Genomic DNA, 144,179 nt, shown 5'->3' on the forward strand with positions numbered 1-144,179 from the left:
CCCGAGGAGAATATTGAGAGCCAAAGACGAACACTGTGAGAAATGTGCTTTTGTTTCGCGATGATGTGATTATCTCGCAAACAGTGCACATGTGTGACTTAGTATTGGGATGTTCATGAAATATAACTTCAGTTGCGTATTATGAATTCTTGATAATTTTAGTTTTCATTGCGTTGTCATGGAGTGAGTTGTAGGCGAATATATAATCAGTTCATTCTCAGGCTGACCAAGCATTGAAAGCACTATGTTCTGTGACCACTAAATTAAAATCACTTGAGGATATTCCAATACAAACCTGTTTTAAAATGCTTATCTTTGGTAGCAAAATTTGTGGAAATATCGTTGCCCCTAAAATTGAACATATTCACACTGTAAATTTTGTAAATTTATACTCCTTACTAGTAAACAAAAAATAACCGCTATAAGTAATGCAGCGATAATAGATGAATTTGGTAGGTATAGTTTACGAACAACTCGACTTACTAAAATATAATTCAAATTTGACTACGAATCCTAAAAATATAAGCGTAAATAAAGTTTATGTATGTTACCGCGAATATTGCATTATGGCAGATAGAAGTTGAATGTTGGGCCACAGGCTGGTATACTCTGACTGGTGAGATTTAGTAAAAACACGTTGGAAAACAAGAAAACGTGTAAAATAACCGGCATGAAACGGATAACCATGGAGGTATATCTGTTTATACCTTCCATGGGATAGCTAACACTACGCTATCTATCAGAAAACCGTACGCCGTAGGTCCCGGAGGATAAGCCGCCAGACCAGGCCAGGCCGGTGATAGAGGGACTGTGGTTGTTATGGCTTTGCAGAAATATGCTAGTATATATATATATATATATATATATATATATATATATATATATATATATATATATATATATATATATATATATATATATATATATATATATATATATATATATATATATATATATATATATATATATATATATATATATATATATATATATATATAGTACAGTATATACCACAGCGGTTTAACCAAGGGGTTGCCAATGAAACGAAATGTACCCCGCTATTATTCAAACAACGCTGTAGGAATATATATGAATGCAGCACCGAGATTAATAGCCACAGTACACTTGAAACCCACACACTTTTTAAAACATGATTTTTTGGAACTAAACGTGTCTTCACATCATTTCGTATACCTTGCCATGCCGCTCTGGCATATTAATATTTCCTGTGTAAATATAATCTATATATGCAACGCGAACGACATTAAAACGAATATCATTTTATTTTCCAGTGTGAAATGTATACATTTCTTCACATACTCTATACAAATGCCAATACGGACAAATTCGATACATTCATTCGCATGACCAATTCCTCATGTTTATATCTTTTAATAATACATACAATATTACTTTTGAGTGAGTCTATAGCTTTGTATCCAGGGCTTTGTTACCATAGAAATAATTCAAATGTTACTTATCACCAGCGTGCTTTATCGTAACCGGACCGCGCAAATTTCCAATAAACATTTTTCGCAATTACATTTTACTTCATTGTAAACGATGAACGATGAAATTTAACTACGTGCGTCGCCTTAGTCTCCAACCACAAAACAGTTCTTCAATAAATCCCGCCGTTTTCATAAAAGAAAAAACAAGTTTTCGGTTATCTAGCCATTTAAATCCAAGAAAAAATATTTCATTCTTTGTTTTGAATAAAACATTATTTACTGACTAATGTAAATAATAAAAAAATCAAATTAATAATAGTCATAAAATAAAAATTGATTCTGTAATATGTAACAATGGAGGTTTTAAGTTTCAGAAAAACCTTAAAAAATAAATAAAAACTTGAGCATGTTACATGTTTTTAAATTTATTTGGGGAGGGTCTGAAACGCTATTTCCTGCATTGGGGGGGGGGGGGTAAATTTTGCTGACACAAAGGGGTTCAGCTTGATTTTGGAGGAGCGACGCCTCCAACATTTTTTCGAGGGGGCGCCCGCCCTTCTACCCCCCCCCCCCCATGCCGCCACCACTGCGAAGAGAACCACCTTGAACATCAGTGCCGAATATAAGGCCACATTATACATCCGCGCAGAAGAAGGTCGCATAACACATCTGTGCCGAACTTAGAGAGTCACATCCCGGTCACGTCCAATGGCAAAGAGAATCACATCCAGTGCCGAAGAAGGCCGCATTACACACCAGTGCAGAAAAGCGCCACCCCAACCAATGTTCACGGCGCAGATAAATCCGTTTTTGTTTTTATTTTAATAAATTGTCGGTTTTGACATTTGACATTTTCCAACACCACGTTTTGTTCGTTGTGAATATGTTACGAATATCGTAGTTATGAACTGATGTATGAACCAATTAGTCGTATATTTGAAAATGATATTTAAAGTGCCTGTGCAATGCCCACCCTCACGTTTCCCATGTTAGATCTGTGTATAACTGAAATGGGCAGTTATTGATTTTTTTGCTGAAAATGGTTACTCGTATCCAAGTAAATTTGGGATATTTCTCGTGTTGTAGACACGCCCACCTATCGTGAAACGGTCGACTGTTTCCGGATTTCCGACTCTCGCCGAAAGTGCGCCACCAAATGACAAAATGTGAGAGGAAGTCATACCCCTGAGCCGTAATAACACTGGTCGTTCAGTATACATACTTTTAAACAATATACATTTTTCGGTCGGCGTTTTTTCTTTTTTTTTTTGTCTATTTTTTTTTTTTTTTTTTTTTTTTTTTTGAGAGAGAGTTTTTAGATGTTGTGTTGTAGGCAGTTGCAGTGAAACGTATAGCCATAGTGTATGTATTCACACGTTTCTAATCGATCCGAAGGTGCGACGTCATTCAACTGTCCTCGTCCATAACAAAACGACTAGGTTTAAAGAGAAACGCCGACAACATAAACACTTTTGAAAGAAATAGATTCCGGACCAGCCCATGATCACCGAGGCGGATTTCAGATTAGAGAGAGACGTCCGGCAAGTGTTTCAAATCAGTTGACTTTTTTGCGATCCTGATTATCGTTTCATAGAGACCATTTAGTCCCTGTTAAGTAAAAGGTAGCAATACTTTTGACAGTGACACGAAAACGAAGCGTCGGACAAACAGGAAATTACACAGCCCTTACACACTACTAACTGTTTTCATTTTCGAAGGCTAAAAGTTTCTGAATTGTTTGGTGATTGGTGTTGAATGTCGAATTCACACCTCTGTTCTTTTTTACCTCCATGCTTGCAGCTTGATCTGCGTAATAATTTATGAAATAAGAATCCGGGCTTGGTCAATGTGTTTCCACCAAATAAAGTTTTAATACGATGTTATAATTATGACAATCACGCCATGGATCAAGCTAACTCGAATCCACTCTGAATTTATCTGTATTTGTGTCGATCTCGATGATTTTTGTTATCCAATTAAACGCCGCTTTTAATGCACTTGCCCTCGCCGTGACCCGACGCGTTCACCTATTTCAACAAAATGTCGATTTATTTCCACGCGGCTGTCATTTATTTAGTAACTGTGATTTGTCGTTTTTTTAATTATTTTATAGTGATCACTATAGTCTAATGTTTAGAATGTCAAAATATGTTTTCTTTTATTTTAATTTTGAAAGTTTTACTCAGACGATCGATGAAATAAAACAGTGTAGTGACGTGCCTAGTAACCTGCTAAATAACGAGATAATTCCGACGTCAAATTCTATTTTGTCCAGCAACAGTGTACAAACGTGCGCCGGTGTCGGTGACGATCACGGTGACCAGCTACACCAGAACGGACATATTTCGCATCTAACTCAACCCCATGCAACAAAAATTGATACTATGTGTTCATTATGGTCCATTCTTCTTCGACGAACAAGTACATAAGTGACAATATAGTCAAAGACGAGAAAACTGCACAAGAAATTTGTCTTATTTACACGTATCGGCAATGCAAGCTGCCATGCGACTTCCCTTTCTGACGTCACAAGGGGAATTTCTGTATGCAAATGGGCTAATGAGGAGCCTCGTTTTAAAATACACAAAAATAAAGTTGCCGTAGACTGAGTTTAAAACACATTTTTTCACTTAACAAAATAATTCATGCTTAGAAACATAAAAACTAATAATATTTACGTATCAATTGATAATTTTAGGCGTGAAAATAGCAGTCAAAAAGTGGCTTAATGTCTCGTACCGATAACTTTGGATGACACTGATGAGGGCGCAACTCAACTCACCCCAATACATTTTGTCGTCAAGCTTTTATTCATTCAAATCCCAAGCAGTTTGTTCGCGAGATAGTTTGTCAACTTGCTGTCCAAGAATACTTTTGAAAATTGCTGTAATATCGAAGATATATGCAAAGTTAGGTAATCACTCACACAACAACGGTAATATTTTAAACTGTTGAAGCACAGGGAGCCCAGGAACTATAATCAACTGTAATACGCAGTCTCTATGAGCGGGGGGGGGGGTATCGGCTGGTATCTAGTGTAAGAAATAGACTACATGTATTTCTTACACTAGATACCAGCCGATACCCCCCCCCGCTCATAGAGACTGCGTATTACAGTTGATTATAGTTCCTGGGCTCCCTGTGGTTGAAGTACGTTGTACGTTTTAATGTAGACAGTTACGTTTTTATCAAGACGCCTATTTGGTTAGTTTTTCTTATTTTAGCTCCATGGTTAGTTGAAGTTCTCGCCAATAGTTCGACTTGGTATCCGTTTTTTGAACAAAAACATCATACCTAAATAATTTTTAACATCAAATATATAGTTAATTACTACTTATTAGCTGGCAGTTTTAAGTTTTGGTGATCGTGAGCGCCTATGTAATAAAAATAAAAACAAATTAGGTAAAGATAAAATATAGGAAATTGAAACATACATGCCGTCAACAATTTACACCAGCGTCACGTGATTATAACATGAACACGAAATATTTGTGCCATTGTTTACTGTGAACGAAAAAGCAACATAACTTGGAGGGACTGTGATTTCAGCATAACTCACTTCTTTGTAAATAAAATGGCAATATTTATAGTTCAAATGTAACGGTTTATAATGGGAAAACTCATATCAACATCTCTACTTCATTAGCAAACAGTGAATTATAATGCAACACTGTTGGTTGGATTGCTTTGTGGCACAAATCTTCCGTAACTAGGTATACGCGAGTACATCGAGGAATTGAATTGAATAATTTGAATGTGATTTTATTTGGCGATATGTGTTTTATTCGATCGAGGTAACAATATAAGCAGCTTTCGAACAATCAAGACACAGTCCTTCGATAGGCTGTTATACAATATACCTTAGATATTACTAGTCTGAGGATATACCATCTATGATTTGCCTGACCTCGATTCGAGGGGGGGGGACTGTATGTGAACACCATGACACAATACAGACTAGGATCTAAACATGCGTGGCATTGAAAAACAAAGCGCCAATTCCACTGTTTCAGATATTTTTCTAGACATCGGTGAACAAAATAATTAATTCAACAGTCGTATCTAAGGAAATCGAATTGACAGCGATATCCTGGTGGACAACTTATCGAACCAAGGATACCAATGACCCAGACGTGACGTCACTTGATCTTCAAACAAATTCATTGGTATAAAAAACTAGACAGTTCAAGTAAGTAAGTAATTCTTTATTGCAATCGTATCCCATTTGAGATCTTGACATAAAATACAATAAAGTCAAAAACATGTAATAATAATTAAAAAAAATGAAAATAAAAGGAAATACTAAAAGTACTGTAAATGAATGAAATAAATACATATCTCACAATAAGAGATAAATGAATAATTGTAATATAATGTAAATAAATGTGAATCTGTGTTTTGTGGGTTTTTTTTTGAGGCAGCTGGTACTGAAGTTATTGTTTGATTTTTTGCTCCCTAAGCATAAAGCAAGTATAAATGTGTTTTGAAACGTCTTTAATTATGTGATCGTTTTTAATATTTAATATGTTTATTAATGTCTCTCCATACATTTTATGTTTAGTAAAAAGGCTGGTTCTTTCTTCAAGTTAATATGCGGGATGTTTATACACATACACAAATCTCGTTATATGGTCACTTCATGTAAATTCTCTGTGTGCTTGTTCAAAGACATTTTTTTCGCCCATACAAAACTTTTTTTTATTTCATTCAGGTTTCTGTTAAACTTATTCAAGCTTTTTTTATAATTGTGAACAGTTTCTTACTTTATGTAGAAAAATAAAATGTATTGTTTGGCGGCCAGCCAACCCGTGGAGTTAGGTCTTATCACATCACCGTCCGGTCTTATCTTAAAAATGCATGTACAATTAATTCGTTTCATACACTATTTATTATGAGAAAATGCGAAATAAACCAAACAAATAGAAACCTCACAATGTAAAAAAATGTCGAACACAAGGCAAATGGTAAAATCTTACAATTTAAAAATGCCGACAATTGTGGTATTTTCAGTCAGTACCGTGCCCGGAGTGTCTGGTTTCCGGTAGTTGTCTAAATGGGTTCCGCGCTACAAGCAATAACCTAGGGAGTCATGCAGGCCCTCTAGGTGATGAGAACAAAGAAACGCGTGGATTGTTAAGACAAGTGTGCCGGGCAAGACGTACAGTGTACCCGCTCTCTGGGAAAGTTATCGTGAATTCAACTTTTTGAATGATCATTGGCACAATTTAAACGAAGACGAAACAAAAACGAAGATGCGGCATCTCGTTGCATCGGTGTTGCTAATTTCACTGTTTCACTTTGGATTGGTCGTCGGCCAACCCAACGCGAACGAACGCGGTAAGTGAAAAAGTTATAATTTATTGGGGTCAAAAGTTGGGTGGGTCTTTTGTCCAATTTTAATGAAACAACGCAACTTTGAATACTGTCTTTCTTGGACAAAGCAACATACATGTCGCAAAAGGCGTCAGTTATAAGGAAAACAGTTTTACAAGAACCGTAATATGTAACAGCGAGGTTTTCCCCAAGGCTAAGGAAAGTGCAAGTTGTGGTCCCGTCGGCGGCAGCAACTTGTGGCACCGTCGGTGGCAGCATGACGACCACCATGGACGGAGTTCTCGTCACTTGTGTAACATTGATGCCGTTTGTTGACGCAGGAAATTACGTTTGAAAGTGATCTGGCGTTTTTGTTTGTAAAATATTTTGGAATGTCATCTGCAAAACTTTGTCGACAGCTATAATCACGATAAACAATTTAATGCAGGCTGAATAAGCTCAACGTCATCGAAGATCAGAAAATAGAAAGAAAAATGTGTAAAATATTGCAATAAAACTTGTTCCTTGTAGAAACAACAAAATACGGACGTCCTTTCATACTGTCAACATACTTTCACTGCAGTTTGCAGTTTTTCAAACCAATGTGTGAATGGAATTTTTTTTTGGAATATTTTGGTTTTAGTTTGCTGTAAGCCAATACTAGAGTACATATGTGTGGTCGTCAGATGTATAGACTGTATTGTAGTTTACAATTTACCCGTAGCTCAGTAGAGATTGCTTACATATTTGAACACTCTTAAAGTTTAGTGCGAAGTAATATTAATTACCGTGGAATTGAAACGAGTGATGTTGAATGCTTTATTTTTCTCTTCTCTTCAATTTTATTTTATTTTCTGTGACTAGACTAAAATAAAACAAAAAGCAGCAAACTATATTTCTTCGTATGAAAAAAATACCCTAGTATTTAGTAGAGGTTGATCTGGTTGAATAATAATTTTCAGTCAAAATATAGATTGTCTAAATGCATCAAAATTATATAAGTTTATTTCAAAAACCAGTAAATGCATGATAATGTGTTGTATGCAGTTCACCACTAGACAATATTATTTGTCGTTATCAATGTTTAGTGATAGTGCAGGAATCTGTCTAGACAACGCCTTGCACTACTACACTAAAGATTTTGAATATTAGTACATGTATTTTACTGCAAAATTCCTGTATTCAATATTACATTACATCCACAAGATAAGCAAATATTTGTTCACACACAAAAAGTACTGATCGAGAACCATTTAATTTTCATTGCTAGAAATGTTTGCAGTTTCAGGAATTTATGACATTTGTGAAAATCAAAATTACGCGAAAGTCACTGCTATAAAATTATTACAATTTTCACTGAAGTTCGAAATAAATTGTTTGTCGCAAAAATAGAAACAGTGTACAGTATTTACTTGCAATTAAAATTATTAATACCGGGTACATGCTAATCTCAATCAAAAATTATCGCTGCTTAATTTATTTTCAAAAATTAAAAATTACCAATTTCTACCTTAAAACAAATTGATATGTTCTTGTTCCCATTCCATAATTTTCTGTTGCTGGAGTAAGTATCGTATGTGCTCAGTGTGCTGTATTGTATATACATGTATATATATATATATATATATATATATATTAGTTTACACCTGTGACCTTGTTCAAGCTTGTGCAGTGACATGTGTTGTAAATTCTGTCAGATTGAATCAATGAAAAGAGACGCTTGCCAGGCGATTTACTGTAAAATACTTTATTTAAGCTGGAATTAATTTTCGCTGAATTGACTTTTTGGGTGTTTTGTATGGAATTTATTTTCACTGATTTTTGATGTGTTGAATGTAAAATAAAAGAAAAAGTTCTTTTTTGCTGGATTTTATTTTCACTGAATCCTTCCTTCAGCGAAAATAGTAAAAATCAATTGCAAGGGAAAATAAAGCATTCTACAGTAATCATCCTTGTTTTATTAAATTGAATAAGACAAAATAAATTAAATGAGTTAATGTTTTTATATACATGTACATCATTTGCTATATTTTACACTGTGTTGAGGAACGATGATTAGAAGCCCATCTCTAATAGAAGGGCATATAAACCAAAAATAAAATTTGTTGTAAACTGAATCATTAAATTTGCATATACACTAGAATATATGGTATTTATAAAATTAAACGCGCCTTTGCTGAGTATAGTTTGTAGTTAAAATACATGTACTAGTATTGTTGTTCACTTGAATGCCCCACCCCCTGATTCTGCAAAAAAAGCCAACTTAATGAGAAACCACCATGATAACTGATAACAGTTATAATTATAGTTTAATTAAAAACTGTTGAAAGTGTAAAAAGCTAATCTTTGCATCTCAGAGGAAAAATGAAATTATTTTGTTGTGAATTCAGTGATACAAAAAATGTACTCTGTTTTTGTCAGAGTGGGAATTCTTTGTTACATTGAATTGAATAGAACTGAATAGACTGACATCCTACTGAGTTTGTAGCACGTTTGTTTATTTGTTGGCTTGAACTATAAGTTTTCTGGTTGATTTATGTTCCCATTTGTCCCATGCCTCTTGTGTCCAGTATGCATACCTCTCAACTAGGTCATTGCAACAATTTATATGGCCATTTTACTACTAAATAATAGATAAAACAGACACTGGAACTTTAACAAGTTATCTCATGGTATATAAGGCTTGGTATTTGTATTTTTTTGAGTCAATGGAAAATCATGGCATTTTGTAGCAGTGAAACTTTTGCTGATGTATTTGCATAATGTTGTCTTCATGAACCTCATCAAATTATGAAAATTCCTAAAATTCAAAATTAAAGTGTTTGCAGTGTTCTTCCTAGGAAATAGCGTAGCCATAGCTGATTTGCTTAACATTGAAACATGAACCATACCTAATATAATGTTGACTGTTATATTAAAAATTAATTTAGAGCATTCATAGTATTGTCACTTTGGTATTTATTACATATTTGAAGGTGAATTTCTATGAATTATTGGAAATATATAATTTCAATCCTTTTAAAAAGTTTTCAGAGTGTCTGAACACTGGAAATCCATTTGGCATATCATTTGATTGTGTGTTTGAATTTCTTTTGTAGTGTCTTTGTATAGTGTGTGAATTTAAAAATATTCACAGTAATTTCAAAATAGGACAGAATTTTAATAAATCTTTTTTTTCAGCCCATCTGATATATTTTACATAAATAGTTAAAGCGGGAGGGTCGTTACATGCGCACGTGCTGGAATTGAGTCCCAAGCAACGATAACAAACACATGTTAAAAATGCAAAGGCCCATGGGTAGATGCTTGTTTGTAAACAACAACAAGCTATGGCCATCTGACGCATGCGCTGTGGTGATGACTCCCCCGCTTTAAACATTCCTTTAAAGCTTTATAAATGCTCTCTGAATGCAATTTTAATTTTTTTGTTTAAACCTTCTACAAGTAATTTTTTTGTGATACGCTTCTATTGGCGATGCACTTTAAAAGAACAAATATGGTATATGCGTATTGAAATTTAATAAATTATATACTTTGTTAACCATACATCACCTATAAAGTTGTAGTGCAAAGCATAGTTCAGATTCCATTGCAACATGTGGTGTATCTATCTGATGGTCATAAAATAACTGGATCATGGATTGCCCACCAATATTGATCACTTCTATATGGGATAGTTTAAAAGTAAATGTAATTATTCTTTCAAAGTTTTGTTTCATGAAGTGTTTCAGTATGTATTAGTCTACTTAAAGGGAAGTTGGTTGCTTTCCTGGGATGACATGAAGGTCAATTAGATTGTAGTAGGGAAACCCTTGACCTATGACCTTTCTTCATTCTTGATGCTAGGAAGGATATACATCCTTAACCTCCCATGGTTTTCATAATGCTGGTTGTTATGGTGACAATATGAGTGAACATAGATTTGTCACATAGCAAATACTAGTACTACATCAAATCTTTTGATATTGTTAGTTTTGTATCACAGATTTTTTGGTGGCAGATATAAACATTTATTATACAGATCTAAAAATAACTATCGTTTACATGGCTTTGTAAAGAGTGTTCAATACAATTCCAATTGAGTTTTAAAGGGCAGTTGTCGTTGGGCTGCACATGAGCGACATTTGTGTTGATAAACCTAGATTTTCCCACAATCCAATGCGCTCTTCTAATGGACCGGAACAGGAAGTCAGTGGAAAACAAAAGATTTTTGTTGTTTGGTGGAAATTTGGTTAGCGTGGGGGAAAACAGAGGTGTTAATCCGAAAATTCATTGTCTTTTCCTGTTTGTGATTGGTCCTGGCAACGTTTGGGGGATTGTGACGTAGCTCTGACTGTGAGAATATGTACTATGTACAACCATGGAGGTAGAAAAGAGAAGGAGTGAGGACGCTATTTAAGCCCATGTTAATCTTATAAACATCCTTTGTCTTCGCTCTGGTTAAGCCACTTATTGTTTTTGTTTAGAAGTCGTTTTATCTACATGATGATAGCCGCTTATTTACACAAGAAAACGAGAGTAGAACTGAAAAAAATAAATTCCGTTTAAACATCGTCTATAAAATTGAATGCGCAAACCATAAATAAAAGAATTGTGCATGCGCAATGACCTTTATCGGATCACAAAGGTCATTTCACACTTGTAGGTACCGGAAATTCTGCATACGGACGCCACCAAGATGTGTGATTACTTCTTTTCTGATATTTTACATCGCAATAGTCGTCCAACTTTGGACATTGATTAAAAAAATCCCGCAAATTTCCGCAGTGAAATTTAAATATACATGATAAGATTATAACAAGATGTTTTGACTCGTCATTTTTCATTGGTGTGCAGAACTGTGCAGATGTTTAAAATCGCGCATTTTGTTGTAATATATTTCGGGCGTTGAGTACACTCAGCGTACGTTTTTCACTGCATTCTGTATTATTGTTATCTGTTTGGGCATGCGCAGTGCGTTGAGAATCTTCGTGAAGCTTCCGAATACAGCCGAAAGACGTAAGCCGATTAACTGTGACATTGTACAGCGTGTTTGCAAACTAATTACATTGTGTATGTGAGTAAACAAATCCAAAGCATCATGAAACCAGCGGAAACAATAGCGTCATCACTCCTTCTCTTTTCTACCTCCATGGTACAACTAAAATCCAGTATACAGCTGCAGCTACCACATTTGCTCTATTAAAAGTGAGCCTCCAATAAGAGCATAAATAAATGGAAAACATTGAATCATTCAAATATTACTCAATTTGGTCATAGAAACAGTTCTGTAATACAGGAATTATGTACACAGAATTTAAGAATATTAGTCATAACATAGAAACTAAACCAGACGATGGTACAGCAGTGTGTTCGCCTTGCATTATTACAGCCTCTTTGTTCATACTTCATACTTCATACTAAATCCTGTTATGATTGTTATCTTATCCACAGGTTTGTTTCCTGTTATATTCAACTTGGCGGCTAATGCTTTGATCGATGCCAATGCAACCTGTGGAGAAAATGGAGCTGAAACTTATTGTAAACTTGTAGAACACATTCCTGGACGGCCTGTACCTAACCCACAGTGTAGAGTGTGTGATGCTTATAGTCTGAATCCAAGGAACAGGCATTCTGTGGAGAATGCTATTGATGGAACCAACAGTTGGTGGCAGAGTCCTCCTATATCAAATGGTTTAGAATATCACTTTGTCACTATCACACTTGACTTACAACAGGTAAGAATTTTGGTATAGGTATTTTCTTCTGCTACTTGCCTATTTATTTCAAAGCTGGGTTAAATACATTGGATGCAATTTTTCTGTTGTATTAACCTATAGTATACACATCATATTATCACAGTTAAAAAGACATTTGAACACATCAGTAACTCTTTTGAACATGTCCATGTTTTACGGACAAGCAAATTTTTTTTTTTCTGTCAGATGTTTACTAATTCCTGATTCATGAATTGGTAGCTTTTACCCGTTTATCATTAATGCACTTGCGCATATTGCATGAGAAGGTAGGATAGATTTTGAAAAGTCCAAATGTGGCTTAGTTGCAGTACAACGATCATCCACAATCTGTGGATCATCACAACGTAAAAAATTCCCTCAAATAAAAGTGTCATCTTCTTTCAACCAACTTATATCAGCCTCTGAAAATTTGCACACTATTTTGCTAAAACAAGAAAACGAGCATGTGAATTACCAGTATCTTTGGCTATAGCATAATATTTTCATATTTATGGGGGGGGGCATTTTTGGAGTTGAAAAACTATATCTTGGTCATATTTACTCTGCAAAACACATGAGTACCATCTCTCAGTTCATTTTGCTCAAATCATATTATTTAACTGGCAATACATTGTGTGAGTCTTATGGTAATGCAGGAATGAAGAATTACATGTACAGGCAAATCTGTGATCTTTGAATACATTTGCATGGCTAATAGTCTAAAATAACCATTTGTGCTTTGTGTTCATTCTTGATATACTGTGGAATACTTTATTTTCGCTGGAATTAATTTTCGCTGAAAAGGCTTTTTTGGGCGTTTTGTATAGAACTTATTTTCACTGATTTTTGATGAATTTAATGTGAAATATAGGAAAAAAAGTATATTCGCTGGATTTTATTTTCACGGAATCATCCATTCAGCGAAAACAGCGAAAATAAATTCCAAGCGAAAATAAAGTATTCTACAGTAGTTTGATTTTGTAGATGCAAGAAAGTTCCTATCCTGCGTTACTGTACAAAAATTAAATTTCACAGACTTTTAATTTTACTATTTTAAGTTGGCAGTGAAACAATGAGCTCTGTTGTTTTGACCGATGCGACCACGTACTGTCTGAGCGCATACATTGTAGTATCCTCGTAATAACCTTTATTATACATCTTTTCCTCTCAGGAATACATCATTGGAATGCCGAAATCCAAAAGTTGATTTAATTTAGTGAATTTTATTTTTCAGCGAAAATAGCAAAATTAAAATCCAATAAATAACTCAATTTAGAGTATTGAACTAGTTTTCATGGTCTAGTTAAAATGCATATTGTGCAGTTACTGTAGAATCTTTTATTTTAGCTGGAATTAATTGTTGTTGAAAAGACTTTTTGGGTGTTTTGTATGGAATTTATTTTCACTGATGTTTGGCTAGTTTAATGTAAAATATAAGAAACTGTATATTCGCTGGATTTTATTTTCACTGAATTACTCTCGAGTGAAAATAGTGAAAATTAATTCCAAGTGATAATAAAGTATTTTACAGTAATCATCTGAACTGTCAGCTATCCAAACAACCTGCCTCCAGAATTCTTACAGAACTTTGTTGTTTGCTGAATAGAATTCATTAGTCTCATTTTTTTGCTGGCCTGGTGATGAATCTGGGCGATGTATGCAATGCTATGCTAGAATCCAGTGAGGATCTATCAGTAGGGGTGTCAAGAGGTGTTGTAAAAACATTGCAATTTGCAATTCCACTCAATTGCCTTCATAATGACATGTGTCTATTTTAACATGATGACAAAACTTAAAGGCTACAATAAAAATTAATTTGTAGCCATTTTGATTATTTAATTAAAGATCCTTGGGACAACATTTTATGATAGTCGCATTTAAAACCCCAGTAAAATGCTGTTTGATACAAAAGTTTACAATTTTCCCTGTGAACTGTCGATTAAAGTGGTTTACAGTACTGTATATTAATATTTTTCAACATTGCTGTTAAGACTACCCAGTTGTTGTCAAACCATTCACATGTTTCTGGTCATTGATTCACTTAGACCCAATCCATATACGCTTTATTACCCTTTGAGAAAGACCTGTTTTATGTTCTCAGTTCTTATCCACTGATCCTCAACTTGAAGGTTAAATCACCCATGAATCAACATTCTTAAGGTCAATCTTCTTTCTTACCTACCATTTCTAAAGATTCTTCTTCAACAGAGCTCCCTAGTGTGCATTCCAATTCCATGATTGTTTTTAGCCAATACAAATGATTGTAATTTTTTGAATTTAATTCTCCTGGACTAAATTTTCTGAAAGTACCGTAGCTGTGACTTGCTTCATAAAAAAATTCTTTCTTCTACAAAATTCTACTATTTTCCTCGTGCAATCAATACAAATTTATCTCTGGCACTATTCTGTGGTTTACAGTAATTCAACTAAAAGTGGTCATCACAAGATCACAAATCCTGCCTCAAACTAATAAGAACCTTCATATTATATTTCGTATTATAAGCACGCAGGTGAACAAATTTTCAAATTATGTTTGCATTTTAACATTGCAGAAAGCCCCGTTATTTACTGCATGTACCTTCATATTATATTTTGTATTATAAGCACGCAGGTGAACAAATTTTCAAATTATGTTTGCATTTTAACATTGCAGAAAGCCCCGTTATTTACTGCACGTATCTTCATATTATATTTCGTATTATAAGCACGCAGGTGAACAAATTTTCAAATTATGTTTGCATTTTAACATTGCAGAAAGCCTCGTTATTTACTGCACGTACCTTCATATTATATTTCGTATTATAAGCACGCAGGTGAACAAATTTTCAAATTATGTTTGCATTTTAACATTGCAGAAAGCCCCGTTATTTACTGCACGTTTTTGAGATGATCCCTGAGAAGGCATTCAGCATATCTGGAGGTCCTTGACAGCATTTATGGAATGTTTACAAAGATTAAGTGTTATATATTGCACTACTTTGAGTGACCTAGCTATTTTAATGAGAGAACAAGCTCCATATTGAGTGACCTAACTTATTTTATTGAAACTGGGATTATACATGTATCAAGGGACATGATCACAGAATAACAGGTTGGATGTGAAATATAGGTGGTGATTTTATACAAATTTTGTATAAATTGCACTGCTTTGAGTGGCCTAGCTATTTAATGAGAGAACAAGCTCCATATTGAGTGACCTAACTTTTTTTATTGAGACTGGGATTATATTGAGGGACATGATCACAGAATAATACTATTTGCTCATTAAAAATTGGTTGTCCTTAATATTTTATGCAACAGATTAGATGTGAAATATAGGTGGTGATTTTATACAAATTTTGTATAAATTGCACTGCTTTGAGTGGCCTAGCTATTTAATGAGAGAACAAGCTCCATATTGAGTGACCTAACTTTTTTATTGAGACTGGGATTATATCGAGTGACATGATCACAGAATAATACTATTTGCTCATTAAAAATTGGTTGTCCTAAATATTTTATCACAGGTTGGATGATTTTATACAAATTTTGTATAAATTGACTGAGTAATCGCAGCAAAATAATCCTTATTTGTAAATTGCGCAAAATATATTGTAAAAAGTATCTCTAATATAAGTGAACCAGAGCTCAAAGTTTTTTGTATGGACACCTACCAAGCTACCAGTTTTAAAGATTGATAGTCACATGGCTATATTAGCTAGTCTATTCAGGTTTGATAGGCTCTTGGAACCTTGCCAACTAGTATAAGCAAATAAATGTCACACAACTCAATTTATGTTGGATAACATTGAAGATCAAAGAAAGCTTAGAAAGAACTCCCATGTGCTGAGAGTATTGGAGACACATTAAATATAATTCAAAATTACTTAGCTGAAAACTAATTATGCAAATCAGAAAATTAATATGACCAGATTTGAGTGTAAAACTAATGAGGTCTGCGCAATGTAACAGACAATCTATGTCTCCAAGTTTAATTGAAATGTGATTAGAACCAAAAAATTATGAATTATTATGCTTATTAGGGAATTAATATGAACAGATTTTTACCCCAAACTAATTAGGTTTGTACATTTTCCTAGAGCATCTTTATACTAAGTTTCATTGAAATGGAATAATTAGTACTTTAGATATCAGTGTGAAAGCTTAAAATTGGTTAATTATGCAAATTAGGTAATTAATATGTACAGATTTTAACCCACAATTATTCAGGTCTGTCTATTGTCCTACAGCATCCATGTACATTCATTGATATGTGATGTATAGTACCTGAGATATCAGTGTGAAAGTTGGTTAATTATGCAAATTAGGTGATTAATATGCACAAATATTTACCGGAAACTAATTGGGTCTGCATAATTCTAGATTCATTGAAATGTGATGATTAGTACTTTAGATATCAGTAGAAAAGCTGAAAATTAATTATGCAAATTAGGTAATTAATATGCACAATTATTTACCCTAAAACTAATCAGATCTCTGCATAGTTCTAAAGGATCTATGTACCAAGTTTCATTGAAATGCGATGATTAGTACTTGAGATACCCGTGGAAAAGCTGAAAATTAACTAATTATGCAAATTAGGTGATTAATATGCACAAATATTTATCGAAAACAATCAATCTCTGCATAGTCCTTGAGTATGTAAGTACCAAGTTTCATTGAGATGTAATGCTCACTACTTATATCAAATGCTGAAAATTAATTAATTATGCAAAGTAGGTAATAAATATGTACTGATATTACCATAAAAACTATCAGGTCTGTGTAGTGTCATATGACATCTATGTACCAAGTTTCATTGAAATGTCATGATCAGTACTTATATCAAATGCTGAAAATTAATTAATTATGCAAATTAAGTAATTAATATGTACTGATATTACCATAAAAACTATCAGGTCTGTGCAGTGTCATATGACATCTATGTACCAAGTTTCATTGAAATGTGATGATCAGTACTTATATCAAATGCTGAAAATTAATTAATTATGCAAATTAGGTAATTAATATGAACTGATATTACCATAAAAACTATCAGGTCTGTGCAGTGTCATATGACATCTATGTACCAAGTTTCATTGAAATGTGATAATTAGTACTTGAGATATCAGTGGAAAAAACGAAAATTGACTAATCATTATGCAAATTAGGTAATTAGTATCCACGGATTATTAACAAAAACTAATCAAAACCTAGCATTAGTTCAGAGCATGTATGTACAAAGTTTCATCAAAATCCAATGAGTGGTTGTTTAGATATCAGTGGAACAATCATGGAACAGCTAAAAATCAGCTAATTAACATGCAAATTAGGTAATTAATATGCACGGATTTTTACCAAAAACTAATCAAATCTGCGCATATGTTCAGAGCATCTATGTACCAAGTTTCATCAAAATCCAATGAGTGGTTCTTTAGATATCAATGGAACAGTCATAGAACAGCTAAAAATTAGCTAATTTTCATGCAAATTAGGTAATTAATGAGCATGGATTTTTACCAAAACCTAATCAAATCTGTGCATTGGCCCAGAGCATCTATGGACCAAGTTTCATCAAAAACCGATGTATGGTTCTTGAGATAGCAGTGGAACAGTCGGACACACATACACACATACACACACACAGACACACTAACTGCAAAGACTCCCATTATGTGCTTCGCACATGGGAGTCAAAAACCTAGCAATTAAAAATGATTTAGAAATAAATAATTTAGAACACTCCTAACTTTCTACCAAATTTTAGAAAATGGTGGTCCTAGGACAAGAGTGGATAGTCTATGGGGCTTTGGATTCTGTCACAAATACGATGTTCAAAATGAAACTTGCGATGTTCAAAATGAAACTTGCAGAAGGCATTGTATTACAAGATAATGAGGAAAATGGCTGTTGCTGACAAATGGGAGACTACATTGCATTGCAAACGCTTTATATCTGTGCACTCGGATTGAAGCATGCAACTTGGTATAGACATTGCTTCTGCTTGGTGCAGTCAACTTATACCTTAATATTCTCAGGGGCGGACATTCAGGTATTTTCACCACCTAGCAACCATCACGGTAAAAACAAAGGTCCATAACTCTAAAAAAAAAAAAAAAAAAAAAAAAAAAAGTACTTTGGGATAGTTGTTGAGACTCCCCTAAACAGTGTAACATATATACATTTGGTTGCTCAGAATTACTTAAAAGTTGAGTTTGTGCTGTTTTCTCCACTTCAGCTGTTTTCATCAGCTTTTCGACCGACCACAGCAGCTTGTGCAGAGCCCATAGAAATGCATGGTACAGTGATGTGCGTCTTGGCAACGTGGAACGTCTGTGACGTAGCTCCACCCCTAATGACAGTTGATATACTTGATACAGTCTTTATATACTCAAGTTTGACTATTTCGGATTATACTGAAATCACTATTTTGAGTGATTGATTGCATAATGTGTTCATTAACGGACTCTGTACAGTATGTTTAATGGTCTCCTTTAACTGGATTTAATGGGCTATGGATTGCCACAAAATTAAATTGAGTTGTGTGGGGTGCTTTCCAGTTTAGATTACTTACATCTCTGATGAAGCACTGGTAGCTGTAATTAATATGTTAATTAGTATTGGTGTCTCTTGTATGGTATCTTTTTGGTATTTGGAATGTGCCACCCAAGTGATGGTATTGTTGTGCTTCTGGAATATTTTTGCAATCAATGATAAGCAGTCTGTTTGGTCAGCAAATATCTTATTATAAAAACAATCTGCTATAAAATGAGCTTTGTAATTTGTGGAACAGCTACCAACTTTTACCGGTAGCAGTTTGCACGTCTATGAAAATTGTTTTTAATCTTTCAAGTCTTATTTATTTTGACTATTGTAGTTAATATTTGACAGAAATTCAGGGTTTTCTTCAGAGCATTATACTGTTCTATTATTGATAGTCGATTTAGCATAACAATATATAAAATAGAGACTATTGGAATATCTTATAGTTATGTAAATAAGCCAATATTTTGTGCTGTTTTCTTGAGAAGAAATTGAAAGTTGAAACTGATAGAACTCTGCTGATTGGGATTAGATATAGCAGTGATGGCTAAGATTTGATTTGGTATTGATGGTACCATATAGTTTCCATCTGGTTTTCATCATGCTATTGGGTGTAGTCTGATTGCATGTGATGACTTTTAAATGTGCAATTACATTGTAATAGGATATCTTGTTGAAAACTACTCTACCTCTTCACAGTACTGTGCACTTACCATGTTATTAGCAGTACAACTCATTGACTCTATAAATACTGCGAACACAGGGCACTCTGTGTGCTCACTCAGTAATTACGGGCATGTTCTTGTTGTTTGAGTACTATTATTGCATCTCTGTAAAACACTGTTAATCTCTGAGAGTACTGACTTTTTTGCATATTCTAAATCATGGAAACTCCATGATTCCAGGAATCCTAACAATTTTCAATAGCTTAAAATTTTAAATTTTGTATCAAGTTAGACGCACATTTGTAAGAAAATGGTTGCCTTACATCTATATATAACGAAAAAATTAGTATGCAAAATTATCTGCTACACAACCAGCACCAATCACCACAGAAGAACGACTTAATAAAAACTCAGAATTTATTCACTAACGGAAAACAATTCGGAGACTTACAACTTGATATCAACGATATAACACGAATTGTAAGAATAATACAGAACTGGCAGTATGCCCGTGATATATACATGTATATATTTTCACTTTGAATTAATTTTCGCTGAAGGAACGATTCAGTGAAAATAAAATCCAGTGAATATACCTTTTTTCCCTATATTTTACATTCAACTAGTCAAAAAACAGTTAAAATTAAATCCCTACAAAACACCCAAAAAGTCTATTTAGCAAAAATTAATTCCAGCTAAAATAAAGTATTTTACAGTATGTAGATAGGTGTTTTTTATTGTGAACTACTAGAGCTTGAAATAAACCAATATTTTGGGGTTAGTTTTGAGCTTTCACGGATTTACAGCAATTTCTTGTCATCACTGAACTGACTACATCTATTGACTACTAATAGAACAAATACCTATCTGAGATCCCAGTGTGACCCACTGTTCTACTTGTGTCAAGCGTTTTATTACACACCAACATACAAGAGTAATTGTAGCAAATTTATAAACATAATGGCGACAGCTCGCAAGATTTAGTGAAATGTTTAATGGCTGGCACCAATCTGATAGTACCGCTGAGATGTAAACAACTTGTTTTCTTTGAATGCAGCATTATACCTACCAACTAAACCCTGTATTATTCCTGAGTGGTTAAAAAGATAAAGTATTTATCTGCTGATTAAGATAATATTTAACTGGATTAACCATTAAAATCCATGTAGCTGTGGTTCCATAGCATTTCCTGTGTTGGTCTTTTAGTCATTGTGATGGTATTTTGGTCATTTCTGATGCATTTGGTGAGACATTTGGTGTCGTTTGGTGCTATTTTCAAACGTTATGATTTTTATTAACACAGAAGAGCTATGGTTCTTCTTGTAGTCTTGCGTAAAACAAATGTAAGACACCAAATGGAAGAGCTATGGGCCCACAGATCCATCCATGTTTATGTACAAAAAGGTCATATTAAAGTGCACATTATTATGTGGATGTACCAAATTAATAAAAAAAAGCTACTTCAAGATCTCTTAACGTAAAATAACAAACCTCAACATTTTACTTCATATTTACGAAAAATCAGTGTTAATTTCAATTATAAATACATGCAAACAACTATGTTTTTTCTTTCTGAAAAGTTGCATGTTTATAATAACAGATGCACAGGGTGCCAAATTGTAAATGAATTTCAATAATATTTATTTTAATCATTTGTCCCAATCGCATCTCAGCAGAATTAATATTGCTGTCAAAACTGAAATAAAAGGAAAGTAGTCACTAGTGTAATTTGATAAAATCTGCAATACTACACGTGTATTCTATATCACCATCAAACATGTTTTCTTTTTATTGCAAATGAATATTTTTGTCTTTTTTGATAAAAAATTATATTTGGACTTCTTGTTAAAAACTGCAAATTTGATTGCAAAACATAAATATGTGTGACAACCTATATATTGTGCTTTTATTATTGTGGGGATTTCAACTTAGCACCTGGCTCAATGTTACTGTTAATGCATTAATTATTCTGTTTTAATTGCGCTGTTTTCGCTGACAAGTAAAATATGTTAAATTAATAATAAACAATATAATTGTTTTCTTGACAAATTTGTGAAATTAAAACATCATGCTCAAAATATGAGAATAGTGAAATAGCAGTGAAAATAAATGGTTTTACAGTATTTGTACAAATCTAAATTTGTACTAGAGTGATGTATAGGAAGTCAGTGATCCTATGTAAACAGTGTGTTAGGCTGTGCCTTTCATTTAAATTATACCCTATTACTGTGGCTTTCAATTGTTAACAAGATCAGTACACCAACTGTGAACAGAGTAAATCTGATACCTAACAAGTAATGAACCCATTATTCAAATTAGGTACAGTCTCATTATATTGCTTAAATTGGGTTGCTAGTCAAGTTAACTGCATGGTGTACACATGCTGCATACTATTGGTACAATAGAAACACATAATTTTGATTCTTCTTTCCCCAAGGATATTTTTTAATTATTCTTAGGGGGGCAGACATCCAGGCATTTTTACCAACTGGTAACCATCCCGGTGAAAACAAAGGCTGTAATCTCTCAGGAAAATGTACTTTATGATAGTTGTTGCGAATCCCCTGAAAAATTTTAAAAGATTACTTCTACATGTACAGCTTGTATAAAATCAGTTGCTCAGGATTACATCAAAGTTGAGTTTGTGCTGTTTTAACTGGCTCTTCGACTGACGTTCCACAGCAGCTCACATGAGCCCATAAAAATACCATGGTTTGCATCTTAGCAACTGTTTTGTGACCTAGCCTCCGCCCAAGAATATGGCTCATTTTTTCGGAAGACAAATTTCATGAGTCTGAAAAAGCTTTGAAATTCTGTAGCTATGACCAAGCATATCATTGAGGTTGGAATAAAAGGAAGTGTCATATAAATCACCATGACAACTAAAATTAGCAGGTTTGAAAAATAAGTGTGCCACCTCAAGCCATTAGCAGAATCTATGTGTCTGGACTACTGTAAATGACTTATTTTCACTGGGTTTAAATTTCGATGATTTACCTCTTCAGGCATATTCAGTGGGTTTTAAATTCACGATTTTATCATTTAGGTAATGTGTTCTATGCTAAATTTTACATATTCACTGGGTTTTAATTTAGTGCATTTTCCAGTTGGCGAAATAAGCAAAATTAAAACCTGGTGAATAATTACCCCTTTTACAATATTTCCCAGCATGCCTCTGTCCTCCACACTGGTGCTGTTGCATATACCATTTAGCTGTGTTTGTCAGGTTACCCAACTCCAAAACCTAAAATGCTTCACCCATAAGAATCCAGGAATAAATGTATGACCCCATTAATAAAAACTGGCAGATTTACATATCAATACTTCAACATGTTGCTAGTAGTAGTTGTCCGGAGTCTTTCCTTAGTAGACTGTAGTTTATTTCCCTGTGTGTGAAACCATACCAGATGACTGCAGGATAATTAGTGTAAAATACTTTATTTTCGCTGAAGGAATGATTCAGTGAAAATAAAATCCAGTGAATATACCTTTTTTCCAATATTTCACATTCAACTCGTCAAAAATCAGTGAAAATAAATTCCATACAAAACACCAAAAAGTCTTTTTATTGAAAAAATTAATTCCTGCTATAAAATAAAGTATTCTACAGTAGTCATTGATCCTTGTTCTTAATTAGCCATCTACTATTCTTAAAGCGAGAAAGTCGTCACCTACACATGCATCAGATGGCCATAGCGTGTCATTGTTTACAAACGAGCGTCTACCCATGAGCTTTTGCGTTCTTAGCGTGTGTTGTTAACATCGCTTGGGACTCGATTCCCACGTGTGCGCAGGTGATGACCCTCCCGCTTTAATACTTTGGGTGAAAGAATACAATTTAGTTGCCTGCTTTCTTGATTGAGCCTTGTCATCAAATTCCACAAGCACATGTGGACCAGTCTATTCCTTAATCTGTGTTGGTATCACTGAAATCTACTGCCTGACCACAGGGCACACACATGGACCACCTACATGTAGTATTGCATCATTAGTGCAACTCAACTCACCACCAAGGGGTAAACAAAAACATTCTAACCTTGCAGTAGTAAAACACAGTTATCTAAATCAAAACATCTCAAGGCTCTGATAACTTTTATAATGGTTTGACAAACAATGTGAACTATTCATGTTAGTGAACTATTCATCAATGCAATGGTAGCTAAATAAATTAATGCTGTTAATTAGGTCCTGAAGGTTAGGTTATTCTAATGGTATGAACTCAGAATGATAAAAGTATAACGCACATAACATATACCGTAAAATCTGTATTAGAACCTGCATTTCTAATAGAAGTCACACCCATTGTTTTAGAACAATTGAGAACCAAAAACTCACCATTCCTCATATGTTAGATGCTTAGTAATAGAAGTCACACCCATTGTTTTAGAACAATTGAGAACTCACAAAAACTCACCGTTCCTCATATGTTAGATGCTTAGTAATAGAAGTCACACCCATTGTTTTAGAACAATTGAGAACTCACAAAAACTCACCATTCCTCATATGTTAGATGCTTAGTAATAGAAGTCACACCCATTGTTTTAGAACAATTGAGAACTCACAAAAACTCACCATTCCTCATATGTTAGATGCTTAGTAATAGAAGTCACACCCATTGTTTTAGAACAATTGAGAACTCACAAAAACTCACCATTTCTCATATGTTAGATGCTTAGTAATAGAAGTCACACCCATTGTTTTAGAACAATTGAGAACTCACAAAAACTCACCATTCCTCATATGTTAGATGCTTAGTAATAGAAGTCACACCCATTGTTTTAGAACAATTGAGAACTCACAAAAACTCACCATTCCTCATATGTTAGATGCTTAGTAATAGAAGTCACACCCATTGTTTTAGAACAATTGAGAACTCACAAAAACTCACCATTCCTCATATGTTAGATGCTTAGTAATAGAAGTCATACCCATTGTTTTAGAACAATTGAGAACTCACAAAAACTCACCATTCCTCATATGTTAGATGCTTAGTAATAGAAGTCACACCCATTGTTTTAGAACAATTGAGAACCAAAAACTCACCATTCCTCATATGTTAGATGCTTAGTAATATAAGTCATACCCATTGTTTTAGAACAATTGAGAACTCACAAAAACTCACCATTTCTCATGTTAGATGCTTAGTAATAGAAGTCACACCCATTGTTTTAGAACAATTGAGAACTCACAAAAACTCACCATTCCTCATATGTTAGATGCTTAGTAATAGAAGTCACACCCATTGTTTTAGAACAATTGAGAACTCACAAAAACTCACCGTTCCTCATATGTTAGATGCTTAGTAATAGAAGTCACACCCATTGTTTTAGAACAATTGAGAACTCACAAAAACTCACCATTCCTCATATGTTAGATGCTTAGTAATAGAAGTCACACCCATTGTTTTAGAACAATTGAGAACTCACAAAAACTCACCATTCCTCATATGTTAGATGCTTAGTAATAGAAGTCACACCCATTGTTTTAGAACAATTGAGAACTCACAAAAACTCACCGTTCCTCATATGTTAGATGCTTAGTAATAGAAGTCACACCCATTGTTTTAGAACAATTGAGAACTCACAAAAACTCACCATTCCTCATATGTTAGATGCTTAGTAATAGAAGCCACATCCTCTCTGTTGCATTGTATCATTTTAATAAGAACTGTGACTTTTGATTTTACAGTCATCATGAATTCAGCTCAAACCGTTTTAAATAATGATTTCACAAATTTGTATGTTCTTTTGCTTCTGTAAATTTATTTATTTTCACTGGTATTTAATTTAGTGGTTTTCACTCTTCCATGAAAATAGCAAATAAATTTGGCGAATAAATTAATGCATTTACAGTATTTCTGTTGATTATTGTCAATTTACAGTGGTATAATGCTGATAATTTGTGAAAATGTTTTAAAAGGTTTTTTGAAGAAATAATAATTCATTGCTATTGCTTTCAAAACAATTAAGAAAAAACTCAATAACCAAGCTCTTCTAAAATACAAAATTTACTCTTGAAAACTGTAATAGCAATATTCTATCTGTGTAGTCCAAAGTTCTATCCTTTCCCTTTCTTTGAAGGATCGAGTCCCAATGAGAAAATGAAGTGGAATTGACAATGTATCGTGTGTATCTTCAAAACAAGTTTGACTACTTTTTGTTCTAAAATTGGGGTCCCTCTTTAATATTAGGTTTCTGGGAAGCAGAATATGTGGTTAATGTAATCCCTTCCCCTTACTTAGATTAGACTGTTAATATTCATATACATCTTATTGGATTAAAGTCTATTGATTTAATGGGCATTGCACAAACTGGTGAAACTGTGATCGTGGAAATAATAGCTATGCATCCCACTGACAGTCCCGCTGTGAGAATGTTGTACATATGGCTTGGGTATAGTTGTAATGCTATGACACTGATTGTATCTATACAGTGTTTGGTATCCTCTGCCTTGTGGCTATACATACTATGATATCAACACCAATCATATCAATAACAAACAGTGCATTCTTTTAAATGCTACTCCAAGCATGAATTGCAGCTGCTTACATAGGCTAGCCTGTCTATTACAGTATGTAGCATAAATTATAATATTACTGAATTTGCTCAGCTATTATAAAGTGCATTCCCCTGCAGTTTCTCATTTTGTTATTTGCTTATGCACTACTATAGAGCAAATACGTTATAATTAGTGTGTGTATTATTTAGTAATTTGTTTTCACTGGAATTAATTTTTGGGTATTTTGTATGGAATTTATTTTCGCTGATTTTTGGTCAGTTTGAATGTAAAATAAAGAAAAAAAATATTCGCTGGATTTTATTTTAACTGAATCACTCCTTTAGCGAAAATTAATTCCAAGAATTTTACAGTATTCATCTCTGGATATCTGGTTTTGTGCATCTCAGTTTTGAAAATTGGACATATAAAAAAAAGAACTTTGTAGATGTTACTATAGAGGGCGCTATAAAATAATCTTTTGAACTTGCCTCATTATCATATCTTTTATAAACCAAGATGGTTTCTCTCTAGCTGAGGTTGTCGTAGCATTCATTGAAATGACTTCTAAGCTTTGTTCTGAAACCATGTGTAAACACTCCTGTGTTTTCATTGCATTTAGATATTCCAAGTGGCCTACGTGATTCTCAAGGCAGCCAACTCTCCCCGACCTGGCAACTGGGTTTTGGAGAAGTCCATTGATGGAATTAACTTTCAACCCTGGCAGTACTATGCAATGTCTGATTCTGAGTGTCTGTCATTGTACAACATTCAACCAACTATCGGAAATCCTCATTATAGTGCAGATGATGAGGTCATATGTACTTCGTTCTACTCCAAACTGAATCCATTGGAGAATGGTGAAATTCATACCTCATTGGTGAATGGACGTCCTAGTGTTTTGAACCCAAGTTCTACTTTACTGGTATGTATACGAAGCTTTATTTCATTTTATCAATTACTTCACTTCAGTATTTACTTCTTTGAATCCAATGACAATGTGTTAACTCAAAACCGTCAGAATTGTTGTAATTAATTTGTGTATAGCAGTTTACAATTGATCATTTTCCGTTCACTGCGAGAATCACGCGTTATGCGTAAAATCGAACGTAAAAACAGGACAAACAAAGGTCATAGCGTCGTAGTGGCGCCAAACATCGTGTGGGATTCGACAAACGCAAAAGTATTTTGGGGGCATTTTCATGCTTAGGGACGACGTCAAAAGATCAATGTCGAATAAAAAACTTGCTTTAGTTTGGGGGTGGGGGGATTTTGACTTCAAAAAGTTTCCATCCTACAAAAACGATTTTATTTTTCAATGAAGTCAAAAAAACCTTGGAGTATTTGTAGTTTGTTTTTTTCTATCCAATCATAGACAAAAATAACAGAAAATGAAAAAAACAAACATCAAAGACGAGAAAATGGTTTGGTCAGAATGTAAATATGTGCATCAAATGAGGTCAATTTCTGGTCATGGACCTAGAGCATGTGCAGAACCCCTAAAAGTAGTTTGTGCATGTGTATATTCCACATCAATATTTATCAATTAAGTTTCATTGGGGGTGGGGGGTTTTGGGAAAAAACTAAAAGAATTTAGTTTTTTATCCGACATCGATCTGTTGACGCCGTCCCTTAATAATGTGCTGTACACATTTGATAATAGACAATTTCGATTAAGTAAATGCATTTGGAAGCAATATTCCTCTGTCGAAGATTGGCCGGTTGAGTTAAGAAATTCAAGTTCTAAATCGAATCGTTTTTTGCGGCAGACAGTCAACGCGCATCTTTCATGCATCTCGCGAGATCTCGCAATTGTACGGAAAATCACCAATTGTATGATAATGTAAAGCTATGATGTCATAAAAACCTCTAACTCTGATAGTGGGGATTTATAATATAACAAATACAGTGAAACCTTTCTGAAACAAACTTTGTGTATACTGATAATAGAAATCCTTCTAAAGACCAGCTTTGTATAAATGAATTTTAAAAACTGAACACCCCTCTAAACCAAGTATGTGCTTAGTATTATACATCTGTTACCGTAAGGCTATAAATTACAGTGTGCCGTAATTTTGCAGTATTTTACGGGTATTTTCATCCTATCATATTAGGAAATGTGAATTCCAAATATGGAATAATTACATGCATAAGCGTCCTCTAATAATAAAAACAGACATGGCTGCCACCAGGGTTTGACCGGACTCCACACAAAGAAGTTCGCTGATTCTGTTATAAACATTTTGGATTTCGACATTCCCATAATGTATCCTAGAAAAAGATGTATAATAATAAGGTTATTACAAGGATATTGCAAAGTATGCACTCGGACAGTACGCTGTTTCATCGACATCTGCTGTGCGTTGGTTGATACTCCCACTGTACTGTCTTCGTGCAGACTTTTAGGTATCCTCGTAATAACCTCATATTATTAAGTGTTTGTAAATATGTGATGTATCTGAATTTTTTTATTCTGATTTTGTTCCAATTTCAGGAATTCACTTCTGCTCGGTTTATCAGAGTTCGATTACAGCGTATTCGTACTTTAAATGCCGATTTGATGACATTGACATCCAACGAACCAGGCTATGTCGACACTTTTGTCTCCAGAAGGGTGAGTACTATCATAAGGTTAATTTAGAACTGATTAAAATATAGTATTCTTTATGGAATTTTGGCAGAAAATTAAAATTAAAATTACCATATTTGTTAGGAACAAGTAGTTTCAAACAAAACCAGTGTGATAAAAGTTAAGATCAGATTTAACTATACAATGTGCAAGTACTGGATATAATTAGTCCCCGTTCGGACAAAGTCCGAAAACGGGGACTTATAATTCGGTCTCCGTCCGTCCGTCCGTGCGTCCGTCCGTCCGGAGTCATATCTCAGAGTCCCTTGGACCGATTCCGTTCATTCTTTGCATGTGCCTAGTACTTTATGTGGGACATATGCACATGCAGTGGTTTAGCGATTCGATTCAAAATGGCCGACTGGCAGCCATCTTGTTTTTTGAAAATGTTGTATTTTGGACATGCTTTGTCAGTTTTCATTCAAACTTGGTACATAGATTATACATGTTAGGATACATGTCCATGATGATTTATTTCACAATTGGATCAAAGATGGCCGACTGGCAGCCATCTTGTTTTTTGAAAATGTCGTATTTTGGACATGCTTTGTCAGTTTTCATTCAAATTTAGTACATAGATCATACATGTTAGAATACATGTCCCCGACCGTCCGTGAGTTCCTGAGTCTGTCCGTCCGACCGTCCGTGAGTTCCTGAGTCTGTCCGTCCGACCGTTCGTGTGTCCGTCTGTCCGTGCGTCAGTCTATCCAACGTCATATTTCAGAATCCTGTGGACCGATTCCATTCATTCTTTGCATGTGCCTAGTACCTTATGTGGGACATATGCACATGCAGTGGTTTAGCGATTCGATTCAAAATGGCCGACTGGCAGCCATCTTGTTTTTTGAAAATGTTGTATTTTGGACATGCTTTGTCAGTTGTCATTCAAACTTGGTACATAGATTATACATGTTAGGATACATGTCCATGATGATTTATTTCACAATTGGATCAAAGATGGCTGACTGGCAGCCATCTTGTTTTTTGAAAATGTCGTATTTTGGACATGCTTTGTCAGTTTTCATTCAAATTTACTACATAGATCATACATGTTAGGATACATGTCCCCGACCGTCCATGAGTTCCTGAGTCTGTCTGTCCGTCCGTCCGTCCGTGTGTCCGTCTGTCCCTGCGTCAGTCTATCCAACGTCGTATTTCAGAATCCTGTAGATCGATTCCGTTCATTCTTTGCATGTGCCTAGTACCTTATGTGGGACATATGCACATGCAGTGGTTTAGCGATTCGATTCAAAATGGATGACTGGCAGCCATCTTGTTTTTTGAAAATGTTGTATTTTGGACATGCTTTGTCAGTTGTCATTCAAACTTGGTACATAGATTATACATGTTAGGATACATGTCCATAATGGATCAAAGATGGTCGACTGGCAGGCATCTTGTTTTTGTTTTTTTATGCGGTATCTTGGACGTGCTCTGTCAGTTTTCATTCAAATTTGGCACATACATGTACTTTATACATGTTAGGATGCATATCCATGACAATTTGTTTCAAAATCTGGTCAAGGATGGCCGATTGACAGCCATCTGACTTTTTGGCCTTACTACTATATTTCCACAATTTATGTACCATTTTCATTCGTATTTGGCACATACATCATACATATCAGTGTGTTTCATAATCAGATCAAAGATGGCTGAATAACGGCTGTTTTTATTTTGGCCATGTTACTATGACACGAAACACGTGTTTTGATGTAAATAAACAATCTGTTGTATACGCCACTTGGAACTCAAGTTTCAAGGACATGCTCGCGACAACCCCTCCGCTTTAATATGACGAGCACAAAGAGAACTTAACGGGGACTGTGTCATTTTCAATGACTTGTTTATTATGAAGTGACCTCGGTGTAGGTGTTGCCGAGAACGATTTGAGTACATGTACTATTAACTAATTAGCATAACACTGTGATGTGTTAATCTAATGTATTCATTGTTATGCTAAATTGGTTCTATTGTTTATCCAAAATTTAACTGTTGGGAACCCCTACTCTATAATGCCCTGGGGGGAACCCCGGAGATGTCTCCCAGATATTTTCACCCCAATACAAGTATAAATAACTATGAGGTTATACTACACCAGATTTGTGTACATATTGATCAGTGTATCTTGTAAGTGGCATATAAAATAATTTATAGTATTGATTTTTATTTTCCAGTATTACTACTCTATCAAAGATATATCCATTGGTGGTCAGTGTATTTGCTTTGGACATGCTAGTGTCTGTCCGCAAGACCCTGTTACACTGGTAAGTGGACACAGACATATGTAGGGAGCTTCTGAAAGAATAAAAAAAAGCTGTTGTAGCCTCTGATTTTCTTCTTTTTCTCATGTATTCTGCTTATAAAATAAAAGTTTTTTAGAAATTTCAGAACTACAATGTTTGTTTTTTTAGCTCCGCTGTCGACTTTGTCGAGCGGAGCTTATCATATGAGTGATTGTCCGTCGTCGTCGTCGTCCGTGTCAATGTTTTACTTTTTCAACTTCTTCTTGAAAACTACAAGCCTGAATGTTTTGATACTTGGTGTATATGTACCTTGGGTAGACCTCTCTTAGGTTTGTTCATTTCATGTTGATATCTTTAATTCTCTAATTTTGGTGAATATTTTTGTCATTTTTGGTAAAAAGTGATATTTTCGACTTCTTGTTAAAAACCGCAAGTCCAATTGCTTTGATATTACATATATAGGTACTACACGTGGACCTTTCTCAGATTTGTTCATTTTGTGATGATATCTTCAATTCTCTAATTTTGGTGAATATTTTTGTAATTTTTGGTAAAAAGTGATATTTTCGACTTCTTGTTAAAAATCAATAGTTCAATTGCTTTGATATTACATATATAGATACTACATGTAGACCTTTCTCAGATTTGTTCATTTTGTGATGATATCTTCAGTTCTCTAATTTTGGTGAATATTTTTGTCATTTTTGGTAAAAAGTGATATTTTCGACTTCTTGTTGAAAACCGCAAGTGCAATTGCTTTGATATTACATATATAGGTACTACATGTGGAACTTTCTGAGATTTGTTCATTTTGTGATGATATCTTCAATTCTCTAATTAATTTATTTTGGTGAATATTTTTGTAATTTTTGGTAAAAAGTGATATTTTCGACTTCTTGTTAAAAACTGTAAGTCTGATTGCTACTATTCATATTGTTCATTTTCTAATGATGTCTTCAGTTCTTTAATTGAAATGTGCATTGCTAACAGCGGAGCTATCTCAGCCGATAGGCTGCTTGTTCAAGATTACTACACACTGTATCAATGTATGATTTCCCGTTGCATCATTGGCGTATCACAGAATAAGCATAACCAGTTGTTGTATAATGCGTATCTATGAGTTTGTGGCTCATCAAATTGGCTTATAATACACACTGACTGTCATGCTGCAGAGGGTAGAATTCCCATGTCTGTGCTCTAATTATAGCATTTATCACTTTTTGATTTTGTAGGCATTACATTGCGAGTGTGAACACAACACATGTGGTGATCAGTGTCAAGTGTGTTGCCCTGGTTACCGTCAAAAACCATGGAGACCTGGAACCCAGGAGACTGGTAACATCTGTGAAGGTAAGGCAAACAGGAACCACTGTAGAAATGACTAGCACTGGAAAATAATGGATTTAATTCCAACATTAGGTTTAATTTGGCATTTGTACGATGAATGTGGAAACTAAAAACATTCTGATGTGTGTTCAACATCTTACTACTTTGTTCATATTTACCATTTTCCGTTCACTGCGAGAATCACGCGTTATGCGTGAAATCGAACGTAAAAACAGGACAAACAAAGGTCATAGCATCGTTGTGGCGTCAAACATCGCGTGAGATTCGACAAACGCGAAAGTATTTTGGGGGACATTTCCATGTGAATAATGTGCTGTACACATTTGATGATAGACAATTTCGATTAAAAGAGGATATTCAAATGCAATATTCCTCTGTCAAAGATTGGCCGGTCGATGTGAACTACGAAATAAAGAAATTCGAGTTCAAAATCAAATCGTTCGATTTTTGCGGCAGATGTTCGACGCGCGTCTTTCATGCATCTCGCGAGATGTCGCAGTTGTACGGAAAATCAGCTATTCATATTTTACCCCATTTATGCATTTTATCGTTTTGTTCGGACTGCTATGTTATTGTCATTTTTTTTTATTGTAATTTTATTATATTATTTCGTAGTCATTTTATTTTATACCCTATTTATGCTTTTCTTTATTGTGTTCTCATCATTTTTGCAGTGGATTGTTTAATTCTATGTTAATTTTTATATCTATATGCTGTGCATGAAAAACCATTTATGGATGTACTGTTCTAAATGAATAAATTACAAATTACAGTTACATGGATAGCATTCACATTTTAGTGTAATGGGAAAATGCAGAGGAATTGACAATATATTCTGTGTGCCTTTATCACTGACTTGGACTTAAAATGGGGTTACCTCACTAATATTGAGGACATCTCTCTAATATTGGTACACTATATGCCATTGATTAACACAAGATCTATGAATGATAGACGAGTGAATTGGTCTGGAGTACGATTGAGTCTGCGTATGCGAGGTCCATTGGTAATGTGCTGAAGTCACGGAGGCAGCCAATTAGTAATGACATAGAATTCTGGGAGACTATGAAGTTACATAGCAATTCACCAGTCTAAGACCATTCTTAGGTCTACTCTGAATGGCAGGATTTCTGGCTATAATATTTGGTTTCGGTAGTTTAGAGTTGACACAATCCATGAGGTTGAAGTAAATACGTAAATCCAATCACATTTTATCTTTATATTTGTTACATAGCTTGTAACTGCCATGGCCATGCCACTGATTGTTATTATGACCAAGGAGTTGCTGATCGTGGAGAGAGTTTAAACATATACAGTGAATATGATGGTGGTGGTGTGTGCATTGACTGTCTCGATAACACCATGGGTATCAACTGCGAAGTATGCCTTGATAGATATTATAGACCATCAGGTGTGGCCAGAACTGATCCAAATCCTTGTCGATGTAAGTAGCCTTTGCTTCTGACAAATATTATATTTCTTATACTTGAAAGAACTAAATTCAAAAGTTGTGATGTTCTCTAATTATTCATGTCTGATTCAGTTGGATCTGGATGGATCCAGTTGGATCTGGATGGGTCTAGATGGATCTGGATGGATCCAGTTGGATCTGGATCTGATTGTTATGCAGTACAATTATGGGATAACAAAAATCCCATCATGCATCAGTTTATAGTTCTCTTTTGAGCAATCATGAAAACTAATAACCACCAGAGGCCAGTATACTAAAAGATTTTGACCAGTTTAACCAGTACACACAAGCAATAGCAATGTTGGAATGTGTAAAATTATCACAATCAACATAATTTAATAAAAATACAGATGCTGGTTAGCGGCACATGTCTGATTGCATTTTGAGCATCAACAAATCTTCTGAGTGAGCCACTGCATATGGCATTCGTTTTATTTTATTTCAGTTGAGAGCAGGCCTTATTATTCACATTAGGAACCTACTTCTAAATGCAAAACACAGTGGTATACCATCTAACTAACATAATAAAAAAAACACTAATTAACCAATCAGAATGACATATTCAGGCAATGGAAATGATGGTGTAATTTATTTTTTCGAAATTCAATGGCAAGAGGAGGGAAACCACCCCCTCCAAACCCCCAAAACAAACTCTAACCTACATGTAGGTATCTTGTATGAATATCATAACTAGTCATTTGATATTTAATACAGATTACTTGATATTTCAAGGAATTCTAATGAAATGCAGGTGACTGTACACCTTTAATACTATATATTAGGCTACTGGATTGCTTGTAACATAAAGGAAATACAATATAGTGGTCTGAGTTTTGAATGAAATTGAATTGTTTATAACTGTGTTTTAATTGTAGTGTGTAACTGTAATGCGTACGGTATACGGGAAGAACCTGGATACGTCTTGGGATCTTGTGTAAAAGACGACAGTAATGTTGAAGAGGGTTTGGTAAGTTTGTAACTGCCATCTCTAGTGCATTGCTTTATGATTTCTAATAAATTGGGGTGTATCAGATTGGTGTCTTTAGCTGCAATACAAAGTATGAAATTGGATGTAGTGGAAGATGGATGCTTTGTTTCCGTCTGGGGCAAAATCTTTGAGGTTATACAGGGTTTGCGCTAGTGTCTCGGCAAGATGAGTCCAACTTACAAAATTTTAAGAAATAGAAATTTGACCCTGGATAACTTTATTAGAGATTAGACCCATGCTTGCCTGAAAAACTGGGTCCTTCTTAAATAATTGGAGTCGCAATCCCTGCGGTTATACTTTTAACTGTGTATGACATTATTCTTTATGAACTGGATACAGCTTTTACGGCTCAAGTTCGTAAGCCATATGACCGAGGGCAACAAAAGCCGTGTCCAGTCCATAAATCTTTTATCATATTCCTTATATGTACAATTACAATTTTACTATGCCATGACTTCAAACACACAATATAATTTTAATGACACATTTTGTTTTGATTAATATTTGGCCATGTGTGATGCATGAAATTATTGCTCTTATGACAAGGCAGGTGAGGGGCGAGGTGCCAAAAGAAATTTGTTGATGTATAAGTTGTAGTGTATTCACTAATACATTAATGGGAAAGTAAAAGTGCAGACAAGCAAAATTCAATTTAGGAGATTCAACAGAATGTCATTTTAAAAACTGCCAGATGACCCTATGTCATGCAAGAAGCCAACTCTAGAGGGCGCTACATACAGTCATACAATCTCAATACAAATTTGCTACACAGGCTAAAACCCTAATCTCTAACTATTCTATTGACTATGATTCATTTGCATTTATGTTAATTAACATTTATTGCAATTATGAGGTGTGTAGAATGTTGAATAATGTCAACATGTTATGTCTTTATTATGAAATAAAAATACTGGTAACATTTCTCATTAGAGTTGCTCATCCTTCTGTTCTTGCTTGTCTAATTAATGATTAAAGGACGGCAGTCGTCGTGTCGCGTCCTGTTCGATATGGGACTCATAGCGACATATACAACGCGTGTAAAATACATTGTTTATTCACATGAATTTTGAACACGCTCTACGCGATGACCACTGCGCTTTAAAGTGATAAAATAAATTTTCGTCATCAAAAGCCTTGTCACATTATAATCTATTGTTGCATTACTTGTACAGAATCCTGGTGATTGTTTCTGTCGTGAGGGTTATTCCGGTGCTCATTGTGACAGATGTGCTCGTGGTTACAAGGGATTTCCTGACTGTCAGAAGTGTCCATGTAGTATTGCTGGTAGTGTCAACGAAGATGTTTGTGAGCCTCCATGTGTATGTAAGGTACGTACCAACATAATGCAGTCAAACCTCAGTTAATGACTGCACACACACTAGTGACCCCTTTTTGGTAGTCTTAAAGCATAATGTATGAACAACTTTTTATAAAGACAACCTACCACCCTTTCAGCAAAATGTTTGCCCTTTGTTCAGAGACTAAAATAATACATGGCATTCTGTTATATAACAATTTCTCATTTCAAGTCAAACTTATTTGACTTTGATTTTCTCAAGTAAATGTATTTTTGTTGCAACTGTACCATCATATTATTTTCTGGACAAGTATTATGTCAAATACATGAGTTGGTGATCCATAAAAAAAAAAAGATTCCAACCTTTATATAAAGACCACTTGTTTATAAAAGCCCTTGTGGTGGCCACTGTACGCAGATTGCCATTATCGGGTTCTAACAAGAAAATAAAAATAACATATTTAGTATTTTATTTTATTTAAGTGAAAATAAAATCCAACGAATGTATCTGTTTCTCTCGTCAAAAATGAGTGAAAATAAATTGCACACAAGACACTCAAAAAGTTTTTTCAGCGTAAATAAATTTCAGCTGAAATGAAATATATTTTAGAGTAACAAGCAGAATCTTGTACCAAAATATTGGTGTAACAAAATATGGTGGGAATGATTAAGTTACGTGTCTTCTCTGTTCATGCTCGTCGTCATCCAAATATTATAGTTTTAATATCTTGTTTCTATAAAAAAAATGTTGATATAATCAAAAACAAAACCCAATATCAAATTCTGTCTACTTAGATAAAAATTGACACAAGAAATGAGAATTATTGGCACCAAATAATTAGTAAAAAAATGTGATGAAAAGGATAATGAATGTTTATTTTATGTCTCTGCAGGCTAATGTTGTTGGTGTTGATTGTGATGTATGTACACCTGGGTTTTTCAACCTAGCAGAGGACAATCCTAGTGGATGTACAGAGTGCTTCTGTTTTGGTATCACTGAAGTCTGTGTTAGTACAACACTTCCTAATGAACAGGTATTACACTTCTACATTACATTCATCATTATTTTAATTGTACATCTGCTACTGTAATTGTTACAGCGTGCCATAATTTTGCAGTATTGTGAATTCCCAAATATGAAATTATTACGTGGTATTTTCATGATTATGATCATAGTGAGAAAGTTTTAATAATTTTCATCATTTTGCTCAGCTCTGGGCCTATGTTGAGTGGTTGGTTCACAAAAATGTATTAAAATTATTACAAGGACACCTGAAATGCACTCATAGTACGAAGTTGCAGCAACCACTGCAGCGGCCTCTGCACTTACCTGGCCTATGCGCTTACCTCTGCGCTTACCTCTGCGCTTACCTCTGCACTGGCCTCTGCACTGGCCTCTGCACTGGCCTCTGCACTGGCCTCTGCACAGGCCTCTGCACAGGCCTCTTCTATTTTGCGATATCCGTGCATTAACCTCATATTACCATATATCACATTGTTGCATGTAGACAAAGATTTATAAGATAAGGGATGCAACTTCTATGGTTATATATTAAGATCCAATTCTATGTGTTCATTCTTCGAATTCTAACCAGTTATATGACAGTACATGTATGCAGTGGACTCTTAAAAAGGTTTGATTGCGTAAAATTATCACAGTATTCAAAAATCGGATTAATCAATTTATTAATTGTATTTTTTTGTGTTTCTTAGATAACTCTTCAAGATGGTTGGACTATTACTGATAAAGCGTTTACCCAGCAGATGTTTGTAACAACAACTGAAGATGACAACTCAGTGTTGTCTGTTGTCTATGCTGATGCTAAAAGAGTTATTGGATCTGATGTATTATATTGGAGTGCTCCTCAAGAATATCTTGGAAATAAGGTAAGACTATTGATGATTGCATCCTGGGAAAACTTGCCTTGTGGTTCTGAATAGGGTAAGGCAACTCTATTGTTCATTGCACCCTGGGAAGCATTGTCTAGTGGTTCTGAATAGGGTAAGGCAACTCTATTGTTCATTGCACCCTGGGAAGCATTGTCTAGTGGTTATGAATAGGGTAAGGCAACTCTATTGTTCATTGCACCCTGGGAAGCATTGTCTAGTGGTTATGAATAGGGTAAGGCAACTCTATTGTTCATTGCACCCTGGGAAGCATTGTCTAGTGGTTAGGAATAGGGTAAGGCAACTCTATTGTTCATTGCACCCTGGGAAGCATTGTCTGGTGGTTTGGAATATGACAATATACAACTCTACTACCAATTGCAACAATGTGAGAAAACTATTTAACTTCACCGCCATATTGTTACAAACACTAAAACATTAACATTATGATGATGATATATGATAACGATGCAATAATCATTTTTGTATTTCGGGCAAAATTCAAATCAGTCACATAAATTTTAGGGTGCTATTTTATCAGACTTTATGGTGTTATTTTGTGTTTTGTTCTTTCAGTTGAAGTCTTATGGAGGAGTGTTAACATATACAGTGGGCTATGACATCATAGATGGTGTGAATATATCTACACCAATTTTGGACTCGGATGTTATCGTAAAGGTAATGTGATAAATTCAACAATTTATGCATAATAATTAAATTACAATTTGTCTAAAAATTAATAATGACATATAGGTGTCTTCACCTGAGGTGTTCTAACATAACATATACAGTTCTTAAAACTGTTTTGGAGGTAACTATGTATTATTATGTTTGTGTTGGAAAAATGATAATGGAGAAATGTTAGTAATAGGTGATTTTCCGTACAATTGCGAGATCTCGCGAGATGTATGAAAGACGCGCGTCGAACATCTGCTGCAAAAGTCAAACGATTTGATTTTGAACTAGAATTTCTTTATTTCGTAACTCGCATCGACCGACCGATCTTCGACAGAGGAATATTGCTTCGGAATACCCTTACTTGATCGAAAATGCCCATCATGAAAAGTGGGCAGCACATGATTAAGCATGGAAATGTCCATCAAAATACTTCGCGTTTGTCGAATCCCACGCGATGTTTGACGCCATTACGACGCTATGACCTTTGTTTGTCCTGTTTTTACGTTTGATTTCACGCATAACGCGTGATTCTCGCAGTGAATGGAAAATGGTCTATTGTTTGCGTGATGGAAAATTTACATTAGGTTTAAATTAGTCTCGGCTTAGATGCCCTGTTTGTGAGTGAATCCAACAATTGGATTTGCAATGTAAGGGATACACAAAAGTTTGTTTTGAGTGACAAATTATATTGCAGCTTGATATGAAGTTTAAAATGTTGCAAACTCGTTTTGGATACTTTGTATTTGTACGCTGTAAAAGTTGTGTTTATCCTAAAATCACAAACTGATACAAATAAACACCATTCTATGTCTGGTTCAACAAAATTTTGAAGCTAAACAATATTGACTTTAGTGTTCCACTTGGTAAGGCTATAAAAAAAGAAAAATATTTCTGGTAAATTGTTTTTCAAAAATGAGGCACTGAGGTGATTTTTTAGCTCCGCTGTCGACTTTGTCAAGCGGAGCTTATCATATGAGTGATTGTCGTCGTCTGTGTCAATGTTTTACTTTTTCGACTTCTTCTTGAAAACTACAAGCCTGAATGCTTTGATACTTAATGTATATGTACCTTTGGTGGACCTCTCTCAGATTTTATCAACATTTCATGATGATATCTTCAATTCTCTAATTTTGGTGAATATTTTTGTCATTTTTGGTAAAAAGTGATATTTTCAACTTCTTGTTAAAAACCGCAAGTCCAATTGCTTTGATATTACATATATAGATACTACATGTGGACCTCTCTCAGATTTGTTCTGTTTGTAATGATATCTTTAATTGTCTAATTTTGGTGAATATTTTTGTCATTTTTGGTAAAAAGTGATATTTTCGACTTCTTGTTGAAAACCGCAAGTGCAATTGCTTTGATATTACATATATAGGTACTACATGTGGACCTCTCTCAGATTTGTTCATTTTGTAATGATATCTTTAATTTTCTAATTTTGGTGAATATTTTTGTCATTTTTGGTAAAAAGTGATATTTTCGACTTCTTGTTGAAAACCGCAAGTGCAATTGCTTTGATATTACATATATAGGTACTACATGTGGACCTCTCTCAGATTTGTTCATTTTGTAATGATATCTTTAATTTTCTAATTTTGGTGAATATTTTTGTCATTTTTGGTAAAAAGTGATATTTTCGACTTCTTGTTGAAAACCACAAGTGCAATTGCTTTGATATTACATATATAGGTACTACATGTGGACCTCTCTCAGATTTGTTCATTTTGTAATGATATCTTTAATTTTCTAATTTTGGTGAATATTTTTGTCATTTTTGGTAAAAAGTGATATTTTCGACTTCTTGTTGAACAGCAAGTCCTATTGCTTTGATATTACATATATAGGTACTACATGTGGACCTCTCTCAGATTTGTTCATTTTGTAATGATATCTTTAATTTTCTAATTTTGGTGAATATTTTTGTCATTTTTGGTAAAAAGTGATATTTTCGACTTCTTGTTGAACAGCAAGTCCTGTTGCTTTGTTTTTAAATATATAGGTACTACGTGTGGACTTCTTTCAGATTTGTCCCGTTTCTTTTTAGCTCCGCTGTCGATTATTTTTGTAATTTTTGGTAAAAAGTGATATTTTCGACTTCTTGTTAAAAACCGCAAGTCCAATTGCTTTGATTATTATACATATAGGTACTACATGTGGACCTCTCTCAGATTTTTAGCTCCGCTGTCGACTTTGTCGAGCGGAGCTTATCATATGAGTGATTGTCCGTCGTCGTCGTCCGTCGTCGTCGTCCGTGTCAATGTTTTACTTTTTCGACTTCTTCTTGAAAACTACAAGCCTACATGCTTTGATACTTGGTGTATATGTACCTTGGGTAGACCTCTCTTAGGTTTGTTCATTTCATGTTGATATCTTTAATTCTCTAATTTTGGTGAATATTTTTGTCATTTTTGGTAAAAACTGATATTTTCGACTTCTTGTTAAAAACCGCAAGTGCAATTGCTTTGATATTACATATATAGGTACTACATGTGGACCTCTCTCAGATTTGTTCATTTCGTGATGATATCTTCAATTCTCTAATTTTGGTGAATATTTTTGTCATTTTTGGTAAAAACTGATATTTTCGACTTCTTGTTAAAAACCGCAAGTGCAATTGCTTTGACATTACATATATAGGTACTACATGTGGACCTCTCTCAGATTTGTTCATTTTGTAATGATATCTTTAATTCTCTAATTTTGGTGAATATTTTTGTCATTTTTGGTAAAAACTGATATTTTCGACTTCTTGTTAAAAACCACAAGTGCAATTGCTTTGATATTACATATATAGGTACTACATGTGGACCTCTCTCAGATTTGTTCATTTTGTAATGATATCTTTAATTCTCTAATTTTGGTGAATATTTTTGTCATTTTTGGTAAAAAGTGATATTTTCGACTTCTTGTTGAAAACTGTAAGTCAGATTGCTTTGATACTATTCATATTGTTCATTTTCTAATGATGTCTTCAGTTCTTTAATTGAAATGTGCATTGCTAACAGCGGAGCTATCTCAGCCGATAGGCTGCTTGTTTCATTTTCTAATGATATCTTCTGTTCTTTAATTGCCATGTGCATTGCTAACAGCGGAGCTATCTCAGCTGACAGGCTGCTTGTTTTTGGTTAAAATATTTGATGGGGCTCAAATTTAGCCGATTTCATCAATTTGTCAATAGAGGGCGCTGAATACGGTGAGTGAAAAAAAAAAAGCAACCTGCACTTGCGTTGGTAGTATGCACCTACTGGCATCATGAGACTTTCATATTTTCTCAAATTACACGTACCATTTGATTCTCTATCCTTAGGGTGGTGATACAACAATAAAACAACGTCCTATCCGATGGGTGGTGCCAGGCAGATCGGAAACATTTGAGATTGCTTTCACTGAGCAGACTTGGTTCCATGAAGAGAGTGATCGTTATGTCAGCAAAGTGGAATTCATGTCATTACTGGCAAACTTGGAGAGTATTCTAATCAGAGCAACCTATCACACAGCACATCTAGACTCCAGAATATCTGACATTTCACTTGATATCGCTGCAGACAATGTCAACAACACCAATATCATGTCATCTGTGGAACAGTGTAATTGTCCATCAGGTTATGCTGGCCTCTCATGTGAGGTAAAACGCAGCTTATTATGTCATTATCAATTATATTCTTACAGCCAACTTATCTTACCTCCTCTACTGTCATGTGACAATATAGTTGGTTGACAGCGACAACTATATAGCGACAGGGTGTAATTCGGCATTCTCTAACCAGATATCAGCCAACCAAGAAACTTGTATATAAATCAGGTGTTGACAAAATATTCAAATACTATGTAGTTATCATCTTAGGTCAATTTAAATCCACGTGCTTGTGTTCAATCAGGTATCAAGGTTTATTACATTGCCTTAGTGCTAATATTATAAGGTGATCACACTTTTTCTTGATACGATTTTTTGTGGGAAAATATATTGTATCTAAATTCAATCAACCCATACATTTATCACAAGTGCTGCTTGGCACAAAAGTAATTAAGAAAAATAACATAATTGACAGGATTGGCTGTATATGGTTCCTTGTGGCTTTAACATAATAGGAGTTTGTGTTTATGCTGAAATAACTTGTTTGTCTGTAGGAATGTATTACTGGCTATCGCCGTATCAACGGTGAACTGTTTGAAGGGATTTGTGTACCATGTGACTGTAATGGACATGCTGCAGAATGTGATGACATCACAGGAGAGTGCATAGTAAGTTTCACATTCATGTTTGATACCCTCAGTGTTTTAAATTGCTCAGTCTAGTCAAGTATGTTTTCTTGTTGGTGTATTTTATTGTATGGGATTCATTGTTATGCTGTCACATCTGAAAAAAACTGTCATTTTCTCCACATTTCATTTATTTCTAGGAATGTCAACACAACACATATGGTACTAACTGTGAATTCTGTGTACCTGGTTACTATGGCGATGCAAATGTTGGTACCCCAGGAGATTGTAAACGATGTGCTTGCCCATTGAAAGAGTCTTCGAACAAGTATGATGTTTATAATCTTTTCTGTCACCTGATAAAATCACGTGATTACATTTCTGTCACCTGATAAAATCACGTGATTACATTTCTGTCACCTGATAAAATCACGTGATTACATTTCTGTCACCTGATAAAATCACATGATTACATTTCTGTCACCTGATAAAATCACATGATTACATTTCTGTCACCTGATAAAATCACATGATTACATTTCTGTCACCTGATAAAATCACATAATTACATTTCTGTCACATGACAGCGAATACATGAATGAATTTATTTTACCATAAATAAAATCAGAAAAAAAAAATTCAAAAGAGGTGAATAAATAAGGAAACAATTAACACAAAGTAGAAACAATTCTGAAATAAGCTGATCATGGTAAGGATCACGGAAACAGTTTTCTCAAAATATAAGTACCCCCCGGTAGCGTTCAGGCAAAGCTCCTCAGTGCGGACTAAAAAACACTAAGTATGGATTAAATCTGGCCCGTTTTTAAGACGCGATCCAGATCTTTAGCACAGGCTAACGAAGTGTGCGTGAACGTCTAGTGTGGGCTAAGCGCCATTGTATTCAATGTTCATTTGGAAGATTTACTATTATTTCATGAGTAGTCATTTCGGTATGCCATTTCCAACATGACGATCAACGCAAACACACATAGACTGTTCTCAAGATAAATGAATTAACGAGACTCTATGCTACTTCTTGTTATTCTGCAAGCTGTACTCACTGAATTTGTGTTGGTATTGTTTTATAACCGTAGAACTATCATGTATAACTTTCTAGTTAGCTCCGCTGTCGACTTTGTCGAGCGGAGCTTATCATATGAGTGATTGTCCGTCGTCGTCTGTCGTCGTCTGTCGTCGTCGTCCGTGTCAATGTTTTACTTTTTCGATTTCTTCTTGAAAACTACAAGCCTGAATGTTTTGATACTTGGTGTATATGTACCTTGGGTAGACCTCTCTTAGATTTGTTTATTTCATGTTGATATCTTTAATTCTCTAATTTTGGTGAATATTTTTGTCATTTTTAGTAAAAAGTGATATTTTCGACTTCTTGTTGAAAACCGCAAGTGCAATTGCTTTGATATTACATATATAGGTACTACATGTGGACCACTCTCAGATTTGTTCATTTTGTAATGATATCTTTAATTCTCTAATTTTGGTGAATATTTTTGTCATTTTTGGTAAAAAGTGATATTTTCGACTTCTTGTTGAAAACCGCAAGTCCAATTGCTTTGATATTACATATATAAGTACTACATGTCGACCTCTCTCAGATTTGTTCATTTTGTAATGATATCTTCAATTCTCTAATTTTGGTGAATATTTTTGTAATTTTTGGTAAAAAGTGATATTTTCGACTTCTTGTTGAAAACCGCAAGTCCAATTGCTTTGATATTACATATATAGGTACTACATGTGACCCTCTCTCAGATTTGTTCATTTTGTAATGATATCTTTAATTCTCTAATTTCGGTGAATATTTTTGTCATTTTTGGTAAAAAGTGATATTTTCGACTTCTTGTTAAAAACCGCAAGTCCAATTGCTTTGATATTACATATATAGTACCACATGTGGACCTCTCTCAGATTTGTTCATTTTGTAATGATATCTTTAATTCTCTAATTTTGGTGAATATTTTTGTCATTTTTGGTAAAAAGTGATATTTTCGACTTCTTGTTGAAAACCGCAAGTCCAATTGCTTTGATATTACATATATAAGTACTACATGTCGACCTCTCTCAGATTTGTTCATTTTGGAATGATATCTTCAATTCTCTAATTTTGGTGAATATTTTGTAATTTTTGGTAAAAAGTGATATTTTCGACTTCTTGTTGAAAACCGCAAGTCCAATTGCTTTGATATTACATATATAGGTACTACATGTGACCCTCTCTCAGATTTGTTCATTTTGTAATGATATCTTTAATTCTCTAATTTTGGTGAATATTTTTGTAATTTTTGGTAAAAAGTGACATTTTTGACTTCTTGTTGAAAACCGCAAGTCCAATTGCTTTGATATTACATATATAGGTACTACATGTGACCCTCTCTCAGATTTGTTCATTTTGTAATGATATCTTTAATTCTCTAATTTCGGTGAATATTTTTGTAATTTTTGGTAAAAAGTGATATTTTCAACTTCTTGTTGAAAACTGCAAGTCCAATTGCTTTGATATTACATATATAGGTACTACATGTGGACCTCTCTCAGATTTGTTCATTTCATAATGATATCTTTAATTCTCTAATTTTGATGAATATTTTTGTAATTTTTGGTAAAAAGTGATATTTTCGACTTCTTGTTGAAAACCGCAAGTCCGATTGCTTTGATATATTATACATATAGGTACTACATGTGGACCTCTCTCAGATTTGTTCATTTTCTAATGATATCTTCTGTTCTTTAATTGCCATGTGCATTGCTAACAGCGGAGCTATCTCAGCCGACAGGCTGCTTGTTACTGTACTAGTAATTATAACTAAAATGAATGAAGATTGTTATATATTCTTAGCAAGTTTGGGCATTACTTAGCCCGTGCTAACTGCTGTTTCGTCCTGTGCGCGAACGCATTTGGGTCTATCCAATATGCAAACATATGAGATAAGGTTAAATCGTAGCCTGTTCTTCGTGTAGCATGAATACTATTTTTAGACGAGTTCATAATTCAATTTGTACATGTACTTAATGTAGTAATAATAATATTATATACTTAAAATACATAATGCAAACATACTGGATTACATGTTGAAAAGGTGTCAGTTAATATTGTTTTAAATCTATGTCTGTTACGAGTTTGATTGATTGATTTTCCAAATTTTATTTATATACCAGTAATCAGCAATCATTCTATCACCTGATGCAAGTACCCGGTACATATTAATGATTAGTGTGTTTTAAATTGAGCTCGTATGGTAGTGTGAGTGTATTGTATTAACTGTATTTTTGTGATGTTTAGTTTCAGTCCAACTTGTCAAGAGGGTGGAGATACTGATAGTTTTTATTGTGATCAATGTCAGCCTGGATATGAAGGACCAAGATGTGATAGGTAATATTAAGTTTATAGGATTCATGACTGTTTACCTTTTGTTCGTTTGGAGAATATTTTCTTGATTATTGCCTGCTGACACTTTTTTTTTCATCTTGTCTAATCGCTGGAGGCTTTCAGCAGGTGATACGGATATCTTAAATATTTAACAAATTCTAATGTGATGAGTTATTTTTATATTCTTTGTTGCTAGGTGCTCAGATGGTTACTATGGTAACCCATTAGTTTTGAATGATACCTGCAAACCCTGTATGTTTAATTGTAATAACAACCTTGATGTCAATTCGGAAGGGAATTGTAATAGCATCAGTGGTGAGTGTCTGAAATGCATCAACAATACAGCGGGTGCATATTGTGGGAGATGCATTGATGGTTACTATGGTGATGCTATTGTGGAAAAGAACTGTCAAGGTAAGTTACAACAATATGGCACATCAAAAAGAATTTGATTATCATATAATCTCAAACAAGTTTACTCCATCACACCTTTCTGATAAAGATTGTGAACTGTTTTAATTTTGTGTCTGAAGTTTGTAGAACTTTGTTTCGGAATATCATAAAATAATCGAAATTGGCATTGTAACTTTTTCTACATTCTAATTGGATTACTATTAAACTTGTATATATGGTTAATCTGTATGCATAGATAACCCTATATTTAAAATGTTAGTCTTCACACGTGTTCGTCAAAACATTTTTGATCATTTCCATCACATGTTTTATGGAAAAATAAATATAACCTAATTTGGTCATAGTTTTGATAGAGAAATACATTTTGTTATTCCAGTTTGTCAGTGTTATCGTCCCGGTGCAGTAACTGAGATATGTGACCACCGTACTGGGCAATGTGAATGTAAACCACACGTCATTGGACAGCATTGCAACATATGTGAGGTAAGAAATGAATAGGTATACCATAAAAAAAATAATTTAGATTCTGATTTCTTTTCTAATTGTGCCGGTGTTCCTACAACTGGTTCTGTGTTAAGTTTGTAATGGCACAGTGATTACTTGTTCACCTCCCTTCAGGGAGGTTGTGAGTTTGACTAATTCATCAGTGTTATTCTGAGTACAACCTGTACTGCCTACTAAACACACATTATTCAGTTTGGGGGACTAGTTCACATGTGGTTTTGCTTTGAAAACAAAGAAATGTCAGGGAGACATCATTGACTTTCAGTGTCACCTTGCACAAAAAAACTTCAAATATGTAATGAATAAATATGAAACATGTAGCAGAATGTGTTGTGTGTACAAGTTTTTTTTGTACATCTAGCACAAAAAATTGTAGAATTCGCTATTCAGTAAAAGAGCAGTATCAGCATTTGTTTTGTTTTTATCACCACTCATTTGAACATTTAAATTTTACTTTATATGGGATAAGCCAAATCCACCAACATTGATGTGTTCCAGGTTAATTACACCACATTCAAACACTTTCCTTTGTTTGCACTGAACCCAAAATTGCTATAGCAACGGAAATAGAATTTTTACACTGAACTCAAATGTATGCACAGCACAAACCAATTTTTCCACCATTTAGGTGTTACTACTACGAACCAGTATTTGTTCCCGTGATATGCCAGTTATTTCATTAAGAATTGAATCTAGATACTCATGCCTCAATTCATTGTAATGCTGACAGTCAAACAACAAATGCATTTCGTCCTCAACAACGTTTGCATCACAAAATTTACAGATTCGTTCACTTACAGGCTCGTGTCTAAATCGCCCAGTCTCAATACGGAGAGGCAAAATGCCCATGCGCAGTTGAGCTAATAGCGACCTTTGATATAATATGATTCTTTCCTTTTCACAATTACAGACTGGATATTGGGATATCTTGTCAGCTCAGGGATGTAATCCCTGTAACTGTAATCTTATTGGTTCGTTAGGAGTAGAATGTGACATCATCCAGGGTCAGTGTTACTGTAAACCTGGTGTACAAGGAAGAACATGCGACCATTGTTTGTCTGGATACTATAACTTTACTGAAGACGGATGTACATGTGAGTCATTATTACAAATTTCAATTAGATTAATGGGATATTTATGATTTCTCTGAAACCAATTATAGGAAATATTTATTTTAGCTGGAATTAATTTTCACTAAAAAGACTTTTTGGGTGTTTTATGTGAATTTCATTTTCATTGATTTTTGATGAGTTGAATGTAAAATAGACGAAAAAAAGTAAATTCACTGGATATTATTTTCACTGAATCATTCCTCCAGCGAAGATAACAAAAATTAATTCCAAGTGAAAATAAAGTAAATTACAGTAACATGCTTTGTACTGATCTGAGGACTAATTACATTCATGGGTGAAATGCAATGGTTTTGGCAGAAGTTGATAGGGAGATTTAGAAAAATGAAGTGGCATCTGCCCACATACTCACATACAGTTCTGGTTGAAGTTGAATTACATTTGTTATGAAATATGTTGATTTTGGCTAAAGTTGATTAAGATGAACTGATATCCACACACATTCACGCTTACTATTCTGAGATCTCTGGTGTTCTATACCAATTTCTTTATAACCCGGATGATCTAATCTGTGTGCAGCTTTTATATCTGTCTCTGTGTGATTGTAGCAACATGTATTATGTGATGTCTTGTGTTTTTTTATCTAGTATGTGATTGTGAGAGAACTGGTGGATCATGTGATGCACAGACTGGGGAATGTATCTGTCCACCCAATACCATTGGTATGCGATGTGAACAGTGTGCACCTGACACCTGGGGCTATGACCAAATATCTGGATGCAAGGTAACAATCACTCATTATCTATATTTAGAAATCACATGAATTGACTTAATTGTGTTCCATTTGCCTTGAATCTGTGTAACGTTACAAATTTAAGTTTTACATTTATCAGGAACTTTAGTAGAATAGACATGTAAATAGTACTATGAATTAAATATGTATATATAATCTACTGGACCTCAAAAATGTACACACATTATGCATCATCAGTGTAAATTAATGGATATATACATGTTCCAGGGCTACCAGGTATAAACATGTAAGATGGTGTTGACCCCCGGTTCATTCATGTAAATGTGCGTAACAATATTTATAGTATAGTGTTGACATTGTAATATTTGTCTTTGTTTAGATGTGTAACTGCAGTGAAGATGGTTCATCTGGATCTCAGTGTAACATTATTACTGGACAGTGTGATTGTCTGGCTGATTACAGAGGTAGAGAATGTAACCAGTGTCAGTTTGGATTTCGAGACTTCCCTAGATGCCGTGAATGTAAATGTAACAATAAAGGCACTGATGATACTGGTTGTAATGAAGATGGTTTGTGTGGATGTTCTGATGAGGGACAGTGTGAATGCAAGGTAAATGTACAATGCAACGCTACACTGTGTTTCGTACTCCACCTTGTTTAATCTCAAGATATCTAGTCATTCAAGATTTCATGCTACCACTATTTTACTGAAGACATTTCTTCATTTTATTAAACTATTTTCTTCTCCAGGACCATGTTACCGGCAAGAGGTGCAATAAATGTGTAGAGTATAGTTTTGGATTACGTGAAGACTTAGCCACTGGGTGTACCGAATGCTTCTGTTTTGGCATCACTAAAGTCTGTCAACAAGCAGATTACGTCAGAGATCAGGTGACTATGAATATATCTGCATATCATTAAATTCTGTCCTATGATTGGATAATCTTCAACCATACATTATGTGTGTCTGATACTCATACGAGTGATTGTCTGTCGTCATCTACGTCAACTTTTTCGACTGCTTCTTGAAAACTTCAAGTCTGATTGCTTTTATACTTAGTGTGCATGTACCTCAGATGGACCTCTCTCTGATTTGTTCAGTTTGTGATGATATCTTCAATTTTCTAATTTCGATGAATATTTTTGTAATTTTTTGGTAAAAAGTGATACTTTCGACTACTTGTTAAAAACTGCAAGTCTGATTGCTTTGATATTATACATTATTCATTTGGTGATATCTTCAATTCTCAAATCGAAATATAAATTGCTAACAGTGGAACTCTCAGCCGAGAGACGGCTAGTTTAAATATAAATTTGTTTGCTCCCATTTTGATGCGAGTAAACTAATCACAAATTTTTTCTTTAAATATTTGTTTTCATAGATTGTTGTAACTGCTGCAGACAATGGTTTCTTTGTTAGCGATGATCGTAGCATCGTGCAAACTCAAGCTGGTGTAGTGTTTACTCCAGATGAAGTACGCTTGAATGCTACAGCGACCCTCAACTCGTTAGACACACCAACAACTTTATACTGGAATCTACCACAAATATTTCTTGGAAATAAGGTATTTATCATATACATATATACGTGAAAGTGAAATCCACACATCAAGGAACAACTTCTAACAGCTATTTCTGTCTTGTAACCTGAATTGCTTATTTCCTGCTGTGTTATCATATACTGTTGTAGAAATTGATGGCTATAAATTTAACAGAAACAAATTTAATGAAATATGAAGGTTTTGGGGCAGGAAAAGTTTGTGTTATAAAAATAATGTTGGAGTGCAGTACTTAATATATTTTTCATAATTTGACTATACATAATGATTCTGCTTAGGAAGAAGGTGTAATCTAACTGAAAGTCTGTATTGGGAGAAGTGTGCTCTGAGTTTATCTTTTGAGGTCTTGAGCTTCAACAATTTTGTTCCTAGTCGAGAAATTATTTATCTTTTCAGCCAATAAAAATAGCTATTTGTCTGTTTCCATCCACAGATTACTGCATATGGTGGTCGTCTGCGATACTCTGTACAATATTCAGGCATTGATATCGGTGAAGATACAGTTTTTGATATTCTAATCAAAGGTCCCCAGCAGACTCTGGTCAAGCAATTATTGAACCCATTTGTTGGAGTTCCACAGACATATGATTTGGAGCTTGTAGAGGTTTGTATTATGAGAATCACAATTTAACACTATTAAATTACTCACAAATTATTTCCAGGAAATCGTCAAATTGTTGTTACCATGGTAACAAGAATGAGAGTTCACTTTTTCATGTGCTTGATGTAACCTAATGTGCAATGAGAATAGCACATTTATCGTGTTATTTTATTCTCCACATTTTTCACAAGTCATCCATTTTCGCTTTATATTAATCCGTATTTTACTATCCTAGTACAAATATTAATAAGTCAAAGATGCAGTGATTTGTTGTTTTGACTGTTACTTATAGCGGGAGGGTTGTCACCTGCGCATACGCGAGAATTGAGTCCCAAGCGACGATAACAACACATGCTAAAAACGCAAAGGCCCATGGGTAGATGACACACTATGGCCATCTGACGTATGCGCAGGTGATGACTCCCCTGCTTTAATATAGGACAGGTGAACTTGACCCTGAACAATCGTTTTATCTGTGCACATGTGCAACCCTTTATGTAGTTTCATTCTAACTGTCATGTTACAATTATGGTATTTGACCTATTTAAGGAGTACAATCATGATATATGTAGATAATGCTACATAAATGCAAGTATACAACTGGATTTCTAATTTATCTTTCTTCATTGCAGACTGAGTGGCAATTACGTGATGCTGAGAAAGCACCTCGTGACCTCTTTATGATGGTTCTACAGAATATACAGTCTATAATGATTAGAGCCACATACAGCAAGGACACAATACAATCTGTGTAAGAATACTTTAAATGCTGTATGCATTAACCTTTTCACTCCCAGACTTTCTTGCCAAAATTTGTCTGCGTTTTTTCTTTCTTATATTATTCTTCAATATTTCTGAAAATGAACTCTTTATTTTGGAAAAAATTAAGTTAATTTTCAGTTTTAACTAAAAAAATTTGGCTATTGATTTATTGATGGCATAATGAAAATTCTTAGGTCTGCTTCAGTTTTAATTTGTAAAAGAAAAATAGCAATACCTATTTTGTATCTACAGTGAGATTAGCTATATTTTTGGTGGAAATGCTCACTCATAAAGATAAAATCACAGTAGAAAAATTTGCAGTAAGTATCTCTATGGGTATTGTGCAAAATCTTGCTGAAACATATACTGACACACAGGGGTTTTTCTAGAAAAAAACTGCTAGAGGGAGCACTGCAATTCAGTGGCGCCACCAAGTGGGGGAGATAGGGTTCTCCCTACCAGGGTGTCGAGTTTTTGATAATTTTAAGTTAAAATGGAGCATTCAATCACAGTTGAAGACTGGTCATTCAGAATTTTATGGTTGCCAGAGGATCTTTTCCCCAGGGTAAGGGGGCGCATTGCCATGGAATGGGGGCACTGCGCCCCTGTTCGCTTGTTTTGATTTTTTATGCGCATGACTGCTTCAAATATTATTACTTAATGACATTGATTGTGATCATGCTATCGTTTATGATCTTGACATTGATTATGACTGATTATGATTAGGTTAATGGCTTTGATTACAATTCCATATTTGTTCTATTAGTAGCACATGTGCTTACGTAAATTAGTAAATGATGTGTCTATAGTAAAAAAAAAATGTGTATTTGAAATGATCCAGCAGACGATAAATGCAAAATAGGCTTTTAAATAGAGCAAGATAGTAGTGACATTGATTACAACATTGATTATAATAGTGACACTGATTTTGATTTGTGTCTAGGTTACGTGATGTCAGCATGGAAGTTGGAATACCAAGATCAGATAATCCATCCTTGAGTGATGCATTGGGTGTGGAATCTTGTGAATGTCCAGTTGGATACATTGGTATTTCATGTGAGGTGAGAAAAACTTGAAATATTCTCAGCTTTTCTGATTATATTACTATTACCGTAATTTGGTAAATTTATCTTGTTCATGGATCAGTGAAAGTAAGTAGCATCGTACTGGAGAACAGAAAACTGAAATTGGCTGACAACTCTCTTGACATACCCCAATGGTGTAGTTTTAAGCTTTCTGTGAGAGTCTGTTGAGATGATAATTTAACACATGATAATTTATGCCTAGATGCAATAAACCATTTTTCATTCGCTGCGAGAATCACATCAAAACATCGCATTAGATTCAACAAACGTGAAAGAATTTCTATGCTCAATAATGTGCTATACACATTTACTGGTAATTGTCAATTTTGATGAAGTAAGAGTATCTTAATGCCATATTTTCCTTTGAAAAATTATTAGTATTGAACTATAAAAACAGAAATTCAGGTTCAAAATTAAGTTCACGATTTTCACGTATTACGAAAAATCTAACAGTGGATGGAAAATCATCTATATCTTGTAACCTTTTACTTAGGAGTGTGCTGCTGGCTATGTACGTGTATCTAACGGACCATACCTCGGATCTTGTAGACCATGCACTTGTAATGAACATGGGAGTATGTGTGATCCTAACACTGGAATATGTGAGGTAAGTTGGTATATATAATGGGGAAATTGTCTGTCATTGTTATCGTTGTTTGTGTCATTAATCGAGCAAATAATCAAATCTAGGCTTTTGTATGTACACAGAAATATACAAGATAAATTTGTACATGTAGGAATATATTGTTGATCTTATCAATAATTTTAACTACTATAAAAATACTTTATTTCACTTGGAATAATTTTCGCTATTTTAGCTAAAGGGACAATTCAGTGAAAATGAAATCCAGTATCCTAAATAAAATAAATCCTATATTTTTCATTCAACTTGTCCAAAAGCTGTGAAAATAAATTCCATACAAAACGTCATTTGAACAAAAATGAACACTGTACTGACATATGACAGTTTCACAATATGTTTGTGTTTTCTAGGATTGTCAAGATCATACTAGAGGTCCTATGTGTGAAACATGTGAAGAAGGTTACTATGGCAATGCTACTAATGGCACCCCTGATGATTGCCAACCATGTGCTTGTCCTTTGAAAGAGTCATCTAACAAGTAAGTTTACCAAGAAACCAATTTCCAATATGGCTGCTACCAACCATGTGTCAGACTTTTCTGTAAATAGTATAATTGTATAATGTTTAATTTCAACATCTACCAAATTGTGTTTATAATCTTTTACCAAAAAACACTGAGTTAGGGGGCTTTGTTGTTCTTGGAGGCATTTACTATGTCGTTATGCTTGTCCCAGGTATAAAACCCTCAAAGACTCAAAATAAAATGAACAGGATATCTATATTTAATATATCATATTTATTATGGAAAACAATATTATTTGAACACATTTCATGTTTTGCAAGGTGGGAATGTAATTTTAATACTAAATGAGTCTGTAAGTGTTAATTTAAGTAAAGGATAAGTTGTGAATTACAGGAGTTATGTATGCTGTGCAATCATAGGACATACCATTGATGTATTCCATTAAAAGCTGTCATGTAATCGCATTGATTAGAAGTAATTTAATGCCAGTTGGCAATGTTCCCCCACACATGCTACCAGCCTACTAAATATATATTTTCTTTTTAACAGTTTCAGCCCTACTTGTGTACTAGATAATGATGGTTCACATCGCTGTACAGATTGTGATACTGGATATACTGGTAGATACTGTGACAGGTAATAAATGCCCTTATTCTCCTAACTGTAAAGTGCTTTATTTTCACTTGAAATTTATTTACACTAAAGGGATGAATCATTGAATATATAATCCATTGGAAATACCATTTTTCCTGCATTTTAAATTCAACTCATCAATAATCAGCAAAAATTTACCTGATACAAAACAGCAGAAATGTCTTTTCAGCAAAAATCAATTCCAGCTAAAATATTTTTCGGTATTACATATTGTCAGGCATGTACAGTAATCTTGATTTTCTAGTCTTTATTATGTGATATTAACTCAAATTTCACAGCTGTGAGGATGGTTACTATGGAAACCCTAGCACACTAGGAGATAGATGTGAAGAGTGTGATTGCAATGAACAAGGTGCTACAAGTCAGATCTGTGATAAACAAAGTGGTCAGTGTGATTGTGAACCAGGACTGAGAGGAAGAGCCTGTGATGTATGTCAAACTAGACATGTGTTAACCCCAGAAGGATGCACCTGTAAGTATTTATAATTCTGAGGTCACACATCTTGGTTCATGCCCCCCATCCCCTCAATGTCACACATCTTGGTTCATGCCCCCCGCCAATGTTGCACATCTTGGTTCATGCCCCCCTCATTGTTGCACATCTTGGTTCATGATCCCCTAAGGTAACACATTTCGGTTCATGACCCCCCTAAGGTACCGGTAACACATATTGGTTCATGCCCCCCCTCAATGTCACACATATTGGTTCATGATCCCCTCATTGTTGCACATCTTGGTTCATGATCCCCTAAGGTAACACATTTCGGTTCATGACCCCCCTAAGGTACCGGTAACACATATTGGTTCATGTTAACCCCAGAAGGATGCACCTGTAAGTATTTATAATTCTGAGGTCACACATCTTGGTTCATGCCCCCCCCCCTCTCAATGTCACACATCTTGGTTCATGCCCCCCTCAATGTTGCACATCTTGGTTCATGATCCCCTAAGGTAACACATATTGGTTCATGACCCCCTCAATGTCGTACATCTTGGTTCATGACCCCCTCAATGTCACACATATTGGTTCATGACCCCCTCAATGTCGCACATCTTGGTTCATGACCCCCTCAATGTCACACATATTGGTTCATGACCCCCTCAATGTTGCACATCTTGCTTCATGACCCCCTAAGGTCACACATTTCGGTTCATGACCCCCTAAGGTACCGGTAACACATATTGGTTCATGACCCCCTCAATGTCGTACATCTTGGTTCATGACCCCCTCAATGTCACACATATTGGTTCATGACCCCCTCAATGTCGCACATCTTGGTTCATGACCCCCTAAGGTCACACATTTCGGTTCATGACCCCCAAAGGTACCGGTAACACATATTGGTTCATGCCCCCCCCCTCTCAATGTCGCACATCTTGATTCATGCCCCCTCAATGTCACACATATTGGTTCATGACCCCCTCAATGTCGTACATCTTGGTTCATGACCCCCTAAGGTTACACATTTCGGTTCATAACCCCCAAAGGTACTGGTAACACATATTGGTTCATGCCCCCCCTCAATGTCGCACATCTTGGTTCATGCCCCCCTCAATGCCGCACATCTTGGTTCATGACCCTATCCCCTCAATGTCGTACATCTTGGTTCATGACCCCCTCAATGTTGCACATCTTGGTTCATGACCCCCTCAATGTCACACATCTTGGTTCATGACCCCCTCAATGTCATACATCTTGGTTCATGACCCCCCAATGTCACACATTTCGGTTCATGACCCCCTAAGGTACCGGTAACACATCTTGGTTCATGACCCCCTAAGGTCACACATCTTGGTTAATGACCCCTAAGGTCAAGCGTCTTGGTTCATGATCCCAATAGTCTCACACCATGGTAGCACACCTCTAATGTGACAGTCTCCCCATTGATTTTTAAATATTGCAGTGTTCTCCACAAGGGGTTTTAGGTGGGCGGCCCGCCCATCAAGTTGTACGGCCGCCTGGTAACTCTCAACACCCGCCCACCAACGTACATCCAGCTGAAATTATTTGTAAAAAGCTTGCATTGTTCTTCCCAAGCCTAAACAAAAGAGTAGTTGCCCAACCCTTTATTTTGCTATTGTTCCATGAGTACAAACCTAAACAATGACCACTGGAAGTCTGCAAGCAGTTATCGAGTGTATTCATGGCAATGTGTCAATCACCTGAATTCATTGTCGCCCGACATTGTTGCCACTTATTGCTCACGATACACAACTACAGTGGTTTCAATTTACAGCTGTATTTTTAATAATCGTCTTCCGATCACGAAAGAAAGAAGTAAATAGGAACGAAATGTATATGCACAGAAAATAAACAAATATATTAGCAGATTGCGTGTAAACTCGAACAAAAATTAAAATTCTAGCCGTATTTACAATGTTCGCTCGATTTTCATCACGAAAACAGCATGGAGAAGGCAAACTGGTGACCTTTTGGCCTACCGCATTCAACGACCGTCGGCCACCCACCGTTGTTGGCGCTGTAACGATTTAGTATCTAAGTTGCATAGGGGAACAACGCATTCTGGGTGTTCGTGTACTGAATTCGGAAAGCGGTAATAAACATCAAACATGGCTGCCGGATTAGTTTACCGCGAGTATTTGTAATTGAATAAAATTTTAGTTAACTTTTCCACGTACTTTTTTCAATTTATCCATTTTTTATGCTTAAATTTCGAGAACATAGCAGATTCTTTTATTTTACCGATTGCTAGCAATTTTTCTTGAATTCCCAAAACAACGTGTGAAAACGCAACGTATCGTGACCGTACATGCGTAAATGCCGCCTGTCGGCACGGGTGAGTACTGATGCCACAAATAAAAAATGTTATGAGTTTTATTTTGACAAATCGTTCGTTTGGGCGTTGGGGACAAATCACCTTGTATATTTTCTACATTAATGTTTTGTACTTGTTCTTGGTTACTCGAATTGCATTTCATGAACGCAGAATAATTTGCGAATGTATAAATCACCGATTTCAAACTGTTTGCATTTCGTAAATACTAATAGTGACCAATCTGTTTGTATTTTAAAAAATTGTAACATGTTTCAATTAAATTAAAAAGAGAATAGTAAATAACTTAGTGTGTATTGCAGTTCATGACATAAATGCTAGAATACTGTATATAAATGATATGCAAATTAATATGCAAATTTATGCTAATTAGGCCGCCCACCAGCTATTTTAGATTGTGGAGAACACTGTATTGACAATTTCAAAATAAATTTAGTTATTCTGCTAGTCTACTTATAGGCCAGTTAAGCATTGTAGATCTTGTCCAATCATAACCCTGTTGTTTGTGTTACATTTCAGCTTGTGACGATACTTGTACTGGGCTATTGCTAGATGAGATAGAAGCCCTGACAGCAATGCTAGAAACACCAAATATTACCGGAATTGTTCCTGCACCATGGCCAAGACTTAGGGCTTTAGTTAATGAAACTGAAATATTAGGGGTGAGTGCAATATAGACTGAAATTCAAACCATTTGAAAAAATCCAGGCTTCACAGTAATGCACTCATGTATAGGATTGATGTATGCGTTGTGTTCTGTTATATTTTGTCACCATCTAGCAACTTCAAGATTAGTTTATAATGTTTATAATGTGTTCTATCACCAACTTATAGGTATTGATTTATTTAATCACCTAGGACAATATATAGGTGGATTGCCCTTTTGCAATCATGGGCAAATTATGATGCTGTGGCTATTAAAATTCAAAGTTCTTAAAAAGCAACTTTTACTTCTCTGTCCACAAATCTAATAAAAAAACGACTACAGTTCTAGAAATCTCAATGCATACCCTTGGTTTATAAATTATAAATTCTATTGGACTAAATTTTAATCAATGGAACATATAGTCTATATGTCTAAGATTGTACATTGTCTACCGTATTTGTTCTATTAGAAGTGTATCTCAAACAGAGGGCCATATTATTAGACAACAATGTTTTTATTGGTGGGGTTATTAAGTACATTTAACTCATACTGATTGGCTGATACTGAGATTTAATGGCTTTTACCATAAGCATCTTCACTTCTAATAGAGCACACACAGAATTGCTTACTTCTCCTATGTTTGCTTGATTGCTAGGTGGGTTGAGTTAATAAGCCTGGCCATTTGTTTCCCTTTAGTAAGTTGTGATGTTATCTTTACAGCCTCGATTAGAATCATACAAGAATGCAAAGAAGGCAGCTGCTCAGATTGTGATGTCATTGCCCACCGGTGTGAGTGGATTACAAGATGAAATGGATGAGTTATTGCAAAGGGTCAGATTTTAATTAATTATTTGGAGATTGCGTGGAAATATTTTACTGTGACTGCATCTTAGACTTGATCAATACAGTCAATTTGTGTCATTCAAGAATTTTATCAAAATAAATAAAAATAAATAATAAAATAAATAAAAGCAGATGAAATGTTGCACCAACATTTTTCATGAGAAAAGATGGCAAAAAAGTTTGGGTCCAGACCATAGTTTTAGTATAAAATAATATTACATCACACGGATTATGTAGTTGAAATGTGGGACTTGTGGTGACAAATTGGTTTCTGTTTGTTTAAAACTCTAGCCCAAGTTTATATGCTCTTATTTCTTGTATCCCCCAATATTTCTGGAAAAGAAACCTATTTTTGGAGCCAACAGACACAAATTTGAGTCAATTTTCAGTTTTTACTCTAAAAGATTCGGCTATTTTTGTCTCAATCTTGTGAAGGAAAGAGCAGATTATAAACAGGACTATTTTGTGAATTTGTGATGAAAAGAGGGAACTGGGAGTGAACAGATTATAGGATTGGAACGTTCATCGTTAATAAAACATTCAGCAGATTATAGCAGATTATTAATCCCAAAATGTTTTCATATTCTGTAAAATTGTCACTAAATTTCATCATCAATTTGGACCATACAGTGTCTGCTATTGCTATTCATTTTTTTTCAAAGATTTGTCATTTTTTATCAACATTTTACTTGGGGAGAAGAAATCAACAAAATCAATTTGTAGATGGTGCCAAAAGTTCATATCTTTTGCTCAAAGGGTTAATATGTCAGTGTATATTTTTATATCCATGTAGTCTTACTTATTCAGTTTTAACTTTGTTTTTTAACAGTCTGAAGAAATGAAGGATAAATCTGGTCAAGTGAATGATCAAACCAGTATTAGTAATGATAGAGCAATGGATGTTGAAAAACTACTCATGGATACGTTAGCAAAATTGAAAGGTGACATACAAAATATTAACATCTGAGAATTATCAGAATAAATGAATTTCTGCTCAAATGAACGTCGGCCGCAAAAATCGAACAATTTGATGTTGAACTTGAATTTCTTTAGTTTGTCTTTGACAGGGAAATATTGCGTTTGAATACCCTTATTTCATCGAAATTGACCGTCATCAAATGTGTATAGCACACTATTAAGCGTGGAAATATCCTCTAAAATACTTTTCACGTTTGTCGAATTCAACGCGATGGTTGACGCGACTATGACGCTATGACCTTTGTTTGTCTTATTTTTTCGTTCAATTTCACGCATAATGCAGAATCTCGCAGTGAACGGGAAATGGTCTATTGTGAAGTTTTTTGGGTTTGTTTGTGTACAATCCCCACCTGTCTACCGCATGTGGCGCACTACATCGGTAAACAAAATTAAAAAAAAAAAATGTCCAAGATAACAAAATGCATAGATATGCTATATACTGAGTTTTTTCATTTTTTTTTTAACAGGCCTCATTAATGAACTGGAGAAGCTTGTTGACAGTCTGTCTAGTCAGCCAGCGATGGAAAATGAAGCCCTTTTACAAGAGGCGCAGGACATCCTTGATGAGATCATGGCCAGAGATTTCAGTGATCAAGAACTCGCTGCAGAGGACGAGTTACAGTGAGTAGTTTGAAAATTATTTTCACTGAAGGAATGATTCAGTGAAAAAGAAATCCAGCGAATATATATTTTACATTCAAGTCATCACAAATCGGTGCAACTAAATTCCATTCAAAACACCCAAAAAATCTTTTCAGCGAAAATTAATTCATGTAAAAATACCTTTTTTCCTATTTTAAACATTCAACTCGGTGAAAATAACCTTCTGACAACACAAAAAAATTACTTCTCAGCAAAATTTAATCATTAAAGAAGTAGGAGTATTTTATAGTAAATAGATTTGAGTATTTGAGGCAATCACAGGTACATCTTGTGAAAGCCACCTACAAAATTTGTTTCATTTCTTGATGATGAATTATCTTTAAATATTGCAATATAGATCGGCGAAGGATGCTCTGAAGAAAGCTAAGAAGAAGTTCATGAGGAAAGTCGAAGAAAACAAAGAGTTAACTGACCGTGTTAATGGTACTCTAATGGATCTTATGATGAAATTCATGGAGTTAATCGAAGAAAGTCAACAATCAGAGAAAACATCAGACGATGTTATAAAACAGAATGATGCCAATAATGACATGATTAATAATATTCAGGTTTGTGTTGCCATGGAAATAAATTTTTTCATTGGGTATTGACTTATGAAAGTCACTGGTAAGGATTTGTTGAGATTGCCATGATGGATAGAAATTCTTATTTGTGGCATTATTTTTACTTCATTCGTAAGTACCGTAAAATCTGTATTAGAAGCCGCATCTCTAATAGAAGTCGCACCCATTCTTTTTGAACAATTGAGAACCAAAAATTCATCATTTCTCATATGTGTAGATGCTCTAATAGAAGCCGCATCCCCTCTGTTGCATTGTATCATTTCAATAGAAGTCGCGGCTTCTAATACAGATTTTACAGTACTACATTCATTTAGTAAGTGACAAAGGTCTTCTGTTGTTTCTATATGGTATTTACTTATATATGGTTGTTATATTTTGACTGTAAGAACACAAGGCCCTCTAGAAAAATTATATGTACTAATAATATATACACATAATGTAAATAGAACATAAATTAGTAGTTTTCTTCTTTTCAGGATAAAATAAATGAGATAAAAAAGAACCAAGGTGAGATTGTTGGAATACTAGACATGGGAAGACAACTCTTAGAAGATGCTGCGGATCTATTAGCTGAGGGATATGTAGCACTTGAGGTATGATTCTGATGACTCGGTGGCCCTCAATGGCACTGGACCACTATCACAATAGACCATTTTTCATTCACTGTGAGATCATTTTCGCTGGAATAAATTTTCGCTGAAAAGGCTTATCGGGCGTTTTGTGTGGAATTTATTTTCACTGATTTTTGATGAGTTTAATGTGAAATATAGGAACAAAAGTATATTCGCTGGATTTTATTTTCACGGCATCACCCCTTCAGCGAAAATAGCGAAAATAAATTCCAAGTGAAAATAAAGTATTCTACAGTATGTGGGAAATCAAATGTAAAAACAGAACAAGCATTGCATTATAGCATTGTACCCGATTCTGCCATAAATTCGCCCTCTGCCTTTAGACCAAACATGCAACAAATTAGAACAGTTGTTAGGTTTTTACATGTACTGTAAATGCATTAATTATTCACTGGGTTTTAATTTCGCTACAATAACAAAATAACAATAAATCTCATATTTCTTTGACAAATTCGTAAAAACACAGTGAATATGCTCGAAACATCAAAATAATGAAACTAAATATCAAATTGGGACAATTGTTAGGTTTACATAGTTTATAGGGATTTTATTAGCAAATCTATGTAGAAGGCACTATAAGAGGTGTTTAGTTTTGACGTAAATCCAGTTGCTATTTTGGATTTGCTGTGTTTTACCGTAATATCAGGGGTTCTTCTAGAAAAAAAATGCAAGAGGGAGCAATGCAATTCAGCGGCGCCACCAAGTGGGAGAGATAGGGTTCTCCTTACCAGGGTGTGAAGTTTTTGATAATTCTAAGTTAAAATGGAGCATTCTATGGCTTCCGTGGGCCAAAATTACTATCAGACTGGCCACATGTGATCCCTGGTCAATCAGAATTTTATAGTTGCCAGAGGATCTGCTCCCCAGGGTAAGGGGGCGCATGGCCATGGCATGAGAGCACTGCACCCCTGTTCCCTTGTTTAAAAAAATCCCTGGTAATATGATACTACAACCTTATATTCCATAATGATAATATAGTGGAAAGGATGAGGAACAATATACATGTATTTGTTTCAAAAATTTTGCATTGTACAGTACGTGTTGAGGCAAAGAGTGGCCAATTTTGTTGGTTTTTTATGGATTTCGCTATTTCTTGTTCTTTATTAGGAGACTGTGGTACAGGCTGAAGGTTTGAAAGATTCGTTGCCTGATTTGAAAAACAAAGTTGGTCTGCTACAACAGAATATGATTGGACTGCCTGAACTTGTTGTTAGAGCTGAGAGACATGCTAGAGAATTAGCTGATTTCGCTAATTACTTAGAGGAGTGAGTATGATGTTGTTTCAGTGTGATCAGATTTGTTGGTACAAATTCAGAATTATATCGATCCATTTCAACCTTGTAACATGATTAAATTCTTGACATGTACAATAAAACTGTCTAACAGCGCCGCCAGTGGCAAAACAGAGAAATGACAATTTTATTTTAGAATTCAATAAATTATGAAAGAGATTGTTTTGATCTATCAACATGAATATTAAAAAAAAATGTGTTGCTGAGGGCAACGTTATGTGTTAATAATTGTGACTGAAGAGAATAGAACTTCTTGCAATTATATACATACATGTATCATACCACCTGGGGAATGCTATAATTGACCAATCACATGGGTGGGATGCCAACTTGGGAATTAACTTAACCGGATTCATTTTCCACTCTTCTGACCAAAAAAATTTCATGTATAGTTTGTTTCAGGATACTCGTGATTTAGCAGAAATTCCAGTCCAGGCAGCTGAAGTGTACAATGACATAGTAGAAACTTTGGATGATGCCAATAAAACTGCCCATGAAGCAAAGATGCTTGCTGATGAGGCTTTGAAACAGGTAAGAAGATTGTTGTCTATTTCTGCCACCACATGATGAGAAATCGTTTCAAGCTGGGTGAAACATGTGAAGCCATGGAATATTGTCAGATTGTAGTATTTATATTATTACCGGTAGTCCCATTTCAAACGCAGTTAAAAAACACAGACTTATGTGTTGACCTTGGTGTGTCCATTCATCAGTCTCCAGCTCTCGGACATGCCTTGTCTGATCACATTTGCCCTTTTCACCACCAGGCTCCAACCAACATTTTTTCACACTTAAATATTTCTGGAAATGACCCCTAATTTTGTAGACAACAAACACAATTTGAGGCAATTTTCAGTGTTGACTAAAAAAAATTTGGTTATTTTGTCCCAATCTTCTGAAGGAAAGAGCATACTATAAACAGGACTATTTTGTGAATTTGTTTCCACGCCAAGTTTGTGTACTTAAATCCCAGTGAAACAGCTCAAAGCATCAAATTGTAAAGTACTTGCCAGTGAAAATAGTTTTACAGTGACACAAATATTACCAAATCTGATGATTACTTGTTGCTGTATGTGTAGGCTTCTGAAGGCACAGGTACAGAAGAGTCTTTAGCTGACAGAGCTATGAATTCCAAAGCAAGAAGTGAATCCTTAGTTGAAGGAGCAGAAAAGAAGACGGACAAAGTATTAGAACTAGAGGACAGATTAGAAGATGTGAAAAAGGATATTGATACTATCAAGAGTTCATCAGAAACAATCAAAACTACCAATGATGCCATCAAAGCTGAACTGCCAAATTTTGATAAAGGTGAGATGAAAATACGGTGATCGTAATACTTTGTCTTGTTTTATGTCAATCAATTTTTGTACAGTTGGATTATAACAGCTTACAATTTCACTGAACATGTTTTTACAATGTGTGAATGCCATTTGATTGATTACTGTAAAATACTTCATTTTCGCTTGGAATTAATTTACTCTATTTTTGCTGAAGGGGTGATTCATTGTAAATAAAATCTAGCAAATATAACTTTTTTCCTATGTTTGACATTCAACTCATCTAAAATTGGTGAAAATAAATTCCATACAAAAGTCCTTTTCAGCGAAAATTTATTTCAGCTAAAATAAAGAATTTTGCAGTATTATAAATATTCAAGTTTATAATTGAATTTATTGTACATGCCTTCAATATACATTTTATATGAAGTATATTAAAACATTACATCACTGCATGAGCTCATACAATGTCCAAGTGCCGTTTGAAATTATAAATAATTGATATTTTAATGCCTTAATCTGTTTCAGTGCCTTCATATGAAGTTGGCAGATAATAAATTAATTTGACAATAAAACTTATGAATTTGTATTATTGCCAATTATTATTGTCGATGCATATTCGTAAGCCCATCATTGCAAAACAAGGTGTAATTTTGAATTATGGAACACAGATTGTGTCAACCACAAAAGTTCAAATTGTCATTCTCTTGAACCATACTATTTTACAAATACATAACCCAAATGTTGCTAATACTCAAAAATAATTGTTTCAGAGTTGAGCCAGAAAGCACAGGATGCGTTACAGAAAGCACGAGGAGCCTCCGTGGCTGCGGCTGCTGCTAAGCAGAAGACTCAAGACGTTGTTGATCTTTTACCAACTCAAAAACAGAAATTTGAAACTCTGCAAGACAACACCGTGAACACAAATGAGAACATGGATATTGCTGAACGAAGCTGTAAGTTAAGAGAAAAATATAAAAGATTAATTATTCCGTCTAGAGATTGAAAATTCTAAACTGTGATGTCATCACATTGATGTTTAATTGTCCCTTTATATTTGCAAAAAAATGTCATCAATGAAAAAGGATTTCACTAAATTTGTATTATTCAATTTTCAGTAAATCGCGTGCAAAATGCCCTTGGCCAGCTTCAAGACTTAACAGATACCATGGCAACCAAAGCAGCTGCTATCCGCCAGCTGCAATCTTTGATGGCGAATAATCTGACTGAGATTAAGGATAAAATAGAACAAGCACGAGGTCAAGCTAAGAGTGTAAGTTAATTTATTCAAGAACTGAGGTTGGCTGTATTGCCTTAGAATTGAGGTTTACTGTGATAACCTAGAACTGAGGTTGACTATGATGACCTAGAACTGAGGTTGACTAAAATGACCTAGAACTGAGGTTGACTATAGTATAGTGACCTAGAATTGGAACTGAGGTTGACTATAGTGCCCTAGAACTGGAACTGAGGTTGACTATAGTGACCTAGAACTGGAACTGAGGTTGACTATAGTGACCTAGAACTGGAACTGAGGTTGACTATAGTGACCTAAAATTGAGGTTGACTAAAATGACCTAGAACTGAGGTTGACTATAGTATAGTGACCTAGAACTGGAACTGAGGTTGACTATAGTATAGTGACCTAGAACTGGAACTGAGGTTGACTATAGTGACCTAAAACTGAGGTTGACTATAATGACCTAGAACTGGAACTGAGGTTGACTATAATGACCTAGAACTAGAACTGAAGTTGACTATAATGACTGAGAACTAGAACTGAGATTGACTATAATGACCTAGAACTGGAACTGAGGTTGACTAAAATGACCAAGAACTGGAACTGAGGTTGACTAAAATGACCAAGAACTGAGGTTGACTATAATGACCTAGATCTGGAACTGAGGTTGATTATAATGAACTAGAACTGAGGTTTATTACAGTGACCTAGAACTAAGTCATATTATGATGACCTAGACGTGAGGTTTACAATTGATGTCCTAAAATTAAAGTTGACTATAATGGCCTAGAACTGAGATTGATTATAATAACTTACAACTGAGGTTTATTACGATGAACTAGAACTGAAATTTACTACAATGACCTAAAACTAAAATTTTCTACCATGACCTTGAACTGAGGTTTACCAATTTACACTATATAATAAAACTTTATTTTGACTTCAATTTATTATATCTCATAGGAGTACTATAAAATACTTTATTATGAATGAATTAGTGAAAATAAAATCCAGCGAATATACCTTTTTTCCTATATTTTACATTCAACTTGTCAAAAATCAGTGAAAATAAATTCCATACAAAATACCCAAAATGTCTTTTCAGTGAAAATTAATTCCAGCTAAAATAAAGTATTTTACAGTGAATCATCAAAAATTAAAAAAAACACACTTAAAATGCATGTCTCCCATAGTTTGAATGTAATTTATGGAGCTGTTAATTTACAATTTTTATAAAAATTAAATTGAAGCTAAAATGAAGTCACCACCTGTATAAATATAGCTAATCTACATAGACAAAATACACAAGTTGCTAATGAGTTGTGCTCATAACATATATTAATGACAATAAATATTGTTTTCAGATTAAAGTATCTGTGGGATCCAGTGCCACCTGTATCCGTGCTTACAGACCTGAAGTATCTGCAAGTTTCCACAACAAGATTGTCATCAATTTCAAAACAACCACTGCAGATAATTTATTGCTTTATATTGGATCATCAGAGACTGTAAGTGAAATTGTTTTTGTTTATTAACCAGCAAGTGGTTGCTCGTTTGTTGTATGTACTTTTCATATGGTTTGTGTATACGGTAGATTATGACTTGTGTGCGATTTTTCAAAATAAATTTTTATATCTTTTACATATTAAACCAACCAGCATTTCATAGCGTATTCTGTAGACCTGTTGCCAATAAAATTATCTTCATTTTGTTCAAGTTTAATGAAAAATTATAGAAAAACACCTAAATTGGATTTTTACACCAAAATATTGGTGCGAAAAAAATGATGGTGCTTATAAGTGTTGGTTAACATATATTTTTTTATTTCCCACCAAAAAGTTGTCATGATAAAAATTTTTCAATGTGTTTTCATCTGTAGGCTGATGATTACATGTCTATGGAGACTATCCAAGGTAAAGTGAAGTTTCAGTGGGATGTTGGTGCTGGTATTGGAAGTGCCACTCACCCATTGAGTGTAACTGATGGACAGTGGTATAAAGCAGAAGCAGAAAGGTAAAACACTCGTCCTCATTTGGAACTGAATTTAAATATATTTGATTATTATCGTAAAACCTGTATTAGAAGTTGCATTCCTAATAGAAGTAGCACCAATTCTTTTTGAATAATTGAGAACCAAACATTCATAATTCTCATATGTGTAGATGCTCTAATAGAAGCCACATCCCCTCTTTTATATTGTACCATTTTAATAGAAGCCACGGTTTCTAATACAGATTTGACAGTAGTATTCATTATAAAAAATGTTATATCATAGATATTGGTATAAGAAGTTATAAAGCTATTTATATCATGATGCGTATAAACTTTCCCATAATGCACCATGCTCAATTTTGAATTTCTCCCTCGGAATATATTTGTAAACATGCTCCAGAATATGCTCAATTGATTCAGAATTTTCCTCCCATAATGCATTGTACATGTATGCTCAGTAGTTTTAGACCGCACGATGACATAAAAATTACGTGAATCTTCTTGATTTCTAGGAATGGACGTGCTGGTTCCTTGTCTGTACAGCTGTCTACAGCCAATACTGAACCAGATATTGTGATTGGTCAGGCCCCAACAGGGTATACAGTCTTAGATATTGATAGTAGTAGTGATCTATTCATTGGTGGTGTACCTGATAATTTTGAGGTATGTAATCACCCACAAATATACATGCTTGATCCCATAATCTGCGCTTGATCCCATAATCTGCGCTTGATCCCATAATCTGCGCTTGATCCCATAATCCAAGCTTGATCCCATAGTCAGCGCTTGATCCCACAGTCTGCGCTTGATCCCACAATCTGCGCTTGATCCCACAATCTGCGCTTGATCCCATAATACAAACTTTGACCTTATCAATAATAAGAGTTGCTGATGTTGACTGCTTGATAGGCTATCCTTGCACTGACTTTATGTCTTTCTTATAGAATAATGCATTAAGTGTGAAGTTGTTCAGTGGATGTATTGGTGAGACACTCATTGATGACAGTGTTGTGGGATTGTGGAATTTCAAAGACTCTGAGGGAGAGTGCAGTGGCTGCAAAGAAAGGTACATCACACAACAATATATCTTCAGATGTTGCTGTTCTAATGGTGCATTTAACTGATGCAAACAGTAAAGGATTAGTACCCTACTTTGTGTTTCATTGTCTTCTGTCATCACATCCACTGTTACTATGGTTACATAGATCAGGGGATTAGTGAACAGGAGGAGAGAAATGGAACACTATTCTCTCTCAGACCTTAGTAACCATTCATGTCTAAGGTCAACTATGTTAATAATTTGATATATTTAGCTTAGCTTTGTCTGTCATCGTTCGCATCAACTTTTCATTTTTTCAACATCTTCTTGAAAACTACAAGCCTGAATGCTTCGATACTTGGTGTATATGTACCTTGGACAGACCTCTCAGATTTATTCATTTCGTGATATCTTTAATTCTCTCATTTTGGTGAATATTTTTTGTCTTTTTTGGTAAAAAGTCATATAGTCATCTTCTTGATGAAAACCGCAAGTCTGATGGATTTGTTTATTTCGTGATATCTTCAATTCTTTAATTGAAATGTGCAGAGCAGAGCTATCTTAGTTGAGAGGCTGCTTGTTATAAAATGAGGATAAGTAGATCACTTTAATCTCACAAGTTTGGAAAAGACAAAATATTGTAGCAGTGATCGATTTATTGGGTCTTTTTGAAAGCTTCGCAAAATTTTTGCAAATTCTATCTACATGAAGATCCTCAAACCAACATATCAGATGAAATTGTACATTTCAACCAGACACTGTTATTAAATGTGTCATATTTGTTTTGAATTCAGTCCAAGACCATCTCCTACCGCTGATACATATCAATTTGATGGAACAGGTCATGTGATCATGCCTAAGATACGTAATTGGAATACGGAAACCACAGAATTACAACTTGATTTTAGATCGTTTGATGAAGATGCACTGTTGTTTTATATAGCTGCTGAGGACAAGGTAAGATCAGTTGAGAAAATAGTTAATAACAAATGCAGGGTAATTGTGTTGCCGTATGAGGCTAGTCGATAGGCTTATACTGTGTAGGTTGGTGCTGTAGCCAATCAGTAGTATCATGCCCTCAACCTAATGCATACCCTTTTAGTTCAAATAATTATAGAATTTTGTTATGGCATCCATTGTCGAATAAAGTTGTTTCCATTTCAAATGTTGTGGTGTGCCAAGCTACTGGAGGCAGGTAACTGGTATCAGCATTGTTATTCGTTGATCATGTTCTTGTTGTCTTTGGTTTTCTGGTTGATTACGCTACAATCGCAGGGAATGGCCATTCTATTCTGTATACAGAGTAAGGGTTCTATTTTCACTCAAAAGATGAATTAAATTTTTATAAGTTTTATCACTTTTTCAAAAATACTATCCCAAATCTGATGTCTAAGCAGTTAATGAATGTTTTGTTAAGATAGTGTTATAATAGACTGGTTGACATTGAACTCTTTCCCAGTGTATGCCACTTAGTTGCGTGAATCAAATATATACATTTCATAGGTTTTGAAACAAGATGGTGATTTTTAATTATCTTCATCCTGCTTGCTGTTCATAAGGGTGCACTTTTATTTAGTTAATTCTGTCATGTTCCCTTTTTATAGCGCCCTCTACCATAGTTAATTCTGTTGTGTGCCCTCTATTGCGGTACACTGTTTTACTGCCCTCTATTGCAGTACTCTTTTATAGCGCCCTCTATCATAGTTAATTCTGGTGTGTTCCATCTGTTGTGCGCTCTCTACCATAGTTAATTCTGTTATACTATTTGTATGCTAATTGCTAATATTTGCAAATTTAAATTGCAGAAAGATTACATGTCAGTTGAACTGAGCAGTGGCCAAGTACTGTTTAAGTATGATTTGGGTGGAGGAGAGGCATCATTACTATCACCTGAACGATATAACACTGGTGAATGGGTGCGAGTATCAGCTAGAAGAAGAAGACAGTCAGGTAATTCTAATGACATGACCTGTGTGTATGTATGTTTCTTTATAAAATCTGATACCATATTCTATGTTTGACACTGTGACCATTTTTCTAAGATAATGGTATTATGGTAAATTAGTGGGATATCCTGGCTGCTATCCTTGTCAAACACAAACACCTCCAGAAGCTTAACCTATGATCCCTCGTAGTCGCATCTGTTAGCGTGGCCAGGTATTTTAGCCTTCCCATTGAGTCAATGGCACACTCACCCAGGTTAGAGTCCAACCCTTTGTCGGTGTTCAACCCCAGGTGGACTTGAACTTAAGTGTATTGATCACGTGCCACAACTACTATGCTCCTGATGACCGGTTATTGTGAATATTACACATGTACTTTTTATAATAAGTTTATACTTTGTATGTATATTAATAAAAAGCAGTCTGAGAATTGTCCACTTTTCACTGTACAATGATTAAAAAACATTCAACATTAAATCACCTAGTTCAAAAATGGTGATGCAACTAATTTGCTTATTTAAATCACCTAGTTCAAATATGGTGCTGTAACTAATTAGTCCCTATTCGGACTCCGTCCGTCTGTGCGTCCGTGCATCTGTGCGTCCATCCGGAGTCATATCTCAGAATCCCTTGGACTGATTCCATTCATTTTTCGCATGTGCCTAGTACTTTATGTGGGACATATGCACATGCAGTGGTTTAGCAATTCGATTCAAAATGGCCGACTTGCAGCCATCTTGTTTTTTGAAAATGTTGTATTTTGGACATGCTTTGTCAGTTGTCATTCAAACTTGGTACATAGATTATACATGTTAGGATACATGTCCATGACGATTTATTTCGCAATTGGATCAAAGATGGCCGACTGGTAGGCATCTTGTTTGTTGTTTTTTTTATCCGGTAACTGGACGTGCTCTGTCAGTTTTCATTCAAATTTGGCACATACATCATACATATCAGTGTGTTTCATAATCAGATCAAAGATGGCTGTTTTTATTTTTGGCCATATTACTACTACCCGGAACATGTGTTTTGATGTAAATAAACAATCTGTTGTATACGCCAACTCATGTTTCAAGGACACGCTCGAGACAACCCCTCTGCTTTAATATGACGAGCACAAAGAGAACTTTTAAAAATTTTACGGGGACTGTGTCATTTTCAATGACTTGTTTGAATATTAAATAACCTAGTTCAAATAGTTGGTGATGAAACTAATTTGAATATTTAAATCACTTAGTTCAAATATGGTGCTGTAACTAATTAGTCCCTATTCGGACTCCGTCCGTCTGTGCGTCCGTGCATCTGTGCGTCCATCCGGAGTCATATCTCAGAATCCCTTGGACTGATTCCATTCATTTTTCGCATGTGCCTAGTACTTTATGTGGGACATATGCACATGCAGTGGTTTAGCGATTCGATTCAAAATGGCCGACTTGCAGCCATCTTGTTTTTTGAAAATGTTGTATTTTGGACATGCTTTGTCAGTTGTCATTCAAACTTGGTACATAGATTATACATGTTAGGATACATGTCCATGACGATTTATTTCGCAATTGGATCAAAGATGGCCGACTGGTAGGCATCTTGTTTTTTTTTTTTATCCGGTAACTGGACGTGCTCTGTCAGTTTTCATTCAAATTTGGCACATACATCATACATATCAGTGTGTTTCATAATCAGATCAAAGATGGCTGTTTTTATTTTTGGCCATATTACTACTACCCGGAACATGTGTTTTGATGTAAATAAACAATCTGTTGTATACGCCAACTCATGTTTCAAGGACACGCTCGAGACAACCCCTCTGCTTTAATATGACGAGCACAAAGAGAACTTTTAAAAATTTTACGGGGACTGTGTCATTTTCAATGACTTGTTTGAATATTAAATAACCTAGTTCAAATAGTTGGTGATGAAACTAATTTGAATATTTAAATCACCTAGTTCAAATATGGTGCTGTAACTAATTACCGTAAAAACCCTCAAATAAGAGCCACTTTGTAACACTTTCATTTCTGGGTGGTGCTTATTTGAGGTAACATGTTGACAACTTTGTAGCCAGTGGCTCTTAAACCAGGGTCATCAAACTTGTTCATTGTGAAATAGGGAAGGGGATAGGCAAACACACACACAACCAAAATAGACAAGTAATTATTAATGATGTATCATTGCAATTAATTTATTCTGTAAAAATACTGTTATGGGAATAACAAATGTCAAATAAATACGACGATTCGACGTTTCATCGATAATGTGTAGCAATGCCTGAAGTCGGATTTGGTAGCACTTTCAGTGTCTGACCCTACACTCGAATCACTTGTACCTCCGTTGTACAATTGTTTACCAAGTTTGGTACGGCAAACTTTTTTCTTGAAAACTGGGAATAACTTGGGTGGCTGTGGCTGGCGTTGTGGTTGATTTGGTGACGATATAAAATAGTTTCGGATAGAATTGATCTGACCAGCAGCGACAGGAGAAGACATACTTGCAAAGCAAGCATGGAACGAATGAAGAAAATGATGCCCAATCACTTGTATTTATGGCAAAAACAATAAATAAAAACACGTTTTTCTATAGATTTTTACAGCTTGGGTACTTGGGCATTGTTTTAATTGCGCTAGACGTCTGACAGTATAGCTTTGGTCACAGTCCCTCTATCATAGAGGGACTGTGCTTTGGTTTATATTTCCTGTTTCATAATCAAGCCAGCTTATAATGATATGTTAATGATATTCACGTACTTCACAGTCCACGCAAACGGGGTCAAACTATAGCCCCACCCCTATATAACCAAATACGAAACGATACCGAGAAAGTAACAATTACATGTATTAAAAATAATTTCCTGTGACCAATCGGAGAGACGAAATCATTCACGAAAGCCCAGGCCTGTTACAAGGCATTTTCTGATTGGTACAAGTTCAGATTATTTTCAATTCTCACAAATAGCTAATTTAAATATTTGGGTCAGCGGGTCACGTAGACTTCACTTTGCTGTAAGACAAGTTGATCGCGCAAGTTTGTGGAACCATGGAACTATAAACCATGGTGGAACTAATCCATTCGACTTCAATTTTGATTATTTTCGGCAAGAGAGTCCTCTCCAAACTAATGCCAGTTATTTTGTTACTTCCCTGAAGATTTTGTCTCGAATCACCCCAAAACGAACGTCTCAAATGAAATGCAAAAAATAACCCAAAATCACGATCAGCGAGAGTGGGCTGCGTAATCATTACATTCTCACAGTCGGAGCATTACAGCTCCCTGGTCGGAGCTACGTCACGATCCCTCAAACGTTGCCAGGACCGGATTAACACCTCTGTTTCCCCCCACGCTAAGGAAAAAATCTTTTGTTTTCTGCTGACTTCCTGTTCCGGTCCGTCTGTGAGAATGTATTTTCGATACCTCCGATTTTCCGATAAAGGCGTTCTAAAATCGTGACGTTCTTTACTTGGTTATAAAGACAACATTGACAATGAATATCCATGGAGCTAAAAAAAATCTTTTTTTTAGCTCCATGGAATATCTCAACGTGATCCTTCGGTGTTTCGGCAAAAAACATACTAGTAGTTACTATGAATAGTTTGTGAATTGGTCGATTGTGTGTCAGAAATATAAAATGGACAAGTTGACAGTCACATTCACGCTCTCAGTTCATTTCTTTCGTCTATCATTCTTCCGTTCTCAATTACACAGGACATCAGGCAAGTTATGGGGATAATCTTTATTTGTCTCACACCTTCTATGGGGCAATAAACAATGCAGGGTGGAAGTGAGGCACGACAAGCTCGGTGTCTGCCAGATTGTAAACAACCTGGCGGCTGGCGCTTATTTCAGGGTTCTTATTGACAAAACCACTCAACTCTTGGTGGCTCTTAATGGAGGGTCAAATGTAACAAATTTTCACTGAGTGGCTCTTAATTGAGGGTGGCGCTTATTTGCGGGTTTTTACGGTAGTCCCTATTCGGACTCCGTCCGTCTGTGCGTCCGTGCATCTGTGCGTCCATCCGGAGTCGTATCTCAGAATCCCTTGGACTGATTCCATTCATTTTTCGCATGTGCCTAGTACTTTATGTGGGACATATGCACATGCAGTGGTTTAGCGATTCGATTCAAAATGGCCGACTTGCAGCCATCTTGTTTTTTGAAAATGTTGTATTTTGGACATGCTTTGTCAGTTGTCATTCAAACTTGGTACATAGATTATACATGTTAGGATACATGTCCATGACGATTTATTTCGCAATTGGATCAAAGATGGCCGACTGGTAGGCATCTTGTTTGTTGTTTTTTTTTATCCGGTAACTGGACGTGCTCTGTCAGTTTTCATTCAAATTTGGCACATACATCATACATATCAGTGTGTTTCATAATCAGATCAAAGATGGCTGTTTTTATTTTTGGCCATATTACTACTACCCGGAACATGTGTTTTGATGTAAATAAACAATCTGTTGTATACGCCAACTCATGTTTCAAGGACACGCTCGAGACAACCCCTCTGCTTTAATATGACGAGCACAAAGAGAACTTTTAAGAATTTTACGGGGACTGTGTCATTTTCAATAACTTGTTTGAATATTAAATAACCTAGTTCAAATAGTTGGTGATGAAACTAATTTGAATATTTAAATCACCTAGTTCAAATATGGTGCTGTAACTAATTTGAATATTTAAATCACATAATTCAATTATGATGTAACTAATTTGAATATTTAAATCACTTAGTTCAAATATGGTGATTAGTTACAATTTGAATATTTAAATCACCTAATTCAAATATGTAACTAATTTGAAGATTTAAATCACATAATTCAAATATGGTGATGTAACTAATTTGAATATTTAAATCACATACGGGTAGTTCAAATAAGGGGATGCAACTAATTTGAATATTCTAAATAACAATTCAAATTTAGTGATGTGACTAATTAGAATATTTAAATCAGCTAGTTCAAATATGGTGTTGTAACTAATTTGAATATTTTAATCACCTACATGTAGTTCAAATATGGGGATGCAACTAAATTGAATATTTAAATCACCTCGTTAAAATATGGGAATGCAACTAATTTGAAAATTGAAAATCGCATAGTTCAAATATGGGGATTGATGTTCTTATTTTTACATAGTGTTCATTCAAGGTGTGAATAATTTTTTTGTAGGGCGTCTGTCCTTGAACAATGAGGAAGTGGCATCAGGTAAATCACAGGGAACTTTGACAGGACTGACTATATCAACAGAAATGTATATCGGTGGTGTGCCAACAGGTTTTGATATCAGGTTAGTATAAACAAAATTAATTACACATCAAATGAGATGATTAATCCTTTGAGTGCAATTGTCAATTTTTGTACAGTGCCCCCCCCCCCCCCCCCACATGAAATGTTGATAGAAATTGATGAAACTGTCTTTATTTTCCAAAATTATCTGGGAAGAATTTTACAAAATATGAAAACTTTTGTACAGTATTTTGGCGTAGAAAAATGTCTCTGAAAGGGTTAGTATACTAAGCTTTTAGAAGATACTGTTAGTAGCACATGCTATTACAAAAATTACAGGCGTATTTATATTGATATTTTGAATGTTACTCCAAAGTTTGTCCATTTGACTCGCAATTAATAAAATTACAGGCGTAATGATGTTTATATTTTGAATGTAACTCCAAAGTTTGTCCATTTGACTCGCAATTAATAAAGAACTTAAAGAACAATGCATAAAAATATGCAACTTGTGTTGTTACCAACATTTTTGTGAGAAAAACAGCATTCAAATGGATAACTTGATCTGCTGTTGAATTATGTTATCGGTACTGTATGTATTTGTAACAAGGGTGTTAGGGGTTATGGGTGCTCTGTGGATAATATCTGGGTTTACTGGTCAGTAAGAAAAAATGCAGTGTTATGGTGGGTTACTTTTATATGACTTTGATTAAAAAATGTACAATAGAAGCAAGGACATATTCTATGTTAGTCTTATTTGTATTTTTTATGTCTCAACAGAACTGGTGTCAGTGAAAAGAGTTTCACCGGATGTATGCGTGAATTCTTGGTCAACCGAAATGCCCAAGAGTTTGGATCACAAAACATAGCATCGTTAGGTGTAACTGATGGCTGTATTAAAAAGGTAACATAGTAGCAAAGTTAATTGCAGGCACAGCGATTTGCAGCCTCCTTTTTTTCTACAGAAAATGTTGATGAAAATTTCAACATTATTTGATCAAAATCTGGAAGCAATGTCTCATTTTTCTCTAAATGGTCAAATTGAGTGACAATTACGGAAAATGTGAACAAATTTTGAACAGCAAATAAATTTGGTGCTCAAAGTTTAGGCATGATGCTGTGTTCAATATTTACAGCATGCTCAAACATTGAGAATATTAATGTGTGGGAAATCCTTTGCCAAGAAATGCATCAGTATCAGTGTATAACCTCTTCAGCTGCAATATTGTTCACGGTATGTGCTCTAAAATACTGGGTCAAGTACTGTGATATTCTAACATGTACCGTAAAATCTGTATTATAAGCAGCAACCCTAGTGAAAGGCGCACCACTCCCACTCTTTTTGAATAATTAAAAACAAAAAATTCATCATTTTTCACATATGTAGATTTTCTAATAGTTACATCCCCTCTGTTGCATTTTACCATTTCAATAGAGCTTAAGCCCCTAATACAGATTTTACAGTAGTACGTGTATGGCCACATTCTGACAGCAGGTGTTGAACCGATATATGCTCTGAAATACCGGGTCAAGTACTGTGATATTATAATTACATGCTTTGAATCGCTATGTTACTCAAGTAGTGTACAGCCACATTCTGACAGCAGGTGTTGAATTGCTACATCACCAGATCAAATATTTCACATTCTTACTGCATGCACTGGGTCACATTACCAGATCAAGTACCATCACTCAAGCATGTTCAATCACTAAATGATTGCTGTATTCTATCTGCAACTTTTTTTTATCTTTTTCTTTTTTGTGCTGCATGTTCACTTATCTTTAAATTCTGATAAAATTGAACCGACTGGTAATCATTTTAATAAATAAAAAAATCAATATAAGCAAACGTTTCTCGGACATGCCTGGCAACTGAAATTTGCTATATAAAACTTGTTCATTAATAGACTAAGTGTTTGTTTTCAAGGTATAGTGTGAGTAACATCATAGTTGTAATTGTTGTTATAATTGTGAAAGTTGTTTTCCAGTCTTTCTCTTATGCAGTTTTCATTAAAGCTGCATGAATTATAGTGTGACATATTTTGTTTTTTCTTTTATGTAGGCCATTAGAAATGTTGGTATAATGGGTGAGGGATATGTTGAATTACCTCCAGTGGACCTTGGTAAGGATGGTGATATTACAATATCATTTGCGACATATCAACCAGATGCTTTGCTTCTATTAGCTAAAAGTATAAACAACAAACGCAAGAGACAGGTGAATCTGGATGCCTCAGGGGTAAGAATAAAATATAATAAAATATAAAATACAATATAATATAATAAAATATTAAAGGCCATATCAATGTATTACTATAATGCTGTATTCTGTGTATTACTACAATAAGTGAACACTGTCAATATCTGATCTATTCCTACTGGGAGATCAGGTATAATCTAATAACGTAGTCCTGAGTCAGAGTGACGTGTCCTCGGACCACACCACCCATCCACAACAAAGGAATTTTGAATAAATTAAATACAACATACACCTGTTCCTGCATTCACAACATGCACCTGAATACCAATCTAATTTCAATCCGGATTCTCGCGTGACACCAATCATGGTGCTCGTTACTTACATACTAGGTATGTCGTGCCAAACTTCGTTTGAAACACCGTCTCCAATTGGCTGTTAAAAATCTAGTATAACGACTGTGTTGATTGATTTGTTTTATAGGTGTATTATTCTATAATGCTTAAAAATGGTAGACTACAAGTGCAGCTGAATGCTGGTTTTGGTGGGGTGTTACTCACAACTAGGAAGTCAGATGGCACATTTAATGATGGTGAATTTCATGTGGTTAGCATAGTAAAAGAAGATAACAGGTAAAGATAAATTTTATAGTGTGTTATTGGGATCAACGTTCTTATAGTTAGAGTTAATTAGTTACTCGCTCACTCCAAATTTTGCGGAATTTTTATATTCGGGGTAACATTCGGCAAAGAGGGTGGGCCCCTTCAAAATGCAACTAAATTAAAACTTGTTCTTTGATAATTGCGTAATGAATCTTGATAATCGTTTTTATATGATACAGCGTGGATATCGACCGCTGTGATTATGTTATGAACAGCTAGACCATGATAACCATGCTTAAACTACGCTTCGACAATGACCTGTTAATACAAGTAAAATGTGGTAAATATTTCACGCCATATTCAGTTTACCTCTCAAAAATGGCTAGTTACCAGTTTTTTGGAAAAACCATGCCGTTTATTTGCTGAAATCAATTCCAACAGATCGTACTTCGTAATAAAATGTGCATATTTTTTGTGATCATTTCTGTTGCTTCATTGTGAAAAAATCAATGACGAAGCAACTAATTTCGTAATTTGATTTTCCCTCAAAAAACGCAATATCAGGTAAGCACCCACCCCTAAAACATCATGATTTTCTGAGTTGAGGCCCCTGGGCGCTTACGCGGTCGAGTACAGTAGTTAACTTAAGATGCTGTGTTGTGTTTTCATATACATATACTAAGATTTGAATTTACAAAATCAGTGCAAAGTTGTGTCCATCATGCATACTTGGTTTCACAACATCCTTGATACAAAGGAGTCATTTTGTGTTTTTAAGTAGGTAGTAACTGAGCAGGGAATCCATCACGCTCTATAGTTTATCCTTTAACTACATTGAAATATCTACATTTTAGCGAATTTAACTCAATGCATGAAGTAGCTGAATCTTAATTTAGCTAAAATGCCAATAATCTTATCGTGAGAATATACTTTATTTAAATTAGCGACATCTTGAATTAGCGAAATTACAGATCAGCTAAATTAGCTTAAATAACATGCTAGCTAAAAAGACTTGTTTTACAGTGGTGTATTCTGCTGGGATTGATATAATTTCAGAATCAACTTGACTAGACAGTTTACCTGGCATAACTTGGTGCAGCTATTGTTTGTTAGCAATACAGTACATCATTTACTTGTCTTCACGCTGTGTAGGAAGGCATGCAATGATTATATAAAACTATTAATTTCGTTTATATTTCAAACAATGTACAGTACCCCCTCAAGGCTCAAGAGAGTTTAAGATTTGTGTACTTAGCGGGAACGTAACGTGATGTTCTAATTTCGTTTGCGCTACGTTCTCGGTCATGCACAAAGTAATGATGTATCTGTTCTCGTTCAGTTCTCATACACGCATCTTAATGTCTCTAATATCAATTGAACACAAACAAAAGTTTTTTAAATGAGCTGGTTGAGGGCACCATGACACCAATTTACTAATTCTTTATTCACAATAACATTATCTATCTTGGTTTTTTTTAAAGCGTAAAGATTTCTGTTGATGACACAGCTTTCCGTGGCGGCAAAATACCCAGTGGTCCGAATGAAATATCAGTCAATGTGCTTACCATTGGTGGAGTGAGATCAGAGTATAAAGATAAAGTTGGTGATGCCGCAGATGTAATCAATGCATTCAGTGGATGCATACAGGATATAGTTATCAATGGAATGTAAGCACAAACACATTTATATCTTGTCAAGGGTATCATGAAATAGCATTCCAACATATCAGGAATATACAATGTGGGATTACTTTTAAAAAAGAATACAAAAATTACCTAAAGGCTAGTCCCACATAATTTCCAATTTAAAAATTTATAAAAAAATAATATTTTATTAAATTGCATTCATTGTACTTCCAGGTTTTTTGACTGTCTCACTACTATTCTTATTTTCTATTTATGTTAAAGTAAACATCCGTGATTTACAGCACAGGGGCCGGACTCGATTAGTTGCTAATCGCAACTATTTTCGACCCCTATTCCATTTGTATGTTTTTGTTTATATATATTTTGTGTGTTAAGATATTATTGCATAATTTTATCATACAGATAATTGATCTGGGTGATACATTATTCCACCACACAAATATAAACATAACTGTAAAAATTTAAATTTTTGTTCGGAAATTGCGCTGAAGGGAGGATTCAGTAAAAAAATAAAATCCAGCAAATATAACTTTCTTCCTATATTTTACATTCAACTCATCACAAATCAGAAAAAATTAGCTTCATACAAAACACCCAAAAAGTCATTTCAGCAAAAATTATTTCCAGCTAAAATAAAGTATTTTAGAGTATTGTGCGACTTTGAAACATTTCAAGCATTGCATTGTGGGAAATGGTAGACCCAGACAACATTTGCATCAAACCAAAGTATCTCATTATAATAAAAATCATGCATAATCAGGTTAATGATTTTAAGTGAAAAAAAATGAACTGACTGAAAATCAAGTCAGAGCATTATGACAGTTTATTACTTTTTCTGCATTTCGTCAGCCCTCCTATGCAAAAACAAGGTCAATTTCATATTGTATCTATTGACATAAAGAGTTTAAAAATCTCCAGTTAATCATATCGGTGTGCATTGTGCACTGAGCATCCTTAATTCATGTTTGAATGAAATGAACACAATGCCCTTAACATGACACTTGGATCCTGAAATACACTTGTCACATTGCCACATTTTGCTTCTGTGCCACAATCTGATTAAGCAAGGCGCAGGGAAGGGATGCACATTTACTTTAAAAGTTCCAGTAAGTTTCAAATACTGATTTTTTTTTGTACCAGTGTGTGTCAATTCTGTGGGATGTGACATTTCCAGGTCACGCACAAATACCAGGATGTGTGACATGTCCAAGTCGTGCACATGCAAGTACCAGGATGTGTGACCTTTCCAGGTCATGCACAAGTACTAGGATGTTTGACCTTTATGGATCATACACAAGTACCCTGATGTGTGACATGTCCAGGTCATGCACAAGTACTAGGATGTGTGACCTTTATGGATCATACACAAGTACCCGGATGTGTGACATGTCCAGGTCATGCACAAGTACTAGGATGTGTGACCTTTATGGATCATACACAAGTACCCGGATGTGTGACATGTCCAGGTCATGCACAAGTACCAGGATGTGCGACATGTCCAGGTCATGCACAAGTACCAGGATGTGTGACATGTCCAGGTCATGCACAAGTACTAGGATGTGTGACCTTTATGGATCATGCACAAGTACCAGGATGTGTGACATGTCCAGGTCATGCACAAGTACCAGGATGTGTGACATGTCCAGGTCATGCACAAGTACCAGGATGTGTGACATGTCCAGGTCATGCACAAGTACCAGGATGTGTGACATGTCCAGGTCATGCACAAGTACCAGGATGTGTGACCTTTCCAGGTCATGCACAAGTACCAGGATGTGTGACCTTTCCAGGTCATGCACAAGTACCAGGATGTGTGACCTTTCCAGGTCATGCACAAGTACCAGGATGTGTGACCTTTCCAGGTCATGCACAAGTACCAGGATGTGTGACCTTTCCAGGTCATGCACAAGTACCAGGATGTGTGACCTTTCCAGGTCATGCACAAGTACCAGGATGTGTGACCTTCCTGGTCATGCAAAAGTACTAGGATGTGTGACCTTTATGGATCATGCACATGCAAGTACCGGGATGTGTGACATGTCCAGGTCATGCACAAGTACCAGGATGTGTGACATGTCCAGGTCATGCACAAGTACCAGGATGTGTGACATGTCCAGGTCATACACAAGTACCAGGATGTGTGACATGTCCAAGTCATGCACATGCAAGTACCAGGATGTGTGACATGTCCAAGTCATGCACATGCAAGTACCAGGATGTGTGACCTTTCCAGATCATGCACAAATACTAGGATGTGTGACCTTTATGGATCATGCACAAGTACCAGGATGTGTGACATGTCCAGGTCATGCACAAGTACCAGGATGTGTGACCTTCCTGGTCATGCACAAGTACCCGGATGTGTGACATGTCCAGGTCATGCACAAGTACCAGGATGTATGACCTATCTAGGTCATGCATAAGTACCAGGATGTATGACCTATCTAGGTCATGCATAAGTACCAGGATGTATGACCTATCTAGGTCATGCACAAGTACCAGGATGTATGACCTATCTAGGTCATGCACAAGTACCAGGATGTATGACCTATCTAGGTCATGCACAAGTACCAGGATGTATGACCTATCTAGGTCATGTACAGGTACCAGGATGTATGACCTATCCAGGTCATGCACAAGTACTAGGATGTGTGACATTTATGGATCATACACAAGTACCCTGATGTGTGACATGTCCAGATCATGCACAAGTACTAGGATGTGTGACCTTTATGGATCATACATAAGTACCAGGATGTGTGACCTTTCCAGGTCATGCACAAGTACCAGGATGTGTGACCTTTCCAGGTCATGCACAAGTACCAGGATGTGTGACCTTTCCAGGTCATGCACAAGTACTAGGATGTGTGACCTTTATGGATCATGCACATGCAAGTACCGGGATGTGTGACCTTTCCAGGTCATGCACAAGTACCAGGATGTGTGACATGTCCAGGTCATGCACAAGTACCAGGATGTGTGACATGTCCAGGTCATGCACAAGTACCAGGATGTGTGACATGTCCAGGTCATGCACAAGTAACAGGATGTGTGACATGTCCAGGTCATGCACAAGTACCAGGATGTGTGACATGTCCAGGTCATGCACAAGTACCAGGATGTGTGACATGTCCAGGTCATGCACAAGTACCAGGATGTGTGACATGTGCAGGTCATGCACAAGTACCAGGATGTGTGACATGTCCAGGTCATGCACAAGTACCAGGATGTGTGACATGTCCAGGTCATGCACAAGTACCAGGATGTGTGACATGTCCAAGTCATGCACAAGTACCAGGATGTGTGACATGTCCAAGTCATGCACAAGTCCCAGGATGTGTGACCTTTCCAGGTCATGCACAAGTACTAGGATGTGTGACCTTTATGGATCATGCACAAGTACCAGGATGTGTGACATGTCCAGGTCATGCACAAGTACCAGGATGTGTGACATGTCCAGGTCATGCACAAGTACCAGGATGTGTGACATGTCCAGGTCATGCACAAGTACCAGGATGTGTGACATGTCCAGGTCATGCACAAGTACCAGGATGTGTGACCTGTCCAGGTCATGCACAAGTACCAGGATGTGTGACCTTTCCAGGTCATGCACAAGTACCAGGATGTGTGACCTTTCCAGGTCATGCACAAGTACCAGGATGTGTGACCTTTCCAGGTCATGCACAAGTACCAGGATGTGTGACATGTCCAGGTCATACACAAGTACCAGGATGTGTGACATGTCCAAGTCATGCACATGCAAGTACCAGGATGTGTGACATGTCCAAGTCATGCACATGCAAGTACCAGGATGTGTGACCTTTCCAGATCATGCACAAATACTAGGATGTGTGACCTTTATGGATCATGCACAAGTACCAGGATGTGTGACATGTCCAGGTCATGCACAAGTACCAGGATGTGTGACCTTCCTGGTCATGCACAAGTACCCGGATGTGTGACATGTCCAGGTCATGCACAAGTACCAGGATGTATGACCTATCTAGGTCATGCATAAGTACCAGGATGTATGACCTATCTAGGTCATGCATAAGTACCAGGATGTATGACCTATCTAGGTCATGCACAAGTACCAGGATGTATGACCTATCTAGGTCATGCACAAGTACCAGGATGTATGACCTATCTAGGTCATGCACAAGTACCAGGATGTATGACCTATCTAGGTCATGTACAGGTACCAGGATGTATGACCTATCCAGGTCATGCACAAGTACTAGGATGTGTGACATTTATGGATCATACACAAGTACCCTGATGTGTGACATGTCCAGATCATGCACAAGTACTAGGATGTGTGACCTTTATGGATCATACATAAGTACCAGGATGTGTGACCTTTCCAGGTCATGCACAAGTACCAGGATGTGTGACCTTTCCAGGTCATGCACAAGTACCAGGATGTGTGACCTTTCCAGGTCATGCACAAGTACTAGGATGTGTGACCTTTATGGATCATGCACATGCAAGTACCGGGATGTGTGACCTTTCCAGGTCATGCACAAGTACCAGGATGTGTGACATGTCCAGGTCATGCACAAGTACCAGGATGTGTGACATGTCCAGGTCATGCACAAGTACCAGGATGTGTGACATGTCCAGGTCATGCACAAGTACCAGGATGTGTGACATGTCCAGGTCATGCACAAGTACCAGGATGTGTGACATGTCCAGGTCATGCACAAGTACCAGGATGTGTGACATGTCCAGGTCATGCACAAGTACCAGGATGTGTGACATGTCCAGGTCATGCACAAGTACCAGGATGTGTGACATGTCCAGGTCATGCACAAGTACCAGGATGTGTGACATGTGCAGGTCATGCACAAGTACCAGGATGTGTGACATGTCCAGGTCATGCACAAGTACCAGGATGTGTGACATGTCCAGGTCATGCACAAGTACCAGGATGTGTGACATGTCCAAGTCATGCACAAGTACCAGGATGTGTGACATGTCCAAGTCATGCACAAGTCCCAGGATGTGTGACCTTTCCAGGTCATGCACAAGTACTAGGATGTGTGACCTTTATGGATCATGCACAAGTACCAGGATGTGTGACATGTCCAGGTCATGCACAAGTACCAGGATGTGTGACCTGTCCAGGTCATGCACAAGTACCAGGATGTATGACCTATCCAGGTCATGCACAAGTACCAGGATGTATGACCTATCCAGGTCATGCACAAGTACCAGGATGTATGACCTATCCAGGTCATGCACAAGTACCAGGATGTATGACCTATCCAGGTCATGCACAAGTACCAGGATGTATGAACTATCTAGGTCATGCACAAGTACCAGGATGTATGAACTATCCAGGTCATGCACAAGTACTAGGATGTGTGACATTTTCAGGTCTTGCACAAGTACCATATCATTTCGATAAGTTTTATTAACAAGGCATTTTTTTCCATTACAGCTTACAAGATATGTCTACAGCTACATCATTTGAGAAGGCTGACCTTGGTCACTGTGCACCTGTATCAGCTACCTTACCACCCACAGTACCTGAAGGTCCACTACAGCCACCAGGTAGATTATTCAAATATTGAATAATACCATTGGTTACTAATAAGGGCATGCAACTCGTGAAGATCCTATTGAAGTGATGTTGTTAAACTTGTATACGTCTAGGAAGGAATTTCCAAAAATTACAACACCTGTGTTCGTAATAGCAATACTAGTTGTTTACAGAAAAATAAAAATGGTCCCATGTAGAATGTTAATTGTTAAATACATATAAATATATTAACAATATGATTTGTGTGTATGTGTGTATTATCTATTATTTATTGTGATTATCACAGTTTTTTTGTTTTTTGATGTCTGTAAGCATTGTGTGTGTCTGTATTTATGGATACAGTAGCTGCAGGCCATGTATATTGTATGAGTTGGGGAAAGTTGTTAACATCACCTAATCCCAAATGCTGACTCCATTCCCCAAATGCCCACTTCCATTCCCCAAATGCCGACTCCATTCCCCAAATGCTGCCGCCCACACCCAAGTGCTGACGCCCACACCCAAGTGCTGACGCCCACACCCAACGCCCACACCCAAAAAACCAACCCCCGCAAATACCAAACCCTGCTCCAAAATACCAGACCCCACGCCCAAATACCGGACTCTTTCCACAAATACCGACTCCATTTCAAAACTAATTCCATTCTCAAATACTAACTTAATTCTCAAATATCGGCCACCATCCCAAATACCGGCACCAAATACCATTTACCAAATACCAGCTTCCACCCCAAGATGGCAAACCCCGCCCCCAAATACCAAACACCACCTCTAAACACCAAACACCACCTCTAAACACCAAACCCCACCCAAAAATACTGACCCCCCCCCAAAATACCAATCCCTGCTCCAAAACACTTAGCCCTGCTCTAAAGTAGCAAACCCCGCCCCCAAATACCAAACCCCAGCCTCTAAATACCAAACACTGCCCCAAATACTGGACTCCGTCTGCAAATACTGAGCCCTTATTCTTAAATACCGACCCCAGCCTACAAAATACCTGCCCACACCTCAAAATACCGACCCCCCCAATATCAAATACCAACCCCTACCCTCAATTACCAAACCTTACCCAAAATACCAACTCCTCACATACATACTCCCATCTCCAAATACTGAGCCAATCCCCAAATTTTGAATGTCCATGCATTGTCTGTTCCATTCCCCAAATGCCGACTTCTATTCCCCAAATGCCGACTTCCATTCCCCAAATGCTCATTTCCATTCCCCAAATGCCGACTTCTATTCCCCAAATGCTCATTTCCATTCCCCAAATGCAGACTTCTATTCCCCAAATGCCGACTTCTATTCCCCAAATGCCGACTTCCATTCCCCAAATGCCGACTTCCATTCCCCAAATGCCGACTTCCATTCCCCAAATGCCGACTTCCATTCCCCAAATGCCGACTTCCATTCCCCAAATGCCGACTTCCATTCCACAAATGCCGACTTCCATTCCCCAAATGCCGACTTCCATTCCCCAAATGCCGACTTCCATTCCCCAAATGCCGACTTCCATTCCCCAAATGCCGACTTCCATTCCCCAAATGCCGACTTCCGTTCCCCAAATGCCGACTTCCGTTCCCCAAATGCCGACTTCCGTTCCCCAAATGCCGACTTCCGTTCCCCAAATGCCGACTTCCGTTCCCCAAATGCCGACTTCCGTACCCCAAATGCCGACTACCGTACCCCAAATGCCGACTACCGTACCCCAAATGCCCACTTCCGTACCCCAAATGCCCACTTCCGTACCCCAAATGCCCACTTCCGTACCACAAATGCCGACTTCCATTCTCCAGACGCCGACTTCCATTCTCCAGACGCCGACTTCCATTCTCCAGACGCCCACTGCCATTCTCCAGACGCCCACTGCCATTCTCCAGACGCCCACTGCCATTCTCCAGACGCCCACTTCCATTCTCCAGACGCCCACTTCCATTCTCCAGACGCCCACTTCCATTCTCCAGACGCCCACTTCCATTCTCCAGACGCCCACTTCCATTCTCCAGACGCCCACTTCCGTACCCCAGACGCCCACTTCCGTACCCCAAATGCCCACTTCCGTTCTCCAGATGCCCACTTCCGTTCTCCAGACGCCCACTTCCGTTCTCCAGACGCCCACTTCCATTCTCCAGACGCCCACTTCCATTCTCCAGACGCCGACTTCCGTTTTCCAAACGCCGACTTCAGTTTTCCAAACGCCGACTTCAGTTTTCCAAATGCCCACTTCCATTCCCCAAATGCCGACTTCCATTCCCCAAATGCCGACTTCCATTCCCCAAATGCCGACTTCCATTCCCCAAATGCCGACTTCCATTCCCCAAATGCCGACTTCCATTCCCCAAATGCCGACTTCCATACCCAAAATGCTGACTTCCATTTTCCAAATGCCGACTTCCATTTTCCAAATGCCGACTTCCATTTTCCAAATGCCGACTTCCATTCCCAAAATGCCGACTTCCATTCTCCAGACGCCCACTTCCATTCTCCAGACGCCCACTTCCATTCTCCAGACGCCCACTTCCGTTCTCCAGACGCCCACTTCCGTTCTCCAGACGCCCACTTCCGTTCTCCAAATGCCGACTTCCGTTCTCCAGACGCCCACTTCCGTACCCCAAATGCCCACTTCCGTACCCCAAATGCCCACTTCCGTACCCCAAATGCCCACTTCCGTACCCCAAATGCCCACTTCCGTACCCCAAATGCCCACTTCCGTACCCCAAATGCCCACTTCCGTACCCCAAATGCCCACTTCCGTACCCCAAATGCCCACTTCCATTCCCCAGACGCCCACTTCCGTTTTCCAAATGCCCACTTCCATTGCCCGGACGCCCACTTCCGTTCTCCGGACGCCCACTTCCGTTCCCCGGACGCCCACTTCCGTTCCCTGGACGCCCACTTCCGTTCCCCAGACGCCCACTTCCATTCTCCAAATGCTGACCCCATCACCAAAATATTGACCCCACCCCACAAAATACCAAACTCCACCACCAAATCCCGTCCCCAATTACCAAACTACACCCCAAATACCAAACCACACCCCAAATACCAAACCACACCCCAAATACCAAACCACACCCCAAATACCAAACCAGACTGAAAATACCAACCCCTCACCTTCTAGTCCTGACTTCCCAGCAAAATACCAAACCCCTCCACAAACACCGGGTTCCCCAAATACTTCCCTAAATATATACTCCCATCTGCAAATATTGACCAAACTCCAAATTTGTAATGTCTATGCATTGAGTGTCTGTTCCATTCCCAAGACCCCCACCTCTAAATGCCGACCATGACCCCTAAATGCCGACCACCACCTCTAAATGCCGACCACCCCAAACACCCACCCCCAAAATAATTACCCCAACCCGAAATCCCACCATCAAATAATGACCCCTGCCCCCAAATATTAACCCCACTCTAAAATACTAAACCCCACCCAAATACCAAACCCTGCCCCAAAACACCAAATACCACCTCCAATAAACACTGGCCCCACAAAATACCGGATCCCCCCAATACCTGCTCTGCATCCAAACACCAAACCCCATCCCAAATACCAGACACCACCCCTGAGTACTGAACCCCACCCTTAAATACTGAACCCCACCCTTAAATACTGAACCCCACCCCCAGACCCTTGTCCTCAAATACCTAATCCTCACCCCCAAATAAACACCTGACCCCAAATACTGACCCAACCCCACAAATACCGGCCTCCACCAAATACCGGCTCCTGCCTCAAATACTAAACCCCCAAAACACTATCGCCAAATACCAAACCCCACCTACAAATATTAAACCCTGTGTCCAAATACCGCCCCCCACCACTCAAAAGCCTGACTCGCCCCTGAATAATGGCTCCCACCCCAAATACCAAACCCCGCCCATCCCAAATACCAAACCCCGCCCATCCCAAATACCAAACCCCGCCCACCCCAAATACCAAACCCCGCCCACCCCAAATACCAAACCCCGCCCACCCCAAATACCAAACCCCGCCCACCCCAAATACCAAACCCCGCCCACCCCAAATAGCAAACCCCGCCCACCCCAAATACCAAACCCCGCCCACCCCAAATACCAAACCCCGCCCACCCCAAATACCAAACCCCGCCCACCCCAAATACCAAACCCCGCCCACCCCAAATACCAAACCCCGCCCACCCCAAATACCAAACCCCGCCCATCCCAAATTCCAAATCCCGCCCCCAAATTCCAAATCCCGCCCCCAAATTCCAAACTCTGCCCCCAAATACCAAACCCTGCCCATCCCAATTACTAAACCCGCTTTGAATACTGGACTCAATCTGCAAAATATCGGCCCCACCTTAAATATTCAGGCCACTCCACCAAATACTGGCTCCTGCCCCAAATACCAAACCCCTCCAAAAAATACTAAAACCCATCTCCAAATACCAAACCCCACATACAAATACTAATCCCTCTGCCCAAATACTGACTCCCATCCTCAAATGCCGACCCCATCCACACCCAATCCACAAATGCCTACTCCATCCACACCCAATCCACAAATGCCTACTCCTTCTCCAATTGCCGACTTTTCTTCAAATGCAGACTTTTTTATGCGGACTCCTCTTCCGAATGTCACCCTCATCTCCAAATGCTGCCCCTGCCCCCAGAATGCTAACAACACCCACCCACAAATGCTGTGATCCTGTCTTCCCTCAACCTATTGTGTGGACTGCCTTGTCATATCAAAGAAAGACTGTCATTTGCATACTGAATGTCTCTTAACTAATTCCCACCAATCAATACCGCTATCCTATCTCCCATTATATGGACTGCCTAATTGTTTTTTCAGCAGCTACAATGCCCAGTGAACTTAAGCAGCAAACTGAAATGCCAATCAAAATGCTCACAGAGATGCCAAGTAATATTCTCACAGAAGAGCCAGGAATGTGCTCATCACCAGTAGATCTGGAATTGGTACCTGGTACTGTTCAGTTTGGGAAGACTGCCAACAGTCATATGTCTTATGATATTGAAAAGAAAAGTGTCAAGAATAAGTGAGTACTCTCTTGTTTGATGATGTTAAATGGTTAAATGGATGATGTCATCATGTTATTATGTAGCAATGTTAATGCCATGTAATAGTGCTGAAGTGTAATAATTTCATGTGATTGAGAAAAGTATGGATGTCACAAACGACGATGTATATAACGACACCAAATAATGCTGCAATATAGAAATATCAGTGTAGGTTTAGTCAATGATATCAAAATACAACTTGGAATGTATATTGTTCCTGGTATCTTTAATTCTCAACAAGGTAAGTTGCACATGTAGAGTCAATAATTAGTTTATCTGAATCTGTGATTCCATTATAAGCTGTCTTAGTGGTTTTCCTGCAGATCGCTTAACATACTGTGGATCTCAAATGAGATGTTTGTATTGTCTATGTTTTCCGTAGCATGATCTCTTAGGATCTTGACTGTTTACTGATTGTTACACCTGTAAATATTTTCAACTCTCTATTGAACAATGGCGCCCTCTAGTGGTATTTTGTGCTGTAATTTGTGCCTGGGAGTTATACTGCCCTCACATGGCAGAACTCAAAGTGATATGCACAACACATTAAGGTGAACAATTCTTGCTTTCAGTAAAACCAGGTTTCTCCATCCAGCGTTTAAACAGTATCCTGTTTTCATTGTCATACCACCATGATTTAATCATTTGGAGACCACACAAATGTTACCCTATGTATAACGGTCACCATACGGAACTGTGCCTGTAAACATGATAATTAATATACACCATGTTCTCTTTTATTGTGCATTGGTAAAATGATTGATTTGAGTGTCAAAATATTAGACATTTGTCCCCAGCATACATCACTGGATACATCACAGAGATGCTGACATTATATATAGGGGTTTATCTTGACTGGATTGCTTCGAGGGCTCTCTACATACCCAGGCTTCCACTAACGTCTTCTAGTTTCACACATTGCTAGCTTCATAATAATTACATCAGCTTCAGGGGAATACGCTGATGACTACAGTACACATGCTTTACTTTTTTTTCTGTGCTATGTTGAATGTATAGTTCACCAAAGACCATTGAAAGGCCTTTCATATTTATTTAACTAGAGGCTATTGTGACTGTTGCCTGTGGTTTGACTTCAAAGAACTGTCTAGACAGGAATGATGTTGTGATCAGTGCAGATTGTTTTATTTTCTTGGCAAGGAGGAATCCGCAGTAAATAAATGATTTGAAAAGAAAATACATTTTGATTTCCATCAGACTGTGATAAATCTGTGTTCAATCAAAACTCTTCTGTGCTGGGCTATTATTAGTTTTTTTTAAGATACAGAAATATAACTAATTTTCAATGAAATTATCCTGCAAATTAGAATGAAAATACTTAACATTTGACATGTTAATGCTGTAAACAAAAATGATGTCCCCTGAAGCAATCCTTGTTGTTGACTGTCAGTTTTCATGTTAGAATCTTGCTTTTGTCTGATTCATGTTGGCATTAACTAGTTGATAGTAACATTAATCTTTCACCACAGTCCCTCTGTAGACCAATCTGGAAATTGCAATTGTTTGAGGTGTGAATTGCTTTGCTCTCTTTTACAATGCTCAGTACAGATATCTCGCAGTGCATGATGGTTGCTTTATAGTCTTGCATGGCAAACAAAATTTTTCATTTTTAGCTCCGCTGTCGACTTTGTCGAGCGGAGCTTATCATATGAGTGATTGTCCGTCGTCGTCGTCCGTCGTCGTCGTCCGTGTCAATGTTTTACTTTTTCGACTTCTTCTTGAAAACTACAAGCCTGAATGCTTTGATACTTGGTGTATATGTACCTTGGGTAGACCTCTCTTAGGTTTGTTCATTTCATGTTGATATCTTCAATTCTCTAATTTTGGTGAATATTTTTGTCATTTTGGGTAAAAAGTGATATTTTCGACTTCTTGTTAAAAACCGCAAGTGCAATTGCTTTGATATTACATATATAGGTACTACATGTGGACCTCTCTCAGATTTGTTCATTTTGTAATGATATCTTTAATTCTCTAATTTTGGTGATTATTTTTATCATTTTTGGTAAAAAGTGATATTTTCGACTTCTTGTTAAAAACCGCAAGTCCAATTGCTTTGATACTACATATATAGGTACTACATGTGAACCTCTCTCAGATTTGTTCATTTTGTGATGATATCTTCAATTCTCTAATTTTGGTGAATATTTTTGTAATTTTTGGTAAAAAGTGATATTTTCGATTTCTTATTAAAAACCACAAGTCCGATTGCTTTGATATTACATATATAGGTACTACATGTGGACCTCTCTCAGATTTGTTCATTTTGTGATGATGTCTTCAATTCTCTAATTTTGGTGAATATTTTTGTAATTTTTGGTAAAAAGTGATATTTTCGACTTCTTGTTAAAAACCAATAGTTCAATTGCTTTGATATTACATATTTAGATACTACATGTAGACCTTTCTCAGATTTGCTCATTTCGTGATGGTATCTTCGATTCTATAATTTTGGTGAATATTTTTGTCATTTTTGGTAAAAAGTGATATTTTCGACTTCTTGTAAAAAACCAATAGTCTGATTGCTTTGATATTACATATATAGGTACTACATGTGGACCTCTCTCAGATTTGTTCATTTTGTGATGGTATCTTCAATTCTCTAATTTTGGTGAATATTTTTGTAATTTTTGGTAAAAAGTGATATTTTCGACTTGTTAAAAACCAAAAGTTCAATTGCTTTGATATTACTATATAGATTACTATATAGATACTACATGTAGACCTTTCTTAGATTTGTTCATTTCGTGATGATATCTTCAATTCTCTAATTTTGGTGAATATTTTGGTCATTTTTGGTAGAAAGTGATATTTTCGACTTCTTGTTAAAAACTGTAAGTCCGATTGCTTTGATACTATACATATTGTTCATTTTCTAATGATGTCTTCAGTTCTTTAATTGAAATGTGCATTGCTATAAGCGGAGCTATCTCAGCCAATAGGCTGCTTGTTTCTTATCTATTATTAATAGTAAAATCCTTAAATCAATATTTTGGGTAGCTCAAAGTAGATTTAATATGGGGTGAGCTACTGTAAAATACTTTATTTTCGCTTGGAATTAATTTTCGCTATTTTCGCTGAAGTAATGATTCAGTGAAAATAAAATCCAGTGAATATACCCTTTTCTCCTATATTTTATATTCAACTCGTCAAAAACCAGTGAAAATAAATTCCATGCAAAACACTCGAAGTCTTTTCAGCGAAAATTAATTCCAGCTAAAATAAAGTATTTCACAGTATTTCAAGTTGAATTACAATTTGTTTAGTCTCAATTATCTGCCACAAAGCGTTTGCTTTACTTATCCACTGTCACTTTTTGTGTAAGGTTACTGGTCTGAGCAGCGATAATGATACGCATGAATAATGTACGTAAGGTATGAATCATTATTTCTCCATGACGGGCACCGTTTGAAAGAAATTTAGTTTCAAGATCACTCTACTGAGGGAATGTGTTTTTACCTTGCCCATAGAAGAATAAATTAGGACTCTCCACATTGTTAATGTTGTCAACTTTTTAATTGACATTACCATAATAACACTTTTCAATCAATCTTAAATATGAGTAATAAATCTCTACTTTATTCACAATTTATAATTATATAATTACAAGTTTTAATGTAGTCATCTGCTTGTGAATATAAGAATTCTGTTTTTGAATGGCCTGAATGCAAATAGAAATCTTCCTGTATACTGGAATTATATTCAAAATCCGTCAGGTGGTTTCATTCAATAATTTTTCATTATGACAACCGCTATCGCTGCTTTAAAAATGAAATTTCACTCTATTTACAGCAGTAATTTTTCTGGAGTATACAGCAAAATTGGAGTTAGAAATCGATAGGGCTGACCGTATATTATGATTACTATAAACATAGTCCACATAGTAAATATAAATTTAGCCTTGTAGCCCCAGGTACAAGTTTTCTATCCAAAATCTGAGGGGAAGCTATTGTCTCGTAACCATGACAACAATGTTTAAAAAAAATTAAGCCTTTGTTATGGTAGATTGCCAAATAATTAAATCGATGCGTTTTTTATTACTGTGTGCATTGCCATGAATTTTACGTAAGTTGGATCTATTGTGGTTGATTTGTTGTTTCGTCGTTCCCTTTTGTCAGTTGCATAATATTCGTATGCAATGCTTTGGATGGTTGCGTCTGTCATGTAACTGATGTCTGAATGCTGTTAAGTTTGCAAAACCCCTACAAGTAATGAATTCCTGATTACTTGTGGAGGGTGAGCGAAGGGTACGTTTCTACTCTTTTTGCATAAAGGGCTTTGTTGCACAGCATTGCCTTCAAAACTCTTTCTTCAAAACTCTGCCAGTCTGAACTCTCACTGTCTGGTAATCCCACATTATGAGCAGTGAAACACGGCAACGCAGTAATCTACCATCGCTGCCAGAAAATCTCGGCTTAATCATGGTCAGTTCTGATTATAAGGGAAATCAATTATCATTATTCATTATTACCGGCTTCTGACAGAAAATAAGCAATTGAAATCCTGAGGAATCATTGTCAAGTGCATGCCGATGTTGGATTTGTAAGCTTAGTGAGCATTATTCCTGTTGCCATAGTGATGTCATTATTGGTCACATGCCTGCTTGTCATGCATACTGATTTGAAATCTAAACATGACAGCATGGACATTGATTTCTGTATGATACAAGCTCTCTGATAGCTCTATCAATATGTAGGTGAATCATATTAATTTTTCTATTTTCCATCCAGTGTATTGATTTCTCTACGAACATGTTCCAGATTACACAATATAAAATATAATTTTTTGGAATGAATCGAAATGAATGAAATGATCGAAACTGCAAACAAGCAAAATAAAAGATGTCTAAGCTAAAAAAAGAACTAGAAAATCAAAAATTACATCCAACAGCATATACTGAGTAAACCATTTCAATTTCGCAAGAGGTGAATTTGGCAAGTCAATGATAATTTTATGATAATATCACTGTAATTTTGTTGCCATGACAATGTTTCTCTGGTGTTCATCCTGTGTCACTGACTGTCACAAATTTTTGTCTTGTTGATTGTCATGAATCCCTGTAATCATGAAAGTTTCTATCAGTGAAAAATACAATAATTCAAAATAGATTCTTGAATATTGTCCTAAAGGGATAGATATAGATTTATTACTCAAGATGAACAATTACAATAACTGTCCTAGGCCTGCACACATGATATCACACTAAAAGTACGATATAATTACTTCAAAGTCAGAGAAGAGACTTGTACCTAGTATATATTCTTGTTGAGGATTTGTGAATGGTTTATAAGAACCACTATGTCTTTGATGACATCTGACATGCATTTATCTCCATGGAAACTCGATAACAGGATGGTGGCTGCTATCATGCTTGTACCAAGGGTCTTATTTTCATGTCAGCTGTATTGATTTTATTGGTTTTACCTCTGTATCTGACCTTTATGTAAAGTTTATGAATTCTTATGTATGCTGTAAGTCTGTCTAGTAAAGTCTGCTCATTGTAGATTAATTTTGATTAGATTCAACACTTGAAGGTTTACATTAGTTTACTTTTTGTTTACTCTCCAAGTCAAGATGGCTTCTGTCTGGCATTCTACTCGTTCTGTCACTATATAAACGCTTAGAATCTATGCTGTTCAACTAATTGCTGTATACATACACCACTCTAGCAATGCCAAGATTCTACGTTTCATTGGCTATACACCACTACATGTATATTAATGACAAGATTCTATGTTTCATTAGCTATACACTACTTTACTAATGCCTAGATTCTATGATATTTCATTAGCTGTACACCACTCTACTAATACATAGATTCAATGTTTCATTAGCTATACACTACACTATTAATGCCTTGATTATATGATGTTTTATGAGCTATACACCACTCTACTAATGCCAAGATTCAATGTTTCATTAGCTATACACCACTCTACTAATGCCTAGATTATATGTTTCATGAGCTATACACCACTCTACTAATGCCTAGATTCAATGTTTCATTAGCTATACACCACTCTACTAATGCCTAGATTCAATGTTTCATTAGCTATACACCACTCTACTAATGCCTAGATTCAATGTTTCATTAGCTATACACCACTCTACTAATGCCTAGATTCAATGTTTCATGAGCTATACACCACTCTACTAATGCCTAGATTCTATGTTTCATTAGCTAAACACCACTCTACTAATGCCTAGATTCAATGTTTCATTAGTTATACACCACTCTACTAATGCCTAGATTCAATGTTTCATTAGTTATACACCACTCTACTAATGCCTAGATTCTATGATGTTTCATTAGCTATACACCACTCTACTAATGCCTAGATTCAATGTTTCATTAGCTATACACCACTCTACTAATGCCTAGATTCAATGTTTCATGAGCTACACAACACTCTACTAATGCCTAGATTCAATGTTTCATTAGCTATACACCACTCTACTAATGCCTAGATTCTATGATGTTTCATTAGCTATACACCACTCTACTAATGCCTAGATTCAATGTTTCATTAGCTATACACCACTCTACTAATGCCTAGATTCTATTATGTTTCATTAGCTATACACCACTCTACTAATGCCTAGATTCAATGTATCATTAGCTATACACCACTCTACTAATGCCTAGATTCTATGTTTCATTAACTATACACCACTCTACTAATGCCTAGATTCTATGTTTCATTAGCTATACACCACTCTACTAATGCCTAGATTCTATGATGTTTCATTAGCTATACACCACTCTACTAATGCCTAGATTCAATGTTTCATTAGCTATACACCACTCTACTAATGCCTAGATTCAATGTTTCATTAGCTATACACCACTCTACTAATGCCTAGATTCAATGTTTCATTAGCTATACACCACTCTACTAATGCCTTGATTCTATGATGTTTCATTAGCTATACACCACTCTACTAATGCCTTGATTCTATGATATTTCATTAGCTATACACCACTCTACTAATGTCTAGATTCTATGTTTCATTAGCTATACACCACTCTACTACTGCCTAGATTCAATGTTCCATTAGCTATACACCACTCTACTACTGCCTAGATTCAATGTTCCATTAGCTATACACCACTCTTCTAATGCCTTGATTCTATGTTTCATTAGCTATACACCACTCTACTAATGCCTAGATTCAATGTTTCATTAGCTATACACCACTCTACTACTGCCTAGATTCAATGTTCCATTAGCTATACACCACTCTACTAATGCCTTGATTCTATGATGTTTCATTAGCTATACACCACTCTACTAATGCCTAGATTCAATGTTTCATGAGCTATACACCACTCTACTAATGCCTAGATTCAATGTTTCATTAGCTATACACCACTCTACTAATGCCTTGATTCTATGATGTTCCATTAGCTATACTGTAATTTTCCAAGTCAGTGTTGTCAATTATTATTATTATTATGGATTAGCATGTCAGTATCTGTCAACTATAGCATGGTGGTTACCTTGCCATATTTATGCCAAACAGTACTCGGAAATGTCCTTGTGCAACGAGGATTAAAATAGTTGTTTTCTTATATGCACTAAAAGACATAATAAAACTTTGTTAGGTGTATATTATTCTGCTCTTGGTTAACCTTCTCAAACTAAAACAATCTCTTTAAAACTCTAACAAGGAAGAATCAAGAGTCTAATGAATGACCGTTGAACAAGCATCACAAAGCCAGCACATAACGACTGCATCTGTGCAAGTGATACCTAAATATAGTGGGTTGAATTGCCCGTCACGTAATGGTCCTTACGTTGTTGATTAACCTAATAGGAGCCTTGTTAGCTTCAACGATAAAGTGTACAGCAAGCGTATTAATCAGTCAAGCTAGCTGTACAACTTGTATCTATGCATCAATAAATGCAGGTAGCTCTGCATATCATCTTTCGGTTTATTGTTATGCAACACCACTGTACAGGCTGCTGGATTTCAGAGCAGTTATAACGGGCAATTAAGGACATATTTACTATGTGTTAAGATCGTCATAAACTAGGGAGTTAGTAACTATGGCAACACTCAGCCTGATATCCTCACTTCATCTCATACCGTGTGTATGTTAAGTGTTGCCCACATTTGTTTTTAGTAAATTCCTTTACGGTTTTGCTTTTAACGTTTTTTCGCATTAGGGTGTTCCCTCACCAACATTATACGTTTATTTTTCATTAGTTTGATTCATGGGAGTGTACAGATCCATTTTATAGCTCTCAGATTTGCTTGAATGCTTTCATAATAAACTGAATTTCATCATATCATTCCTTTCTCACTACAAGATGGCAGTAAATTTTATGTTTTCTTTTCAACTTTGTATCTTCCCGAACTCAACTCGCATTACACAGCGTCTTTGTCAAAATTACGTCTCCATGAAAACTCTTAAATTATCAAACTGCAAAAATTCCCACCGGCGAAAATTAAATTGTTTGCAATGTACAGCAATTATTTTCAGTGAACTTCATTATAAAATATAACTAGTATTAAGATATAATATTGCATAACCATTGATTATTATAACACTGTGTAGAAGTCGTTATGAATAACCTTTACTTAAATTTACACTTCAAAGCACACTAACGTCATGCTAAGATTACCCCATATTCTTACTTCAATTCACATGAAAATGGATTCTATTTCAGATTAACACATGTAAAGTCCATGTGACAGATAAAAGCAGGATTAAATGCTTCTATGAATCTTGTCTCGGTAATATTACATGCATTATTGGTATTTTACATTGACATGAAACTAGACAAGCTAATGGATTAAAAACATGTTTAATAATTAGGAATTTTGAATATTATCACTTAACAGTGTATCAAATCATCCATAAATTGTTTTCTATTTAATTTATGTACTGTATTCATTCTATTACAACTGCATCTCCTATAGATGCATATTTAATCACATTTGTTGAATATTGAATCATAAAAATATTACATATTTTGACCATGAAAATATCTGGTTGATGTAAGTATGTGCACCACTAATAGATCAAGTATGGATATAGTATATACATAGTATTTTCTATATCTGGATATATATCTTGTTTATATATTTTTAAAATCGAAAGCAAATTACTAATTAGTGAATGCGTTTTGCTTTCTACACATATCAGCTCCTCAGAGTTCTAATTTTGTAGTTTTGAGTCATGATTCCACTGCAACCCACATATAAACCAAATATTGTTATTATGGTCTACCGAATCATTAAAAATATTACCCTAAAATCTGTATTAAAGCCGCAACCCTAATAGAAGTCGCACCCATTCTTTTTGAACAATTCGGAACCAAAAATTCATCATTTCTCATATGTGTAGATGCTCTAATAGAAGCCGCAATACCCTCTGTTGCATTGTACCATTTCAATAGAAGTCGCGGTTTCTAATACAGATTTTACAGTACTTTTTATTTTACCAATGAAATATTAATATTTTCAAGAAAGCAAGTCTTAGTAACTATTGCAAAATTTTGGCCACATATTATGAATTTTGATCAACAGAACATACTTTATTTGTTCACATGAGTTTAGTTGCTAATAAATTCTTCAACATATTATAATATTGTTATTTTGTTATTAATGCAATTTTCTGTGTTTAATAACAAAATTGAAATTATGTATGCTTTCAATAGCTACCCAACATAATCAAATTATTTGTCTAACTTAAACTTGTTTTGGCTAAACATAAAAGATTTTAATGAGAAGTGAATGAAACTGAATTTATTATTCTGAATTTTGGCCAAAGTGGGAAGCCTTTACTGTGAATGTCATTAGACATGCAGACATTATTAAGCAAGGTAGATCAAAGAAAATTTATGTCTGATGAAAAAAAAAATGAAATCTGATCTACCCTACCTGTTATTGAAGTGCTTGTTATCAGAACCACATTTTTTCTGCACAAAAAAATGCAAACAATTCATTAGAATAGAAAAAAAGGTACACGTCTCGTAAAATGATGACATTATGTGTGTAATCATCAAATTGTAGAGTACTCGTTTATTTGATAACCTTATGTTTTGATCACGACACTGGGCTGCAGATTTAAAATGAGGTTGAGTACACACTCGCTGGTTTAGATAATGACCTTTTCAAGTGCTATCCAGGATTGTACACAGTGTTGCGACAACCACAGTTGATTAAATACAGTGTTGATGATGATAACAACAACAACATCTCAAGTTATAGACGTGCACATCTGCTAACCCAGCTAATTATATTGAAGGACAATCTGTGTACATCAGCATGTCAAAATGCTATGATTCACATTTTTTTTAAATCGAGAAAATTAAATAAATTAATCCTGATTTTCCATAATATTACAATATAAAATTGTCTTATGAAGATATACTGTAAAAGGATTAATTGTTCACTGGGTTTTAATTTTGCTTATTTCCCTGATTGGAAAATGCGCTAAATTAAAACCAAGTGAATATGTAAAACTTAGCCTAGAACACATTATCTAAAAGATTAAACCGTGAATTTAAAACCCACTGAATATGCTTGAAATGGTAAATCAGTGAAATTTAAACCCAGTGAAAATTAGTCATTTTACTGTATATGATTTTATTATATTTTTCTTTTCTATAAATATTATGGCAACAATGTGTGAGTTTTATTGAAAATGCTATAATACAATACAATTTGATGGTTTTCTTTTGTTTGAGTTGATTTGTCACCAGTGAACTTTGCCAAAGTGAATGTGCATAAAAGTTATGGATATAAAAATACAGGTATAAATAGTGACAATTACACCAAATCTAGTTAAAATTGTTTTTCAAATAAAACAATAATTTTGAAAATGTGTTTCAAATATATTAATGGGGAAACAGTCTGGTGGCAAACTTGTTATTCACCTCAATAATGGTGTTTGTCATTTCTCATAAAATATTATTGCTATATGCGTGAACAATAAATCAATGGCTTTTCTGTGCATTTTTCTGAAACATATTGTAGTTTTTATTATAGCGAGCTGTGCAGCCTAATGTTATCTACCATTCAAACACGAGATCTGTATATCTGGTTATATGATCACCAAAACACATTAACAAACTGAAATGTTACATTTTGTCTGTGTGTCTGTCTGTGTGTCTGTCTGTGTGTCTGTCTGTCTGTGTGTCTGTCTGTGTCTGTCTGTGTCTGTCTGTGTGTCTGTGTGTCTGTCTGTGTGTCTGTCTGTGTCTGTCTGTGTCTGTCTGTCTGTGTCTGTCTGTCTGTCTGTCTGTCTGTCTGTCTGTGTCTGTCTGTCTGTCTGTCTGTCTGTCTGTGAGTGTTTCATACTTTATCTCTGATTCAAAATTTGGTTACTATGTGACAAAAGCAAAATTTTGATTGAAATCATGCATGTTAATTAACCTAATTTGCATATTATAATAAACCATTGTCTATATTTATACATTCCATGATGTCATTGCGGTAGAAATAGAGAATCACTTTATTGCAGTTTATTGAATCATTCTGCATAATGTTCATGATTGTGACGCAGAATCATTTCCACCATTTGGGCGTTCAATAATCGTGAGATTTTCATTTTTGCACAGATTTTAGAGCATATATTGTGTCAAAATCTGTCTACAATTATTTGTTTTATTATTAGTTCACTGTCAATCTGATTTTTGAGAAAACAGTAATCCTCAGCAGCGGTTTCAATAGATCACCATGGAAACATATTTCCTCATTAAAAACCCACTATTAAAAATATCAAACAAATTTTGTAAGACACTACTGGTATATATCTTTTTTCACTATATGTCACCGAGCGAAATTTTGAGATATATACTTGCCATAGGACAACAATGGTAAAATGCCCTAAAACAGACAAAACGTGATATTGTCACTGTATTTTATTGATTTTCTCAGAACTGAGTATGATGGGCCCATATTTTTTTACATTATTTTCTTCATATTTGTATTATGATACTAGTATATCAAATGTAGGGGAAAACAAATTTGTTTTAAATTTTTACGTAGAAATCTACCTTAAGTGTTAAAATAAACACTTGACAGTAAGACTGTATCACTGCAAGGTACTTTACTAGTACAGTATTTGTAATTTATTGAAGATATACTATCAGCGTCAGTCAAGCACTTTACGACTACTTGACATACGCTTTGGTATGGAATTCATTACACACCAATGTACACCATTGAACAAAGTGCTACTACCAAACTGACTGACTATAAACTGCTTAATATTCTGTAGCAAATTGTCAAGTTGATAAAATGCACTTAGCAGCTTAGTCTTGCTATTGAACAGCTGTCGAGTTAAGTATTTGATTACTATTCCTTGCAAGAGGTGTGGGGCATAATTTGATCGTTTCTCGATGTATGAATAAACTAGCTATATAGTACAGTGTAAACTAATGTAATTTTGTGAAAGGCACATTTTTGTGAATTTTTTAAATCTAAAAAATGTTATCCTCAGGAACGAAATTAAATCATAAAATTTTAAAAATGTTTAGCAGGGAACATTTAACATTAATGGCTGACCAGTGGCCATTTTGTTTTAATTAATGCTGTACTCGTTAGATGATCAGATACAAGCTGACTGAATGTCAATCATTTTGATGTTAAAAAATCATCATAATCAAGCATCAGCTTCTGGATCCACATCTCTGACATGTTTATGTTACTATAAACAATACTATGGTATCTTAAATTTGATAACTTATGGAGACAGTGCCATGCATGGCTTGTTTCTATAAGGATAGATGGCACAAACTCCTAGCCATTATACATTTTAAACTATTTTATATTTTATTTTAAATTACACTTTATTGCTGTACACTAATAGAAATGTTACTTTTAAAGATGCAATGAACATTATTATTATAAATCATTTTAACCTTCAAGAGCCTGCTCTAACCAATTGTCTGACATTCCTGCAGAGGTGTTTCCTTGTGTTTCACATTTTGATACTGGCTGCTGTGATCACAAACACTATGACAATTGAATCCTGCAATTATTCATTGAAGGAGGAAACGGCATTATCTCTCCCACATCCGCACTCCTCAATGCAATCCATTCATTTCCTGTTACCTTTTGAATTTATGGTGATGTAATTTTTGTGCTTTTAGCTTCAGGGATTTTTGTTGAAATATGATTATTTTGTGTCTCTTCAACCACTTCAGTTCGCATAAGACTTCCTGACAGATCTCAGCTGACTATAAATTTTTACATTCTTTGTTCACCCTATTTTATCTGAGTTTTTTGTTTTATTACGATTTGTGTGAATAAAAAATGATACATAATGTATGTGTGTCACAAGGAAACAAAAATATACTCTACATTTTGCATAATACATGCGAGACAGGCATATATGTTTTCATTTTCAAATTCAACAATAAGCATTTACTTTAAGAGCTATTCTAATATTTAAAGCACAGCTCTGTAGTCCCTGGGATTACCCCAGTGCATAATGGGAAATTGTATATTTAGTCCCCGTTCGGACGCAGTCCGAAAACGGGGACTTATGTTTTGCCCTGTGTGCGTCCGTGCGTCCGTGCGTCCGTGCGTCCGTGCGTCCGTGATCACCTGTATCTCGAACATGCATGGACCGATTAAGTTCAAACTTCACTCATACATCACACCTTATATGGGACATATGCACATGCATTTTTTTCATGATCCGATTAACGATAGCCGAATAGCGGCCGCTTTAAGGCCGAAAATGCATTGAAATCGCACATTTTCACCATTCCGGACCTGGATCTCAGTTATGCATGGACGGATTTCATTCAAATTTGGTACATACATTAAACATAATAGGACCTTGATGCACGTCATTTTTTTTTTCGGATCAAGTTCGAAATAGCCGACTGGCGGCCATTTTGTTTTAAAGAATTCAGTTCTGGATCCGTATCCGAGACATGTCTGGATTGATCAAGTTCAAACTTCACACACACAAGGTACATCATGTCACAAATATGTATGTGCATTTGTTTCATGATCTCATTAACGATAGCCGAATAGCGGCCATTTTAAGGCCGAAAATGCATCAAAATCGCACATTTTCACCATTCCGGACCCGGATCTCAGTTATGCATGGACGGATTTTGTTCAAATTTGGTACATACATTAAACATAATAGGACCTTGATGCACGTAATTTTTTTTTTTGGGATCGGGTTTGAAATGGCCGACTGGCGGCCATTTTGTTTTAAAGAATTCAGTTCTGGATCTGTATCTGAGACATGCTTGGATTGATCGAGTTCAAACTTCACACACACAAGGTACATCATGTCACAAATATGTATGTGCATTTGTTCCATGATCTCATTAACGATAGCCAAATGGCGGCCGCTTTAAGGCCGAAAATGCATTGAAATCGCACATTTTCACCATTCCGGACCCGGATCTCAGTTATGCATGGACGGATTTCATTCAAATTTGGTACATACATTAAACATAATAGGACCTTGATGCACGTCATTTTTTTTTCGGATCAAGTTCGAAATAGCCGACTGGCGGCCATTTTGTTAAAGAATTCAGTTCTGGATCCGTATCCAAGACATGTCTGGATTGATCAAGTTCAAACTTCACACACACATGGTACATCATGTCACAAATAAATATGTGCATTTGTTTCATGATCTGCTTAACAATAGCGGAATGATGGCCATTTTAAGGCCGAAAATGCATCAAAATCACATATTTTCACAATTCCAGAACCGGATCTCAGTCATGCATGGATGGATTTTGTTCAGATTTAGCACAATGTGTTGTACATATGCAGGTGCATTTCGGTCATGATCTGCTTTGAATGTATATGTCACTCAAATATGAACGGAACGGGGACGTGTCATTGACAATGACTTGTATTTTTTTAATTTTATTGGCATCCATTCAGTTGCTGCATTCATGTAGCTGACATTTTTAATCCTTTGTGTTTGCAGAGGGATTAGAGCAGATGCGTGCATGTTACTCGGGACCCATTTGGGACCCACTCGGGTCGGGACCCACTCGGGTCGGGATCCACTCGGGTCGGGACCCACTCGGGTCGGGACCCACTCGGGTCGGGACCCACTCGGGTCGGGACCCACTCGGGTCGGGACCCACTCGGGTCGGGACCCACTCGGGTCGGGACCCACTCGACTCGGGAGCCACTCGGGTTGTACAGAAATCACACCCTCATTCTTAGATCTGTTATTTGACCCAAACATGGAAAACGACACGTATATGATGATAATAACAATTGCTATATTGAAATTATATCTATTTGTGTGCAAATCTGACCACTATTTTTTCATTAAATTGTATATTAGTATAAAATATATATATAGATATATTATGAAAATTGTAAAGTGAAATGTCTGAAACAGACCTTGTTTTGACAACTAAGAAACAAAGATGATACATTCAGAAGAATGTGATCTCCGAGGTCAAATGCTTAAGATGATTGAACTGATTGAATATTTGAAACATACCAGGTAATATATGTTGTGGTTGTGATTCGTTGTTGTTTTACACTGAAATACAAGTATATGATATATTGAGGACACGAACAGGGCACATATGATACAGCAACAGTTTTGCCATGTTTTCCATATGCTATGGTGGCAAACTGAAATTGATGGCTCATACATTTTGTATTTGACATGCACTCGTATAAATTGAACATTCTCGTATATTCCCGTATTGTAAGATAAATTAATGTTCGTGAATCAGACATCAGACAGTATCTCACTGTGATGTTGACAGAGATGCAAAAGTTTATTAAAGTTTATGACATTTACCGTTGTACTTTATTAAAAACTGAAATGACTAAGAATAAATGAGTTGATCTAGTTCATGACCTGTGCTTGTTGACTTCACTCCCACAAACAGCCTAATATACGATCACAACAGTGCACACGCTTCAAGAAGTCTAAAACACCTCTCCACCTTCCCCCTGGCTTGACCAAGAATTTCAAAAATAAAAACAAGCAAATGTTAGTGTACTATGCATTTCATGAAGACATGAATTTGTTTTATTACATATTTATGAATCTTATCAATTTCAAATGAAGGTTGAAAACAACTAGTCTAAAACAAATCGCAACTTGTTTAGAATTGGCTATGACTGAAGGATACCTTAAAAGACTCGTGGGCAATGGGCGTTACAAATGGCTTCTGTAGCCAATTGGAACATCTTCCTTTGGATTTGAATGAAGCATGAGAATCCTCTGCGGTAAATGTTTTATAAATATTTATTTATTTACTCGCATTGTATACAGAAAGTTGAACCCTATCAGACATGAAATGGCATTACCATTGCAATGTTTTTGCCTTTCGTGATGTAAATAAATAAAATACAAGTTGTTGGTTTCACTTAAAACGGACAAAATGAAAACAGCCAATCATATATAGCCTCATCCTTACATAAAGTCAAAATGGCGACCATTTTTAATAAAAAATCTGTAACGTTGTGATCTTCAAAAGGTTAATGCCCCACATTCAATATGAATCTAAAAATACTTGAAATCAAGTTTCATTCTTCCTTTATTCAAGCGAGTTTATGGTTATAGTGTGGAGATTGTGAGATAATGTATGATATCCTACTGCTTTATTCCTGGAGGCTGGCTCTTCAAATGGGAGGCATAGATAAGAACAAAAACACCTTTCACCTTGTGGACAACTGCTCACTTTGTAAATGAAATCCGACAATTTGCCCTATGGCAGGTGAATTTTAAACAAAACAGCAATGTCTAAATAGATCTTGTGATATAAGTAGTGGGTGTCTGCTAATAATATCAACATTGATTTATAACTATGATAACTCTAACCTAGAATCTATTTTTCCCGATGGCACTTTTAACATTTTAGGTGCAAGAAATTTTTAGTCTCTGTTCATAATCACAATCAAACTTCACACATACATCATACATGATATTATACATAATATGCACGTCAATTTGTTTCATGATGTTTCATGGTATGTTGGCAATACCAGTACATTACTGGTATGTTGGCGATATATTCACTACCAGTACATTACTGGTATTTTGGTGGTATATTCACTACCAGTACATTGCTGGTATTTTGGCGATATGTTCACTACCAGTACATTACTGGTATGTTGGCGATTAATTCACTACCAGTACATTACTGGTATGTTTGCGATATATTCACTACCAGTACATTACTGGTATGTTGGCGATATATTCACTACCAGTACATTACTGGTATGTTGGCAATATATTCACTACCAGTACATTATTGGTATGTTGGCGATATATTCACTACCAGTACATTACTGGTATGTTGGCGATATATTCACTACCAGTACATTACTGGTATGTTGGCAATATGTTCACTACCAGTACATTACTGGTATGTTGGCGATATATTCACTACCAGTACATTACTGGTATGTTGGCGATATATTCACTACCAGTACATTACTGGTATGTTGGCGATATATTCACTATCAGTACATTACTGGTATTTTGGTGATATGTTCACTACCAGTACATTACTGGTATGTTGGCGATATATTCACTACCAGTACATTACTGGTATGTTGGCGATATATTCACTACCAGTACATTACTGGTATGTTGGCGATATATTCACTACCAGTACATTACTGGTATGTTGGCGATATATTCACTACTTGTACATTACTGGTATTTTGGTGATATATTCACTACCAGTACATTACTGGTATGTTGGCGATATATTCACTACTTGTACATTACTGGTATTTTGGTGATATATTCACTACCAGTACATTCCTTGTATTTTTGAAGTTGATGAAAAAAGTTTAATGTTTTACCATCTAGTTTTGCTAATGTACATTCTAGAAAGTTCACTAACTGTGATATATCTTTCTGTTTATTACCCATCTTCATGTAACTCACGTTGCTATTTTATAATCACACAATCCCTTTCACAGTCAGAATTTGACCGCAATTAATCGTCTTGGCTGGCTCCATGGGGTGAAGTAAAATATATATATGATAACAAGTATAGTATTTGCTCTATTAGTATTGTATGCACTTAAATGAATTCTTAAATGGTCAAAATAAGTCATATTTTTATACTCAAACATGCAATACTGTATTTGCTCTATTAGTAGCACATGTGCTTACATAATCTGCAGAATTATTCTATGCTCAAAAATTCAGCAAACACGTGCAATTTTTGGTTAGTATACGCCTCTGTTTAAGATGCATTCAAATTACGGTATAGAATTTCTGTCTGTTTGTCTGCATTATATGTAATACAAAGAATTACATTATTGATTCGTCATGGTCAAAATATTATTTCTCATATAATGGTTGTGCACTTAACCAAATTATATTGAAAGGTTGTTAGAAAGTAAGAATCAAGGTGACGTTGATCAAAATAATGATTTGGAGACATAAATATCGGTCGTTGCCATTCATCAATAATTGCTGTGTTTTCATATTTCATTCATGTTAAATGCAGTATTTTGATTCACTCAACATGCAGAGAGTTTTTTTATTGACCTACTTTGTGCATTACTGGTATTTTGGTGATATATTCACTACCAATACATTACTGGTATGTTGGCGATATATTCACTACCAGTACATTGCTGGTATGTTGGCGATATATTCACTACCAATACATTACTGGTATGTTGGCGATATATTCACTACCAGTACATTACTGGTATGTTGGCGATATATTCACTACCAGTACATTACTGGTATTTTGGTGATATATTCACTACCAATACATTACTGGTATGTTGGCGATATATTCACTCCCAGTACATTACTGGTATGTTGGCGATATATTCACTATCAGTACATTACTGGTATGTTGGCGATATATTCACTCCCAGTACATTACTGGTATGTTGGCGATATATTCACTACCAGTACATTACTGGTATGTTGGCGATATATTCACTCCCAGTACATTACTGGTATGTTGGCGATATATTCACTACCAATACATTACTGGTATGTTGGCGATATATTCACTACCAATACATTACTGGTATGTTGGCGATATATTCACTACCAGTACATTCCCTGTATTTTGGAAGTTGATGAAAACAGTTTAATGTTTTACCATCTAGTTTTGCTAATGTACATTCTAGAAAGTTCACTAACTGTGATATATCATTCTGTTTATTACCCATCTTCATGTAACTCACGTTGCTATTTTATAATCACACAATCCCTTTCACAGTCAGAATTTGACCGCAATTAATCGTCTTGGCTGGGCTCCATGGGGTGAAGTAAAGTATATATATATGATAACAAGTATAGTATTTGCTCTATTAGTATTGTATGCACTTAAATGAATTCTTAAATGGTCAAAATAAGTCATATTTTTATACTCAAACATGCAATACTGTATTTGCTCTATTAGTAGCACATATGCTTACATAAACTGCAGGATTATTCTATGCTCAAAAATTCAGCAAACAAGTGCAATTTTTTGGTTAGTATACGCCTCTGTTTGAGATGCATTCAAATTACGGGATAGAATTTCTGTCTGTTTGTCTGCATTATATGTAATACAAAGAATTACATTATTGATTCGTCATGGTCAAAATATTATTTCTCATATAATGGTTGTGCACTTAACCAAATTATATTGAAAGGTTGTTAGAAAGTAAGAATCAAGGTGACGTCGATCAAAATAATGATTCAGAGACATAAATATCGGTCGTTGCCATTCATCAATAATTGCTGTGTTTTCATATTTCATTCATGTTAAATGCAGTATTTTGATTTCACTCAACATGCAGAGAGTTTTCTTATTGACCTACTTTGTGCAGAGGCACTCCTGAGATGCAATGCGATAGAATGTGCCCTTTTGATTTCCTATATACTATGTAATCTCCATGAATGCAACGAAGAAGGGGATGAGAAACATTACATTTTATATTGTAATAATTGTCAAATCAAAGAACAAAGATCTAGATTCCTTGCAGCTTTATACATCTATGCCCCAAAGCTGGAAGATTTTAGCATGGATGAATTATTTCCTATTATTGTTTCAAGTAATGATTTTTTCATTCTTAGCATTTTTGTAAAATTTATTTTCTATATTCTTGATATGTTTTAGCACTGTATGTTTTTGTTGTCTCAAATGTTTGCTCTAAGACCTCATTTGCATATGGGGTGTGGAAATACCGATTTTGATTTAAGGGATGAATCAAAATAAAAAAGTACATATGTAATAATCATGAGAAGCAAGCCTGTGACCCAAGTCTGTGCTCATCAATTGAACGTGGTTCTAACCAATAGTATAACAAAACGATGTGGGTCCTTGGAAATGTGTAACCAGTCATGTGCGAAATTATTGCAGCATTCATAAACAAAAAATGCACATATTACACACTTTGTGAAAAAGCACAAACACTGCCCAAAACAGTCTGGAACGAACACAAAGCAGAATTTCAATTTTGGTTGTTTTTGCAATTTTGGGATCATCTTGTAAATCATGTGACTTCTTTCAATTTGTGAGTGATCTTCATCACATCCATACCCATGCATACCCTAATCTTATAATTTAAAAACTTTATTATTGAATTATAGAACCGCTACCATATACTGTATCTACTCTGTTGAGCTAGATGCATATTGGAAGTGTGCCAAACTCGTAATTATGACCACATACTTCTTTCTCAAATGAAGACACAATTAATTACATTTATTGGACACCCAGACTGCACATAATACTACGGCAATTGATACTGTGTAATAGCAATGCTTTCATCAGGAAATACTTTAATTAAAGAACCATGTTGTTTATTAGATTTATCTAGAGGAAGAACTCTGAGAAATGAGAAACTGATCTTTCCTTTCTGTTTGTTCTGTTTTCTCTTTATCATCTCACATGAAAATGTCTCCCCATCCAATATGAATCGCGATAATTACATGAGAGATATAATGTATTCTCACATGAAAATGTCTCCCCATCCAATATGAATCGCAATAGTTACATGAGAGATATAATGCATTCTCACATGAAAATTTCTTCCATCCACTATGAATCGCGTTAGTTACATGAGAGATATAATGTATTCTCACATGAAAATGTCTCTCCTTCCACTATGAATCGCGATAGTTACATGAGATATAATGTATTCTCACATGAAAATGTCTCCCCATCCACTATGAATCGCGATAATTACATGAGAGATATAATGTATTCTCACATGAAAATGTCTCCCCATCCAATATGAATCGCGTTAGTTACATGAGAGATGTAATGTATTCTCACATGAAAATGTCTCTTCATCCAATATGAATCGCGATAGTTACATGAGAGATGTAATGTATTCTCACATGAAAATGTCTCTCCATCCAATATGAATCGCAATAGTTACATGAGAGATATAATGTATTCTCACATGAAAATTTTTCCCCATCCAATATGAATCGCGTTAGTTACATGAGAGATGTAATGTATTCTCACATGAAAATGTCTCTCCATCCAATATGAATCGCGATAGTTACATGAGAGATGTAATGTTTTCTCACATGAAAATGTCTCCCCATCCAATATGAATTGCGATAGTTACATGAGAGATGTAATGTATTCTCACATGAAAATGTCTCCCCATCCAATATGAATCGCGATAGTTACATGAGAGATATAATGTATTCTCACATGAAAATGTCTCCCCATCCACTATGAATCGCGATAGTTACATGAGAGATATGTATTCTCACATGAAAATGTCTCCTCTTCCACTATGAATCGTGATAGTTACATGAGAGATATGTATTCTCACATGAAAATGTCTCCTCTTCCACTATGAATCGTGATAGTTACATGAGAGATATAATGTATTCTCACATGAAAATGTCTCCCCATCCACTATGAATCACGTTAGTTACATGAGAGATATAATATATTCTCACATGAAAATGTCTCCCCTTCCACTATGAATCGCGATAGTTACATGAGAGATATAATGTATTCTCACATGAAAATGTCTCCCCATCCACTATGAATCGCGATAGTTACATGAGAGATATAATGTATTCTCACATGAAAATGTCTCCCCTTCCACTATGAATCGCGATAGTTACATGAGAGATATGTATTCTCACATGAAAATGTCTCCTCTTCCACTATGAATCGTGATAGTTACATGAGAGATATGTATTCTCACATGAAAATGTCTCCCCATCCACTATGAATCGCGATAGTTACATGAGAGATATGTATTCTCACATGAAAATGTCTCCTCTTCCACTATGAATCGTGATAGTTACATGAGAGATATGTATTCTCACATGAAAATGTCTCCTCTTCCACTATGAATCGTGATAGTTACATGAGAGATATAATGTATTCTCACATGAAAATGTCTCCCCATCCACTATGAATCACGTTAGTTACATGAGAGATATAATATATTCTCACATGAAAATGTCTCCCCTTCCACTATGAATCGCGATAGTTACATGAGAGATATAATGTATTCTCACATGAAAATGTCTCCCCATCCACTATGAATCGCGATAGTTACATGAGAGATATAATGTATTCTCACATGAAAATGTCTCCCCTTCCACTATGAATCGCGATAGTTACATGAGAGATATGTATTCTCACATGAAAATTTCTCCCCATCCAATATGAATCGCGATAGTTACATGAGAGATATAATGTATTCTCACATGAAAATTTCTCCCCATCCACTATGAATCACGTTAGTTACATGAGAGATATAATGTATTCTCACATGAAAATGTCTCCCCTTCCACTATGAATCGCGATAGTTACATGAGAGATATAATGTATTCTCACATGAAAATGTCTCCCCATCCACTATGAATCGCGATAGTTACATGAGAGATATAATATATTCTGTTTATTCATACATCATTATTCATTAGGCAATGCGTGCCAGGACTGATTTGGTTCTGATGACTGCAATGGCAGCCATTTTTGTTTTAATTGTATGCGTCTTTAACCATTTATTCAACATGCCTTGTTATGTACCCGCAAAATACAATGAGTGATTTTTTATACAGTACATCTATATGAGGAAAACTACAATACTCATTTATGTCTGATTTTACTGTGGGCAAGTCTTCAATGATTATGCTATGTTTATTATCTTGAGTACCATACAGGCTATAATTGTTTATGACATGTATTTATATACTTCACAGCATTGTCAAGATTCCAAGACATTTAAGTTTTTTGAGTTCATATAATTCAACCTCATAAAAATGCTAATATTGGTTTTTGAGCCGTAACATTGATTTATTGCTTAATGTTTATGGTTATAATGTGCACTTGACTGTGATGACTTGTAAATGTTGGTAATGACTTGTAAAATATTAATGGTGGTATGACTGCTGTGTCATTTGTACCATGCTAGTGATAAGGAATGAAGGTATGTGGGCTAGAAGTAAATACTTTTTGTGGATGTAATTTTGATCTGAACATTCAGATTTATATTCATCATTTTTACCTTGCCCAAACCATCAAAGATGGAAGAAAAAGGTATATTAAGAGAAAAATTTCTGTCCAGCGTTGTCGGCGTTGTCGTCGTCATCGTTGTTGTTGTTGTTAATAATTGTTATCGTGTGCAAAATAACTTTACTAATTCTATTCCAAACTTTATAAAACTTGATCACCTTATTCATCAGTATAAATTCTTCCCTTAGTATGAACGACAGATGTCCTGTATGAAAATATCATGCAAAAATTGATAAAATATTTTGACTGTTTCTACTTAACTGATCACTGGTGATACACATTCAAAGGTCACTGATCCCAGTGAGAATATGTATTGTATGTTTTCAGTATAAAAGCTTTGGTTTCAACAATTATCTTGTCTGATTTGATATTGTGTTTTTCCGACTAGCATTTAAGTTACAGTATTTTTATTGTAATCGAGTGATGGATTACTTCAGGATGGCTGGAACTTTCACTGTAGAGACGGTGCATGCACGAACAAATCTGGTAGAAGGCATTACTGCGGAGATGCATATTCACTGAAAATGGAGATGCTACCTATGATTAGGATCAGTGTTCCCTCAAACAGGAATGATTTTGTAAAGATCCAGAGTCAAAATAGGATCTCCCTCCACCCAAAATAAGTTGAGTCAGTTTGTTGACTGCAAGTCAAATTGTATGTGATTGTTTAATGCGACTTGATACACTGTTGGGGTTAGAAAAAAATGTCACCAATGTAAGTGTAGCTAATATTGCCTAGCAATTTGGGGTTGAGAAAATTATAATAGAATTGCATCACATCACATTCTAGCTACAAGATGATGGGTTACAGTAACAATACCTAGAATCTATGCATTTTCATGGTTCTACAAGACCTCTAGTGCTTAGGATCTATGTATTTTTGAGGTCTACAAGATCTCTCCTGCAGTGCTTAGAATCTATGTATTTTTGAGGTCTATAAGATCTCTCCTGCAGTGCTTAGAATCTATGCATTTTTGAAGTCTACAAGATCTCTCCTGCAGTGCTTAGAATCTATGCATTTTTGAGGTCTACAAGATCTCTCCTGCAGTGCTTAGAATCTATGTATTTTTGAGGTCTACAAGATCTCTCCTGCAGTGCATAGAATCTATGTATTTTTGAGGTCTACAAGATCTCTCCTGCAGTGCTTAGAATCTATGCATTTTTGAGGTCTACAAGATCTCTCCTGCAGTGCTTAGAATCTATGTATTTTTGAGGTCTACAAGATCTCTCCTGCAGTGCTTAGAATCTATGTATTTTTGAAGTCTACAAGATCTCTCCTGCAGTGCTTAGGATCTATGTATTTTTGAGGTCTATAAGATCTCTCCTGCAGTGCTTAGAATCTATGCATTTTTGAAGTCTACAAGATCTCTCCTGCAGTGCTTAGAATCTATGCATTTTTGAGGTCTACAAGATCTCTCCTGCAGTGCTTAGAATATATGTATTTTTGAGGTCTACAAGATCTCTCCTGCAGTGCATAGAATCTATGTATTTTTGAGGTCTACAAGATCTCTCCTGCAGTGCTTAGGATCTATGTATTTTTGAGGTCTACAAGATCTCTCCTGCAGTGCTTAGAATCTATGCATTTTTGAGGTCTACAATATCTCTCCTGCAGTGCTTAGAATCTATGTATTTTTGAGGTCTACAAGATCTCTCCTGCAGTGCTTAGAATCTATGCATTTTTGAAGTCTACAAGATCTCTCCTGCAGTGCTTAGAATCTATGCATTTTTGAGGTCTACAAGATCTCTCCTGCAGTGCTTAGAATCTATGCATTTTTGAGGTCTACAAGATCTCTCCTGCAGTGCTTAGAATCTATGTATTTTTGAAGTCTACAAGATCTCTCCTGCAGTGCTTAGGATCTATGTATTTTTGAGGTCTATAAGATCTCTCCTGCAGTGCTTAGAATCTATGCATTTTTGAAGTCTACAAGATCTCTCCTGCAGTGCTTAGAATCTATGCATTTTTGAGGTCTACAAGATCTCTCCTGCAGTGCTTAGAATCTATGTATTTTTGAGGTCTACAAGATCTCTCCTGCAGTGCATAGAATCTATGTATTTTTGAAGTTTACAAGATCTCTCCTGCAGTGCTTAGAATCTATGTATTTTTGAAGTTTACAAGATCTCTCCTGCAGTGCTTAGAATCTATGTATTTTTGAAGTCTGCAAGATCTCTCCTGCAGTGCTTAGAATCTATGCATTTTTGAGGTCTACAAGATCTCTCCTGCAGTGCTTAGAATCTATGCATTTTTGAGGTCTACAATATCTCTCCTGCAGTGCTTAGAATCTATGCATTTTTGAGGTCTACAATATCTCTCCTGCTGTGCTTAGAATCTATGTATTTTTGAAGTTTACAAGATCTCTCCTGCAGTGCTTAGAATCTATGTATTTTTGAAGTCTGCAAGATCTCTCCTGCAGTGCTTAGAATCTATGCATTTTTGAGGTCTACAAGATCTCTCCTGCAGTGCTTAGAATCTATGTATTTTTGAAGTCTGCAAGATCTCTCCTGCAGTGCTTAGAATCTATGTATTTTTGAGGTCTATAAGATCTCTCCTAAAGTGCCCAGAATCTATGCATATTCATGATTCCGCTGTCGACTTTGTCGAGCGGAGCTTATCATATGAGTGATTATCCGTCGGCGTCCGCCGCCATCCGTCGTCGTTCGTGTCAATGTTTTACTTTTTCGACTTCTTCTTGAAAACTACAAGCCTGAATGCTTTGATACTTGGTGTATATGTACCTTGGGTAGACCTCTCTTAGGTTTGTTCATTTCATGTTGATATCTTCAATTCTCTAATTTTGGTGAATATTTTTGTCATTTTTGGTAAAAAGTGATATTTTTGACTTCTTGTTAAAAACTGCAAGTGCAATTGCTTTGATATTACATATATACATGTAGGTACTGCATGTGGACCTCTCTCAGATTTGTTCATTTTGTAATGATATCTTTAATTCTCTAATTTTGGTGAATATTTATGTCATTTTTGGTAAAAAGTGATATTTTCGACTTCTTGTTAAAAACCAATAGTTCAATTGCTTTGATATTACATAAATAGATACTACATGTAGACCTTTCTCAGATTTGTTCATTTTGTGATGATATCTTCAATTCTCTAATTTTGGTGAATATTTTTGTCATTTTTGGTAAAAAGTGATATTTTCGACTTCTTGTTAAAAACTGTAAGTCCGATTGCTTTGATATTACATATATAGGTACTACATGTGGACCTCTCTCAGATTTGTTCATTTTGTGATGATATCTTCAATTCTCTAATTTTGGTGAATATTTTTGTCATTTTTGGTAGAAAGTGATGTTTTCGACTTCTTGTTAAAAACTGCAAGTCCGATTGCTTTGATACTATACATATTGTTCATTTTTTTAATGATGTCTTCAGTTCTTTAATTGAAATGTGCATTGCTAACAGCGGAGCTATCTCAGCCGATAGGCTGCTTGTTTACAGTGCCTATGCATTTTCATGGTTGTACATGACCTCTCTTACAATGCCTACAGTGGCAAGAACGTGGTTCTCCAATGTACATACAGTACAGTCTAGGCGTAACTTTCAAATTGGCTATCAGATGGTTTTTCAATTTTTAAAGCGAGTACCTTTGTCATTTAATGTATACCGGGGGTATATAGTATTTAATGTTTCTAATTTGAGAGACAACTTACATGCAAGGTAGTTTTAAAAACCTACTAAATTAGCTGTGAGCCAGCTAAATGTTAAGTTACATGTATGCATAGTGAACATAATGTGGTTATTTTTCAGTAAGATTTGAATTCAGATGATCCTTTTCAAAGATTTTACCCCAATAAGTGAAACAAATCTATACTGACACACGAATTCATTAGATAGTAATGATTTGTTTCAATATTGACAGTGACAGTGTTAAACAAATATTGCTGGTTTGTCAATTTCTGTGGTAAAGATGGACATTTAATTAAGTTGTGGGGGAAATAAGGTTGACTACAGTTGCCGGGAAATAGAAAAATCAACATTTACTCAAGCGATAATTTATCAGAACGACTGTGTGATTTTTTGATGGACTGACTGGGAGCCAACCGTCTCGATACAAATGAGTGCTTGGCTTGAAAGAATCTAATTAAATTGTCAATTACATTCAGGGAAAAGTTCACTTATTTGGAATTCAGAGTTCGTAGCATCGTCTAATTTACTGTTTTAAGCATATTGATCCGATATAGAGTTCTAACTGTCACTTGTAATTGGTACTTTATTTCCGGCAGACAATCCATGACGTTTCTTTTTTTTGTAACGTCAGATTTGTTTGCGTGTCCGCTTTTATTCCCGAATGACATCATTTTTAATATCCTTTTAATTAGTTTATGTTTACTTTTTGTATCATCCACCTTCTTGGCCTCCAGTTTGTGTTTGATTTTAGCTTCTGTCTCTTGTGCCTAATCCGAGTAATCAATTTGTAATCAAATTTGATGGGTATTTTTAAAAGTCATAAAATTAGATTTTAATAATTTGCTATTACTTTACTATTGGCTAACAATAATTTACTACATGTAGTAGTTATACTGTAAAATGACTAATTTTCACTGGGTTTAAATTTCACTGATTTACCATTTCAGGCATATTCAGGGGGTTTTAAATTCATGGTTTTATCATTTAAATAATGTGTTCTATGCTAAATTTTACATATTCATTGGGTTTTAATTTAGCACTTTTTCCAGTCGGCGAAATAAGCAAAATTAATACCCAGTGAATAATTAACACTTTTACAGTATATGGTAGTGCGGCCTTACTTGACTTCAGCCAATTGTTTCAACTTTTCTCTGGATGGTTTGATGTATTTTCCATCATTATTTTTTACTTTTCAGCATTTCTATAATCTAGAACAAATGTGTAAATCTAAGAAGTAATAATATCACATTGAAACCTTCTATATTCTGAAATTTTATTTCATATTTTCCCCTCTGTTAAAACTGCTAAGCTTCTGAAAAAAAGTTGCCCTTCTGAAATTTTGCAATAGAAACATTATCTTGGCCATCAGGAGAATTACAATACTAAAGAATGAAATGGTTGAACTAAAACTTTTTCTATTACTTTGCAAGTAAAATGTGCACTACTCAAAATAGACAAGTCTCAAGTTTGGCTATCTTGGAAACTTGTACTCTGTGGTGTAAAAATGTTTTAATTTCCTGTGTGTTGAGAGGTTGTTTTTGCTGTTTAAATGTCTGATAGGTCATCAGAACACTAGAACCAGTGAAACCAATAAATGAATTGCACAAGTTAGAACCCCTCCACCCCCATTCTCGCACAAAAAATGACTAGGTGCTATAACTCAAAACTCAAAATTGTCAAAATGTTATGATTTATGGGCGTTGCAACCAACATTAAATTGCTTATCACAATAAATTTATCATTTTTTGGATTCACAGTATTCTTCCACAAAATTGAAGTGATTTTACAGTTGTACATTATCATCATTTTTAAAATTGTGCCAATTATAAGAGTGACTTATTAAAATAGCACAGTTGACCAGATGAAGACATGTTTTTCACACATATGCAAGATACATATGCAGTCTTTTGAAATGCATTCTAGAAGTGATTTTGCTGAATACGTAGTAACAAATGAACACATTCAATTTGTTACAAGCAGATTTGATCCTTTCACAACAATCCACGCATCTAGTGTGAGTAATGCGCGGCTCTTGTCAAGTCAAAATAACGCACAGACTCCAGTATTGTGTCTAATGGACTTTTAATAGAAGTTTGTCCCCGTTTATTCACTCGCCAATTTCCATTCTTCGTGCATGCTTAATTACCAATATTTTTACTAAAGCTGAATCAGTGTCGATGTTAACACACTGCCCCTAGACTCCCAAGTCTCGGTTGGAAACTCTGCCACCAAATCATATCCCGTCAAACTTCATTACTTTGCTATTTACCTGCCTGTAACCATGACAACTAATTCTCATCTACGGCTTTGTTGTTTCCTAATCTTTTAATCAAAGGAGAAGGGTGTCCATGGCAACCATTATCGAGTCAAATTTGTGTTGTTGGTGTAAGAAATTAGGCAGATTACTTGAGTTGGATTCATTTGACTTGGTTCTGCTGCGTCCTTTTCTTTGCTTGTCACGTCTTGCGTAATATTGTTCGAGGTAAACTGGCAGGCGGTAACTCTGAATGAACGAATCAAAATGAGATCCTGTACATATCACTATATTTTTTTTTCTAATCAAAATGTGGTTAATGGATTGCTGGGTTCTGTCTAGCTTCCAATAATTTAAAAGTGTGTTGTCTGGAATTTGGAAAAGAATTTTACATCATTATTAAATAAAATTGTTATAGTTACCCAGTACATCTGTAATCCCTTCACGAGATTGGCAATTCCATTTTTATTTCGACTACAGAAGAGATAGAAACATTCAGGAAAAACAACATTTGTAAATAATTTTGATAGATGTTATTTTTGGCTTTCATCTAACTAAGCCCTCCTAGTATCTTCTAAAGTTTCTCATTAATTTCTGGAAACCTGAGGAGTCTTTCTTTAATATTTCTTGTCTTCAAATTTGAAAAAAAACAACATTTTTTTTAATTAAAAAAAAAAGGAACATGATCTTGTTTTATGTGTGTTTAGAGATTCTCTTTTGTTAATTTCCCTGAAATAAAATTGCATTTAATTCTAACTTATAAAAACATGGTAAATTAAAATTTTATCAAAAAATAATAATATATACAATACAATTCAATACAATACAATAATATTTTATTATCACCGTAAAGAAATTACAATTAGTATATATATATATATATATATATATATATATACACAATAATAATGCTCAAGATGAGGTCAGCTTGAAAATACATTGCTAAATATACTTGTTTGTATAATGAGTAAGTATTAAGTAAATAACTTTATTGATTTTGTCTCCTTACCGGGATCTTGAAAATAATAATAGTATCCAATTTACTTTACCATTATTTTTTTTTTCCTACTTTTATTTGCTAGTTTTTTTTTTTTTATTTTACTTTTTATTTTCCTGTGTGTAGTTTTATTCTCACTTTAGTTGTTTGTTTGTCTTTATTCACATCTGTATTGCATTTTATTCAAAATCTTAAAAGTGATATGAATGCAATAAAGATAATTATTATTATTACAATAAAGTATGTTGTTTATTTAAACAACAGCTAGTTAAAGACTAAAGTAAACAAACCAATAAGTAAAACAGAACAAAAATAAAACAATACAAGAAATGTAATATTGAATGATTATTTTGGGGCAGCTGCTGGTTTTTTCAGTGCAATATCTCTGCGGTTAAAGCAATTAAAAATGAATGAGTGTGGAAAAAACTGATATCATTATTTCCTGATTAACCAGTTAAACAATCTGCTCCAATAATACCTGGGGGCAGGCCAGGGAATATAATAACAAATATCTGTGATGCACTATATTAAAAAATCAGGTATCGTCTCGTGAGACAAATTATCAGCGGTGTCAGTTATTAACACATTCACACAACTGCTTATAAGAAGTGTAAATTTAATAGCCACTGGATTTTTAGCAAAATTCTACTATAACTTGCAGATATATTAATAATAATCTTTAATTTTAACTTCATCTTGTGCACAAAAATATAAATAGAGAGTTACTTCAAACAAAATTAAGAACAAAACTAAATAAAAAGTGCATAGTAAAATAAGCTGCTTTTGTGAATTTTGTGAATTTTAGAAATATAATAACATGTCTGAGTAAATGAATTGAAGCAGAGGTACATTACTTGGGGTTTGCAACGCGCATAGTACTGTATGGTGACATCATGTCAAGATCCCATTCAAGTCTCATCTCGTAGATAGCGAGACTGGTGCTACGACCTTCTGACATGACACAGGCGGTTTGTAATAAAACAATAAAACATGTATTACCACATTCATAGTGAAAAAATGTAATGCATCGAAAATGTACAGAAAATATAGTTATCGTAATCCGTCATATCGTATGCAGCTATTTTGGTCCACCTGGACGTTCCAGTATCCTAGTTACCTCGGGCATGCACATTTGCATTTTCCTGAGTTGGAATGCTTATGCGAGAGCGAGATTGAAAGAGATCTTGGTATCATGTCACCGTAGTTGCAAACCCCAAGTAATGTACCTCTGATTGAAGTAATATTCATAACAGTAACAAATGTGTTTGTACTATCAGAACTATTAAAATTAGGAAGTTTATTGCTGAATTTAAAATATAGTTTCTTCTTTCTCTGTAAATGATACAAGAAATCATTGTCTAGAAAGTTGCATAATTTTGCAGAGTACTTTCAATTGGAGGAAATATTTTGGTTGTTGGAAAATATTTTTGTTTAGCATGTACTTTGACATAATAGAATAAAATAGTGCTTTATTACACCCTTAATAAAATCTGACATTTCAGTTTTGGTATTTGCTTTATTAAAGCTTTTTAAAATAAACTACAACTAAATTACAACAATACATTATAAAATTGATTTTCACCTTTTCTTTTCTTATTTTGTAGGCCTTCCGTGTGTAATTTAATAACCTGAGTAGACATTGTTTGTTGGTTGTGTTTAAAATTATCTTTGTTGTCTATTTACCCTCAGGAGGAAGGGTGGGTTTAAACTGTCATTCCTAATCCCCATTATGCTGGCGTATTTTGTTTTTCTTTTACACCAAGACATAGTTTTTGTTGGTACAAAAAACATGTGAACGTGCTACTGAAGTGAACATATTAAAGGGCGGTAGTCGTCACGCAGCGTCCTGTTCGAAATGGGACTCATAGCGACGTTTACAACATATGTAAAATACATTGCTTATTTACATAAAATTCAAACATGCACTGCGCGACGACCACCATGCTTTAAGTGATTGCTGAGTTTGGAATTGCATACAAATACACTACAATAAACTTGATACCTATAATTTTGTGTTTTTTATCGTTTCTACATAAATTAAAAAAATATCTCATGTGTGCTTTTTATTACAGCAGCTATTTTTGTTGGTCAAAAACATAAATGTGCATTTGTTCCAATGAATCAAATACTATCGTTCACTACACCAATTTACGGTCACCCCAACACATAACTCTCCCAAACAAATATGTTCATCAAAATTATACACATCTCCATTGTGACTATTTAAATATTATCAGAGTAGCATGTGATTAATACAATGATGGAAAATTATATAATGGGCACACAAATCAAAGCTTAGTAAAATGAATTTTACACTCGTTGCATGACGCATGGCACCCAATTTCGAACATGACAGCATGACTGGCACTTTAATAATTTGTTCATTTGCTTTCTCATAATAATGTTTGTTGCTGTGTCGGTATGTTTGGTTTTTGAATAAAGAGCTGAAATAGAAAAAAATATTGTCTAGACATGTGATTCCCTTGGTACGTGCCTAATTAGATTGATTAAAGGCAAGTTATGATATGCTTGAAATAGCTCCAATTATAGCGATTCTTACTTTTTAAAAGGTTTATATGTATAGTTATGTATTTATGAGTTTAAGTAATTGTTATTGATGTGACAATTTATACATGAACTATGAGGTAATTGTTAGTTTATACAAGTTACACTACAAGTATCCACCAAGCTCTGTGACTACAGAGTTTTGGTCGATTAAAACAGCATCTCAAATATAAGCTCAATTATAAACCAACATTTACATATACTATATACTAGGTTAGTAAAATAAGTCTTGCATTGAGACACGCCTCTGTCATGAGTATCCTGCCATTGCCATTTCCATAGGTGCATGTGCCATTTCCATAGGTGCATGTGCCATTTCCATAGGTGCATGTGCCATTTCCATAGGCGCATGTGCCATTTCCATAGGTGCATGTGCCAATTACATAGGCCCATGTGCCATTTACTACATAGGCCCATGTGCCATTTACTACATAGGCCCATGTGCCATTTACTACATAGGCCCATGTGCCATTTACTACATAGGCCCATGTGCCATTTACTACATAGGCCCATGTGCCATTTACTACATAGGTCCATGTGCCATTTATTACATAGGTCCATGTGCCATTTCCATAGGCGCATGTGCCATTTCCATAGGTGCATGTGCCATTTCCATAGGCGCATGTGCCATTTCCATAGGTGCATGTGCCATTTCCATAGGTGCATGTACCATTTTCATAGGCGCATGTGCCATTTCCATAGGTGCATGTGCCATTTACTACATAGGCCCATGTGCCATTTACATAGGCCCATGTGCCATTTACATAGGCGCATGTGCCATTTACATAGGCCCATGTGCCATTTACATAGGCCCATGTGCCATTTACATAGGCCCATATGCCATTTACTACATAGGCGCATGTGCCATTTACATAGGCGCATGTGCTTTTCAAATGCAATGTAGCGAACACAGTGAGTGATTTGTAGTGATGACCAAGTCTGATCATCAAAATGACAGAAACTGTAATTTTGTGAAACCCTGTCTACCAAACATGTTCCACTTATGAAACGTTTTGCGGACCGAACAAAAAAACAAATTAGTAATATCAATATTCTAAAAGAATTAAAAAATTATATTTAAATATATTACAAGTTCGAGAGGACCTAATAAGTCAAGCTGGTGATTATTTATACAAAATAAATGAAATATCAACGCCGGATATTATTCTCTAGTAATATACATTTTATTCTGAATATTTTATTTGTTAACCAATGGAAACTGTTATGCTACTAATAATTAAAAATGACATATATGGGTGGACATTTGCAGTTGTGACCATGAGTTTTCATTGATCAGCATATTTAAGCAGTATCTTCTAGCGATATAGGATGGTGTAATGACACTGACTGTGTTGCTGTTTGATTTGACCAACTTCTCGTTAGTTTGAAATTATCTTTTGCCTGTGATATGCATGGTACCATCACATGATTTGTTTTTTATCCATGTACTTTTCAAACATGTTTTATAAATTAATGTTTAACATGAATATTATAATGTTTACGATATCAGTAGTGATATCCCACACTTGATATAATAGTGTGATATGAAAACACATTTTGTGGTGACAGTTTATTCATGTCTGTAACCTTACAGCATGTGGTTCAAAGAATTTCAATTTATTTTAGTTCTTGTTGACAAGAAATGTCTGTTAGTGACAATCAAAGATTCTAAAAACACTCCATGTCAAGAACATGAGGTCACTGATTACCTGTATTGTATGAATTACATCTGTTCACCCACCTCATTTGAGCTGACTTGACATGACCTGCATTTTTAGATGTCTTCAGCAATGTGGTTTGGCAAAATTCATTCAGAACATTCACTCTTATTTAAAAGGAACAATGGTATTAGGTAAATCATTCAATGGTACGCTATGTCTTCAAAGCCATGTGCTGTAAAATACTTTATATTAGCTGGAATTAGTTTTCATTGAAAATGCATTTTTCCTGTTTCACAGATTTTTGATGACTTGAATGTAAAACATAGAATAAAAAAAGTATTTTCCCTGGATGACAAATTTTTATTTATTTATTTTTATTTATATTGATTCATTGCTTCAGTGAAAATAAATTACTTCACACTATATGAAAATCATTCACTTCTAATCTACGGTATGTACTTTTACATTATTTTGAAGCCTAAATATTTATATTATATCTATATTATTCTAGTTGAGCGAATCAGAATGAGTTTTTTATGAATTCATAGAATTGTGTACAGGGGTTTGTTCACTTTAGTGTACTGCTGTCAAAATATGCATAGTGATATCTCACAATAAAACTAGCCACAAATGAAGATGGCTAAATTGTATATTTATAAAATATTACAACAGACTGGCTTCACTTTTATGATGTGTGAATAAATATAAACAAAAAATGGTATGAACGATCTAGCAGAAGATGAAAATCTTAAAACAGTATCATAAAATAGTAGGCATGTATAATAAAATAGTGGGCTATCTATTGTAAAATGGTAGGCATGTATAATAAAATAGTGGGCTATCTATTATAAAATACTAGTAGTAGGCAGTCTATTATAACTTGTTTTATATTGCAAACTACATATTAAGTGATTAGGATAACTTTGTACAACCTTGTACAAACACCCAAAACTCTCGTACTGAAGATGCACTTCTAATAGAGCAAATAGTGATCATTTGACAGAAATAACCTTCAAGTAATTAATAAATTAATTAATTTGGTGAATAATGATCAGCCTTGTATTATTGACGGTTGAATTCACCTAATTATGATAAAAGTATGAGTCATATAAATAAAATGTGTAATTCACAATAAAATAGTAACCACTTAAGTTACAATTAAAATAGATTGTAAAATGTTCTAGATATTTATTATTTCACTCTCGTTTAACAAATTACATTTGAGAAGACATGGTTATAACCATACTATGCTTTTTAGCTCCGCTGTCGACTTAGTCGAGTGGAACTTATCATATGAGTTATCATATGAGTGATTGACCGTTGGCATCTGTCGTCCGTGTCAAATTTTTACTTTTTCGACTTCTTATTGAATACCACAAGTCTGATTGCTTTGATAGTATTTATATAGGTCCTACAGCTAGACCTCTCTCAGATTTGTTCATTTCGTGATGATATTTTCAGTTCTCTAATTTTTATGAATATTTTTGTCATTTTTAGTAAAAAGTGTTATTTTGGACTTCTTGTTATAAACCAAGTCTGATTGCTTTAAAAAATAAACATATTGTTAATTTTCTAATGATGTCTTCAGTGCTTTAATTGAAATGTGCATTGTTAGCACCGGAGCTCAGCCGACAGGCTGCTTGTTTATATAGGTTAAATGTATGAGAGTTTACTGAGGTTTCTATGATTCATATATCTCCAGGTGTGTTCAGAAGCATTTGTTGTAATCATCTTATGTAGCCGGGTGAATTTATAATGGTTGTGAGAAATTACTGTAAAAAATGTTGAAAAAGGGGCATGCAATTTTAGCGAATTGTGGTAAAATGACGTATCAGGGGGCAATAGCGAATTGTTGATTTAGCGAATCTCTCTTGTCATTGTTGATTTCTTTGTTTGGCGGCCATTTTGAATTTATAGAAAAGTCATTAGGAACATCTTGAATTAGCGAATCAGTTCTCTTGCTAAATTCGCGAAAAAGACATTCTCGCGAAAAAGACACATTTTACAGTAGTTGGGAACAATGAAAACTGTGATTTATGAAAATAATGATGTACCATGCATTAATAGAATTTAAAAAAAAATTCAAATTTGGTAAAATAAAATATCGTTGACAATGTAACAAATTTATTTGTTGTGTGTACCACTTCAATAGAAGTCATGGTGTATACTGTTCTTAAATGGTCTGTTGAGCGAGGGTTTGAGAGAGCGGTTTTGATCATACACTCAACTGCACACTCGGTCATATGAATCATTGTGCCCGCTTACCAATATCTCGTCATTTACAGTTGACTGAATGGGGAAAAAAATAAAACTTTCATGTTTTCATTCTTAGTGAAAATAACCATTATAATGCTTGTTGCAATGCATAGTAGATCACCACTTGGTAACTGGATCTATCAGTTTGGGTTACTGATTTATAAAAGAAATAATAACTTTGACTTATAGTGTCTCCTTCCAATTATTATATTAACCTACTGGAAATTGTACAGTGTAGATATACACATTATCTATTTATGTATATTGAAAAACAGCAGTAGAATGCTAATATGTTAAAGCAATGCCGAGCAGTCCTTGACTAGTAGAGGAACATTTTATAATGCAACATTTTCATAACTTACCTTATTCAATGGATATATGAACTCACAAGACTTCATTCATTCTTGTACAATATTACAGAGGACTGTATGGGTTCTAGATATTTGTATCTTGTATTCATTTAGTGCGTTATGACACTTTGCAAATGTTTGCCTACCTAATAACCAATGTTATAAAGGATTGAGTTTGGCTACTCGGTAACCAATGGAACTGAATGAGTTTGGCTACTTTGTAACCAATGGAACTGAATGAGTTTGGCTACTCAGTAAGCAATGGCACTGAGTGAGTTAGCTACTCGGTAACCAATGGCACTGAATGAGTTTGGCTACTCGGTAACCAATGGCACTGAATGAGTTTGGCTACTCGGTAACCAATGGCACTGAATGAGTTTGGCTACTCGGTAACCAATGGCACTGAATGAGTTTGGCTACTCAGTAAGCAATGGCACTGAGTGAGTTAGCTACTCGGTAACCAATGGCACTGAATGAGTTTGGCTACTTGGTAACCAATGGCACTGAATGAGTTTGGCTACTTGGTAACCAATGGCACTGAATGAGTTTGGCTACTTGGTAACCAATGGCACTGAATGAGTTTGGCTACTTGGTAACCAATGGCACTGAATGAGTTTGGCTACTCAGTAAGCAATGGCACTGAGTGAGTTAGCTACTCGGTAACCAATGGCACTGAATGAGTTTGGCTACTCAGGAACCAATGGCACTGAATGAGTTTGGCTACACGGTAACCAATGGCACTGAATGAGTTTGGCTACTTGGTAACCAATGGCACTGAATGAATTTCGCTACACGGTAACCAATGGCACTGAATGAGTTTGGCTACTTGGTAACCAATGGCACTGAATGAATTTCGCTACACGGTAACCAGTGGCACTGAATGAGTTTGGCTACTCGGTAACCAATGGCACTGAATGAGTTCGGCTACTCCGTATTAAACCAATGGCACTGAATGAGTTCGGCTACTCAGTAACCAATGGCACTGAATGAGTTTGGCTACTCAGTAACCAATGGAACTGAATGAGTTTGGCTACTCAGTAACCAATGGAACTGAATGAGTTTGGCTACTCAGTAACCAATGGCACTGAATGAGTTTGGCTACTCAGTAACCAATGGCACTGAATGAGTTTGGCTACTCAGTAACCAATGGCACTGAATGAGTTCGGCTACTCAACCAATGGCACTGAGTGAGTTTGGCTACTCAGTAACCAATGGCACTGAGTGAGTTTGGCTACTCGGTAACCAATGGCACTGAATGAGTTTGGCTACTCGGTAACCAATGGCACTGAATGAGTTTGGCTACTCGGTAACCAATGGCACTGAATGAGTTTGGCTACTCGGTAACCAATGGCACTGAATGAGTTTGGCTACTCGGTAACCAATGGCACTGAATGAGTTTGGCTACTCGGTAAGCAATGGCACTGAATGAGTTTGGCTACTCGGTAACCAATGGCACTGAATGAGTTTGGCTACTCGGTAACCAATGGCACTGAATGAGTTTGGCTACTCGGTAACCGATGGCACTGAATGAGTTTGGCTACTCGGTAACCGATGGCACTGAATGAGTTTGGCTACTCGGTAACCGATGGCACTGAATGAGTTTGGCTACTCGGTAACCAATGGCACTGAATGAGTTTGGCTACTCGGTAACCAATGGCACTGAATGAGTTTGGCTACTCGGTAACCAATGGCACTGAGTGAGTTTGGCTACTCGGTAACCAATGGCACTGAGTGAGTTTGGCTACTCGGTAACCAATGGCACTGAGTGAGTTTGGCTACTCGGTAACCAATGGCACTGAGTGAGTTTGGCTACTCGGTAACCAATGGCACTGAGTGAGTTTGGCTACTCGGTAACCAATGGCACTGAGTGAGTTTGGCTACTCGGTAACCAATGGCACTGAGTGAGTTTGGCTACTCGGTAACCAATGGCACTGAGTGAGTTTGGCTACTCGGTAACCAATGGCACTGAGTGAGTTTGGCTACTCGGTAACCGATGGCACTGAGTGAGTTTGGCTACTCGGTAACCGATGGCACTGAGTGAGTTTGGCTACTCGGTAACCGATGGCACTGAGTGAGTTTGGCTACTCGGTAACCAATGGCACTGAGTGAGTTTGGCTACTCGGTAACCGATGGCACTGAGTGAGTTTGGCTACTCGGTAACCAATGGCACTGAGTGAGTTTGGCTACTCGGTAACCAATGGCACTGAATGAGTTTGGCTACTCAGTAACCAATGGCACTGAATGAGTTTGGCTACTCGGTAACCAATGGCACTGAATGAGTTTGGCTACTCGGTAACCAATGGCACTGAATGAGTTTGGCTACTCGGTAAGCAATGGCACTGAATGAGTTTGGCTACTCGGTAACCAATGGCACTGAATGAGTTTGGCTACTCGGTAACCAATGGCACTGAATGAGTTTGGCTACTCGGTAACCGATGGCACTGAATGAGTTTGGCTACTCGGTAACCGATGGCACTGAATGAGTTTGGCTACTCGGTAACCGATGGCACTGAATGAGTTTGGCTACTCGGTAACCAATGGCACTGAATGAGTTTGGCTACTCGGTAACCAATGGCACTGAATGAGTTTGGCTACTCGGTAACCAATGGCACTGAGTGAGTTTGGCTACTCGGTAACCAATGGCACTGAGTGAGTTTGGCTACTCGGTAACCAATGGCACTGAGTGAGTTTGGCTACTCGGTAACCAATGGCACTGAGTGAGTTTGGCTACTCGGTAACCAATGGCACTGAGTGAGTTTGGCTACTCGGTAACCAATGGCACTGAGTGAGTTTGGCTACTCGGTAACCAATGGCACTGAGTGAGTTTGGCTACTCGGTAACCAATGGCACTGAGTGAGTTTGGCTACTCGGTAACCAATGGCACTGAGTGAGTTTGGCTACTCGGTAACCGATGGCACTGAGTGAGTTTGGCTACTCGGTAACCGATGGCACTGAGTGAGTTTGGCTACTCGGTAACCGATGGCACTGAGTGAGTTTGGCTACTCGGTAACCGATGGCACTGAGTGAGTTTGGCTACTCGGTAACCGATGGCACTGAGTGAGTTTGGCTACTCGGTAACCAATGGCACTGAATGAGTTTGGCTACTCGGTAAGCAATGGCACTGAATGAGTTTGGCTACTCGGTAACCAATGGCACTGAATGAGTTTGGCTACTCGGTAACCAATGGCACTGAATGAGTTTGGCTACTCGGTAACCGATGGCACTGAATGAGTTTGGCTACTCGGTAACCGATGGCACTGAATGAGTTTGGCTACTCGGTAACCGATGGCACTGAATGAGTTTGGCTACTCGGTAACCAATGGCACTGAATGAGTTTGGCTACTCGGTAACCAATGGCACTGAATGAGTTTGGCTACTCGGTAACCAATGGCACTGAGTGAGTTTGGCTACTCGGTAACCAATGGCACTGAGTGAGTTTGGCTACTCGGTAACCAATGGCACTGAGTGAGTTTGGCTACTCGGTAACCAATGGCACTGAGTGAGTTTGGCTACTCGGTAACCAATGGCACTGAGTGAGTTTGGCTACTCGGTAACCAATGGCACTGAGTGAGTTTGGCTACTCGGTAACCAATGGCACTGAGTGAGTTTGGCTACTCGGTAACCAATGGCACTGAGTGAGTTTGGCTACTCGGTAACCAATGGCACTGAGTGAGTTTGGCTACTCGGTAACCGATGGCACTGAGTGAGTTTGGCTACTCGGTAACCGATGGCACTGAGTGAGTTTGGCTACTCGGTAACCGATGGCACTGAGTGAGTTTGGCTACTCGGTAACCGATGGCACTGAGTGAGTTTGGCTACTCGGTAACCGATGGCACTGAGTGAGTTTGGCTACTCGGTAACCAATGGCACTGAGTGAGTTTGGCTACTCGGTAACCAATGGCACTGAGTGAGTTTGGCTACTCGGTAACCAATGGCACTGAGTGAGTTTGGCTACTCGGTAACCAATGGCACTGAGTGAGTTTGGCTACTCGGTAACCAATGGCACTGAGTGAGTTTGGCTACTCGGTAACCAATGGCACTGAGTGAGTTTGGCTACTCGGTAACCAATGGCACTGAATGAGTTTGGCTACTCGGTAACCAATGGCACTGAATGAGTTTGGCTACTCAGGAACCAATGGCACTGAATGAGTTTGGCTACTCGGTAACCAATGGCACTGAGTGAGTTTGGCTACTCGGTAACCAATGGCACTGAGTGAGTTTGGCTACTTACTACATGCTGATTTGCACTATGTGGTTCAAGAAATTAAGGCTATTGTGGCTGAATTTGTAGGTGCACTTTGAAGAACTTACCCTCTTAATTAATTTTTGTCCTAGTACCCCCACGTACAACCCATCCATCCAATTTCACAGAGTAGTTTGAGGCACTTCGTTGGCATTACAACTCTGTATATCATCTTATATAATTGTGACATGTTTCAATTCAAATAACTCCTTTCTTGTATTATCGATTATTTCAGTTTTTTTCACCTTCTCATTCAAGCATGTGCATATATTGATTGAAAGTATTGATCCTGTAAGCTGTATTCAGTGTTCATCTCTGCTATGTCTGACTTACGGGGACTTATAATTTGGTCTCCGTCCGTGCGTCCTTCTGTGCGTCCATACGTCGGTCCGCCCGTCCAGAGTCATATTTCAGAATCCGTCGGACTGATCCCATTCAATTTTTGCATGTGCCTAGTACTTTATGTGGGACATATGCACATGCAATGGTTTAGCAATTCGATTCAAAATGGCTGACTGGCAGCCATCTTGTTTTTTGAAAATGTTGTATTTTGGACATGCTTTGTCAGTTTTCATTCAAACTTGGTACATAGATTATACATGTTAGAATACATGTCCATGACAATTCTTTCGCAAATGGATCAAAGATGGCCTACTGGCAGGCATCTTGTTTTGTTTTTTAAATGTGGTACCTTAGACATGCTTTTTCAGTTTTTATTCAAATTTAGCACATACCATATTACATGTTAAGATACATGTTAATGTCAATTTGTTTCAAAATCGGATCAAGGATGGCTGATTGACAGTCATCTGAATTTTTGGCCTTACTACTATATTTCCAAGATTTATGTACCATTTTCATTTGTATTTGGCACATACATCATACATGTCACTTTGTTTCATAATCTGATCAAAGATGCCCGAATAATGGCCGTTTTTATCAATTTGAAATTTGATCAAATATGGCTGACTGGTGGCCATCTTGTTTGTTTAAAATGTATAACTTGGACATGCTTTCCCTTGTGATCTATGTTTTTCTTTGCTATGTCTTAAACCGGTGGGGTCGTCATGCAACACATGTTCGAATTTGCTGCAAATAAACAATCTGTTGTATGCGCCACTTGGAACTCAAGTTTCAAGGACACACTCGCAACAACCCCTCCACTTCAATATGACAAGCACAAAGAGAACTTTCAAAAAACTTTAACGGGGACTGTGTCATTTTCAATGACTTGTTTATTTTTATGTGTACTTCTACAGTCTAGATGTTATTTTATGAGTGGTTTTTGTAATTCTTTGTAATTCTCTGTGTTTGTTTGCATTAAAGCCAAAATTAGTATCAAATACGACATGTTCAAACCGAAAAATTTGTGTTGTCTGTGCGCTTTTATTGGCGATGTGCTTCCAATAAAACAAATAGCTGACCAACGTAAGTGATACAGTATGCCTGATAGTTCAACAAACTGCAAGACACAGTGAGAGAGATGACAATAAATTATGTGTACCCAAGAAGTTAATTCACCATTTATATAGCTAGATATAAATTTTGTGTCCAAGACATTACATACTGACAGCAAGTTAAAACCCAAGAACAGGATAAGATGACTTCAAAGGAAATTAAGAACGTTTGTGTTCTATGGCTGCCTTTTGAAGATTTTCTTGTAGATTTTTTGAAATAATGAATTTCAACTATTTATTCTGTTCATTGACAATGAAGAGCTTTAATGTAGTAACACTGGCTTGTTGCCATGGTAATATTTTATGTAAATTCTCTAGTGCGGCATGTTGGTTACCAGCAACCATCCGTAGGTCCATATGTAATAATAATAATAATAATAATAAATATGAATAATATTTATTGAAACCATATCCCAGAGTTCGATCTTGGTAAAATAAAGTAACAAACAAAAATACAAAGTGTAACAACAAGACATTCACATACATTTGAATGTAAAGAAAAAATGTCCAAATGAAATTATATCAGATTGTTGATAGACATTCAGTGTTATATTGAAGACATTGCACACAAGATCTGATAAACATATTAAATGGCTATATATGTTCATGTTACCTCATTAAAAATGCATAAATATCATATATTGAACAACAGTTTTGCAGATTCAACATTCAACCAGTGCTTTTTTGAAGACATTGGGCTTGTGATCTGATCCCCCATATATGGTCATGTGACCTCGTTAAAAATGCATATATATCAGGAAGAGTATTGCAGATATAAAAAATTGTCTGATGCTGGGGTGGGGGTGGGGGGTTTATGTGGGTGGGGGTTGTCATCTCTGATGGCTTTCTTGTTTTTAATTGAAAAATGAACATAGATTAATTTGCTCATACTTAAAAATATATTTCTTTAGGAGATCATTAGTATGCAAGTGTTTGGTGTCAATTTTAGATTCCCTCCATTCCAATTAACTACAATATGAATCAATGAATTAATAACAAAAGGTCACATGATAGCACCATCTATTATTTCTTGGTGATGTCATGCACATTATTGTTACTTGTACATGAATATTTCATACTCCTTAATCTGCTATATTTATATGAAGGTGGTATATGTTCAAGTATTGTACATGTATGGGGAACCTTGTGACTGTGTGGTACATGTTCAGGGGAACCTTGTGACTGTGTGGTACATGTTCAGGGGAACCTTGTGACTGTGTGGTACATGTTCAGGGGAACCTTGTGACTGTGTGGTACATGTTCAGGGGAACCTTGTGACTGTGTGGTACATGTTCAGGGGAACCTTGTGACTGTGTGGTACATGTTCAGGGGAACCTTGTGACTGTGTGGTACATGTTCAGGGGAACCTTGTGACTGTGTGGTACATGTTCAGGGGAACCTTGTGACAGTGTGGTACATGTTCAGGGGAACCTTGTGACTGTGTGGTACATGTTCAAGGGAACCTTGTGGCAGTGTGGTACGTGTTCAGGGGGACCTTGTAACAATGTGGTACATGTTCAGGGGAACCTTGTGACTGTGTGGTACATGTTCAGGGGAACCTTGTGACTGTGTGGTACATGTTCAGGGGAACCTTGTGGCAGTGTGGTACATTTTCAGGGGAACCTTGTGGCAGTGTGGTACGTGTTCAGGGGGACCTTGTAACAATGTGGTACATGTTCAGGGGAACCTTGTGGCAGTGTGGTACGTGTTCAGGGGGACCTTGTGACAGTGTGGTACATGTTCAGGGGAACCTTGTGACTGTGTGGTACGTGTTCAGGGGGACCTTGTAACAATGTGGTACATGTTCAGGGGAACCTTGTGGCAGTGTGGTACGTGTTCAGGGGGACCTTGTGACAATGTGGTACATATTCAGGGGAACCTTGTGGCAGTGTGGTACATGTTCAGGGGAACCTTGTGGCAGTGTGGTACATGTTCAGGGGAACCTTGTGGCAGTGTGGTACATGTTCAGGGGAACCTTGTGGCAGTGTGGTACATGTTCAGGGGAACCTTGTGACAGTGTGGTACATGTTCAGGGGAACCTTGTGACAGTGTGGTACATGTTCAGGGGAACCTTGTGGCAGTGTGGTACATGTTCAGGGGAACCTTGTGACAGTGTGGTACATGTTCAGGGGAACCTTGTGGCAGTGTGGTACATGTTCAGGGGAACCTTGTGGCAGTGTGGTACATGTTCAGGGGAACCTTGTGACAGTGTGGTACATGTTCAGGGGAACCTTGTGACAGTGTGGTACATGTTCAGGGGAACCTTGTGGCAGTGTGGTACATGTTCAGGGGAACCTTGTGGCAGTGTGGTACATGTTCAGGGGAACCTTGTGACAGTGTGGTACATGTTCAAGGGAACTTTGTGGCAGTGTGGTACGTGTTCAGGGGAACCTTGTGACAGTGTGGTACATGTTCAGGGGAACCTTGTGACAGTGTGGTACATGTTCAGGGGAACCTTGTGACAGTGTGGTACATGTTCAAGGGAACTTTGTGGCAGTGTGGTATGTGTTCAGGGGAACCTTGTGACAGTGTGGTACATGTTCAGGGGAACCTTGTGACAGTGTGGTACATGTTCAGGGGAACCTTGTGACAGTGTGGTACATGTTCAAGGGAACCTTGTGACAGTGTGGTACATGTTCAAGGGAACCTTGTGACAGTGTGGTACATATTCAGGGGAACCTTGTGACAGTGTGGTACATATTCAGGGGAACCTTGTGGCAGTGTGGGACATGTTCAAGGGAATCTTGTGGCAGTGTGGTACGTGTTCAGTGGAACCCTGTGGCAGTGTGGTACATATTCAGGGGAACCCTGTGGCAGTGTGGTACATATTCAGGGGAACCTTGTGGCAGTGTGGTACATGTTCAGTGGAACCTTGTGACAGTGTGGTACATGTTCAGGGAAACCTTGTGGCAGTGTGGTACGTGTTCAGTGGAACCCTGTGGCAGTGTGGTACATATTCAGGGGAACCTTGTGGCAGTGTGGTACATGTTCAGTGGAACCTTGTGACAGTGTGGTACATGTTCAAGGGAACCTTGTGACAGTGTGGTACATGTTCAAGGGAACTTTGTGGCAGTGTGGTACGTGTTCAGGGGAACCTTGTGGCAGTGTAGGACATGTTCAGGGGAACCTTGTGGCAGTGTGGGACATGTTCAGGGGAACCTTGTGGCAGTGTGGGACATGTTCAGGGGAACCTTGTGGCAGTGTGGTACATGTTCAGTGGAACCTTGTGACAGTGTGGTACGTGTTCAAGGGAACCCTGTGGCAGTGTGGTACATATTCAGGGGAACCCTGTGGCAGTGTGGTACATGTTCAGGGGAACCTTGTGGCAGTGTGGTACGTGTTCAAGGGAACCCTGTGGCAGTGTGGTACATATTCAGGGGAACCTTGTGGCAGTGTGGTACATGTTCAGGGGAACCTTGTGACTGTGTGGTACATGTTCAGGGGAACCTTGTGGCAGTGTGGTACATTTTCAGGGGAACCTTGTGGCAGTGTGGTACGTGTTCAGGGGGACCTTGTAACAATGTGGTACATGTTCAGGGGAACCTTGTGGCAGTGTGGTACGTGTTCAGGGGGACCTTGTAACAATGTGGTACATGTTCAGGGGAACCTTGTGACTGTGTGGTACATGTTCAGGGGAACCTTGTGGCAGTGTGGTACATGTTCAGGGGAACCTTGTGGCAGTGTGGTACGTGTTCAGGGGGACCTTGTAACAATGTGGTACATATTCAGGGGAACCTTGTGGCAGTGTGGTACATGTTCAGGGGAACCTTGTGGCAGTGTGGTACATGTTCAGTGGAACCTTGTGGCAGTGTGGTACATGTTCAGGGGAACCTTGTGGCAGTGTGGTACATGTTCAGGGGAACCTTGTGACAGTGTGGTACATGTTCAGGGGAACCTTGTGACAGTGTGGTACATGTTCAGGGGAACCTTGTGGCAGTGTGGTACATGTTCAGGGGAACCTTGTGACAGTGTGGTACATGTTCAGGGGAACCTTGTGGCAGTGTGGTACATGTTCAGGGGAACCTTGTGACAGTGTGGTACATGTTCAAGGGAACTTTGTGGCAGTGTGGTACGTGTTCAGGGGAACCTTGTGACAGTGTGGTACATGTTCAGGGGAACCTTGTGACAGGGTGGTACATGTTCAGGGGAACTTTGTGACAGTGTGGTACATGTTCAAGGGAACTTTGTGGCAGTGTGGTATGTGTTCAGGGGAACCTTGTGACAGTGTGGTACATGTTCAGGGGAACCTTGTGACAGTGTGGTACATGTTCAGGGGAACCTTGTGACAGTGTGGTACGTGTTCAGGGGAACCTTGTGACAGTGTGGTACATGTTCAAGGGAACTTTGTGGCAGTGTGGTACATGTTCAGGGGAACCTTGTGACAGTGTGGTGCATGTTCAGGGGAACCTTGTGGCAGTGTGGTACATGTTCAGGGGAACCTTGTGGCAGTGTGGGACATGTTCAGGGGAACCTTGTGGCAGTGTGGTACGTGTTCAGTGGAACCCTGTGGCAGTGTGGTACATATTCAGGGGAACCTTGTGGCAGTGTGGTACGTGTTCAGTGGAACCCTGTGGCAGTGTGGTACATATTCAGGGAAACCTTGTGGCAGTGTGGGACATGTTCAGGGGAATCTTGTGACAGTGTGGTACATGTTCAGGGGAACCTTGTGGCAGTGTGGGACATGTTCAGGGGAACCTTGTGGCAGTGTGGTACGTGTTCAGTGGAACCCTGTGGCAGTGTGGTACATATTCAGGGGAACCTTGTGGCAGTGTGGTACATATTCAGGGGAACCTTGTGGCAGTGTGGTACATGTTCAGGGAAACCTTGTGGCAGTGTGGTACGTGTTCAGTGGAACCCTGTGGCAGTGTGGTACATATTCAGGGGAACCTTGTGGCAGTGTGGGACATGTTCAGGGGAATCTTGTGGCAGTGTGGTACGTGTTCAGTGGAACCCTGTGGCAGTGTGGTACGTGTTCAAGGGAACTTTGTGACAGTGTGGTACATGTTCAAGGGAACCTTGTGACAGTGTGGTACATGTTCAAGGGAACCTTGTGACAGTGTGGTACATATTCAGGGGAACCTTGTGGCAGTGTGGGACATGTTCAGGGGAATCTTGTGGCATTGTGGTACGTGTTCAGTGGAACCCTGTGGCAGTGTGGTACATATTCAGGGGAACCCTGTGGCAGTGTGGTACATATTCAGGGGAACCTTGTGGCAGTGTGGTACATGTTCAGTGGAACCTTGTGACAGTGTGGTACATGTTCAGGGAAACCTTGTGGCAGTGTGGTACGTGTTCAGTGGAACCCTGTGGCAGTGTGGTACATATTCAGGGGAACCTTGTGGCAGTGTGGTACATGTTCAGTGGAACCTTGTGACAGTGTGGTACATGTTCAAGGGAACCTTGTGACAGTGTGGTACATGTTCAAGGGAACTTTGTGGCAGTGTGGTACGTGTTCAGGGGAACCTTATGACAGTGTGGTACGTGTTCAGGGGAACCTTGTGACAGTGTGGTACATGTTCAGGGGAACCTTATGACAGTGTGGTACGTGTTCAGGGGAACCTTATGACAGTGTGGTACGTGTTCAGGGGAACCTTGTGACAGTGTGGTACGTGTTCAGGGGAACCTTGTGACAGTGTGGTACGTGTTCAGGGGAACCTTGTGACAGTGTGGTACGTGTTCAGGGGAACCTTGTGACAGTGTGGTACATGTTCAGGGGAACCTTGTGACAGTGTGGTACATGTTCAGGGGAACCTTGTGACAGTGTGGTACGTGTTCAGGGGAACCTTGTGACAGTGTGGTACATGTTCAAGGGAACTTTGTGGCAGTGTGGTACATGTTCAGGGGAACCTTGTGACAGTGTGGTGCATGTTCAGGGGAACCTTGTGGCAGTGTGGTACATGTTCAGGGGAACCTTGTGGCAGTGTGGGACATGTTCAGGGGAACCTTGTGGCAGTGTGGTACGTGTTCAGTGGAACCCTGTGGCAGTGTGGTACATATTCAGGGGAACCTTGTGACAGTGTGGTACATGTTCAAGGGAACTTTGTGGCAGTGTGGTACATGTTCAGGGGAACCTTGTGACAGTGTGGTGCATGTTCAGGGGAACCTTGTGGCAGTGTGGTACATGTTCAGGGGAACCTTGTGGCAGTGTGGGACATGTTCAGGGGAACCTTGTGGCAGTGTGGTACGTGTTCAGTGGAACCCTGTGGCAGTGTGGTACATATTCAGGGGAACCTTGTGGCAGTTTGGTACATGTTCAGGGGAACCTTGTGACAGTGTGGTACATGTTCAGGGGAACCTTGTGACAGTGTGGTACGTGTTCAAGAGAACCTTGTGGCAGTGTGGTACATCTTCAGGGGAACCTTGTTGCAGTTTGGTAAATGTTCATGGGAACCTTGTGGCAGTATGGTACATGTTCAGGGGAACCTTGTGACAGTGTGGTACGTGTTCAAGGGAATCTTGTGGCAGTGTGGTACATGTTCAGGGGAACCTTGTGACAGTGTGGTACGTGTTCAGGGGGACCTTGTAACAATGTGGTACATGTTCAGGGGAACCTTGTGACAGTGTGGTACGTGTTCAGGGGAACCTTGTAACAATGTGGTACGTGTTCAGGGGAACCTTGTGGCAGTGTGGTACATATTCAGGGGAACCTTGTGACAGTGTGGTACGTGTTCAGGGGAACCTTGTAACAATGTGGTACGTGTTCAGGGGAACCTTGTGACAGTGTGGTACATGTTCAGGGGAACCTTGTGACTGTGGTACGTGTTCAGGGGAACCTTGTGACAGTGTGGTACGTGTTCAGGGGAACCTTGTGACAGTGTGGTACATGTTCAGGGGAACCTTGTGACAGTGTGGTACGTGTTCAGGGGGACCTTGTAACAATGTGGTACGTGTTCAGGGGGACCTTGTGGCAGTGTGGTACATGTTCAGGGGAACCTTGTGGCAGTGTGGTACATGTTCAGGGGAACCTTGTGGCAGTGTGGTACATGTTCAGGGGAACCTTGTGACAGTGTGGTACATGTTCAAGGGAACTTTGTGACAGTGTGGTACATGTTCAGGAGAACCTTGTGACAGTGTGGTACGTGTTCAGGGGAACCTTGTGACAGTGTGGTACATGTTCAGGGGAACCTTGTGACAGTGTGGTACATGTTCAGGGGAACCTTGTGACAGTGTGGTATGTGTTCAGGGGAACCTTGTGACAGTGTGGTACATGTTCAGGGGAACCTTGTGACAGTGTGGTACATGTTCAGGGGAACCTTGTGACAGTGTGGTACGTGTTCAGGGGAACCTTGTGACAGTGTGGTACATGTTCAAGGGAACTTTGTGGCAGTGTGGTACATGTTCAGGGGAACCTTGTGACAGTGTGGTGCATGTTCAGGGGAACCTTGTGGCAGTGTGGTGCATGTTCAGGGGAACCTTGTGGCAGTGTGGTACATGTTCAGGGGAACCTTGTGGCAGTGTGGGACATGTTCAGGGGAACCTTGTGGCAGTGTGGTACGTGTTCAGTGGAACCCTGTGGCAGTGTGGTACATATTCAGGGGAACCTTGTGGCAGTGTGGTACGTGTTCAGTGGAACCCTGTGGCAGTGTGGTACATATTCAGGGGAACCTTGTGGCAGTGTGGGACATGTTCAGGGGAATCTTGTGACAGTGTGGTACATGTTCAGGGGAACCTTGTGGCAGTGTGGGACATGTTCAGGGGAACCTTGTGGCAGTGTGGTACGTGTTCAGTGGAACCCTGTGGCAGTGTGGTACATATTCAGGGGAACCTTGTGGCAGTGTGGTACATATTCAGGGGAACCTTGTGGCAGTGTGGTACATGTTCAGGGAAACCTTGTGGCAGTGTGGTACGTGTTCAGTGGAACCCTGTGGCAGTGTGGTACATATTCAGGGGAACCTTGTGGCAGTGTGGGACATGTTCAGGGGAATCTTGTGGCAGTGTGGTACGTGTTCAGTGGAACCCTGTGGCAGTGTGGTACGTGTTCAAGGGAACTTTGTGACAGTGTGGTACATGTTCAAGGGAACCTTGTGACAGTGTGGTACATGTTCAAGGGAACCTTGTGACAGTGTGGTACATATTCAGGGGAACCTTGTGGCAGTGTGGGACATGTTCAGGGGAATCTTGTGGCAGTGTGGTACGTGTTCAGTGGAACCCTGTGGCAGTGTGGTACATATTCAGGGGAACCCTGTGGCAGTGTGGTACATATTCAGGGGAACCTTGTGGCAGTGTGGTACATGTTCAGTGGAACCTTGTGACAGTGTGGTACATGTTCAGGGAAACCTTGTGGCAGTGTGGTACGTGTTCAGTGGAACCCTGTGGCAGTGTGGTACATATTCAGGGGAACCTTGTGGCAGTGTGGTACATGTTCAGTGGAACCTTGTGACAGTGTGGTACATGTTCAAGGGAACCTTGTGACAGTGTGGTACATGTTCAAGGGAACTTTGTGGCAGTGTGGTACGTGTTCAGGGGAACCTTATGACAGTGTGGTACGTGTTCAGGGGAACCTTGTGACAGTGTGGTACATGTTCAGGGGAACCTTATGACAGTGTGGTACATGTTCAGGGGAACCTTATGACAGTGTGGTACGTGTTCAGGGGAACCTTGTGACAGTGTGGTACGTGTTCAGGGGAACCTTGTGACAGTGTGGTACGTGTTCAGGGGAACCTTGTGACTGTGGTACATGTTCAGGGGAACCTTGTGGCAGTGTGGTACGTGTTCAAGGGAACATTGTGGCAGTGTGGTACATCTTCAGGGGAACCTTGTTGCAGTTTGGTAAATGTTCATGGGAACCTTGTGGCAGTTTGGTACATGTTCAGGGGAACCTTGTGACAGTGTGGTACATGTTCAGGGGAACCTTGTGACAGTGTGGTACGTGTTCAAGAGAACCTTGTGGCAGTGTGGTACATCTTCAGGGGAACCTTGTTGCAGTTTGGTAAATGTTCATGGGAACCTTGTGGCAGTATGGTACATGTTCAGGGGAACCTTGTGACAGTGTGGTACGTGTTCAAGGGAATCTTGTGGCAGTGTGGTACATGTTCAGGGGAACCTTGTGACAGTGTGGTACGTGTTCAGGGGGACCTTGTAACAATGTGGTACATGTTCAGGGGAACCTTGTGACAGTGTGGTACGTGTTCAGGGGAACCTTGTAACAATGTGGTACGTGTTCAGGGGAACCTTATGGCAGTGTGGTACATATTCAGGGGAACCTTGTGACAGTGTGGTACGTGTTCAGGGGAACCTTGTAACAATGTGGTACGTGTTCAGGGGAACCTTGTGACAGTGTGGTACATGTTCAGGGGAACCTTGTGACTGTGGTACGTGTTCAGGGGAACCTTGTGACTGTGGTACGTGTTCAGGGGAACCTTGTGACAGTGTGGTACGTGTTCAGGGGAACCTTGTGACAGTGTGGTACATGTTCAGGGGAACCTTGTGACTGTGGTACATGTTTAAGGGTACTTTGTGGTAGTACATGGGATGCTGAACGAACAATCACAACTTTGCTTGGTGCATGAATGGTGCATGGTATCCTAGCAACCAAAGCTTTTCTCTATTGGCTCATCAGCCAAATGACATAATGAGAGTTTAAATTGTCTGAAATACTTAAAATTCTGACCGCATACCAAGATGAAGATGATGATAATGATACCCTTAATTGCCTTGTTAGCAGGCATTGAGTTTTTAGATATTGTGTTCACTGGTACATGGCTAACAGATTTTATAATCCTGGCCATTATACTTAACCTAACCGAGGTAGAAGGGTTGGCGTGGTGCTTGTCTCTGCTGGCTTACCATGTGCAGTGTGCATGTGCATACTACAAGTACCTGCACTCTGGTACGCATCATTTTAATACGTTCTCTGTACTACCTTCATGCATTGATTGCGGTATCCTTGTAATAACCTTATAATACCATTTCATAATACTGCGCCGTATAGCTGATAGAATCTGAAGTATTGGATTGACAACTTCCTTTCCATTAGAGACTAGCATTTGATTAATTCCAAGGCTACATCATATTATATGGAACATCCTTATGACATCTCTCAATAATAATATTTCCCGCGAAACAGATCATCTTCTTTGAAGCTATCCTTAAGGTTCATAAGTTCATGGTGAAAATCTTCCTTATTATAACCCCTGACTTTTGTATAGTCGCCGACCGGCACCAACATATGGAACAAAGGCTCCATGGGAATAAAGATTAAAATGCTTATTTATTTCAAGGCTGTTAATTCCGCCTTAATTCATAAATCCTGTTGCAATTATTCATTATTATTGTTATTATACCTTGAGGCTGAAATGAAAATTGTCTTTCTGAC

General features: G+C 36.7%; 1 protein-coding gene across 1 annotated transcript; it reads left to right on the forward strand.

Moving 5' to 3' along the window:
- The first annotated feature begins 6,545 nt into the window (after positions 1–6,545).
- Positions 6,546–90,958, forward strand: LOC100369691 (laminin subunit alpha-2-like). The gene is made up of 54 exons (XM_085492975.1): positions 6,546–6,788; positions 12,198–12,481; positions 26,786–27,088; positions 28,658–28,777; positions 30,970–31,059; positions 32,271–32,388; positions 33,620–33,829; positions 34,732–34,823; positions 36,017–36,172; positions 37,035–37,175; positions 37,855–38,028; positions 38,605–38,706; positions 42,020–42,337; positions 42,841–42,954; positions 43,113–43,240; positions 46,211–46,300; positions 46,494–46,711; positions 47,088–47,194; positions 48,126–48,309; positions 48,933–49,069; positions 49,419–49,649; positions 49,790–49,930; positions 50,422–50,604; positions 51,032–51,202; positions 51,832–51,950; positions 52,905–53,022; positions 53,540–53,653; positions 54,040–54,167; positions 54,702–54,788; positions 55,085–55,278; positions 58,121–58,263; positions 58,968–59,078; positions 59,920–60,031; positions 60,536–60,689; positions 61,069–61,279; positions 61,771–61,887; positions 63,034–63,191; positions 63,611–63,749; positions 64,298–64,526; positions 65,269–65,451; positions 65,614–65,768; positions 67,100–67,243; positions 67,615–67,748; positions 68,240–68,390; positions 68,672–68,793; positions 69,561–69,723; positions 70,572–70,716; positions 75,878–75,995; positions 76,715–76,838; positions 77,997–78,173; positions 78,615–78,763; positions 80,215–80,400; positions 85,823–85,935; positions 90,750–90,958. Exons 1-54 carry the CDS (start codon positions 6,704–6,706, stop codon positions 90,956–90,958), a joined length of 8,304 nt encoding a protein of 2,767 aa, XP_085349101.1. The 5' UTR covers positions 6,546–6,703.
- The last annotated feature ends 53,221 nt before the right edge of the window (positions 90,959–144,179 follow it).

This window comes from Saccoglossus kowalevskii, chromosome 18, assembly GCF_978046115.1.
Source record: "Saccoglossus kowalevskii chromosome 18, keSacKowa6.1, whole genome shotgun sequence".
NCBI classification, from domain to species: Eukaryota; Metazoa; Hemichordata; class Enteropneusta; family Harrimaniidae; genus Saccoglossus; species Saccoglossus kowalevskii.

Excerpts from the sequence above, each read along its gene's own strand:
- LOC100369691 (XM_085492975.1), top strand. The coding sequence starts at position 6,704 with ATGCGGCATCTCGTTGCATCGGTGTTGCTAATTTCACTGTTTCACTTT. Across the intron at positions 43,241-46,210 it reads TTGAAAGAGTCTTCGAACAA|TTTCAGTCCAACTTGTCAAG; the intron begins GTATGATGTTTA and ends TGTGATGTTTAG. Across the intron at positions 75,996-76,714 it reads CCAACAGGTTTTGATATCAG|AACTGGTGTCAGTGAAAAGA; the intron begins GTTAGTATAAAC and ends ATGTCTCAACAG.